Raw genomic sequence first — 144179 nt, forward strand, 5'->3', positions numbered from 1 at the left:
GAAAATTATCCATGCATATGTTTTAAAAATAAAACTTTAATAAAAATTTTCATGGTTATTATTTCTATGATTTGTTCTTTGATCCACTCATTTAATATTTCTTTGTTAAGTCTCCATTTTGATGTTTATCTTTTGTTTGTGGTTCCTGAAGCAATTCTAATCCTTATTACCTTTTGGTCTATAAAGGATATATTGATTTTCTCTGTTTTTTTTTTTTTTTTAATATTTGTTCATAATATCTCTGTGCCCTACCCATATGCTCAATTTTGGTAACATTTCTATGTGGCACGGAAAAATACATATATTCTTTTGCTGTTTCATTTAGAAGATGCCATGAACCTTTTAACTCTAATTTCTCCAGAAATTTGTTCCATATTCAGTTTCATATTTTCCCTTTTGTTAATTTTTCTGTTAAATATATCCAAAATGAAGATAGAGATGTTGATGTGTCTTGTCATTGTTGTATTACTGACTATGTCTTCTTGTAGCTCAGATAATGATTCCTTAATAAGTTTAGATGCTAAGATATTTATAATATGTTAAGTTTATTACTGATATTTGTTTGTTATCTGTGGTTCCTTTTAGTATAATATAGTTTTCTTGTTTATCCATTTTTACTTTCCAAAGTTTGTTTTTGTTTTGTCAGATGGCATGATTGCAATTGTTGGTTTGGGGGTAATTTTTTTTCAATCTTCTCAATAGTATTTCATGTATGTCATTGCTTTTTAAAATGTGTTTCTTATAAGTAACAGATTATAGGATTTTGGTTTTTTATCTAATCTATCATTCTTTTTTTCCATTTTATTGGGTTGTTTAAACCATTCACATTTAAAACAAGTTACTTTATATTTTTCCCCTTCTGTCTCTAATGTTGTTTTTTTTCAAATTATGATTTCCCTCTTCTTTTATTGTAAACACAATATAATTTTCCTTCACTTTATTTTGATCTCTTTTTAAAGGTGGCCCTTATTCATCAGCTCTTTTTCTTTTCTTCCTGATGCCTTTTCTCTTTTGTTACTTCTTCGCCTTTGGGATTATGTTTATTTGATCTTTTTTTTCTATTGTTTTTATCTAGTTATATAGTTCTTCCATCCTTCCCCTGCCACTTTTTAATTCTCAATTAGTCAAATAGATTCCCCCTTTCTCTCCTCCCTTGCAACTAGTCAGGAAGGAACTTCTGGTCAGGGCTTCTCATTCACTTTTGGTTTCCACCTTTCACCCAACTCTCACCTGTGATTCCAAGAAGTAAACTATGAACAGTAGTCATGCCCCAGAAAAACCATCTCAGCAGATAGGCTAAAGCAGGTTGATAGTAACTGATGGGCCTCAAATTCATTATCAAGTTAGGGAGATGCTTATCCCAAGCATGTGAAGAATTCCCCCTGTGGAAGGGGTGAATGAGCACAATTTGTTCCAATAGTCATGAAGGATGCTGAAAAAGACACTATGGAGTGCTTAGAGTGTGGTCAGACATCAAAGACACCAAGGTCATCCATTGCATCCTGGGCCATTTGTATTGCCCACTTGACATTTGTATTGCCACTGAATGCCAATTACTCTGGAAGAAAGAGTGAAGTTGATAATTTTATACAACTCTTCATCACTTAAATCCAAATCACCCACAAGTCACAGGATGATGTCATTGGTCTTTGAAACAAAGGATGAATTCATCCAGACATTCATCCTTGTTTATTATTTCTTTAAATTCAATTTTTGTATTCCTTTCCAAAAAGAGTTTGTCTCATTCTTTTCATTATTCATCTTCTCTCTCATTCTCTGATTCATGACCTCTATAATTATCTAGTTTTTCTCTCTTTTCTCTGTATTCCTCATGGAATCAAAGCTTCCATGGCATCCATTCCAGACTATCCTCTCTTAATGGTTTCTACTACTGCTTCATAGGATTTGTTCTATGAATTTCCCTTTTCCATTGTGCCTCACTCCCAGAACAATGCTAATTATTATGAATGTCAGAGAGGAAACCCTCTCTCCCCCATTCCTAATTACCACCCCTAGTTAACTTTTTTCACATTTGCCTCAAAATCTCCTCCCTAAATTCATTTTCTCTCATTCCCTCAGATACCAGTTGCCTTCTGGGGAGCCAACTCTTCTCTCAATATGGGACAAAAAGACTTTTCAACAACCAGATCCCCCAGGCCACATGCATTATAACATCTTTTACAGACTACCTCTCTTTACCTATAGGAACATTCATCACTGGAATTCCTTCCCACCACCAAAGTAAGGTCTCTCTAACTTCCTACCTATTTCAAACTTCCCCCCACTCTTTTGTAGGTTCTTTCAGTGACCACAGTGGTCATCTCACCCTCATTGCCAGCCCTTAATTTTAATTTAGCACATTATCCTCCTCTCCAATCTCCTGTTCTCCTTCTCCCCTTTTATGTGCCCTATTATTTTGTAATGTAATTTCATAAAATAACAAATAAACAATAGATTGACTTATGCATAGGCAGGGTTTTTATTCATAATTGGCTGAACTTGTTTACTAGCTGGAGACCATATTCCTTTTGTTGTTAGTGTTTTTCCTATTGATTTACATACTTATGTTCAAGGTCTTTGAATTTTCTTCTTCCTGGTAATTTGGTAATCTTTGGTTTTCCTTTTCTTATTCCCCTTCCCCAGTCATTCACTTTCTCATTCTCTCCCCTCTAGTTTCCTTGGGGACTAGAACTCAAAACATTTCTTCCTCCTCCCATTATGGGCACTTCATTGTTCACAAGCTTAGGTTTTGCCTGAACTAACTTTTTAAATGTTAGAAATGGCCCCAGTTGGATGCTGTGCTTGCTCACAAGTTTAGAATCATTTTGGAGCTGGGCATACAAAAACAAAATGAAAAATGGTCCCTTATCTCAAGGAGCTTATTTTCTGCTATAATGTTTGTTGAATTGGTGATTGAATAGATATAGAGGCCCTTAAACTGACAAGAAATTAATAATAATAATATTTTACATAGTATGTACTATAATGCCAGGCATTGTATTGAATAATTTACAGTATTATGTCATTTGATTCTCACAACAACTCTAGGAGGTAGGTGCTATTATTATTATTATTATCACCCCCTATTTTACTGATAAAGAAATTGAGGCAAACAGATGCTAAATGTCTTGTCTAGGATCACACAGCTAGTAAGTGTCTGAGGATGGATTAATTTAACATTCATACCCATTTCTATACTCTAGCTACTAAATTACAGAATAATTCTAAACTTCTGAGCATGGGTACTTGGGAAAATGGCAGCACCAAAGACAGAGAGACAAGGACAACAGGAAAATAACTCAGTATTGATAACTCATCATTTGTTATCTGGATTCCTATCTGTGGAAAATATCACTGAATTATGAAGATATCTGAGAAGGTCCTAGAAATCAGGAGTTCTTTTTTACCAGGAGTAATTCTTTTCAATTTCTGATGATAGCCCTGTTTCTTATTTCTGGTGCTGATCACTTAGACCAGACCCCTTTCTTCTGTAGATTGGGAGTATATATGCAAGTGTAACAATTACAGTGACTGATATATATTAACGCATGCCGTCTTTGACTCCAAAGACTTTTTTATTTAAACTTGCTTAGCATTATTTGACCTTTTATTAATTGCTGTAATTCAAAGGTAATTGTGGTTTCTTGACCCAAGATAGGATAAGATAGATGCTCTATCTTCCTTTATCATCTTCAGTATAAAACCAAATAGACCCTAACATCTTTGGCCATCCAGAACATATAAGTCACCTATACTGAATGGGTCTTAGCTTTTATACATATAGTTTTACTTTCCCTAGACTAAGGTGGGAACTCAGAATGTGAATGAAGAAGAGGGGCCACATATTTTGTATCCTTCTTGTTGTATAAGTGAGTAAATCCAATAAATTGATTTTTATATTAACCTTGTATCACCCATTTAGTGGGTAATGTTGTGGTTCTGTTCTTTGATATTTCAAACTTTCATAATATTAGTGAGAAAGAGGTGGAAATGCAATTCAATATATTTTAGGCACTAGAATGTGCAAAGCAGTATTCTTGGTGCTAGAGATACAAAAGAAGATGAGATATAGACCCTATTCTCTCTGTTTTTAAATTAAATTTTTTTTAATGAACAAAAATTTTAAATAAAATAAATTTGTTTTTTATCCTTCACTCAACTCCTACCCTGAAATAATCACAACAATATCCACCCTTTGAAACAAATTTGCATAGTCAAGCAAAATAAATTCCTCCATCAGTTGGATCTAAAAAAGACATCTAATTCTGCAGCCTTAATCCATTATCTCTGCCAGAAAATAGATGGAATACTTCATTAGCAGTCCTCTTGAATCATGATTGATCATTGTGTTGATCAAATATCTCACATACAGGTATAATTCAAAGACTTGATTACTGAATAAGGAAAAGATTTTTTTCAGATGGAAAAAAATCTATGATATCAGAAAGAATGATGTAGGTACAGAGATCCAAAATTTCAGGAGAAATTTGATAGGAGAGAAATCACTTTTATCTTGAAGAGAACTTCATGGGACTTGAGAAGCTTCATGGAAGAAGTGGGAGATGAATAGTATCTTAGATCATTCAAGAAATGGAAACACAGGTTCACATTGAAAATTGGAAAGATTAAGTTTTACTATATTAATTTGGGTGTATGGAGAAGGCTGAACAGTAAACTTAAAAAGAAATCCTATTGCCTATATTGCTGGACTTCATTTTTAATGAAGATGCACATAGCAATGAGCCCAACAATGTGATAATGGCATGTATAATACCTTCTCCTTCTCATCAACTACTATTTCTCCATGTGCAATGTCATGAACCAAAGAACAAATGAGGGAATAAGTTGTTGGGATATTGTAGGACACAATGATGGAATCAACATTTTCTTAGTTTAATGTAATCTTAGAGATCATCTAATCAATTTACAGATGGGGAAACTGAAATGCAGAAAAATTAGGGAGTAGGTGAGAACTGAAGAAGGGTTAAATAAAGGGAATCGGTAAACTGATAGAGGTGATGAGATGAGAACCATGTTGAGTAACAGTTTATTATTTGAAGGAGAAGTCATGGAAAACCCCCCAAGAACCTTCCATAATTGATGCCCTGGGGCATGATCACTAGAGGCAAAATACAGATGGAGCACAGATGAATGTGGTCTTGTGCAATGAAACCATTGGCTCTCCACCTTTACATTGACACCAAAGAATGGGAGCCCTTTTTGGTGGTTCCATATTCCCTCCAGAATCAAATATAAACTCCTCTGGCATTTAAAGTCCATTACAACTTGACCCTTTTCTATCTTTTGAATATTCTCAATACTATATTTCCTTTTGTATGCTTTACAATCCAATCATGGTGCCCTACTTGCTATGCTCCATCTCCCAGCTCTGCCTTTGCACAGGTTGTCCCTCACTCCTGGAATGTGCTTCCTCCCTCCCCCTTAAAATCAACTAAAACATCATCTTCTGTATGAGGGCTCTCCAAACCCCATCTAAGGGAGGGATTCTTAACCATTTTTTGTATCTTTTTTATCAGAAGTCTGTGGACCCTTTCTCTAAATAATGTTTTTAAATGCATAAAATACTATAGGAATACCAAGAAAAACAATTATTTTTAAATGGTTATCAAACTATATATTTATTTTTTAAATTTTTACAAACATTTTATGCATAGATAATTTTCCAGCATTGACAATTGCAAAGCCCTTTGTTTCAACTTTTCCCCTCTTTCCCCCCACCCCTTCCCCCAGATGGCAGGTTGACTAATACATGTTCAATATGTTAAAGTATAATTTAAATACAATATATGTATACATGAAAAAGTGTACAATTAGCCTGTGAAGGAAATAAAAAATGTAGGCTGACAAAAATAGAGGGATTGGGAATTCTATGTAGTAGTTCATAGTCAACTCCCAGAGTTCTTTTGCTGGGTATAGTTGGTTCAGTTCATTACTGCTCTATTGGAACTGATTTGGTTCATCTCATTGTTGGAGAGGGCCATGTCCATCAGAATTGATCATCATATAGTATTGTTGTTGAAGTATATAATGATCTCCTGGTCCTGCTCATTTCACTTAGCATCAGCTCATGTAAGTCTCTCTGGGCCTTTCTGAAACCATCCTGTTGGTCATTTCTTACAGAACAATAATATTCCATAATATTCATATACCACAAATTATTCAGCCATTCTCCAACTGATGGCCATCCACTCAGTTTCCAGTTTCTGGTCACTACAAAGAGGGCTGCCACAAACATTCTTGCATATATAGGTGATTTTCCCTTCTTTAGTGTCTCTTTGGGATATAAGCCCAGTAGTAATACTGCTGGGTCAAAGGGTATGCACAGTTTGATAACTCTTTGAGCATAGTTCCAAATTGCTCTCCAGAATGGCTGGGTGTATTCCACCAACAATGTATCAGTGTCCCAATTTTCTCACATTCCCTCCAACATTATGCATTATCTTTCCCTGTCATTCTAGCCAATCTGACAGGTGTGTCAAACTATATATTTAAAAAATTGAGTTCATGTAAACCAAGTTAACAATCCATGCTCCAAGGTTATCTTATATTTGCCCTGTAAGTTATTTATACTTATGTATGTAGATTCACTTCATCACATTAGAATATAAACTCCTTGAAGGAAGAGGCTACATTCACTTTTCCTTGTGTTCTCAGTATTGTATAATATATACAATATTATATATATAATATATACAATATATATTGTATAATATATACCTTGCCTGACCTGACCCATAGTTGGCACTCAATAAATGCTTTTTGTTTGATTAATAATTTGTCTATGGAGAATGAAACCCTCTTTTGCATCACTCCTATTTTCCCAAACATCAGTTTCCTGTGTCCTATATTTTTTTGAAATTCCTAGATCAGTTATCCTGCCACACTACAAACATTGCTTTTCTTAGGGTACTACCAGGCAGATTACAAGTACATAGTTTTACTCAGTTTAGGGTCAGAGATTATTTACCTTATTTTACAGAGAAAGAAAATTTAGTGAGAAATACTTTCTCTAAAAGCATATAGCTAGTATACACAGAGCAAAATTCAAACCCAGGTCCGTTAGCTCTAAATTTAGTCCTTTTGTTAGCAAGCATCCTTGAAAGATCCCTTACCTCTAGTCCCCTTTCTCTCAAGCACCCAAATTCACAAGTCTTTATCTCTTGGGGAGCACCAGGATGTTTTGACCCCAAATCAATCAACAGTTATTTAATGAGGATCTACTATGTGTTACTCACTTGGGATACAAATACAATGAATGAAATAGTATATTTCCACTTTTGTTTTGACCTATTTCTGGATACCTTCATATAGTGTTTTTTTTTTCATCTCTAGCTTCTACTGAAATAAAAACCCAAAGTTCTTCTCCTCAAATTGTCATACCTTCCCATTGGAGCAATCCTCCATTGTTAAAAGGTGAAGTTGGATGCGCTGATTTCTAAGGTTCCTTCTAGATTTTATTTTCATGAGCATATTAGTTAGTTAAAAAAACACAATTATTTAGGCTCAAGTAAAGCAGTCAGAGCCAGCTTATAGGAATTGCTATAGGAACACATTAATGGTCTCTCCCACAATCACTCCAGTCTAAACCCTACTGTAAAAGATTCCCAGGGTCCTAGAATTCCTAGGACTCTTCACTACAATTCACTACTCTGAATGCTGTCCACCCAGATTCCACTTTTTCAATAATACAAGAGTTCTGGGCCTTTTTATCACTTCTATCACATCTCTCCAAAGACTAGCAGGCCTTTGCTCTGCAAGTTGAACTTTTCTATAAGTGTTATCTTCTTAAGAAAAAGAACCATTGAATTCACTTTTCTATTTGTACTCCTAGCTTAGTAGGTATGTGGCATATGATGTTAAATAAATGCTTTTCCATACTATCCCATTTTAACCCAATAACAATAATCAATTTTGGTTCATATTAATGATAGTTCTCTAAATCCCAGCTTCTTAAACTATGGACCCAACATGGGGTCATGTAAACAAATGTAGAGGCCACAAAATTATGATTTATTATCAGTAAATGTTTGATTTGTATACCTGGGCTTTTTGTAAAACTTTTTCCAGACAAAAAGGGATAGCAAGTGGGAAAAGTTTAAGAAGCTGTGCTCTAAATAATTACTATTACATGGAGGCTTATGGAATTTAGAATTGGAAGGAACCTTAGAGATTATCTAACACAACAACTGTATTTTATGACTATGGAAACTAAGGTCCTGTACTACTATTCTGAAAAACCAGCATTAATACTTCAAAGATTAAAGAGAGTTGACTCCCTAAAGTCAGTAAGTATGGTATTTCCTGTGTTCTAGGAGAGAAGTAATAATGGAGAAATATTTTTAAATACTTCCATGGTATCTTCAAAGAAACTCTCAACTGCAGAGAAAAGTGCTGCCTTACTAGGAGGAAAGAGTTGGGAGGTTATGAGAACAAAATGACACCATCAAAACCAAACTCAAAATATTACTCCTGTAAGTCATTATGTTGAGGGTGACCCTGCAATTTTCAAAGACTCAAGCCAGAGGAAGTACAAGGTACTTCAAAGTTCTTGAAATTCAGAGGATTTTCCCATTGCTTCTGTTAAGAAATCCCCACTTTGTCTTAGTAAACAAGAGCTCAAATTCTTGTTAGAACATTTTCTTCATCCTACAGTCTAGTGTCAGGGAGGTCCATTTTGAAGAAAATTCAAAGGAACTTAACAGTGAATTACAGATCTGAACTAGAATGGACCTTATAATATTTGGTGAAGCAAATATGCCTTGAGGCAATCCCCATTTTACACAAAGAGACAGCTGGTAGAACAGTGGATAGAGTATTGAGCCTGAAGTCTAGAAGACCTGAATTCAAATCCTACCTTTGACATTTAGTAGCTATGTGACCTTGGGCAAATCACAAAACCTATTTACCTGATTTTTCAGCTGTAAAATGTAGTGAATAGTACCTACTTCCTAGAGTTGTTTTGAGAATCATATAAGATAATATTTGTAAAGCACTTATTAACATAGTGCCACACACATATTAAGTATTATATTAATGCTAGCTATTATTGTTAGTTATTATTAGATGAGATATCTGAGGCCCAGAGAATCTCAAGGTTAAGTAGCAAAGGTATTGTTACTGGGAATGCTCAAATAATGCTTATAGTCCTGGAACTTCTGTGGAATGCAACCTAGGGCAAATATTGTAGTAAAATTACAAGATACAGTAAATGAAAAACAGATTTGATATCAGGATTCCTTAGTCTTTGTTCCAAGTCTTGATTGTGCCATTGTGGACAAATCCTTTAACCTCTCTAGGTTTCAGTTTCTTTTCCTATAAAACGGAGAAAACACTATATCTCACAGGATTATTTCAAGGAAAATAATTTGCAAACATTGAAAAACTATAGAAAAGTCGATTTCATTATTATTATATAAATGCTTAGAAGAAGATATCTACAGTATTTTTTTAAACCTACCTTCTTAAAACTGTGGTTCATGACTCTATACAGGGTCTTGTAACTGAATGTGGAAGTTGGAAAATTATGATTTATTATCAATAAATATTTGATTTGTAAAACTACTTTATGTTTCTATACATTGGGAGTCATGTGAAAATTTCTTGGGTGAAAAGATATCATGAGCAGAAAAAGTTTAAGAAACCCAATTTTATAGAATTTTTAGGAAGAAGGATCATATATCCTTCCCCTCTCTCCCTTTACTTAAAAATGGTTTGCTTAAGGTCAAAATGGCTAAGCTAGAATGTGAACTGGAATATCGATATCCATGGTTCTTTCTATGGCCACCATGCTACTTCAGTGTTGACCAACAACAATAAGCAACCCTAGGAGCATTCAGCATTGTGTGTTAGAGTAATTCAGTAAGTTAAGCTTAGAATTGGAAGACTTATGTTTCTTCATGTATCCCACAATCCTAATTCTAACACTTACCTATTCAATAAGTACTTATTAAGCAAAAGTAAAAACGAACAAAAAATCCATACCAAATTTCTGCCATTGTTTAATATTTTCTGTCATACACTTAATAGGGAATACAATATTGTAAACTGGGAAGTTATAGGGTCTCTTCCAGATTTAATATTCTATGTTCTAAGGTCCTTCCCAGCTCATTCTTAGTCATATATAGCTCTTTCAGCTTTTGAAATCAAATAAAACTATCAGTGTAGAAAAAGGTACTTATAGTCTATCAGGATATTCAGTAACAGTATAATTCAGGTGTTTACAATGAATGGTGTAACAGAAGTTTGAACAATAGATAGTTGCACTGGCAGCTCTATGTGATCTAAATTTAAACACATTGTTTACAAGAATACATATGTGCTAAAAAAAAAAAGCCTAATTAATTTGGGGGATTAAAATTAAAAATCTAGACAACATATGGAGACATTGTAAAAAGCTGAGGAGAAAGAACTTATGGTGAGACAAGTTTCTTTAATAATGAAATAATTTATTTTCTTTTTCTTATTATTATTTTTAACAGTTGAACAATACAGAAGTTTACATATACACAGCAAGGTTCTCTAAAACATGTAGTTTCTAAAAATGCATGTGCTCACTGTAGTAAAAGCACCATTCTCTATGGTCTTGACCCAGGATTTACATTGGCGCGGTATTTACATTAGGAACTGAACATCTGGAAACAGAATTTCACACTCTCCCATCTGCTGCTCCCCCTATTTAGAATGCATTTATCCTTCAGAAGACATCCCCACCCCCAAATTGATGATTTAAAGAGCAATATTACAAAGAGCACCAATTCTAGGAATAAGGGATAAAGGCAAGTGTGGTTCTTAGGCAAAATTTAAAAGAACTGCCAAAAAAAAAAGGAAAAAAGAAAGAAAGGAAGGGAAGGATGAATCAAGGAAGGAAGGGGAGGAAGGGGAGGAAGGGGAGGAAGGAAGGAAGGAAGGAAGGAAGGAAGGAAGGAAGGAAGGAAGGAAGGAAGGAAGGAAGGAAGGAAGGAAGGAAGGAAGGAAGGAAGGAAGGAAGGAAGGAAGGAAGGAAGGAAGGAAGGAAGGAAGGAAGGAAGGAAGGAAGAAAAAAGAAAGAAAAGTTGAAGATAAATTAAGTTCTTGATAAATCTAAAAGATTGGCCACTTTATTGACTCTGATTTTATGATTTTGCTAGAAGACAAAGATACTCAATTTTTTCAGTCATGCAACAGCTGTTTTGAAAATAATAGTCTGGATCTAGCAGTGCCAGTCAATTAATTATTTTCTCATAAATGTATGGCACAAGAAATTCATTCATGTCATAAATATAGAAAGTAAAAAACAAACAAAAAACCAACCATGATAAATCACACTTTTCACATCCCACTCAAGTAGCTTAAAAAAAGAAAGAAAAAAGGAAATGAAAAGAAAAAAGAGAAGAAAAGAAAAACTAATCTAATTATGTAGAATGAGGCATCACTTTTTATCTGGGGCCCATTTGGATTCTCTGCTCCTAGGAAATAATCTAAATAGGAGTAGCTGTCTATCTACAACTGTTGGTGTATAGTTGTACAATGCAAATAATAGGCATTTCCCCACATGTTGACATACCTGCCTTTTCCCACTAAACATTCAATGCCAAAGAGAGGAAGGTGAGTAGGATGTCAGAAAAGCCAAGAAGAAATAAGGGAGAAGGCATCTAGAGATCATCTACAGCATGGTTAAAATAATAATAATAATAAATAAGAATGAAAAAGAAAAAACGAGAAGAAGAAAAAGAAGAAGAAGAAACCTTTCTAATATCCACAGTAGCAAAACTTGAAATTAATACACTAGTGGGGGCAGAAAGAGGAAACCCTACTAACTCCTTCATCCAGTCCTAAATATTGTTAGGTTTCATTTGTTGATGTGGAGTGAGTACTACCATCTTCTCAAATACACAGTGTATTCTTGGCCACATCTCATGGGGTCAGGGCAGAGGCAGTGGAATGCAAGTCAGAAGTTTTGTTTCATTTCATTTCATTTAAAAATAAAACCAAAAAATCCGAGGTGGAGGATGAGGGGAAATGCCAGGGAGTCCCCCCACCCAAAGTGCGAAAGTGGTTGGCCAATTGCAGAACAAGACTTTACATAATGCCCAACACTGAAATACAGTATTGAAATCATTTCGGCCTGTTTAATGACAGGCAGAAGAGTTCCCTGGAATGCTCAAAGTGCTGTGCTCTTTGAATTGGTATCAAATTAGCATTAACCTTGTGACTCAAGAAATTCACATGGTGTGGCTATCAGCACCTTGAAGAATTCAAGAGCTCTGCTTACCAGAAGAAAGCCTGAAATAAATACATAATGGGTGCTCAGCACTCAATACAAAGCCCCAAATAATAAAGACAATACTTTTTGGGATGTTAAAATAGAACAGCAACATGCTATATATACATACATTACTGTAAGAATTTCATTAAGCTTATTATCTAAGTGCAAGAGTTTGGTTTGTTTGTTCCAAATAAGGACCATAAGCCTCAATTTCACCACTTGTATTGCAATAGTGAAACCCAAGAATGCAGTGATTGGATGCTAGTTTAAATCAACTTTCACGCAAAAATATGCATGTACACATATGTACATACATATCTATCCATAGGTACAACTGTCAAAATCTTAAAGGCTGGGGGTTTACATGTTTGGCCCCTCCCCTCCCCCACCTCAACTACCCCAATCTAAAAAGGTTTTCTTTTTAATAAAAACAAAAAACAAACAAATAAAACCCCTGATGCAGCTCTTTAACAATAATGCTGGTGGATCAGTGAATTGGAGAGAAAAGGCTGGCAAATCAGTGCTACCATTTCAGCAACATGGGGAGAATTAGCTGCCTTGGCATGAGTTGGTTTAAAACCAAGAGGATCACAGAGAAGAAACTCCCAGGGTTGGTCCCAATAATTAAGGTATTGGTTACCCTGGAGCCTAGCTTGGCAAGCTAACTTTATCTGCTTAAAACTTTTGAAAGCCATGTCTAACCCTGGTGTCAGTTTGACATAAGTGCATTAATATATGTGTATAAATATATATACACACACATGTGTATACACACATATATTTATATACTAACTTCCACATTTCTACGCAATCAAATTGAAAAGGACCAGACAAACAGTGTGAAGGTCAAATAATTACTGTTTTATATTGGGACAACACATTTAATATTATTTCAACCAAAGAGACAAAAATGCAGTTTTAAATCAAAGGCACAACAACTAAAACACAGAAAATACTGGCGGCTCTCAGACGCCTTATTTCTAAATTAAATAAACAAGTACACAATTTTGTTCCCTCCCCCAATTCAGGCCCACAAGCTTTCCCTACCCCTCAAACCTACACTTCCTGATGCCTTAAAGCATCTATAACTTGGGGCTTGGACTCCTGAAGGTGGTTCAAATGTAACATTTCATTAGCCAACAAAATGCTTGTGAGGTCTTGCAAAGGGCATCAGAGCAGGTACCTCAAAGTGCAGGTATATCTGTACCTTTTCCAAACATGTTACAGGCTGAGCTAACTCTCTTAACACTATCTTTCTGCTTGGACTCAGGAAGCAGGCTTAATAAATGCAAAAGGCATACAAGTTGTATTTCAGTGCAAATCTTCTGCTGGTAATCAGAAAAAAGTTCCAGCTATTTAAAAAAATCCTTCTTTTTTACTCCACCCTCCCACCTCCCCTTTTTCCCCACAAAAAGAAAATTAAATAGCACAAAAAAGAAAGGGGAAAAACAAGGAGAGACTTTGGAGTTTAAGTAATCCACTAGCCCTAATTCCCATATTTTTTAAAATTAAAAAAAAAAGAGCCTAAAAGTAATCTGTTTTTATTTAGGCTGCTGATCATTTTTAAACTCTGAGCATAGGCTCTCTCTGAATTTTTATATGGAATTTACTTTGGAGTACATGGAATGATTTGAGGCAGCTAGATGTATAATCAGGCTGAACATACATACATATGGTAAAGATTGCAGGCAAGCAAGAAAGCCCATGGTGGTTGTCTATCACTGATTAAGCTATATAGCCCTTATAAATGTGAAGTTTCTATGGTATTTGGGACTGCTCTAATCACCTTGTGCCAGTTGCTGTATTTTAGTTTTATGCATCTTATGAATGGTCCAAATTCAATGAACACATTAGCCCAAAAGGCGCAAAATATCAAGGCCTTAAGATGTTCAAAAGAAAAAGATTTAAGGGGAAATGAACAGATTTTAGTGAGCAGATATCTACATACAAAGTTTCCAGAACATCTATAAAAGCATGTTTTAAGAATTTCTTCTCCATTACATTAGTTTATATAAAAATGAATAAATAGTATTTATAGATTTAATGTGTTTATGTACATATACATGTGCTCTGTTAAGCTTAAATAAAAATGCTACAAGTGGGGGACCAAGCTGGGGAGAAACCATGGCCAAAGAGGAAAAAAAAAATCAGCTTTCTAAATTAGCAACCCCAAAGCCTCCATAAACAAGTTTCTGGGAGTGTCTAAAAATAATTCAACAAGGTGAGGAACTGTAGTAACATTGTACTATCCCATTGTGTTTACTTGCAACATAGAAAGTAGCAATGTGAACTTTTCCTTTCATTAATGACAGAAGCTAGCTCAGCTAGCTCTACAGCACAATTATTGCTGAAGGTTAAATAGGAAAATAGATTGGAACTGGACCAAATGTTGCTTTTTTTTTTTTTTTTTTTTTTTTTTTAAAGAGGCATAATCATTTTTGTGCTAATGGGAAATGGAGATCATCTTGTTCATCTCTGAGGTAGAAAAAAAATTATCCCAGAGACAATTAGTATTAAACTTTGAGGAAAAATAAATGTGTCTTGGGACAGCACTATTCAGTAATAATATGGTGCAATCCCCAGAGCATGAGATGGGGATAGATTGTACCATTTAGTTGGTGAGAAAAAACATTCAAGAAACTTGATGAGTTGTGTAACCCCGAAGACATATTGTCGCGTCGAGGTGCCTGGTTTAAAGCAAGATATGCTGCCCAAGGCTACATACGGGTTTGGAGAAATTCATGTGCAGTATTTGAGGGATAAGTTTTCAGAGGATTAGGGATTTTTTTTTCCTAGCATTCCCAGGAAAACCTGGGGTGAGGCACACAGTTAAGCGCTCTTAAATGCTCTTTTCAAAGCTTACTTCATAGTTCTGAGATTAGGATCTCAACTTGAAAAGTTTGGTTCCTTCAGGTTTTTTGAACAGAAGTCACAATTGGACAATTTTGCTAGACAAGATACATAAACATAGCAAACAGAAAATTTTAAGATAGGCTGAGAAGACTAAATGATGACAATAAGTAAAAGGGGAAATTACTGATATTTGGGAGTTGGCTCTAAGTCTAAATATTCTTGGATGTTTCAAAATTTGGTTGGAATGTACAGTCTCACAGAGATGAATTTTTATGGACAGAAAGAGAAGCTAGTGGATGCAATCAGATGTGTGCTCCAGAGAGTAGCTTTGTAAACCCACGACCCTATGCACTTTTTCTTGAAAACTTAGGCAAAGCTGATTTGGGTAAAGGTGGTGGTACATTGAAATTTACGTGCAAGGGAATTGTGGGAAGGTCCAATACACTACCTAATAAGATCCGAGAGGGAAAACCATAAGGAAGGCAGCCACTGCTAGAGCCGTCTCTTATAGACTGAGACAAGTCTTGTGATTGTCCTGTAGCTTTATTCTCTTAATGCTGGAGCTCGAGTAGCCCTCATCACTGCAGAGGCTCTGCATGCTCCCCCTCTCATCCGAGTCACTCACGCTGCTGCTGCTCCAGTCCAGATCGCCTGTGAGATAATCTGTGCTTTCAACGTCCACGTCAATTTCTTCTATAGAGAAGAGCAAAAGGGAGAGTTGAGGGAATTCACAGTCAAAATAGAGCAGACAACTCAGGCCCCAACTCCAATGAATGTAAAAACTGTTTTCCCTCCCTGAACGTATCTGAGGAATTGAAGGAAAAAAGATTGTTTCCTGAAATAATTCTTGTTAGCCATTGTTTAAGTTCTTCAGGTGAGTGCCAGTCCTCCTTTTCAATTTAGGTTGCATCATGCTGATGAGATAACGTGGTTATTATAGAAAGTCCTGGGTTTGGAGTCAAAGGTGCTTTGTTTGAATTTTAGCTCTGACACTTTCTAGCTGTATGAACACAGGTAGGTTATTTTATTTCCTTCCAAGCCTCAGTTGTCTCATCTGTAAGTTAGGACTACCTACCTCACACAGAGCTGTTAAGGAAAGTATTTATAAACATTGAGAGTATTAGGAAAATAGCAGTTAGCATTATTATTTGTATGAATTATATGTATTACTTTGTGGAGCATGGAGAAGGGAAAATATGGATGTGGAAGAGCGAAGGGAAGATATTTCAAATGAAAACACAGTCATTGAAAAGAGGGTCTCACCTCTATCTGAGTCAGAGCGCTCTGAGCAGACTGTCGATCCTATGCTGTCCATTCTTATCCTCTCAATGCCCAATTTCTCCAACTGCCTTTTCAGGTGCCGCTGTTCTCGCTGTAATTGGTCTATTTGGTGTACTGCTTTTCTGTCACAGTCTTCAAGCTTCTGCAGGTTAAAGGAGTTTTCAGAGGAATCCTTAGATTAGGCTTATAAACCAGTAATTAACTACCTTGAATCTGTGTCTCATTTCTGAAACACACTCCTGTCCCCAGAAGGCTTTCTGGTGTCTTGACTTTCTTGCTTATCTCAGTAAGGAAGCTCATTGGGGAGCCACTGGTATTGTCCTCCAATGTCTATGACATCAATAATCATTTCCTTATAGGGATCACAGCTTTAGATCTTGAAGGAATCACAGACTCCTTCTAGTTCATTTTTAAAATGAGGAAACTGAGGCCCAGAAAGGGTAAGTGACTTTTCCGAGGTCATACAGGCAATGAGTGTGCGAGGTAGGACTTGAAGCCAGGCCCTGCGGCTCCACTTCCAGTGCTCTTTCCAATTGCACCACCTGCCCCGCTGAAGAATGTGGTCTGGTAGCCCAGCATCCTATCTTTGGGGTCAAGAATGCTCTGAGATCTGTATTATGTGTCTAGGGGACACACTGTACTTTAAGTCTCACAATATTGGAAGAGCTTTGAAGAAGCTATAGGTTAAAAAGTCTTGAGAAACAGACCTCAATTTAAAGTCATTTTTATTCAGCATGTCTCCCTCAGTTACAGAAGTACTTTTTGTGTCACGTTAAGTATCAAATTAACTTCTTTTAAAGCCCATAATAACGGTTCCTTTTAAACCATTATTTTAATCACCTGGCAGAAGAGCTCAGACATCATTTACATTTTCAGGGAGTACTCATTTTAACACATCCCTCCCCCACCTTGCCACATCCCTGCCATCAGAACAATATTCTGTAGAGTAGGAGTGTCAAACTCAAATAAAAAGAGGGGGCACTAAAATGTACAAAGGACTCCTGTGATTGATTTAGAAAATCATACAAGTTTATACATTTCTTTTTTCATTAATATATCAAAGAATTAAAATCAGCTAGGAACTACATTTTAATGTAGATTGGATTTCACTAGAGAATGTTAGGAGCCACATATTTGACACCTCTGCTTTAGAGCAGAAAAGTTCTAAATGATGGTGTCTTTTCCCAGTGTTATCTTATGAGACTTATCAACCAGAAGTCAAACCACTATTTATCCTACTGAGGAAGTACATATACCTTAAGCAGGAATCTTGATACAGAATAAAATGAATATAACACAATTTTTCATATCAACTATTTGTTAAGCAGTCCAGACCTTCATAAACAAGAAAAATTTTCACTGGACAGTTAGAAATTCAAGGAAGGAAGCCAAATGTACACTCGCCTTTATGTGTAACTTTGCTTTTGTTAATAAGCTTAAAGTAGTATGACGATTCGACTCAGGTCCAAGTGGTACGAGCCCCTTCAGCTTCTCAAGGCACAAGCGAAGGTGGGCACGTCTGCAATGCAAAAAGTCACATTTGCACTTCAGAATACAAGATCAGGCAGGACAAGTCAGCAAGATAAATGGTATCAGGACAAGATAGATTTTAAAGGTATCATTGGAAAAGATATTGGCAAAATCAATTTTCTTTTCCCATCAGATGACTGAATAAAAACCAGTAAGTACTGGGAGCCTTGTCTATAATGTGAAACCCCTTTTATAATACTGATAATTTTTTGATGATGATAGGTGCTACCATTACATCCTATAGGCTATACTAGATCATGTTTGCCTTGTTTGGAATTATGTTTCTAGGATCATTTTATCAGAAATACATATATATCCTCATAATAATAAGATACTTTGTGGCTAAGATCCTATTCAATTTGTCTTTGATGTATACTTTTAAACAGACACAGAATAGTCTCCAATTAGGACTAGAAAGAAGTACTTTATTGTAGTCAATCAATTAAGCAACAGGTATTAAATTACTATTATGTACCTAGCTACTAGGTACAAATGACGAAACAATCCCTTTATGCAATAAATATCCTAATGTATTCATTAACAAAATGTATTCAAATTACATACAACATAAATACAAATAGAAAAAAGTAGTAAAAATATAAGATAATTTAAGAAGGAGGCACTAGAAGTTGGAGAAAGTAGGAAGGAAAGTTTTCATGTAAAAGATGGTAACCGAGTGGCATCTTAAAGAAAGAGAGGGATTCTATGAGGAAGAGAAAGAAGAACTGCATTCCAGGAATATGAGACAGGTATAGGAAAGGCATGGTAATGCGAGATGAAATACTACGTATGAGAAACAAAGAGAAGGCCAGTTTAGCTCATCTCAGAATGAAAAACAGGAAGTAACATATCATGAGGCTGAAAAGAGAGGCTTAAGCCAGATTATAAAAAGATTTAAAAGCTAAACTGATGGGTTTATGTTTTATTGCAAAGATAATATGAAACTACTGAAAGCAATTGAGTAGAGGAGTCATACAATAAGACCTGCTTTAAGAAAATTTCTTAGGCAACAATTTGTAGGATGGACTGAAATTAGGAGAGACCTGAAGCTGAGAGACCAATAGGAGATTGTTGCAATGATATAGGTAAGTGGTGATAAGGTTTAAACTAATTTAAGCCCTTATCACCACTCACCTACATCACACCTTAGGGTATTAGTAGTTTGGAATAAGAAGTGCTTGGATATCAGAGCTATTGTAGAGGTAAACATGGCAAAATCTGGCAACTAACTAGTGATATAGGATGAGAGATAGCAAGGAGGCCAAGATGTTACTGAGATTACAAATCTAGGAGAGTGGAAGAATGGTAGTGCCCTCAATAAAAATAGTGGAGTCTTGATGAGGGGAAAGTTAAGGGCCATATATATAATGGATTGTGTTTGAGATATCTCTGAAATATCCAATGAAATTTCTAATGGGTGATTAATTATTAATGCAAGATGGAGGCTTGAAGGATAAATTAGAGATGGATATGCAGTTCTGCATAGAGAGAAAAATTAAATTTATGGGAGTTAATGTTACCATTAGAGAGTATATATGGAGAAGAGACGCAGGACAAAACCTTGGGGAATATTCAATTAAGGGTCATGATGTGGTTCAAGAGCTCACAAAAGAGATTGAGAAAGGGTGATCAGGAAGGTAGGAAGCAAACCAAGAAAAAAGAGTATAACAAAAATCTAGGAGGAAAAGGTATCAACAATGTCAGATGCAGAATATAGGTTAGAAGGATTAGGAATTTGGGATCAGGAACAGATATGACAATTAAGTGACCACTGGAAACTTTGGAAAAAGAAATTTTTGTTGAGTGATGAGGTTGAAAGTAAGATTGCAAGGAGTTGGGAAGTAACTGAGAAGTGGAGTGTAGACAGCTTTTTCAAGGTTGAGAAGGAGATGAGATATATTGTTTGATGGCTTAAGGGATTGGTAGAAGTGAAGGGTTTTTTTTTTTTTCTTAAAGAATGAAGGAGGGGCAGCTAGGTGGTGCAGTGGATAGAGCACCAGCCTTGAATTCAGGAGGACCCGAGTTCGAATCTGGCCTCAGACACGTAACACTTCCTAGCTGTGTGACCCTGGGCAAGTCACTTAACCCCAGCCTAAAAAAATTAAAAAAAAAGAATGAAGGAGACCTAGATGTGTTTGAATGTACATATAGTAGGAAAAGAACTAGTTGATAGAAGTTGAAGATTTGAGAAAGAGAATGATATACTATGTTGGAAAAGGATGGGATTATATATATATATATATATATATATATATATATATATATATATATATATATATATATATATTTATTTATTTATATATATATATATATATATATATATTTATATTTATATATATGACTGGCCTTGGCAAAAAGGCCACTTTTGGGTCACATATCATGGGAAGGAAGAGAGAATAGGAGCTGCTGTCAAGGCGTTTTGAGATGAAGAGAATGTAAGGAGAGAAAGCTTATGTGGGAAATGAGGCTCTCTTTGAATGGTTTCATTTTTATCAATAAAGTCACAAGCAAGCTACTCAGCTTAGTGGAGTAGAAAGTAGGAAAGGAGGCTTAAAGAGAGAAGAGAAGGTTTGGAATAGCTCTTGTGAGAAGAGATATAGGGAATCAATTAGGAAGAAATAAAAAGGGTACCTTGATGCAATGAGGGCCAAGTTCAGGTTGGATAACAAGAATTTTTAATATACCCAATTTGCACAATAGTGAAACTTCATTCAGTTATGTTCAGTAACTCTTCAGTAGGAATGGAAGAGGTAGATGATGGAAGTAACTTAAGGCTGAGGTTTGGCAAGAGAAAACTGTTGTCAAGTCAGTGTCACTATATATATTGGAGACAGTCACACATAACTTCTCTCCAAGCCACAGGACTTGACTGAATAAAACAGAGAGGTAAGGAGAAAAAGTTGGGAGAAGAAAAAAATTATATTTTAACGTGCTAGGTAAGAATAGTTTACTGGGGGCAGCTAGGTGGCACAGTGGATTGAGCAACAGCCCTGAAGTCAGGAGGACCTAAATTCAAATCTGATCTCAGACACTTAATACTTCCTAGCTGTGAAACCCTACGCAAGTCACTTAACCCCAATTACCTCAAGAAAAAAAAAAAAAAAAGAATAGTTTACTGACATATGGTGTATGGTTCACAGTATCCATTAGGTTTCTCTGAGATAAATGATACCTTAGTTTGGACTTTATTATGCCAAAATTTAAGAATCAGTCTAGACCAGTTTCTCTGGATATAAGAAAAAAAAAAAAACAACTACTACAATTTGATTTTTCTTTATACTTCTCTATAAGGCCTTCTAAGTCTACTCTAACATAAATTGATCCCTTCTTTCCCTAAACTCAAACTTTATTAATGATAATACTCATTTTGACAAGACAGAAGACACATGACATCATGACATCTATTATATCCTTAGTTTCTCAAATCTATACTTCCCCATTAGAGAATAAGCTTTTTGAGGGCAAAGACAGTATCATAAATATCTTTTTGTAACAATACTAGTAACCATTTTGTGCAAAATTTGTATGTAAATATATTTTGATCGATTTGATAAGATGGAGGACAATTATAAAGAACTAAAAGATGTAGGATTCTTTTCTATAGCTCCAGATGACAAAATTGGGATTTATGGCTAGAAGTTATAAGAAGGCATGTTGGTTCAACATAAGATAGAATTAGGAATATGAGCTTATCCAAAAATGGAAAAGGGCACTTCATGTGACAGTATGGGTTCCTTCACTGGAAGTGCTAAAGCAGAAGCTATAAACCCTATTATCATTATTAAATAAAGAGAATATAGAATAGGATAGACTTATTGACCTTCCAACTCTAAAACACTGCTATTCTGGTACTACATGAATAATTTTCTGGGTTTCAGAAGGTTTCACTGTAGTCTATAAGCAAAGTAATTTAACTATAGGCAAAGTTAAATTCACTTGAAGCTTGATTTCCCCTTTTGGATTTTTCCCTCTTACTCAGTGACCTTGTGAAAAAAAGGCATTGTTCAAGGTCTAACAAAAGGAAAACAATGTTTAGAGAAGGCCAACTGGTCAGCATGTATGATCCTCAGTTCTCCTCATGACTTAGAGATTTTCACTTAGTATGGAAAGTGAACTATTCTCTTAGTAGAGAATATCAAACAAGTTTTAAAAAGGAGTTAGTTATAAAATATAGAAGTGAGTTCAAAACTAGTTTGGAGTTGGAAATATTGACTATATAAAAAGGACCATCCCTTCATAAGCCTTCCATTTTCTCTGAAAATCTTCAGATTGGGAATGTTTCACTACCTATAAGTGAGGAATCAGATTATCAACTTACTTTGCCTTATTACCACATAAAAATAAAAATAAAACACAGAAAACAGCTATTAGCAGGTGAAAAACATTTACTCTGTAAGGGATTATTTTGGATAAAATTTAGAAAAATCAATTATTTTATTGAAAATACCATGTGACAGTGTAGTTACTTCTTCCTTCACACAGATAAGATTTCCTACTCACTTCAAAACTTATCAGTTTCCAAATGAATAACAACAAAAATCAAAGCTGATCAAAACCAAAATCAAAGCCATTTTAAACTTAATGGGATGGTAGGGTGGCATCTGCATAGATAATATAACTTGCAGCACTATTATATTCATCTTTCCTTGTTGTATTTAGATATCTGAATATGTAAATTATTTTGAGGGTAGTGGGCAGATAAAAGGATAAAATCCAGGAATACATTCTCTTCTTTTTAACCATTTCTAGAACTCTATAAATCATAAATAAGACATATATTTTATTCTATAATCAACTATATCGTTCAATATAAAGTTTGGTAAAAATATCTTAAGACTGTCAAAGAACAAATCAAGATTAATTCTCTCTTCTTTGTATATGTTTGTTTTTTTCTTTTTAATATATGCCAAAGATACAAGTGGTAATTTTTCACAAACTGGGTTTGCATGTATGAAAATGTGATCATAGTCCCTGGGGGAAATGGAAGATTTTTAGCTCCATGATATTTTATAGGCATCTGTAGCAAAGCCTCTTTACCTGCTGACTATTTAGAAAGGGCAACTTAATTATTCTAAACATACCTTTGCCCTGTAATAGTCTTCATGGACCAATCTACCTTTGACCTCAACTGTGATTAGCAATTAGAAGAAACAAACATAGCTCATATGGTAGCTAATTTTTTTGGTCTAGTCCTTTATTTCAACAGTATGGAGAATTACCAGTATGGAAGTCAATTAATGACTAGTTTACATCATTGGATCAAGGATCTAGAGCTAAAAAGGGACCTCAGAGGAGCCCATCTAGTCTAATTTCTTCATATTATAGATGATGAAACCAAGGCCAGAGGAGGTATAAAATAACTTTCTCAGAGTCATAAAAGTATTAAGACCAAAAGCAGGATTCAAATCTAGTTCTCCTCTGATTTCAGGGTTACGCTGATTCCTCTAAACTTAAAGCTTTTTTTTTTTTTTTTTTTTTTTGGCAGAGTGCATATGTACAAGAGTATGTGTGTGCATATATGTGTGTGTGCATGTGTGTATGTGTATGTGTATGTGTATGTGTATGTGTATGTGTTTTCTATGGGAAACTTGGAGGCAACACTAGAGGATGTCAAAATTTTGAGTTGGTATCCCTATTCAAATTTTCTAGATCTGTATGACAGGTATAACACTACTGTATGGGCAGATTATTGAGTAGGGAATTCTTTCAAACTTGTTTCTGTTTGCAGAAGGGTGATTACTGCTAGGGAAATAAAGATAATTAAAGCAATTTAATATTTCTTTTTAAGTCAGATGAGAACTAAACTGAATTTTACTAGGCAGATGAGAATTGTAGGCTGTTATTCTATAAAGGAGACTAAAATCTTCTGGAATTAAAAGATTTAAGGGAATGTCTGACCCATTTCCAAGGAAACACAAATCTTGTTTATGCCAGGGGAACTTTTTTTTAATCTTAATTTTACATGAAGTTAATATGTAAAAGAGGAAAGATTCTTTCTCAGTCAATGATATAAAGAAAGAACAATTAGAAGGGAAATTAAACTACTCAACAGCAAAGGCTCAAATACACTCTAACTTCACTCTTGTGTTCTAGGGAGCAAGATTTGAAACTCAAATGCAGAAACATGCAAAGGAATGCTCAATTACATATAGTTCTGAAAGATGTTAGAGGCAGAAAAGAAATTATGAATCATCTAGGCTATTCATCCACTCCATACATAAATTTGCTCAACATGTCTTTTGGTTTCCACTTTAATATTTCCAGAAATGAGGTACTCAGTACTTATGAAACCATCCTATTCCATTTCAGGATACTTCTAAACTTGTGAACAAGTTCTAATTTATATTAATCCAAAATGTGCTTCCCTTCTTCTAATTCTTTTCTCTGGAGCCACAAAAGCAAGTATTATCCTTCCTCACATGGCAGCCACTCAAATATTTGACAACGGCTATCATGTCCTTAGTAAATCTCTTCTCTAGGAGCACCATCTCCGGTTTCTTCAACTGTTCTTGTGTCCTGCATAGTCTCTATTTTTTCAGTTTTGAATTATGACATCACAAATTAAGAGATAGAAGGGACTTTATAGTTCAGCCTTTTTTACAGATGAGGAAATTGAGGCCCAGAGAGATTAAATCACACTAAGGAACAAAGCCAGGATTTGAACCTGAGTCCTCTAACTGTAAATCCAGAGTTTATGCTATTTTACCATTCTACTTTATTCATTCAGATTATCTTATTCTAAGTCTAATCAATTCTTGAATATGCTAATTCTTGAATTGCCCTTTGTGATATGGTATATAGAATTAGATACAATATTCTAAATGTTATTTAACTAGTACAGTAAGTACATTATGAGTCTTATTTCCCTTGATCTGGACGCTAGCCTTCTAATGATACAGCCTTAGATTATTTTCTTTATTTTGGCACTTTGAAGACACTGCTGTTTCAGGTTGGGATATCAATCAACTAAACCCATAGGCCTATTGACATCAAGTCAGAAAACACGATTTCCATTGATACCCCTCATTTTTCAAACCTGATACAGAAACAATATTTCTATTATATATCTGTGTTACAGTTGGCATTTTAGTTATTACATATATATCCCATCTCTCCATTAGACAGTTAACTCAATGAGGACAAAGATCATGACTTACATGTCTTTAGTTCCCCTGACATATAGCACAATGCTCTGTGCATAGTAGATATTTAATAAAGTGTTGGTTAAACTGAATTTAGGTTAACTTTAGCCTTTTAACCTTGAAGAATTCAGGATACATTTGTAGGCAAGAAACAAAATACACAGCTATTCTGGATAAGAAAAGGCAGATAGGATCAAAGATCAATTCAACTTAACAAACATTTGTTATTAAATGCTTATTAAGTAGAATGTCTCTTCCAAGATCCTATTCTAATTTCCCATAAAGAAGTGAAAATGATTATGGGTTTCTGATAGCTAAGCAGGTGAAATGTAAGTTTTGATCTGGTTAGAAAATCTTCAAGTGTAAACTTAGCAATAGATGGTTTAATTTTTTGTTTGAGGATCAGTCTATCTAAGGTGATAATTTCTTCAACCACAATAATTCTAAAGGAGTAAAAGGAAGTGAAAGTAATAGGAAGCAATCTGTATCATAGGTTTCTTAAGTACTGAAATAAATGATGGGCACTGGGGCCCATGAAGAAGAAAAATCACTATAGTTCCTGTCATCAAAGTCTAGGAGGGAATATAACATATATAAATGACTATAATATAAAGTAAAAAGCAGAAGATGAATAGAAGAGGTCAGATGACAGAAATGGGAAAACTGGATAAGAGGGATTACCTAGCTAGAACTTTTCCTTCTCTTTTCCTCTCAATATTGACTTCTTGTGGCAAAGAGTGAATCTGTGGGTGATAGATAAGTAGCTTCAGATCTTTATATCTTCTTTTCTGAAATGAACTGGGATCCCACTATACTTATAGTGTATTTGCATCTAATAGCTTTATTAGAGGAGAATTTTATTAGAACAGATTGGTCTAGAAAGGCTGATAAATATCCAAATCTCATGCTTAATTTTAAAGTATTCATTACAGTAAGAATGTTAGATTATGATACAATTAGTAAAAATTTAATTTAGCAATTAGAACTCAACTTATATTACCAATGCCTCCTGTGCAGCCATGTACACTAAATCAAATTGGACAACAGGCATGGTATTTAAAGAATGTTTTAAAAAGACATTTTCCTAAGAAGAAAAGAGGGGGGAAAAAGAATTCACACACTATATAATTCCACTATACATTTTCCATGACTCATGCTAGTCATAAAGGAAATTCTATCATACTGAAGCATTCCTCTTAACCAAGATTCAAACTACAGGTAGACAAGACAGCAGAACAGACTATCAATAATAACTTTAAATTTGATACTTCTTATTTAAGTCTTTAGACCTTTTCACTCATATTTTGATTATGTTGTCTCTTCAAGCTGAAAAATTTGGAAGCTTGGGAATAAGTAACTCAAAGGGATTAGATCAGAGTGAGCCATAAATGCCATTAACTCAGGGTACTACATTTAGCTACTGAATTCAGACAATATATGGAGCTATATTTTTCATCTCTGTCATTCCTCAAAGTATTTCTTGACTTTTCCAAATTGCTGATTGTGAGTAAACTCTTTTAGGATTGCCAAATCAGGCCTTATTCTGTTTTTGAGGTGCACACTTGGTTAAAAAAATCATTTATACTTTCTATAGTTTAAGAATGAAAAGTGAGTGACCTGGTGGATATAAGTGGGCTGAAGTATCATTTCAGTGATGACCTATGCCCAAGAAGTATGGTATAAGGGCCATCCCAGAGGAAATATATTATTTGGAAAGGAGGTAAATTGGTAATGTGATAAGAGCAAGAGATAACAGATGTGCAGTCCAAGAGTCATGGTAGAAGCACAAAAGATAAAAAAGAGTTCAAGCACATGGGTGGTATCTCCTACAGAGAATCTACTGTGGAACACAAACAAAAAACATATACAAAGAAGAGGCATGGATGGGTTGCATTATATACTGATGGAGAGAACCCACATGGCCAAAATCCCAGATTCACTGAGGTAGCATTTAAATAAAATATTCCCTTTTATTAGAGTTTTTCAGTTATAGGTGAGGCATGGAAAGTAGGATTAAGGCATAGCATAAAGGCTTGGTATTAACAGATAATTTAAATAGTGAAATAGGAAAGATGGTTGAGGGCTTGAAATACAATTAGCCTTTTGCCACCTCCAAGTCATTACATGTTATCCACAATGATTGTTTCATTCCTCTCACCAAAACAGATCCCTTCCCTGGCTCCCATTTAAAAAACTTTTAAGACATCTCTCCATAAAAACTCTGCCTTGTTCTAGTCAAATAATATTACCAATTTCCTCAAATATTTATTATTTCAATGTATATATAGCTGTCCATTAGATAGTTTTATGTACCTGTATTTATATCTAGATATAGATGTATTTATATATCTATATGTGGGTGTATCTATGAATGTATACTTACACACAAATACACACACAAATATTTATATATTCCCATCTACCACATCTTTTTCCATTGGATTAAGTTTTTCAATGATAAAAGCCCAGGTTTTATGTTTCCTTTTTAACTTCTTTATGGACTAATAACAATGTTCTGCATATCACGGGCAGTAAAATACTATGGTTGACTAATGAAATATGATCTATTATTTTTGAGAATTTTTCATCCTTTAATTAGAGTACTCCTAAAAAATTATTCTTTTAAATTAAGAACCCCAAACCCAATAATGCTAGGTTCAATATTGGAATAATGGAATAATGACTGCCAGAGGTGGGGAAAATGTTACCTTATTTACATGGGGAACATCTTACTAACTCAATTTGAGTTTCTCAAGTTAGCAAAATTTTCCTGATGTTATATTTTAGCTCATTACAATGTGAACACTCATGGCTAATTATACAACTTTATAAGTATGGTATGATGTTTGGGGACTGGACAGGAAGAGACTAAAAATAATCAATTGGGTATAAATGTGTGTGGCCTTTGTGAATATTTTCCTTGTTCTTTCTTCCAGGTTAAATGAGGGAAAAGTAGGGTTAGTTGCATATACTGAAAATGAAAGTTATCATATTAATAGTTCTGTAATTTCTTACAGAAATATGAATGTTATATAAAGATACTGGTGATCTCCAAAGTCCACATTATGATCAATAAGCAAAGGATCCAGTTTTAGTTTTGATAAATGTAAGTATTTAAATGAGAGGGAGTCAGACACACAAGACACACTGGGGACAAAGGAAAGACAGAAGGAAAGAAAAAGGCTTTAAACATTCTTCAAAAGAATGTGGATTATCACCTTGTTTCTCTTGAAGGTTTCTAAAGCCTCTTTCTAACTTAGAACTAACTTCTTGAGTGAGAATTTATCCAGAGGAAAGTTAAGACATACTATATATGTTGGAGGTATGCCCTAACTAATCACAACTAAAAAGATATGTCCTTTATAGTTGCTATTTGATGATTTCCTCTTTACCCTAGTATTAGTACTCTACCTTAGTTCAGAAAAATGTTCTAATGATTTCTAAGCCAATCAACAATGACTTTTGATTAGATATATAAGAACTGAAGGTGCTATTTATTACACAATGATCTTAACCACAATTCCATATTCAGTTTCTCCTCTAAGTCCTGCTAAAACATGGAATAACAAAAACATTATATTTTTTGGAACTTGGAGACTGAACAATATATACCTGATTTTTCCTTTCCCTTTTAAACATAGATCAGACCTGGATTATCACATCCTTGTAAGTACAGCACTAACCAGGTTAGTTACAGCAATGTTGCAATAAGGGACCCATGCAATTTCCATTTATTATATTTTAGAGCAAGCTCTGATAGTGGTCAAGGTGTGGGAAAGTATAAACATGGTACAATGCCATACATGAGGCCCAGTGAGGGATGAGGTGGAGGGGAGAAGACCTCCATTCTTTTAGATATAAAATCTGCAGTTATTTACCAGACCAAAAATCAAGGAAGCCACTATCAGAACTTACAATTAATTAGCATAGATTTTAAATGGATCTAACCAAGGATTTGTATCCTGCACCAAAGGCTAATCAACATTGAGAGCAAAAATGTTTGAGGATAATGAAAATGGCTGTTTTGAATACAGTTTACTCAAGTTCTTTCCCTAAATTATGCAATAAATCATTAAATAATAGGGTCAAAAGGCTCTGGCATAGATGATCTAGTCTAGTTGTCTAATTCCAAGTAGATTTACATATATAAACCATCTAAAAAAGCTATTTCTAGGATCTTCTTTTAGCATCCTTAGACCCATTTGAAATGAAAGATTCAAATTTGAATGCTTATCAATTAGAGTTTCAATTAAAAATATCTTTTTAAAAAGAGTTTTCTTGCATTTCCTTACCTATTAAAGGATCATAGGATTTAGAGCTGAATCTTCTATATTATCTAATCTAGTTCTTTTACGCTATAGATGAGGAAACTGTGCCCATATAACAAAAGTGGCTTGCTCAGAATCGGGTAGGTAGTGTGAGTTTACAGGTCTTTATTGCAGTTCTTGACTCTACACCCAACACCTTTTCAAAGGAAATCAATATGATTTAAAATGGAGATGTTCAGTACAACATTTCCATTGGTAGATATTCTAATCAAGTAAAACACTAATTGATTATAGAATTTCCATGATGCTTTATAGATTTCAGTTTTGTAGAAATTCAAGTACAACTGTGCCCTACAGTATGAAAAAAATAAATACCATCTGCTACAAGCCATTTACCCAAATTACTATGTTCCTTAATAAGACAAAGACATTTCAATTTTAGTGACTCCTGAAAATACAAATGGCTAAATTCCATAGAATTTATGAAGCCTAGATGATATTAATAGGATTCAACTACCAGGCTCAGGGAGGTCCCATTAGTAGGTTTTCACCTAATTTTTCAGGATGGTAAAATTCTAATTATTCACCCTAATGGAGAGGAGAGAAAGAATAGCATAAAAAAATGAAATCTAAACATCTGAACCAAAGGCTCTAACCTTTCTTCTTAGGCCAGGCTGTCAAAATTTTGCTTAGCTAAATTAGCTCTATTGATTTGCTACTTTCATTATTTATTTATTTGTTTGTTTGTTTGTTTATTTTGATATTACTCACATTCTAGGGTTAAGACTAGTACAAGATTATCCTTTAGACAACAATCATGAGGTAGAGGAAATAGCATAATGGTGAAATAAAAAGAATCCTAAATTTATATCAAAAGTTTTGGGTTCTAATTCCTACTCTCTTATTTACTACCTATATGCTACAGAGCAAATTATTTGATCTCTATGAGCTTTAATGTCCTCATCTATAAAACGAAGGGGCTGAACAAGATGATTGCTTAGTTCTAAATCTTATGAGTAGGCTTATTTTGCTTGCCAAAAAGTAGATTTTGGCATCATATAAAAAAATATTCAACAGAAATGGAATGGGCTGCTTTGGGAGGTAATAAATTCCCCTGTTGCTGGATTATCTTCAATGGAGTTTTGACCATTGTCATTTGGAAGCACTTAGAACTACCTAGGCACAATTATGGTTTCAGTTCTAGCTTCTTAGATAATAGCTAGTTGTTGTGCGGCATCTACAGCACACTATAGAGCAAAAAAGATTGGCAATGAGTTAAGAATTTTCTATTTGAAATTGTGAAAATGCATAAAAACTCCAAAAGAAATCAAATTTCAGCATGAAGTAACAGTTAAAATCCACAACAGAGCTAAGTGAATAAGGGAGGAAAATACAAAGATGAATATACCAAGAATGACAAGACACACTTTTTCTTCTTGCCTTAGAAATCAAGACACACTTAAGTTTCTGGTTAACTATATCCCTAAAGATAAAAGTCTCAAGGCTGTTCCAAAACAGATTAAAGATAGACTTTTATCACTGGTCAACTATTGTGACAGAAGTAACAATATAGTAGAAAGAGCACAATAACTGGAATCCATGTTTTGCTATTTATCTATTACCTGTGTGACTTTGGGCAAGACATTTAACTACACTGAAGTCCAGTTTCCTAATCTGTAAAATGAAGGTGTTTGAATCAATTTCTAAAGGTTCTTTCCATTTTGAAATCTATAACCTTAAGTCATACTTGTAAAACTGAATGACTAAAGATAGAAAGAGAGAGCCAATACAGTACAAAGAATTATAGCTCTTTAGAAATCTGAGTTTCAGAAGAACTAGGTTCTAGTCCTACTATTACTCCTTATTAACTATACCACTGTGGGAATGTCACTTGCTCCAAGTTTTCTCATCTTTAAAGTTAAAATAATTAAAGTTGTTCTTATCTCACAGGATTGAGGATCAAATGAGATAAAGCACTCTCTAAGCCATAATATTAAGCTAATATATTTGAGAAATTTGTTTTGCAATGTGTCTCAAACATCCTCATCTCTCAAGACATGATCTCTATTAAAACTTATAAATTCCATCTTAGCTTGAGAGGTTAGAAAGAATCTTTCTGTTCCCAAATCTTCCCTCTCTAGTGAGTCAAAGATTCTGATGCATATACAAAGTATTCTATAAACATTTATTATTAATCCCATAATATATGCAAAGCACTGGAGATATAAAGGCAAAAAAATCCTCCAAACTATTGTATTGTAGAGTAGGCACACAGAAAATACTAAACAAAGGGAATGGATTTTGACCTTAAGATTCAGAGTGTATGTCATCTAGTCAAACTCTTATTTTGCAGATGAAGAAACTGAGACCCAGAAATGTTTAATGACTTGCCCAACATCATCTAGATTTAAATTGCAGAACCAGTATCTGAAATGTGGTTTTTCAAATCCCAGACTCTTTTCATAAAAGAAGCTCCTTTTCTTATGGTCATTTGAAATTAGATACATGTCTAATTAGCACAGTCCATTCTATGAGCAGAACATGTAGCTTACACACACACACACACACACACACACACACACACACACATACACACACACACACACACACACACACACACACACACACACACACACATACACACACACATACATATAGCCTCCAAAATCTTTCTTTAGACGTAGAGGGAGTAAAGAAACATAGTTATTTGTCAAACAATTAATAAAGTTTTCATCAAGACCCAATGTGTTTTTTAAATCAAATACCCATAACTCACCTATTCTTTTCCATTTCATTGTGTGTTGATCTGAAAAGAAGGGAGAAAAAAGATAATAAGATTATTCTTGCCTAGAATAACCACAGAAATATTACCATGTTTACCATTACAACTAGTCTACCAACTTTAGCCCAAGCTAAAAGGAATTTTGAAAAACAACCAGCCCTTGTTTCAAATTCATTGTAGGCATCACCAGTTAAACTATTTCATGGACTAGAAAAATGTCTTCATGTAATATTACTATGGTATAAGAAACAAGAAATAGAATGGTTTCAGAAAAACCTTAGAAGACTTAAATGAATAGATGCATTGTAAAAGCAAATATTGTGAAAGACTTGAGAACTTTTATCAATGTAATAGTTAACCATTTTTCTGAAGGACCAATTATGAAGAATGCTACCCACTTCCTGACAGAGGTGGATGATATATACAGAATGAGATACATATTTTTAGACATAGTCAACATGAAAATTTGTTTTGCTTTACTTTTCTCTTTTTTTCCAGTGGGAAGGTGGGAGGGGAAAAAGTGAAAAACAATTAGTTTAACAAATGTATCAAAATATTATCCTAAGGAAAAGTAGTAGAGTTATGAAGTACCTGTTTTCCTTTTGGTAAAGTAAGCAATTAAAAGAAAAGGACAAAGTGTACTTGAGTGCTCTAATGGTATCACTCCTATACACAAATCAATGACTCCTTACTGTCTACAGAAGAAAGTTCAAAGTCCTTTGCTTATTATTCAAGAACCTTCACCATTTGGAACCACCCCACTTTTCTATAAAGTTTTTTCTAAGTAATTCTCCTCCACATTCTATTTCTTAGCTAAACTAGACCACTCTCTGTCTCCTGAAGTATTCTTAAGATTTTCCAGCATCCTTTTCTTTGCCCATGATTTTCCTGAGGCCTAGAATATTATCTCTACACTTGATGACTTCCTAAACATTTAAGGCCAAATTCAAAAGCCAGTTCTTCCTAAAAGCTTTTCTTGATACTGCATCAATAATGACTTGCCCCCTCAGCTTCCAAATAACATTTTCCTTGTTATCACTAATATATTTATGTAATATTGCATGTAAATTTATCTGTATGTGCATCTTATTTCCCTACTAGACTCTAAGTCCAATAAGGGTAGATTGCATGTCTTACTTAAGTTTTATTAAAATGTGCACTAAATTCACAGAGAAAAATAACCCTATGCCATATGTGAATTTAGGGTGGCATAATACTACCCATATATTTTTTCCTTAGGTTGAGTATAATATACCAGGCATCAAATCAGATGCCATTTTGTTAGTTTGGATTGCACATCAATCTCAAGTTGTTTTACATCAAAAACAAGTAATTTAACTTTGATTAAAGGATATATTTTAGAATGAATATAACAAACTTCATAGCAATCTTATTATTGACTACATTAACACCCCCCATATTTTTCTGAATTACTGCTGAAGAACAGCTATACAATGCCTTTTAATAAAGAGCTGAAGAAATGCAATGTAAGAAAGATTATGAGCTTGCCCAACCAGTGATGAAGATTAGTGTTAAACCATATTTACAGCTTTGCTATCAATAAACCCCATATTATATGAAAGGAAGTATGTTACTACTTTACTATGCTGCTCTTGTTTAACTCTCTCCATGAGATATGGCTAATACTACTAGTTGACACTACCCACTGCACAAGTGTGAATCCATGAGCAATAGTTGTAAAAGGGCTTTCAGAACTTTGAATGAAAGAGAGGATAGAGACATATTAGTACTTTTCTAGTTGATCTTTAATTTAAAAAGGCATATTCTAAGTATTATATAGAAAATGTTTCTATAAAAGGTATTAGAAGTCAGCAGTCTCCTGAATAACCTTTCCTTTAATCTGGAATAGTAAGGAACTACACCAGTCTTCTGTTTTCAGATTAGGAAAGTGAAGTCAGAAAGGTGAAGTCACTTGCTCAAGATCACAGAGGTGGCAAGCAGGAAAGATGGGTTGGAGTCTAGGTCCTTATTCAGCACTTCCCCAATATACACTATACACTGTAGTTTCAGTGAACTTTAAAGACACCAAATAGGAATTGAATCTAACTCTGATATAGACTATTACAAGACAGCATCATGACAACAACATCAAGACAAGGAAGCAATAGAGTGAACCTCAGGCTACAGTCTTACAAGTAAGCACTTACATGAGAAAATTGCATGGGGTTAATCAGAGTAGACTAGAAAAGTTCATTCATATTAGTTACTGGCTTATTCTGTTTCCAATATGTTTTGGGGGTGACCTATAAAATAGAAAATTTCAAACCAAACTTTAAAACTCTTCCCCAAAGGTCTCTAAAATATGAAACTTTAATGAAAAAGGAAAGAAAAGGGAAATCAAGATTTAATGTCTTAAGATGATTTGTTTACCATTAAAAAGACTTGCAGATATCAAAACTCATTATTCAGAAGGTTACAATTCATTCAGTTTATCATTTAGTTTGTTACTTATTCCATTGTTAAGTAATGATCCAGAAATTATTTCCTAGATCAGGTACCTGGATGGGCATAATTTACAAAAATGTGAACATGTCCTGTGATGAAGACTTTTTTTTCTTAATAAAAGCTAAATGACATTTTAATTTTTAAAAAGATAAAATTTTACATTTTATTAGAGTATGTTTTTGACTGTACATATGATTCTGGCATGGCTATAACTGGATAAGGTCCTCTTCTCTTGGTTATAAGAACTATATTTAATAGAGGATAGACAGGAAGAAAGGATGGAATCAAGAGAGGGCAAAGGTAAAGAATGGCTGGGTGTGTATTTGCTTTTCTGGTCATCGTAAGAAGTAAATCCTAATTAAAAAGCAACTACAGAATATATGCATGCTAAATATAAATTTATTATTTACTTTAAGTAAAAAATTTTAATTACAATTTGGATATCAAAATTAAATTTTTTTTGCTAAAGAGTATATATATCCTTTCAGGCTCTGAACATGTACAGCATTGAAAAACGACAAAAGTCTCGACAGTTTACTCAATGTTGCTAATACTAGAAGTTTTAAATTCCCAAGAGGGTCACTATTACTAATCTCTAGCACATTTCATTCAGTCATTTAACAACACTTATTAAAAGTCTATGTAAATATACTGTGATTAAGGGAGACATGAAAATAAAGATATTGTTCTTATTCTCAAAGCTACAAGTTAGAAGAAAGAGAAAAACAAGTACACAAAGCAGCAAAAATAATTTTGAACATAAATGTGTTAAAGAACTTATAGCTAAACTATAGTCATTTATCTTAACTGAAATGTTCTTTATTTGATGAATTAAAATGTCTAAAACAAAATCCAAGGCGAATATTTCTCATTTTCTTTTAAACTTGTTATTTAAACAAGTTACTAATATCTTACGTCAACTGAAGAACATATGCCTTTTTCTATATTCAATTTGATTACTGCAAAATCTTGATAAATGTCAAATTTCTCCATTATAAAAAAAGATAATACTTAAAAAAAAAAAAAGGAAAGAATTATAGTCTATTTCTCAAGTTTTAACCACATGAGACTCTTGGGAATACTACTCAGTTACAGAAATGCTTCCCTTTTCCAAAGGCAGTCAGTTGTTTTTATTGCCATCTTGAAATAAAGATAGTTATTGGTCTTTCAACTACTCATCCACTAATTTGTTAAAATCTGCCTCAGTTTAGCAAAGCATGTTCCAAAAATGCTTTGGCCTACAATCTGAAGCAAGGAACTGATTAAAAAACATTAATAGGGAAAAGCAACTACCACAATCAACCTTCTTTCATTCCAAAAATCTAAAGGCAGATACTGTCTTTTCTAAATACCACCAGCCAATAATTCTTAGTATTCTATTTGAATAGCTCTCAATGATACAGTCTTTATAATCATCCTTATTGACTTTGGGCAAGGCACTTCCTTCTGAGCCTCAGTTTCCTCATCTAGAAAATGAAAGATTGTTCTAAGTGATCCTAAAATCTCTTTCCAGTTTTAAATCCCATTATTCATTTTTTTTTAACATTACAGATAGAATTAAACTTCAATTTAACAAATTCTTATTAAATGCTTACTATCTTCATGGTGCTAAGGTATGCTAGACCCAAGAAGGTCTGACATACAGTTAAAACTTATCTTGATAGTTGAATGGCTACTTTTTCATTACATGTACCAGAAAACAAGGAACCCATAAATAATAAAGATAAAAACCACTGAACATGGAACAGAAATAGCCATTCCATGGCTATGTAATACAGTAGCAACTTCATCCTATCACCTCCTAACAAAAGCAATATTATAACCCTAACAAGGACTTGTGTGCAATACCTATTCAAATTAAGGGGTCAAACTACATTCCCTAGTGAAAAGTCTCACTGGTTAGGTAGGGCAATTACAGAACCAGGTGACTAAGAAAATGACCACATTTTAAATAAGGCAACCCATTCGTGCAATTGCTTGGTGCTATCTTCAGACTTAATTATATTCTCTTAAAAATCCTTGAACATGTCTAAACTTTCAGATAGTATGCATTTAAGTAAAAATCATGTAAACTTCATGTTTCCATATTTTCTGTGGAAAAAAGTCTACTGACAGAAGTAATAGTTAAGAATGATAATGGTTGCAAAAAAAAAAAAAAAAAAAAAAAACTTTTCCAATTATGAACTTGGCTTGAACCCGAACCCATATTATTTATTTCCATTCTTATTCATCCCATAAAAATAACCCTTTATGAAATCATAATGTGGGCAAATGCCATCTTGAAGTATAATCTGTATAACATGAATTTTTTTTGAAAATCGAAGATGGACAAAGATAAGAACAATGAATATACATTTTCCTCAAAAAATATAATTTGAAAACAAATATTTCTTCTAAACATGATATACTAGGTTAAATCTATAGTAAAAACAAATCAACAACAACAACAACAACAACAACAAAAAACCAACCCCAAAACCTCAAACACAAAACAAAAGCCAAATAAAGAAATGGTTGTTCTGTCATGAAATGGCTCATGGTTTTAATTCATTTCAACAAGCATTTACTACCTTCTCTGTGCTAAGCACTGTGTTTGGTACTAGGGATATAAAAATAACAACCAAATAATCCTTATCCTCTGAGGGTACATTCTGTTGACTTAGTTTTATTATTTTTTACAGTATAAAATAAATTAAGTTATACTCACATTATTTCCAGATAACAAAGTGCTTTCCCATAATTGATTTCATTTAATTCATATTGCTATAGTTAGGTATCCCAGTTTTACAGATAAGGAAATAAGACTTAAAGATGTGAAGGAGGTTATTTGACTCATATTCAAAGCTACATTATGTTGAGTAAGTAGCAGAAATGGTATTTTAGTCTGTCTTTTAAGTCTCAGCTTCTTACCACTTTGCCACAACTTTGAATGGCATTTTTCTCAAAGAGCTATAAATATTACATAAATATTAGCAGCTCTAAACTTCATGTAATGTTAAAGTAAGGGAAAGAAAAATATCAAGAAAATAGCAAATTTACTCTTAGCATGTTTTCCTGAACTAAAAGAATAACATACACATGTATGTGTGTGTCATACATCTTATAGTTCCATTTGTAACACAATGGTGTAAACTAAGACTGGAAAGGCAGGAGACTACTAAGTGAATGTCAGCTTCCTAGTCTTTAGTGATTTGCTCTATTCTATAGACATTTTCTGGATGGAACTACTTTAAGGAGCTATTAATGAGGGGGAGAACCCCAAATCCCAAAACAAAGGTAGCTGGAAAGTCACATGAATCTCTAATCCAGTGACAGAAATGTGAATGTTTTTAATTTACTAACTTGGAAGTCATAGTTCAATGGCTCCATAAAAAAACAGAATTTTCAGACACTGTCCATTCAACTTTACACATAGCAGCCTGAATCTAATTTAGACAAATTCACTTTCCAAGGAAATTCTTAACCAATCAAGAATTACTGACAATTTCTGATTGCTACCCACAATGAAAAACTGAACCATTTTAACATTTTTTCCTGCCCTGAAAAACAAGATATATGCCAAGATTTCAATCATTAAAGCTCCCTTCTTTAGTTCTTAGTAGGCAGAAACAGTAAATAAATCAGCAACCCCAAAAGAGAACCAGTCCATTTAATCTAAATGCCAAATGAGAAATCCTATGACTTCCTATGCCAAATTGAATAATTTAATCTGTTTAGGGGGGGAAAAATCCTTCACGATGAAAACAAACCAAAGGAAAGACACTGTCTAGCATTTCCAATTACAGAGAAGTTGCCCTGAATTTGCAGCTTTTGAAAGCATAGTATTGTCACTGCTGGTGCTTCCCCCTCAAGTCGATTGCACTTTCCCCCAATCCCCTTTCCACAGGGAGACAAAACAAAACAAATAAATCTTCCTCTCCCCAAAACCACCTGGAGAAATTTAAATTCTCTTTTCTTCTATCCCAACAAAAGAAATGCTTTCCCCACAGACTTGAGATTGTGCTGTACATTACTTTATCATTGATATATACAGATTATATTTACAGGGTTGTAGTCACAAGAGGCAATTGTATTCTGCAGTATAAGTGTACACAGAAGGGAGATAATAGACTAAAGAAGAGATATATTTTTCAAATCACCTGCTGCTGCTGCTATTCTTCTTGGATTTGCTCCTCCGTTTTAAGGCATCTCTGTCCTTGTTATTGTATGGTAACATGGAGGCATAACCATGTTCAGCTTCTAGAAAATCAGAGGATTCAGTCAGTAAATGATCCGAGATCGTTCAATCTCTCTTCCTCTACTTCCCCCATCTAGGATACATCCCCCACACTTGCAATAATTTCCTTTTATTATTATTTCTTAAAGGGATATGTTAAAACAAATGAAAGTGGAATTCAGAGAACAATGAAAAAAAAAAAAAAACCTCAACATTTTTAAAAACATGCTCCGAGTTTTAGGCAGGTGGAAAGGAGGATTCCAGATCCTCATTGTTGAAATAGAACAAAACACACCACCGACGCTCAAAAAGCCAGATGTTTCTGATACTAAATACCCAGCAGGTTGATGGTGTTGGAAATAGGAAAACACACATACAGCCACACACACGCGCGCGCGAAGGGTTCAGACAAACAGGATTCAGAGAAGTGGAGAATGGAGGGGGGGCGGGGTAGAATGGACCTTCGGGCTGTAAGCGTGGGGAGAACGTTAGGGTGATGTAGGAGCGAGTCCCATTCGTAAGTGGGTGGTTAGCTCTGTGGGGGAGGGCATATGGGTAGGGAACTTGGCTGAGGTAAATCCAGGGGTGTCTCTCTACATTTTGGTGAGAGCTACAGGTCTGCTTGCCTCCCCAAGAGGAGACAGGAGATGCAGCGCGCACCAGGCTACCCCGCCGCAGCCCCCCTCTTCTTATACCCTTCCATTCCATTCATTGCCTCGTGGTGAGAGATGGGGGCCGCTGTAGGATGGGGAAGCTCCAGCCCCCACCCCCACCCCTGGCCCCGAGTTGAAGGGGGAGGTTGGGGCGCTCGCGGTGTTGCCCTCCGCCAACAACCCTCGGAGCGGTCAGGGCTCCCCGCCCCCACCAAGGCTTTGCACCTCAAGGTCCCTCCAGCCAGTCCTCCCTTCCCCGTGCGTGTTCCCCTCTAAGGCCCCGGGCACCCCTCCCCGACCGGGGCTTCGAGCCCTCAGGGCTCCGCCCCTGTGCCTGCCCCCTCATCCCGGTGGCTGCCCCCTCAGTCCGCCTGACCCCCCAGTCCGCTTGCCCCCCGTACCCCGTGGCTTACTGCCGTCTCAGTCCGCTTGCCTTCCCTCCCCACTGACTGCCCTCTCAGACCCCGAGCCACCCCCCACTCAGGACCCCTGCGGGAGTCCTCCCCGCCCCCGTGCACCTCGCTCTCGTCGCTCCAGGTAATCGGCCGCCTCCAGCAGCAACTGGATGTTCATCCGAACCGCCGCCGCCGCCACCGCCATTCTGCATCCACCGGGGGCCGGAGCCGCGGGACCAACCCCCAGCGCCCGCGGCCTCGCTGCCCGTCCGCTGGACAGACGGTGAAATGGTCACCCCAGTACACACACAACGCCGGGGACCACGATCCCTGGGGGTCGACCAAGGGGCGACAGAGACACCAATACTGTGACAGGACCCGGAGCGGAGGCACTGCCACCTACACTGCCGAGTGTTTATCTCCGACTCACCCCCTAGCCACCCCCCCAAGCTCCTTCACTTGACAGGCCCGCCTTGGCGGCCGCCCTCATTGGACACGAGGTTAGACGCCCCGCCCCTTCCCTTGCCCTATTGGGGAAGGGCACCGTGGCACCGCCCGCGGGCTCCGCTCCTCGCTCTGGTTGGGCGAGCCTGACAAGGCCCCGGCCCCACCCCCCCAAGTTCCTATTGGGCTACCGGTCCCCATAACTCCGCCCCACACTTCCTTTCCCAAGTTTTCATTGGTTTAGCAACCCGCAACCGGGCCCCCTTTTCACTTCATTGGCATTGGCCAATTACTATGGAAGACACGCCCCTTCCTCTATCTACCATTGGTGAATCTTTCTTAAACATCCCCGCTACGATGATGTCATCCCTTTCTCTAAGACAGGTAAAGCGTGAGTGGTTGAGCAGCAAATGCCCGCCCATCTTTATTCTGTCCTTTCATTGGTTGAGAAAGACGGCACGTCCAGGGGGAGCAAAGCAGTTTCACCCCTTTTTTACATAGACTCCGCCTTCTCGAAGGGTAGCGAAACCAGAGTAGGACCTGTTGACTATGTTCCACCCCTCGGGAAAACTTGCTGTCCTTTCTAGGTTCTTTGAGTGTTAGGGATCACGTCACTCTGGAGGCTTAAGCCAGTCAGAACCTGCAGCATGCTCTGTCACGGGGTTTGAGACCAAGTCCCTGGCAGGGACTAAGGCTTAGGGAGTGGAGATGCTGGGGCATACTCCGAGAAGGGACTCAAGGTACGCTTCCGGCCGAGTCTCCACGTAGCCCTTTGCCCAAAGGCTAGTTTATATATTTGCCTCGATCTTCTTTCATTTCATTTCTATAATTCTTCACAAATGGGGCACAGGGCCATGGAATGCTTGAGTTTCACCGAATCATAGAATGTTAGAGCTAAAAGGACCATCTTGTCTAGGGATTTGTTGGGGCTACTACAACCGAGATGCTGTACTTTTAAAAATCACCATTATCATACATATTATTGTTATTTTAAAGAAAAAAATTACATTTAGATCGAGTAATTTAGCACCACTAGGAGCAATGGCGCACTGCTGCAGTTAAGTTTTTTTAACTGTAAGAACAGTATACTCCTTTCCTGTTCTCCAATAAAATGGCTCCTATGGTATGAAGCCAGAGGATCAGAGGATTTAGGACTGGAAAGAATCTCTAAGGTCCTTTAGTTCTGAAACCTGGTGAAAATTAAGCTTCAGTGAAACAGAGTGAGCATTCAGGGTCCTGGCAGAACATTCCTGAAGCACCTGCAATTCAGACAGTCTGTACTGTCAATCACAATGCCTACACAACTCAAACTGCTTTCATATCTTCTCTCACTACCATGTGTGACAGTGATCATTTGAAGTGTATCACATGATTATTGTGCATAGGGAAGGGAAACAAATGCTTATCTGTCAAATGCCTCAGCAAGTAGGCCTATTGCCCAAACATTTTGCCAGAACTGGAACTGGAGAATGAGAGAGATGGAGAGTGTTGTTTAGCTGCATTGAAACCAACTTTAGTTTCCATGTTACAATACCACTCCAGTTTACATCTGTTTTTTCCTTAAATAAAAACAAACAAACAACCTTTCCCTCTCAAACCAAAACAAAAAAGCAAACCTCTCAAAGCAAGCTAGAAATAAAATTTCCAGTAGTGTCTGCAAGTAATTTTTCCCTTCATAATGTTGGGTGCAGAGGATAATTTTCAGGTTAAGGTGCGGGAAGTTATTAGCACTTACAAAACAACCTAAGACATGGATTTTGATCCATCTTTAAACTCCATAGGCTTTTTGAATTATAAAGTAAAAAATTAAAAATGTTTTGCATGAGGACATATGTGCAGTTTAAGTTTTTTGACATAATAGCAACATTAAAATATGAAAACAGCATTTTCCTCTAGAAAGCTAAAAAGTTCACATACTAATTTGGTTAAGAATGCCTAAAAATTACTTGAAGGTAAGAGATAAAGAAACTTACTCTTCTTTATTTTTACAAGAGGGAAGATGGGCCCTTCAAAATTTGTCCAACTTTATAGGAATCAGCAGCAAAGCTTTAAAAAGAGCAAACATCAATTCCTAAATCACCAGAAGACTAAGAAAACAAATATATTTTTCTAAACCTTGAATAATTTCACTTGTCAAAAATTTGGACAATTACTAAATTCTGATCAAACACAAAAAAACCCCAAGCCATCAAAGGATCACTTTAACTATACATGAGGATGTTGAAAAAAATTTTTTTAAATACTTTTTTTGTGCATGTTAATAAATTTATAGTCAACCTAACTGGAAACACACACACACACACACACACACACACACACACACACACACTCACACTCAAAATGGAAAATAGAAGGGCAAAGTCTAAACTCAAAGCAGCAACTGGGAAATTTAAACAATACCAAGTCTGTATTAAATGCAAAACTAGAACACCAGGTTTAATAAAAAACAAGTTTTGAATCAAGGTTGGTAGTGCTTACACTCCCTATTTAATAATGTTACTCTACCTGCAAAAGCTAGAAGTTCCACAGAGGGGTTTAGAAGGTATATGGTGCCATCTACTGGAAATGAAACAATATAAAATGTAAACATGTTGGAATTTCCCTGTTAGAAATTATTTAGAAACAAAAACAATTGTATAGAACTTTTACAACTAATCAAGATAAATATAAAGTAAAACTTAAAAAACATCTTCACAACATATAAAGGTGTCTTCATGTTTCATTTTTATATTTATATTAACATCTTGTTTTGGACATAGTAGGCATCTGATAAATGTTTTTCAAAGGTAAATTTAAAAGTACATAAAATAGCAGAGGTGGTGATGAAGAAAACAACTTTTTTATAATGGATTATTTCAAGATATTTTGAAAACCACTACCTCTGAATAAGAAATAAATAGGTTAGGAAATATAGGATCTGAGAGATGGAAGGGTCCCCTGGATGCCATCTCTAAACTCCCATTCAATGTAGGAAGCTTTTCTATAGCATACGTGGAAAATGGTCATTTCAGCTTTCACATGAACAATTTTGATGTCAGAAGTTCACTGCTTCACAAGGCAGTCCACCCCATTTTTGAAGAGTTATTAGAAACTTCTTCCTTCTATTAAGCTGAAGTTTATCTCCCTATAGTTTTGACTCTTTAGTCTTGATTCTGCACTTTTGAATACATTTATAATCTATTTTCTTCTGCATGCCAGGGCTTCAAATATCTGAATTATAATTCCTAATCTAAGTTTTCTTTTACAAGCAGGGCTAGCTAGCTTGACACATAAGCAGAATAAGTGGCCACATAATACAATGTTAATGATTTCAAAAAGTTCTCTCTCATGCGGGTAAATATCACCTTAAAACTAGAATTTTTGGATTCCATACATGTCCTCTTTTCTGGAAAAATTGCACTTTAAAATATTCTATCATATTATTCTTAAGTCCCATTATTCTTATATGTTAATGGATTTGCCTTCATTGACAAAGGCAAATCCATTAACATGTAAGAACCAACCATTCATGTTTTCTCCCCTTGTGCTATTCTTTTCCAGATTCTTCCATAAATTGTTCATTTAGGATCTATCCTATGTACTGGAGGTATCTGTTTATTCAAAGGATCATAGCAACCTACATTTACAGCTGGAAGAGAAATCAGAGTCCATCCATACAAATCCCATGTTTTTTTTGTTTTTTTTTTTTAAATATTATGGATAAAGGTGACGAATAGAAATTTAAACCAACTAAGCATTAAAAAAATTCCAAGAAATTCTAATTGTAGGGGCAAATAGTAAATGAATTAATCAAGTAATTTGGAGATTGAGATCTACCAAAAAAAAAAAAAAATCATAGGTTGAACATTTTGACTGCTGAAGAAAACTCATGCCAGTCTGTATTTTGTACATTTATAGCTATTTCTGTAATATGTAAGCACATCATTGATGATTTCTTGTTGAAAAACCTTCACTAATGTGTGTAACTATGGCAGCAAAGCAACCTTGATTCATCACATGTCCTGATTTTTTGGTTGTGGGAAAATAAGATCATTGTAGATATATACCTCAACTGGGGAAAATAGGTGGCAACCCATTAACTAATACAAAATAGTGAGAATAATTCATGTTTCTATAATACTTTAAGGTATTCAAAGTGCTTAGCTGTGATAAGGATCTTCCAATTATTTGGGCCTTTGCCAGGAGTCTTTGTTAAAAGCAGAAAAGCTGATAAACTCTTGAATTGTACTGCTGATCATTTTATCCCTTATACATTAGAGAAAGTGACTGGAGAACTGTTACTATGTACTTAATTTTGACCAGTAAGAATAATGGTAGACAAAATAGAATGATAAGAATCTTTACAAAGAGTAATTATATATTATCATATACTTCCTGATGTATATGAAGGGAATACTGAAGTATAATCTGTCATGTACCATAGAATTTGGAAAAGCAGATTTTTAAATTTAGAGAAAAGAGAGGTATGATGTTCATGATTTTCACTATCATTTTCTCATCCTTGCTGTTAACAACTGACCTTTAGGCCATTCTCCCAACTTTCTCAATAACTGGCTCACAGTCTTCTTCTCTATCCTAGACCCTGCCATAATTTTCAATATTCATTCATATCTGAAACTGAGCTTATTATCACTCCCCTCAAATTCTTTCTTCTGTCTACATTATTTCTAGTAGTCACCATCAATCTATCCAGTCACCAGTATTTAAGTTTTGCTTATCTTTGACTTTTCCCTTTTTCACCTCTCTAAATCCACTCAGTTACTAAGTCTTATCAATTCTAACGGCAGTTTTTCTTGAATCTATTTCCTTTTCTCTGTTCTCATTATATCACTTTCTTATGTCATGGCTGGATCATCATACTACATCATACATACATCTACTAGACACTGTAGTTTATCAAAAGCTTTCCTAAAATGAGGCATGTGTTTCCACATAATTATAGAGTAGCCAGCAATATGCAACATAAACTAGAAACATTGATGCAGGGAGACAAATTTGACCTGAGACTTCCATGGCTGGAATATGATAAGGAAGGGTATCCTTGATACAAAAGAAGGGATAGTGGAATAAAGTATATACCATGAGTTATTCTTGACTTTTCCTTTTTCTCTATCCCCCCTATATGCAATCAATTGCCAAGTTATGCTGATTTTAACACTACAACATCTCACACATTTAACTTCTTATATCTAGTCATAGAACCTCTTTCCTAGTTCTGACTCCCATAAGCACTCACATGGATTTCTGCAAAAATCTCCTGATTAGACTGCCTCCATTCTGTCACTTTTCCAATTTGTCCTCCATAAGCTACCTGTTATTCCTAAAACACAGATCAACCCATACCATCTCTTACCCCAAAATTTTAATGACTCCTTCCTTCTGTGATAAAAAGCAAAATCCTCAGCTTGACATGTCTATCCACAACTTAGCTTGCATTTTTTAACCTTTCTAGTGTTATTTTATCATATTTTGGTTATAGTCAAACTAGAAATTAGATTGTTGTTTCTATGTACAACATTCCATCTCCAGTCTCTGTGCCTTAGCACAAGAGATCTCCATAAATGGAAAGCATTTCTCCTTCTTCCCCTCTACTTTACAGAATTTTTATCTTCCTGAAAAGCACTAAGGAGGTGCTGCCTTTTATATGAGGCCTTTCCTGATCCATCTTCCCCATATAAGCATCTTTTTCTTTTCTGAAATTGTTGTGGTTCCCTTGTTTCCAATTCTTTGTGACTCCATTTGGGGTTTTCTTGCCAAGGATACTTCAGTGGTTTGCCATTTCCTTCTCCAGCTCATTTTTCAAATAAGAAACTGAGGCAAACAGGGTTAAGTAACTTGAAGATCTGAACTCAGAAAGATGTTTTCCTGACTTCAGGCCTGGAGTTCTATCCACTGTACCACCTGGCTACCCTTTTTGAAATTACTTTGCATTTATTTTCTTGCATAATGCTGTATTCCCCTAGAAAAATATGAGCTATTTGAGGTGAAGAACTGATTTGCTTTTTGCCTTTCTATAGGACCTAGTTGCTTCATAAATGTTTGCTGAATTAATTAATGACTAGGGAAAAAGTACATGAACTAATGGGATGAGAAAGAGAAGTCTGGATTTCAATGAAGACAAACGGGGAAAAAATAGTGGTAGTCATAACTGCGCCCCTAAAAATTCTGAGAACTCTGGCTCAGGAATCCTTTGCTACATTCCCAGGTTTTATATGGATATTCTGATTAACTAATTATACACATCACAGTCAAAGCCCTACCAATACAACACATTCTAGCATCCAGCCATTCAAATCATCAATTCAGTAACAGAAGCATTTAAGATTAAACACACATACACACAGGGAATTAAGTATTTGAATAATTTTCTGCTTCCAAATATAAATGGATACACATTTTCTATACATTCAAGGTAGTGGTTCACACAAACTTCCTAAGAAAAAAAATTGGTTGGGGAAACTGTCCCAGGACATGGGTAAGCAAATTTCCCTAAGCCTCTTTACCCTCAGTGACCAGTTTGGAGATCTACTTTTGTACTGGCTCTGGAAATAGGCTTTTAGTTCCCTTTGCATGGAGTCAATCTGATGGGTCCTCTGAATGTTCCTATAGTGTTGTTATCTTCTACTTAATAAATGGTGGCCCATGATATCCAAATTCTTCAATTTATCTCTGCTTATAGCTGCTCAGGCACAATTTGGGTCTCCCCTTTTGATACAGCCTCCCTATTCCTTACTTAAATCTATTTTCCAAACTCCCTTCTTCCCACTCCTTTTCATTTTTTCCATATTTAGATCACCTGACACAATGCCTCAACCCAATAGGGTTCCTCAAGGATTCTGACATCCTGGAGCTTTCTGCAAAGAATAGTAGTCCCTTAACCCATAATTGTGGGCATCTGAAACTATATGGGGGAGCCTTCATTAAAGGAAACTCACCCCCATTATTTCAATACCACAAACATTTAATAAATGTTCCTTCCTCTCTTCTTCCTTTCCTCCTCCCTTTGTTCCTTCTATCTAATTCAGCTCACATTAGGAACAAGAATCTACATCATGTCTCATAAAGGATCTTTCAATAGCCACACAGTGAAATCTAAATAGATCATAAGGCTGACACGCAAGCCTGATAGATTGCTCCCTGATGAGGAGGGTTTCAACTCTCCAGACACTTGCTGGACTTTTCTTTCCATAGAAAGGATAGTTGATAAAAGTTGTTTTTCTTCTAGTCTGGTTCCCCCTGCTCTAACCTCCCTTACTCTTTTCCATGGCTTCAGATCGATCTTATAGTTTAAAAGCTCTATAAGGTTATTCTCCACTTGCTCCTTTGTCCTTTTACATTTCTGCCAATCCATCAAGCCCACTATCTGCTTTTTCAGATTCCACTCCTGAGCAGCTAAGTACTACTAAAGTAAGCTATGGCACCTTGATGACCTTATTTCAATTTCATGTGAATTTGAACCATCTATGTGAAAATACTTTTTGCCATCACCAGTTATTGGTACTTGTGACAATTCCCACATAGGCTATTCAAAAACCTTGTCTTCTACATACCTTTAACAGTTTGACTAAGATTAAGGCCAACCCTGTTAAGTTTCGTCTTACCTCAGAAATTGTCTGTTCCCTCCTCCCTCAGTCTCAGAAGATAAAGTGGTCCGTCTTGCCAACGCTCACTCCTTCACATGTGCTCTTAATTCTATCTATTTTCCAAGAGCTTGCCCAATGAACATTCTTTTTCCTTATTTCTTTGATCCTTTTCCTGATCCCTAGAAACATGTTGTCTTCACTATCCTTTAAAAAACAAAAATTTTCTTGACCCTTGTTATCTGTCCAGTCAGTCAACACGTATTTTATTAAGTACTTGCTTTATGTTCTGTGTTTTGCGATAGGCACTAGTGATACAAAGAAAGGCAAAAAATCTCTGCTCTCCTATTGTCTCATGCCATCCTAAAGCTACCTTTTTCTTTACTGTTAACTTCAAATAAGATAACATTTGCACAGTGCTAAGCACAGTGCCTGGCCCATCATACAGACTAGGTTAATAAAAGTTTGTTCCTTTCTCCTCTCCCTAAAATACAGGAAAGCTATTTATATTCATTTGCCTTATTCCTTCACTATCCATTCAATTCTTCCATTTCTGAATTATCTACCATGAAAATGATCTATCAGGCTGGCTACAAAACAGAGATGACAGAAAACTAAAATTAGGGGGGGAAAAAAGGAATGCATTTATAATAAGTATCATATACAAGCTATCTAATGTAGGACCTAACAACCCTGCAAGGGAAGTGCTGTTATTATCCCTATTTTACAATTGAAGAAACTGAGGCAAGCAGATGTGAAGTTACTTATCTAAGGTTCCGTGGCAAGTAAGTATTTGATATCAGATTTGAACTTGGGTCTTTCTGATTTTAGGAAATATGAATTTGTGATATTTGAAAAAAAAAACACCACAGGTAATAGTAGAGACTATGGTACTGAGGACCATAAATGTTCTGACTTTCAAAAAGGGAAGAGAGGAGAATAAGCATTATATAACATCTACTTTGTGTCAGGCACTATGCTAAGCACTACACAGATATTCTCATTTGATCTTCACAAAAATTCTAAGAGAAATGTGCTATTATCTCCATTTTGCAGTTGAAACTGAGGCAGAGAGGGTTAATATTGGTTAGAGTCAGAGTTAGTAAATGTTTGAGGCCAGATTTTAACTCAGGCTTTCTATCCATTCTGCCCTCCTCCCCAAAAAGGTGAATTCTTCAAACATAAATCTGTGAGCTTGACAAACTTGGCAAAAACCTGGAATATATTAATAAAAGGGAGATGTATAGATGTGTGAAAAGGGGAAATAATCCCTAAGAGGCAGCATGATTTGCCTGAAAAAACACATTAGACATTTTCTTATGAAGCAAATAAAAAAATGTCATGTGTACAACATACCTAGATATTAGTTTAGCAAAGCATAAGAGACAAGAGACAGTGAGACAGAGAGACAGAGACTCATAGAGAGAGACAGAGAGGGGGGCAGGGTAAGATGGCCAACAGAACAGCCGAACAATCAGAATTGAAGTGCTGATGCCATTTTGGCAGAAATCCTTGAAGAGCATGCTAAAGGATGGCATGAAGGCAGGCTTAGTTCAATATTCTTATTAAGTGGCCTGGATGAAGAAATAAACAGCATACTAATCAAACCTGCAGATGAAACTAGGACGTATAATTTACATGTTGGGTGACAGAATTGGTTTCCAAAGAGATTTCAAAAGGCTACAGTAATAGGTTGAATTAAATAAAGGGAAATTTAATGCCCTTCAACTTGGGCTAAAAAAGAAAACTGCACAAGTATAGTAGTCATGGAATAAAGGGATCTTGTATAAGGAGTCTTATACATCTAGGCAGCAACAATCTATACAATCTACAGCTAGGCAGCAACAGCTGTTTAAAAGTTTTAGCAACATAATAAGGCCTATTGTTTAGGAGTATTACTTTGGTAGCTGTATGAAAGATGTAATGAAAGACTGAAGGAAGACCAAATAGCAATCTAGCAAGAAGTGATCTGGGCCCTAACCAGGATAGCAATCATTTAAAGGAGAAGAGATAATAGATATAAGAAAAACTGTGGAGGAGAATCAGCACAGCTTAGCAGCTAATTGAATGGGAAATGTCAGGGAGAAAGATGAGTCTGGAATGATTGAAGTTTCAGTGAACACTGGAAGAATGGTGACATCATAAGACAATAGGAAAGCTTGGAGGAAAACTAAGTTTATTGAGGAGCGGTATGTGAAAATTATAAATTCTTATTAAATTTGAGGTGTTTATGGAATTTCCAGAACATGGATAAGAGGCAGTCTTAAAACAATATTTAAGTAACAATTGTCATTTTAAGAATCCTACAAATTTTATTGTGCATCTTCACAATATTGTGCAATCTTCACTACTAAAGCTAGTAGTATTTAGAGATGGGAATTTCTGTTCAAAAATAACTAATATTCTACAATGCTCTAAGATAATTCAACTGTACCAATATGATGGTAAAATTAAGAAATCTATTTCTAAATATGTTTATTAAATGTTTTCATTTGATGATCAATTTATTATCTTATATATAAAAGAAATTTTAGCATCAAATTTCCTATTGTCGCCTAATTAAAAAAAAAAAAATTAAAGGAGCCTTACAAAGTGTTTTCTTTTGTATATACTTCATTATGGACCTGAGTGAAATGAGGTATATATTCAAAAGAACACAAAAATAATTATATAGTCTCATTAGATGAAGTTCATGTAAATTCGTAACTTTTTCATGGTTACCATGACTTTTTAGAAGTTCCTTCCAGAAGTCCTAAAAGTGACTCTAAAATTCTATAGTTCTGATCTTGTATTTTGGCTGAGTTAATAGGTTTTTTTTTTTATAAGTATTTATCTAATTTCCTTTCACTCAATTCTCGTTTCAGTAACCCAGGTGGGTGTGGAGGTGACTTGGGGCTTCTGATATTACCCAGTGGAATCTAAATACTAAAAGGTCTCACATAAGGTGGGAAAATAAAGTTGCTTAGTCTCTCTGGAAGGTTCAATATCCTTTTTAAAAACAAAAACAAAACTAAGGCATTGATATTATCTAATGAATGGCTAGCCTTTTGTTGCAAAGAATACTTCGACACTTTCTTATTCAATGAGACCAGTCTACAAATACAAATACAAAACAAAAAGTTTGATTTTCAAAAACATCATGATTTTTCACTCAGAAAAGTTACCGTTCTATAGGAAACGTTATTTTGTAATCTCAAAGTATGCACAAAATAACAATTAGGAAAATAACAAAGTAATACAGAGTAGAAAAGGAAAATTAAAATTAAAATGTTGCAATGGTTAATGGACAATAAATGAAAATTTATAAGTTTTTGTTCTTGTATTTGCATATCTGAAAACATGAAAGAATTCAAGTAATGTGTCATTGTAATCTATCAAGTAAACGACAAAGATATTAATTAAATGGGATAACTTTTTTTTGCTTTATGTAGGTAAATAACTATACTCAATTCCATGAAATAAGTGGAAGAGAGGTAAGATGCATAATTTTATTTCATTTTACATGGAATACACTTGCCACTAATGTACTTTAAGAATTACTATCTCCAGTCAAAACTTACATATAGTATCTCAGTCTCATAGCTCCAGAGGACGATGTCTAACAATATATTTAAATCTAACAATGGATACTGCAAATACCCAAACATTCAAAATGCAAAAATATAAATAAGAAAATTATTTCTCAAAAATTAATCTTGGAAACCTTCTAATTATGGTTGGATAACATTCACTATCATCTTGGCCTTGTGTCCAGGTGAAAGGACACTAGGTATCTGGAGTCAGATTTGGAGTCAGCAATAAAGAAGACTACTCCATCTTCTGAGAGCAGAGAAGATGGAAAGAGAATAGGTGACAATAGAGAATTCTGGAAGGATAGCCTTTCTTGGTGATAAACAATGGACAATGAAAGCATTTTATCATCTTTTTGATTTAATAAAGCTTCTATTTTCTTGAAGGATTTTGCTGGGGGGAAAAAATTCAGATCTACAGTAGCATGATATGAAGGTGAAAATTTATACTTTCAAATTTAATTAATTCTGCTGAAGCATTATTATTGTCATTCCATTAAAAACAGAAACAACTATAGGTTGGCCTGCCCATCAGCAATGAAATAATCATGGCCAAGTCATTTGGCTTCTCTGAATCTTAATTCCCTCACTGATAAATGATAATTACATACTATATTTGAAATATGTACCAAAATGGAGATAGATGTTGAGATCATTTGGGACTCTGGTCTAGGTAGGAACTAATGAAGATCTGAAATATGGGGGTGGCAGAGAGAGTGGACATAATGCTGAATAGGAAGAAATAATGTAAAAAAAAAGAGTTTTAGAATTTTGAGAATGGGAAGAGAGCAATAATAGCAGCACTATCACTGAAAGGGTATGGGGAAAAGAAAGGAAAATAAGTTGTTTGGGACATTTTTAATATGAACAACTGGTGAAGCTCCAAATGAGGATGGACTGTTGTTCAGTACTTTGGGGGTGGGGGCAATGGGGAAATGTTAGGACAAAGAAGAAAGGGCTGTTTTTAAATTTGTGAATAACCTATGTGAAAGTAATACCATAAATTATGGGAGTAAGTAATTCAGATCATTGAGAAAAAAACTTTTGTTGGAAGTCTAAGTTTAGAGGGCAGAAGAGACAGAGGAAATGGTACAGGATAAAGAGGAGTAGCTACAGAAGTAGAAGGAGAACTATCTAGTATAGCAAGATGCAAACCATGGGAAGACGATTTTCAAAATCTGCAGAAGGGTTGAAGAAGATAAAGCTCAAAGAAAGCCCACTGTGTCTGAAAATAAGCAGGTCATTTAGAGTAGTGGTAAAGATGGAGTTTGAGGTATGAGGGTGTGATGAGAAACTAGAGGCAAAGTAGACTACTCTTTTTGTATGGCAGTGAAGATGAAGAGAAATAATGAATTATGACAGTAGTAGGAAGAAATAAAGGTTATTTTTAGACTAAAAGAGATGTAAGTTGATTTTGGGGTGGACGTTGGAAAAAAAGGAGATTAGTGGAGCAAAGTACCAGAGACATCAGGAAATGGAATTAAAGGTGTGGATAGTAAACATGTTAAATTGAGCAATAAAGAAGACTACTCCATCTTCTGAGAGCAGAGAAGATGGAAAGAGAATAGGTGACAATAGAGAATTCTGGAAGGATAGCCTTTCTTGGTGATAAACAATGGACAATGAAAGCATTTTATCATCTTTTTGATGTAATAAAGCCTCTATTTTCTTGAAGGATTTTGCTGGGGGGAAAAAATTCAGATCTACAGTAGCATGATATGAAGGTGAAAATTTATACTTTCAAATTTAATTAATTCTGCTGAAGCATTATTATTGTCATTCCATTAAAAACAAAGATCTATTTTATGTCTTTAAATACTACTCTTTAATTGTGCTGCTAATGTCAATGCCAACTATGTAATTACTAGTTAAAAATGGTATTTAGTAAAACATGAAATCTCAACACACCCTATAACCTAAACTGACCAGTATGAAACCCCAAAACAGATCATATTATCAGTACACAGATGCCAAAATTTAATTCTATTTAAAAATCCCAAACTATATTCTTTCTCCTATTTCTTGGGCAATCAGAAGCATAGATTTTTCTTGGTCAAATTTTCCAGTGATAAAAATATTTGAACCATAAAAAGAAATACTTTATTTGGGACAACTTGAATCCAACAACAGATTATTAAAAAATAAAGTCCAGGGAATGGGAGTGGGGAAAGATGTCCATGAAGCAAATGACTTCCACAGGAATAGAAATAATTGAAATAAGTTTGAAAAATTCCCGAAATGAGATTTTTCTAAAAGAAAGAAGTAAATCTTTCTTCCTTTGAGGCAGGGCGAACATTCCGAGACACTTCATAAATAAGATTATCTTGCTCTTCAGGAAGAGAGAAAGAGACATCCTGTTTTTGATATACAATTAAATACACTATCCTTTGTTGTGACCAAGTGGTGGAGAAATCACTCTTCAACAGTACAATCTAGACATCAAGCAATAAAATCCAAAGGTCTGTTGAATCCACCTTTTCTATTCATATATTGCCTGTGATGGGAGGAAAAAAGTCAATGTTGTTAAGAACATTCTTACAAGACTACAATCAGTGGTTGTGCTCAACATATTCTTCAAGTCTGTGATGAGGCACTATTCAAAATAGCTTAATTCTTATGAAGAAGGAAAAAAAAAATATTTGTCAAAGTCTTTCAGATTTCTTTAAAATACAAAATATAAATCATAACAAAAGAAGATTCATTAGGGGGACAGTAGCAAAGGAAGAGGAAGAAAGGAGACTTCAAGAATATCTCAAATAAAAAGTCAAAATCATATTAATTTTAAGTAAAATTCAGAAAAGTTTAAAGAGTATAGAAGAACTTAACAGTGGCCAAGGTTGAAGATTAAAGAATACTCTGGCCAAATTGAAATCCATCTGAATGCTTCCTTCCCCTTTTATGCACTGGATAATAAAAGCAGCCCAAAGCATGATTTGTATTTTTAAAATGTGCCTCCACTGAGGAGTATAATGGTTATTAAAAAATATGTAAACCTATTGCCTTTGAAGTTTTTACTTGAAATCAACATATAACCCAATTCAAACAAATAATTTTCCAGATGTTCATTTAAATTTGTCCTCTTAATTTAGTTTTATTTTTTTTTAAAGAGTTGTATTTGGGTTATAAGTGAGGAATAGGTAGAAAGAGGAAATATATCTTAATATCCTTTGATATTGATATTGAGCTGAAAACCATGATGCAAATCTACTAAGTCAAAATATAAGAAAGAAAGATCACCCTCAAAATAAACTGGGAGCAACTATGCCTTAAACTTCTCTAAATTTGATTACCTTGGAATAAAATTCTTCTTCCCAACATGTAACTTGGAATATTATTAACTTAATCACAACAAAGCTAGCAGCCTATAGTACAGATTGGGAAGATATACATACCTGTACTTCCTCTTCTGGGACACATTTATGGCATATGCATTTACAGAACCATCAACTTTTTTCCCCTGGAAAAAAAAAAAAAAAAAAAAAAACAGAACATGAAGGGCATATTAACATCATTAACAAGTTTCTTATTGAACTACGAGCTTTATTAGATACTGTAGGCATCTTTTAGCTGTGGAAAGATTTTTTGAGGCTAAAGGGGTTGGTTAAGAGACAAATAGACAGTGTTTGTTTATTGCTCCTGATACCATTCAGTAGGGGAAGCTAGGTTATGCAATGTATACAGTGGTAGGCCTGGAGTCAGGAAGACCTGAATTCAGATCTCTCCTTAGACATGTACTAGTTGTGTGACCCTGGGCAAATCACTTAACCATTACTATTTGCCCCAGTTCCTCATCTGTCAAATGAGCTGAAGAAAGAAATGGCAAACAACTTCAGTGTCTTTGCCAAGAAAATCCCAAATGAGGTCAAAAGAATCAGACATGAATGAAATGACAACAAGAAAAAATAATCAATATTCACGTTTTTTTTCCTATTTCTATATTTATGCTTACATGAAAAATATGTTTATGATATTCTTATAATTACTCCATAAGTAAGAAACATTTCTCTTTGGAGGCCAAACTTAAAAGTTAACTCTCCTGCTATTAGGTAACACTTCTATTTATGGGTAGAATAAGTCAAGTCCTAGGTAGTTAATGCATAGGTTTAATGTAGTAATGCCCTAAATTACGTGAACAATAAAATTATCAGATAAATTTAGAAAGGATTATGATGAATGACACTTTTTACTAACGTATTTATCATAAATCACCCTCAAATTACAGTTAAGTTATTTAAATGACTAATCTAGTTTTCAGATTATTGAATTTGACATATAAAATATAAAAAAGCAAACTGGCAATGCACTTAATTGGAACATTATCAATGTACTTACCCTTAATATATGTAAAATGCAAATAGTTAATATTCTTCTCCATTGTCTACTCTTTTGTCCATTTATGCCTTACATATCTGTTTGCATCAGTGATATCTGCTTTAGATTATGAATTCCTAGAACACAGGGATTGTGTCTATTTAGAACAAAACTTTGTATCACATCTACTGTAATACTAGGAATAATACTCATCTGATGTATACTGGCATCAAAGCACAAAAGCATCATTTGTTTTCATACTAAGAAGAAAAGTGCATATGCTTTTAGGATGATCATTTAGCATTAAGAGAGGATTTATATAGGAAAAGTTAGCTGTCAAAATATTTGCAGCACTACCTTGTGAAAGAGTAATGCTTTAAGTTTGTCCGGCTTGATTCCAGAGCTTTTAGAATTAGGACAAAGTGTAGAAGTCACAGAGGCAGATTTCAGTCTGGCATAAGTAAAAATTTCTTCTGTCTATCAGAGCTGTCCAGAAGTGGAATGAGGTATCCTATCACTAGAAAATTTCAAATTAAAAGCTATTTGGATTAATTTATCAAAATAAAAATTGGATTACATAATTTCTAAGGTCTCTTTCTGTTCTAATCAAGGGTCAATACAAAAACCTTCAGGAACACTAAAAAGTCCTCTTGTGACATCTTTCTGAAAGCAACACAATCTCTGAGTGGCTTAAAAGGGTAAAAACAAAATAAAACATTAAACTTTAAAGTCTTCCAACAACTAATTAAGAATTCATTATATGCCAGGTATTTTTGTCAAGTTTTACAGAGACAAACAAACAAATGAATGAATGAATAGATAAATAAATAAATGAAAGGCAGTCCCTATTTTCTAAACACTTATCTTTAATCACACACTCCATCTCCTATCTCTTCACCTTTCCCAGATTCTCCCTTTGCCATCATACCTAAGGCAACATCTTTTCTCACCTTATGAAGATTATGATGATAACTATTTGCCAACCCCTCAGGACATTCTCATCCTTTCTCAGGAGTTTATTAGCTGTCTTCCTCTCCTCCCTAGCTCCCACCTTTATATTAGGGGCCTTCATATTGATATTTTTTCAAACTCCCTAATCTGTCACTTCAGTAATCCCATGATCTACTACTCCTCATTCTCCAATCATACAGTGAAATACTCATACACTGGATTTCACCATTACCCTGATATGTTCCATTTCTGTTATATAGTTAAAAAAAATAATAAAAACCTTTTTTTATTTTTCTCACTATGAGCTCCTATTAGTCCATCTTCCCTTGTGCTTCCCTCTTAAACATCATCTTTGCCATCTTTACAACTTCAATCTTCTACTCATCTCTTTCTTGGATCAATATCCCTGTTCTGTCTTCACTTTTCATTCTTCCCAGTGTCTACCTTACAGTTAATCAATTCAATACCACACTATTCAAACCTCAGCAATGGATTATTCTCACCATTTACCTCTTTTATTCGTACTTATGCTTCTTAATAAAACTAGAGGAAATCCCACAAGAATGTTAACTGAGAATAGTATAACTTATTATAGTATATAACTTATACAAATTCAACTGGGTCCTAACTGCAACAATGTTTTTTTTCTCCCTACTTGATTGCCTTTAATCTCACTCTCCACAGAATGTATTCATCTAAGAAAGGATTATGACAACATGATTGCTCCCTTTTCTCTTCAAGCCTCCCACACATCTTCTTGCCCACCTCTCAAGTGAAAATCTCAACTTTTCATTTTACTGAGAAAGTTGAAGTGGATGTAAATTCCTTCTTCCCTAATGCTCATCTCAAAACACATTCACATCACCTTCACTATCTCCTCTTGTCCCAGTTTCCCACAAGGAAGTGGCACATCTCTTTTCCAACACCAACACCTCTTTATATTTGAGCTTATCTTTTCAGTACTTCTTCAGAAGACCATCACTTCTCCCCCCCTGCCCCAATATTCAACCCTTCCCTATCTTTAGCCAGACTCCATTATCTTCTCAAGCTATCATACTATATCTTTTCCTCTTTTCCAGGTCAAAGGTTCTAGGAAAAAACTGATTTCTTTTCTTCTCGCTTTCTTCCCAAATCTTGGCAACCTAGCTTCTTACCTTTTATTTAATTGAAAATATTCTATACCAAGTTTTAAGAAAAAGGTCTCTTAGTAGCTAAATGAAATAGCTTTTGTTTTTATTTTATTTGACCTCTCTACTGAATTTCACACAATTGATCACCCTCTTTTTCTGGATATTCTCTTTCTTTCCAAATTTCTTGCCACTACATCTTTCCAGTTCTTTTCTGACCCATATGATGTTCCTTTTCTGTATCCTTTGCTGTCTTATATTCCTCTCTAACTTCCTAATATCCATATTATTCCCTAACTAGGTATTGCCAAAACCACTAACCTGCATCTTCTACTTCTTCTTCTTCTTCTCTCTCTCTCTGTGTAACTTCAGTAGTTCCCATAGGTTTAATTATCATTTACATGCAAATAACTTCCAACTCTATATATACAACCCTAGTCTCTTTCCTGGAGCTTCAGACTCACATAACCAAATGCTGATTAGATATTTCAAAATAGATGTTCTGGAGACATCTCAAACTTAACATGTCCAAAACAAAGCTCATTATCACTCCTTTCCTCTCTCGTTGGATTAACTAATCATAAGCCCTATTTGCTTATATTTCCCCAAACTTAGATAGGAAATTATCCATCAGCACACGTATCTAAACAGTGTTAGTATATTCTGGAGCAAGAGAAGAAAGAGAGAAAAGATAAATCACCACAATGACATATCACAAACACTCACAATTAAGTTAGCTTAATATACTGTGGACTATAAACTATAAGATACATTACTTCTGGGAACTAAAAGTATTGTTTTAATATATAAAACATAGAGAAAAAGACTTTATATAGATCCTTCTTATCCACTGTATCAAATATCTAACAAACATGGCACAAGTTGGAAGAGTACTATTCTTTGTATTATAACAGCAGTTTATTCAAAGTACCATATGGAAGTTATCAATGCCCGAATTATATCAATACTTGAACTAACCATTGTGAGACCCATTTATAAAAGAAAAGGAATGACAAACCAATATCACTGTCTCATATCTGACACCAAATTTAAGATGAATACAATATTCTGAGAATAAAGCATTAAATCTTTGTATAATATTTCTTTATATATAAAGATGTTCTGTACCAGTTATGGTTCGGAATGATAAGCTATAACAATATCTAACATTTACATAGCTTCATGATTACTGATTCTCAGGACTATACATAATATCAACTCTAAGTATGCTGAGAGATAATAATCCAGTTAACCTTCGGTTTTTATTAACTATGACAGCAACCTTTCCTTAAATGACAGATTTGCTTTATCACACACACAGTATATACAATATTGTTCTATGTTATGTAATATAACTTTACCATGGTAATAACACATTATAGTCTATGTTTGTATCTTATCTTCCAAACATCAATAAACTCCATGAATGCAGGGATTATGTCTTAGCAAGGGAACAAGAAAATGAATTTCATTTGTTGAAATGAAATTTATTTAGCTGTGTACAAACTGTAACCCCAAAGTAGTTTGTAAAGCTTTCTGCTTAGAAGAACTGTATTGTTTTCCCATCTTTGTCTATCAAACATAACTAACTTCTCAGAGGGACGTTGTGAGAATTAATTACAATGTTGAAAAAGTGTTGGTGGTGAGGCTGACTGTTACTGTGACAAATATAGTATTTCATTGTAACATTAACGTAAGTTAGTCATCTAGCATTCTTTATGTTCGGCCCTATGTTCACTTAAAAATGAGTATGTCTAAATAACATAGAGGAAGAAAAGGCCTCTTCACAGTGAATTTTGGGATTTGGCAGAGACCAAATTTAAGAATGTATGCAAAACATACCCTTTGATACAGCAATGTTTCTACTGGGATTATATTCCAAAGAGATCCTAAAGGAGGGAAAGGGACCTGTATGTGCAAAAATGTTTGTGGCAGCTCTTTTTGTAGTGGCAAGAAACTGGAAACTGAGTGGATTCCCATCAATTGGAGAATGGCTAAATAAATTGTGGTATATGAATGTTATGGAATATTATTGTTCTGTAATAAATGACCTAGAATATGGTTTCAGAGAGGCTTAGAGAGACCTGCATGAACTGATGCAAAGTGAAATAAGCAGAAAGAACCAGATCATCATTATACATGGCAACAAGATGATCAATTCTGATGGACGTGGCTCTCTTCAACAATGAAATAATTTAAACCAGTTCTACTTGTGCAGTGCTGAAGAGAGCCATCTAAACCGAGAGAGCGAGCCATGGGAACAGAGCAAGGAACACAACGTGGCATTCTCACTTTCTCTGTTATTTGCTTGCATTTTGTTTTCTTTCTCAGTTTTTTTTTTTTTGTTTTGTTTTCTTCCTCCTTGATCTGATTTTTCTTGTGCAATAAGATAACTGCATAAATATGTATATAAATATTGGATCTAACATATATTTCAACATATTTAACATGTATTTGGACTACCTCCCAGCTAGGGGAGGGGGTGGGAGAAAGGAGGAGAAAATTTAGAACAAAATGTTATGCAAGGGTCAATGTTGGAAAAATTACCCATGCATATGCTTTGTAAATAAAAAGCTTTAATAAAAATTTAAAAAAGAATGTATGCACAATATAACAGACTGATCTTTCTTTTCTGTATCCTTTATTGAGGAGTAAATTCAGGAGTAACTGCAGGGCTACTTTGGCAATTGAAGCCGTGAAAGTTGATAATAAAAGCAGCAGCTTCTTGCCTTCCTATCCCAGAGAAACTTCTACCATGAGGTTTGCTTTCCCAATTAGTCCTTAATTGGTACACAAGAACTTCTTAAATGCCTTGTATAGCTTTACAATGTGCTTTAAAATTTCACAAAATGCTTTGCATGCATTATCTTATCTTGATCCTTCCAATACTATGAAGTATTATTAGCTATTTTTAACAGACTCGACTTGTTGATGGTCAGTTAAAGAGGTGAGATTTGAAGCTAGGTCTTTCTGACTCGAAGGCCACCATTCTACTATATGATATCACAAAGATGAGAAGTATAGTTAAAAAGAGGCTAGAGGGTTGGGAGGGGAAACCCTCTAGGAAAATTCATGTTAAAAAAAGCAGTAAAAAAATGAAGAGGCAGACAAGAGAGACAAAAGAAAAATTAGTAACAAAGAAAAACTAGTTAAAATGGTAGACAATGAATCATGAGTCATACGAAGTCCAGGAATTTTTTTTAAAAAGGGTATCAAGAAGAAAGAGGATGTCAAATACTCCAGATATGTCAAGAGGATGAAACAGAAAGCAAGCCAATGAATTCAATACATATCTTGGAAGTCCTTTCAGTAGGCTGATGGGGATGGAACCACTAAGGGCATAATTAACGTAATGGTCTAAGTTATTCTTCCTAGAAGGCTGGCAGTGAAAGGGAAGCTAATAGAAGAATAAGCTGAAGAGTTAGCAATAGCAAAAACTATTTTGTTTTGCCTCCTTTATTTTCAAAGGCAAAGGACACAAGAGAGAACATTTGGGAAATGAACTGGCTAAAAAAGACATGGGATTTGGATTTCTGGACCAGAGTTCAAAAAAACAGAAATGATGGATAGGAAAAGAGTAGAACTCACAAAGACTGGTAAGAACCTATCTTTTTCCTGGTGCTGTATAAATCTAATCAAAAGAGTTTTCCTATAAAAAGGGACACGAGAGAGAGAAAAATGCTTAGATTTCTCCATGAAGCTGAACATCATAAAGAGAAGCTACAAATAAAGAAGCATAGGTATAACGGGGAACTTTGTCCTTATTGCACTTTAAAGAGAAGCTACAAATAAAGAAGCATAGGTATAATGAGGAACTTTGTCCTTGTTGCACTTTAAAGAGAAGCTACAAATAAAGAAGCATAGGTATAATGGGGAATTTTGTCCTTGTTGCACTTTCATTCTTTGCCATTAAAAATTTGGGGTTTTTTTTTGATGCTCCTTGTTGAAGGATGTATCTCCTTTTGATGCATTTTGAAGGATGAAATTTATCCTTTTGAAGGATGGAAATTATTTTTAAGACAGGTCAAGAAGCATTTGTGTATTTTTTTTTCAAAGAAGTTATGTATCTACTTATACATATCATAATTAAATCCTACACAAAATAAATTTGTAGTTTTTTCTAGACATTCCTTTCTTTTTTTATATACAATAAAATGTTTGTGTTTATTAAGTAAGTTCACAACAAAAAAGAAAATTTAGTTTAGGTACATGTCCTAATCTAGGTATATTTCTCATTATCAGGGAGGAACTTGCTGGATAAGGTGGAGACATTAAAAAACATTGAGGGGAAAGGAATAAGAATTTATTAAATGTCTACTATGTGCCAAGCACTGTATTAAGTGCCTATTTGATCTTCATAATCATGAGGTAGATGCTACTATTATCCCTTGTTTACAGCTGAGAAAACTGAGGCAGACAGGGTTTAAAAGAACATAGGATCATTAAGCAAGGAAAAATCTGAGGCCAAATTTGAAATCAAATCTTCCTGATTTCAGGATTAGTACCTATCCACTGTGCCATCTAACTACCAACCCCTCCCTTTTGAATTGCAGAAGAGAGTCAAATTGTAGTTTGATATGAATACTAGATTTTGGGAAAGAAGTTCTCAAAGAGTTTAGAAGAAAAATAGTTTGGAATCAGTTGTCAAGTATATTATAGCAGGAATTCCTTTTGGAATACGGGCTAGACTTGATGGTCCCTGCATTCCTTTCCAACTTTAAAATTCTGTGATGCAGTTTGATGAGCAAAAGTCAAAGGAACTAAAATTGTTGGAATCAAGGCTACTGGTAGAGGGATTAGCTTTGGCAAGAAGAATTAACTCTTTCTATGAGACTAGATGCATATTTTTTTCTGAAATAAATGGGTCATGAATATCTTAAACCAAAAAAGCAGGATGACCAGAAAGGATTAAACCAAGACAGCTTTGAAAATTTTATGCTGAAGTTATTGTACCTTTAAAAAGACAACCATAAAAGAGCTACTGTCAATATTTTCACACTCTGTTTTTGTTGTCCTTAGGATATATATCTGTCTAGCAATGAGATCACCAGATAAAAAATGTGGACATTTTATCATTGTTTAGTATAATTCAAAATCATTTTTCAGAATGGTTAAACAATTCACAATATACCAATAACCTATCACTATTAAGCTCACTTAAGTTCTGTGATGGCAACTCAAAACATAGTGTTTTAGATAATGTTTCTCAAAAATGAAATCAGAATTGTTTTTCTTTAAATGCAAGTTTAAAAATGAACCACAATGACTTTGAAATTTTTTGAAAAACAGAGGTCTTCATAAGTGTGAAAGATTGTATATAAGACTATATAACATAGTGCAAAGCCCATCCCTCTGGGGAGACCTGGATTCAAATCCTGCCTTTAATACTCACTAACTGGGTGATCCTGACAGTTACTGAATTTGCACCTTAGTTTTCTCATTTGTAAGTTACAGGCAACAATAATTGAAGTGAGTAAGTCTTTTGTTAGCACTTATATAACTGTCAAATATTATTCTACATATCTGATAGCTATCTACATATTTTATGTATTATATATGCATATCTTTATATATTCATACACACATACTCTAAAGAATGAATGGAGGGGAAAGTACTTATTTAGTGGAATAGTTTTTTTTATTTTCATACTTTCTCCTTTCCTAAATTTAGTTATAAAAATAGATGAGCTTCTCAAAACTATATATAGCATCAAAAGAACATGTAAAAATGGTACAGCTTCTGTTTGAAATCAAATTGAATTGCTGAGATGTTTTCCTTACTTTTGTGGTGTCAAAGGAAGCAAATCCCATTAATTTCATCATTTCAATTTCTTCTTCTGTTTTACCTTCCAAGTCTTCTTCTACAAAAATAAACAAAATTTTTTAACTCTTTCTTTAGAGCATGTAAAATAGAATACAAAACATCAACAGATTAATATTCATTCTACCACTTCATACAAAGCTCAGCAATAAAAAAATAAAATAAAACTCAACAGGTTCTCTTAATTTAAAAGAGACATACAAATAAAGGAGGATTGCTACTATTCTCGACATATTTGAAGGGCTGTCATATAAAGAGAAATTAAAACTCATTTCTTTTGTAGCTTGAAGGCAAAGCTAGAATTAATGGCAGGAAGCACATTTTGGGCTCCAAATAAAAAAAGGAATACCTAATAATTATAATTGTCCAATAGCTATATTGATTCTCTTATTAGGTATTGACCTCTCCATCTCCAAAAGCATTTAAGGTAGAGGTTATCTGGGATACAGTGGATTACTTCATGAGCTAAATAGATAATCTCTAAGGTTCTAGCTCTAAAATCATATGAATCTGTGACTGAAAATAAGGAATCAGCAAACATGTATATATAATGTTCTTTTTCTTGGATCAAAGAGCTGGAAAGGCCTTGCCTCATACTATAATGTAGGACTAAAAATAACCCCAAACAAATGGAATGTGCCTTCTTTTAATGGCTCATCCTTCTTTTAATGGCTCATCCTTGAAAAAAAAATTCTTTCACTTCTCTTTCTAAAATTCTAATACTTTCAGGTCATGAAATGATGGTAGCTAAAGCTCACAGAATTATCAAGAAACGCTTCTAAAACATCTCTGACAAGCCTTCAAATAAAGATCACTTACCAAAGGATCACTCTACACTTCAACAACAATACTGTATGAAGATATATTCTGATGGAAGTGGATATCTTCAGCATAAAGAAGATCCAACTCACTTCCAGTTGATCAATGATGGACAGAAAAAACTACACCCAGAGAAGGAACACTGGGAATTGAATGTAAACTGTTAGCATTACTGTCTTTCTACCCAGGTTACTTATACCTTCGGAATCCAATTCTTGGTGTGCAACAAGAAAATTGGATTTACACACATATATATTGTATCTAGGTTATACTGTACCACATTTAATATGTATGGGATTGTCTGTCATCTAGGGAAGGGAGTAGAGGCAGGGAGGGGATAATTTGGAAAAATGAATACAAGGGATAATGTTATAAAAAAAAGATTCCTCATGCATATGTACTGTCAAAAAAAGTTTTTGCAATTGTAAAATTAATAAAAAAAATAAAATAAAATAAAGATCACTTGAAATTGGTCTGCACTTTTACAAGAACTGACATGTAATTAGAATAATTTTTTTAAAAAACAAGCACAAATTAAGATGAAAAATTTCAAAATTATCTCCCAAAAAACACTTTTACCATCTAATTGGATTATATGTTAGATTTCTGAAACATTACCAGTAATTTGACGTTCTTTGCTTTTTGTTTCTTTAGTTTCTTTCTTCTCATCATCCCTCCGTTCTTTTAGCCGGGAAGGGGAAGGAGAAGAAGACCGGTGCCTTCTTGGGGATCTAGGATCAGAAAAATAAAAATTTTAGAAACAAAAATATGATGCAGTAATAAAATCAACATGAGTCTAGGGACTAAATGCCTGAAAAAAAAAAAAAAAAAGCTGCAATGAAACACAAATAGTTGTTCCACTATTGAATCAAAGGATGAAGGCTTTGCCTGGTCTTATGAATATTTACACAAATTAAGATTTTATCATTACTTTTTACTGCTATCAATTTCATTTAACTCTTAATATATATGAAGAGGTAGGTGCTAGGGAGATAAAAAGTTTAGTTAAGAAGAGAGTCTATAGAGACTGTCCATCAGTATTTCTATCTGTTACAAATGGCACAAGACAATTTGGGCCCAGATCCACAAAGTGAACAACCACAATTCCAGAAGACTCATGATGAAGCCCTGAAATGAAGTCTGATAGAAAGGTGATGGATTCAAGAGTACAAACTGAAACAGATTTTTTGGACATAGCCAATAAAGAACTTTGCTTTACCTGACTATTCACATTTGCAACATGGGTTTTGATTTGTTTTTTATAATCTCAATGGGACCTAGAAGGATGGAGGTTATGTCAGAGGGAAAAAAAGGAGGATCTTCAGGAAAATAAATAAAATGTTACAGCTAGATCCTGCTCAATGCAAATAATAAATCACATGAAATGATCAAATTTGAATTCATACTGCATATTTCTATTGGGCTAGAGTCAGTGAACATTTTATAAAATTATAATTTCAATGAGTGTAAATTCCAATACATACAACTAGTTCACGGGATTCATTATTCATACCAATTGGGACCTAGCTATTCATAAATGTATAAAGAAACCACGAAGTGCTATCAGAGATCTGAGGAGGATGAGAGTATGATGATAGTATAAATAGGATTGGTAAAAAAAGAAAAAAAAGCCTATTTATTCATTGAAGTAATTATTATCACTAAGAGTAGAGTGAATCTTAATCTTTTAGGAGTTCACATTCTAGAATGAATGCCTGAAGAAGATGAGAATATATATGTATTAATGCCATGGCTAGATCTTGAGAAACTCCAAAACTCATCATTAAAGTTAAAACTATAGACAGCAGTCAAGTTAATTTTACTATTTCAATGCCCCTTTGGCTCCTTACCTGGACCTCCTCCTATGTGGAGAGCGAGAACGACTCCTCCTCCTATCCCTCTCTCGAGATCGGGACCGTTCTCGACGCCTTCTCTCTCTCTCTCTAGATGTAGAACGGGATCGTCTACGCTCTAACAGAACAGAACAGAAAATAAGCAACAAAAAGGACTTTTGAGGCCATCTAATACAAAATTTTACCATTTTGCCAAGAAAGAAAATGAAGTCCTGAAAGCAATTTCTTCAAAGTCACAGAGCTGTTTGATGGCAAAACAGTCTATATAAGTCTGAGTTCTCTGATTACCAATTCCAGATTCCTTGTATTAGGATCATGCTGCCTCCCTAAGATAACAAACAAGACTATATCTTTTGGACATGATATTCCTGACTAACTGTCAACCAAAAGACACTTATCTCTTATAATCCATCCTATCAATACTACATTTGTTATCTCTCACTCTTCCTTATACAAAGTGCCAAGAGGAGACATAAGCATATTATCTGTTCCTTATTGCCATCTACAGAAAACCTTAGTTTTGCTGTCATCACTCAGCAACCTAAATTTTTTTGAAGTTTATTTCAAAATTCTCTATGACTCTAGGCAAATTCTGGTTGGTGTTATCTATTAATTCTTTTTTTTTTTTTTTAAAGGAATTTGGTACCTGGCTCAGCTTTAGTCTCTAACCTCTGCCTTCATAGTTGAGGTATTCATACACATTGCTGCCTTCCTAACACCTAGACCTCCCAAATCATTCCAATTATTGCCATGTTCTGCATCTTCATACTACCTTAGTCACACAGAGGGATGGTCATACCCTCCATTTCACTCTTACCCATAACTCTGACCTTCTTGATCCAGAACTATGATATTATTTTCAGAAGCCATACTCTCCTGTCCACCTATCTCTCCTCAAATATCATTTTTATTTCTACTAAATCTATTTATTCTCTTCCTAATTTCATCATTATATCCCTTCTAGTTATTACAATCTTATTCCTGCTCTGAAACCACCTGCCTACTTCAACAGTTTGACTTTAACATGTTCTGCTTCAATCTTTTCCTTAAATCTCTTGTCATATCACAGCCCCTCACCACTCCTTCCTTTCCAAATATGAACCTGTTTTGTCCCTACCATATACCTTCTCCAATTCTACAAATGTTGAGAAAATACTCTATTAAGCTTCATTACAAATTTGTAATATGTAACTTCAGCTGAGTCTTTACTACTATGCTATAATTATTTTACTCATCTTGGATTGACTTTATCATTCTCCTTTGCCTCCATTCCAAACCTTTTCTTTTCCACTATTCTCTCTCTTCCCCAGAAGATCTCATGCCTTCTATTGCACCTTCATTACATAACGTCTTCCCCCCCCCTTCTCATAACATCATCTACTTTCAGGAATTTTCCATTTCATTCACATTGTCTTTCTAATCTAATGGTTTTTCATTTTATGGAGTAGCTTTCCCTGTTATCTATACACATGCCCAGATCTGCTATGTCCTAAAAAAAAAAAAAATCACCCTGAAGAAGCAAGAATATACAAAATGACAACAACAATTTAAACAGAAACATTGTGGCTTTCCTGTTAGCCTTGATAGGAGTCCTAATTTATCGATCCCTATTTTTACATGTTGGCAGAGGTATTTATTATAGATCATACCTCTATAAAGAAACTTGAAACATCGGGTTGAAATGTTATTAGATCTCGCTATGTAAGTCTGTAGGTCTGCTAACAAAAGACCTGAAAAGACTGGACAAAATGATAATGATCAAACATAAGAAACTTCTTTGCAGAAGTGGAGGATTATGGGTGTGGAATATTGAATATAATGTCAGACTTTTCTAATGTTTTAGTTTTGCCATACAAGCTTTTTTGGTCTTTTTTATTTTTTGTGATATGGGATACCTCTCTGGAGAGGTGAGGAAGAAGCTAAAGAGACAAGTACTTTGCGAAATATGGTGAACTAAGAACAAAAGATATCAATAAAAATGTAAATGGGGAAAAAAAATCCTTTACTTTATCCTCCCATCCTCCCAAAATCACTGCTTCCATTTCTTCACCTCACCTGTGTCTAGCATTTTTCATTGTGCTATTTGATTGAAATTTCTTTCTCTAAAGTTATCAATGCACCCTTTGATCCAGCAGTGTTACTACTGGGCTTATATCCCAAAGAGATCTTAAAAAAGGGAAAGGGACTCGTATGTGCAAAAATGTTTGTGGCAGCCCTAGAAACTGGAAATTGAATGGATAATAGCTGAATAAATTGTGGTATATGAATGTTATAGAATATTATTGTTCAGTAAGAAATGACCAGCAGGATTTCAGAGAGGCCTGGAGAGACTTATATGAACTGATGCTAAGTAAAATGAATAGAACTAGGAGATCATTATACACTTCAACAATAATACTATATGATGATCAAATCTGATGGAAGTGGCTCTCTTCAGTAATGACATGATCCAAATCAGTTCCAATTGTTAAGTAATGAAGAGAACCAGCTACACCCAGAGAAAGAACTATGGGAAATGAATGTGGACCTCAACATAGCATTTCCACTCTGTTATTGTTTGCTTTCATTTTTATTTTCTTTCTCAGATTATTTTTACATTCTTTCTAAATCTGATTTTTCTTGTGCAGCAAGATAACTGTATAAATATGTATACATATATTGTACTTAACATATTTAACATGTATTGGACTGCCTGCCATCTAGGGGAAGGTGTGGGGGGAAGGAAGGGAAAAGTTGGAACAGAAGATTTCACAAGGATCAAGGATGAAAATTACCCATGCATATGTTTTGTAAATAACAAGCTATAATTTTTTTAAAAAATAAAGTTATCAATGCTTTTAAGTGCTAAATCCAATCAATACCTTTTCTTAGTCCTAATCCTTCTTGTTGGTACCATGTAATAAGACCTTTGAAAACAGGGACAGTTTTATTTTTTTTATCTCCAATGACTGACACATTGAACACTTAATAAATACTTATTAGTTCATCTTCTGAAAGTGTTCAGCAATGCAGAACACTTTCTACTCTTGGATACCTTTTGAGAGGGGAAAGGGTGTCAATTAACAAGCATTTATTTTTATTCATCTCCTTTCCACTCAATAAGAAAATATAAAACAGTGTAAAAATGTGTACAGTCAACCAAAACATTCCCATTACATTATGCCCCAAAATGTATCTCATTCTGTATAATCTGGAGTTGGATAGCATTCTTCATCACTGGTCTTCTGGAATCATGATAAATCATTGTTTTGATTATCAGAATTCTTAAGCCTTTCAAAATTGGTTGTTTTTATAATTTTGTTGTTACAGTATAAATAGTTGTTGTTTTATTCACTTCATACTACATCAATTCACATAAGACTTCTCAAGTTTCTCTGATAAAACAATAGTATTCATTACATTCATATACAATGATTTGTTCTGCTATACTCCAATAAATGGACATCCTTAGTATCAAGTACTTTGTCATCACAAAAAGAGCAGCTGTAATATTACACATATTTATATGATGTATAGAATATACTTATATAACAGGTCAGATGCTATTTATTACATATAAGATGTACTTTTTAAAAAAACATATATAGAATCTTTTACTTTTTACTTGATCTCTTTGGAATATAATACTAGTGGTATTAGTGAGTTAAAGGATATGTACTGTTCAGGTTTTTGCTATAATGGTTTCTTGGTTTCCCACTTGTCTAGTCAATCCTCAGTCTCTTCTAAGATTACTATCCATATCTGGCCCCCATGTATGAACATAACCTATGACTCTGTTCTGGTGGTCCCTGCTCCGCCTTCTATATTTCTCTTTTGATAACATAATAAGGTTCTATGGGTTCAATTATTATCTCTATGCAGATGACTTTCAAATTACATAATCTATCCTCCTCTTTATCTGCTGGACATCTCTACTGAGATGCATCATCCCACAGATAATTTATTATCTTTCCTTTTCCCCTGGAAACCTATCCATCTCTACTCTTAACTTCCCATGTCCAGGGTATCACCATGCCTCTAACCAAGAGTCATTCTTGAGAAGCAATGTAGCACAACAAATAAAGTGATAAACCATAAATCCTCAGCATTTTTATACATCACCAACAAAATGCAACAGCAAGAGATACAAAGAGAAATTCCATTCCAAACAAATGTTGAGAGTATAAAATATTTGGGAATCCATCTACCAAAGAAAAGTCAGGAATTATATGAGCAAAATTACAAAACACTTGCCACAAAAATAAAGTCAGATTTAAATAACTGGAAAGACATTCAGTGCTCTTGGATAGGCCAAGCGAATCTAATAAAGATGACAATACTCCCCAAACTAATCTATTTATTTAGTGCTATACCAATCAGACTCCCAAGAAACTATTTTAATGACCTAGAAAAAATAACAACAAAATTCATATGGAATAATAAAAGGTCGAGAATTTCAAGGGAACTAATGAAAAAAAAAGTCAGATGAAGATGGTCTAGGTGTACCTGATCTAAAGCTATATTTATACAGCAGCACTCACCAAAACTATTTGGTATTGGCTAAGACATAGACCAGTCGATTAGTGGAACAGATTAGGTACAAAGGATAAAAAAGGGTACATCTATAGCAATCTAGTGTTTGACAAACCCGAAGATACCAACATTTGGAATAAAAATTCATTATTTGAAAAAAACTGTTGGGAAAACTGGAAATTAGTATGGCAGAAATTAGATATGGATCCACACTTAACACCTTATACCAAGATAAGATCAAAATGGGTCCATGATTTAGCCATAAAGAATGAGATCATAAATAGATTAGAGGAACAGAGAATAGTCTAGCTCTCAGACCTGTGGAGGAGAAAGGAATTTATGACCAGAGGAGAACTAGAAATCATTATCGATCACAAAAAAGATTTTGATTACATCAAACTAAAAATACTAATGCAAACAAGATTAGAAGGGAAGTAACAAATTGGGAAAATATTTTTACAGTTAAAGGTTCTGATAAAGGTCTCATTTCCAAAATATATAGAGAACTGACCCTAATTTATTTATTTATTTTTATAATAGCTTTTTATTTTTTCAAATACATGCAAATTTTTCTCCTTCCCTCTCTCCCTCTCTTAGACAGCAAATAATCCAATATAGATTAAACAGTATAATTCTTCTAAACATATTTCCATATTCATCATTCTGCACAAAAAAATCAAATCAAAAGGGAAAAAACATGAGAAAAAAACCAGCAAACAAACAAACAAAAAAAACCAAATAGGTAAAAATATCATGCTTTGATTCACATTTAGTCCCCAAAGTCCTCTTTCTGAAGGCAGATGGTTCTCTCTAATATAAATCTATTGGAATTGCCTCATTGTTGAAAAGAGCCAAGTCCTGTCACAGTTGATCATCACATTATCTTGTTGCTGTGTACAAAGTTCTCTTGGTTCTACTCACTCAGCTTCAGTTCATGTAAGTCTCTCTATGTGTCTCTGAAATCATCCTGCTGATCGTTTCTTATCACATTCATATACCATCTTATTCAGCCATGCTCCAACTGCTGAGCATCCACTCAATTTCCAATTCCCTGCCACTATAAAAAGGGCTGCTACAACATTTTGCAAATGTGGGTTTTCCTCCTCTTTTATGATCTCTTTGGGATACAGACTCAGTAGTGATACTGTTGGATCAAAGGGAATGAAAAGTTTGATAATTCTTGGGGCATAGATCCAAATTGCTCTCCAGAATGGCTGGGTATATTCACAATCCACCAACAATGTATCAGTGTTCCAGTTTTCCCACATCCTCTCCAACATTCATCATTTTCTTTTCCTGCCATCTTAGCCAATCTGAGAGGTGTGAGATGTGTACCCTACCTACTTAGAAGATCGTCTGACCCTAATTTATAAGAAATCAAACCATTCTCCATTTGGTCAAAGGATATGAACAGACAATTCTCAGATGATGAAATTGAAATTATATCCACTCATATGAAAGAGTGTTCCAAATCACTACTGATCAGAGAAATGCAAATTAAGACAACTCTGAGATACCACTACATACCTGCCAGATTGGCTAAGATGACAGGAACAAATAATGATGAATGTTGGAGGGGATGTGGGAAAACTGGGATACTAGTACATTGTTGGTGGAGTTGTGAAATAATCCGGCCATTCTGGAGAGCAATTTGGAACTATGCCCAAAAAGTTATCAAACTGTGCATACCCTTTGATCCAGCAGTGCTGCTATATCCCAAAGAAATACTAAAGAGGGGAAAGGGACCTATTTGTGCCAAAATGTTTGTGGCAGCCCTTTTCATAGTGGCTAGAAACTGGAAGATGAATGGATGTCCATCAATTGGAGAATGGTTGGGTAAATTATGGTATATGAAGGTTATGGAATATTATTGCTCTGTAAGAAATGACCAGCAGGATGAATTCAGAAAGGTTTGGAGAGACTTACATGAACTGATGCTGAATGAAATGAACAAAACCAGAAGATCACTGTACACTTCAACAACAATGCTGTATGAAGATGTATTCTGATGGAAGTGGATATCTTCAACATAAAGAAGATCCAACTCACTTCCAGTTGATCAATGATGGACAGAAACAACTACACCCAGAGAAGGAACACTGGGAAGTGAATGTAAACTGTTAGCAGTACTGTCTATCTACCCAGGTTACTTATACCTTCGGAATCTAATACTTAATGTGCAACAAGAAAATTGGATTTACATACCTATATTGTATCTAGGTTATACTGTAACACATGTAAAATGTATGGGATTGCCTGTCATCTAGGGGAGGGAGTAGAAGGAGGGGGGGGGAAATTTGGAAAAATGAATACAAGGGATAATGTTATAAAAAAAAATTACTCATGCATATATATTGTCAAAAAATTTATAATTATAAAATTTTTTTAAAATAATAAAATAAAAATAAAATAAAATAAAGTGCTGGACTTGGTGGCAGCTTCAATCCTGCCTCAGATACTTGCCTTTAGGTATGTCACTTAATATGACCTTTAGGTGTCACTTAATCTCTTTGAGCCTCAATTTCTTCAATTTTAAAATGAGGGAGCTGGACTCTAAAACCTCTAAGGTCTCTTCCAGCCCTAGTTCCAGCATCTTTCTCTCTCTTACTACTCATATACAGTCAGTTATCAAATCTTACAAATTCTTTCACTACAACATCTTTTGCATTCATTGCCTTCTATTTACTCATAAATCACAACCTTAGTTCAGGTTCTCTTCTTGCCTAGATTACAATAATCTCCTACTTAGTCTCTCTATTCTCCAATTCACAAAGCTGTTAAATTGCCATTCCAAAAGCCCTAGTTTGATTATGTCATTCTTCTACTCATGAAACTTCAGTGACTTTCCATCACCCTTACAATTTAATACAAACTCCTCTCTTTGACATTTACATTCCTTTACAATGTCTCCAACCTAACTTTGAAGACTAATTTAATCATATTCCCTCTCATGTATTCCAATAAGTCTATTTGTTCCTAACCACATATGACATTCTACTTCTTTCCTCAGTGCTTTTGAATGGGCTGCCCTCATGCATGTAATCCACTCCTTCCTCATCACAGAATCTCAAGCTACCTTTAGGGAGAGCCCTATTTAAGGACCATTTCCAATACAGTGACAGTTCCTGATCTTCCAGTTCTTAGTGGTTGCTATCCCTGCCTTCCCTTCTTTCCCTCTCATTACTTTGCATTTGCTCATCTGTATACATCATAATTTATGCCGTTAGTAGCAGAAATAAGCACCCCTCATAGTAGGGACTATTTCATTTTTGTCTTTGTATTCTCAATCCTGGTACAGTGCTTCATAATAGGCATATAGTAATTGCTTATTGAACTTGGTTGAATTTTTCCTTCTTAATTCCCCAAAAAATTCTGAAATCATGGCTTAGAGGATAGGGACTTTTGGCTACTTTTCCCCAAAATAAGGACTTGATTATCTTCAAGTATGATATATTCAAAATATCAAAGGTTAGCACTAAATATTTTTTCCTTCTCCCTCAAAATTTTACCATCTTTTAAAGTCCACCTCCCATGAAGCTTTTCATGAATTTTCTTCTCTGAACATTTACAGTACTTATTTTATCACTCAGTTGGAATTAAGCTGAGACTGTCTCTTATTATTCATTAGCTTTTTATTTAAGGGATTTGTTATCTAATTAAATTTCAAGAGCCTGGAAGGGTAGAGATCAAGTCTTATTCAATATAATAAACAATGATTAAGTAGTTATTGTGTACAGAACATTGTGCTAGGCATTAAAGATGAAACAAAATTTAGGCTAAACATAGTTACTGACATGGAACTTATGATCTAGTAGAGAGAAGACAGAAAAAAAATACTATAATAAACCATATTTTGAGATAAATGCATCAACATTTATATCTACATGAGTCCAAAGAAATCAAAAAGGCTTTATAGAAGACTTAGCTTCTCTATTTGGAGTTTGACATGTGAAATAATGATTATAATCCTGGAATCAGGAATACCAGACTTCAAATCCTGCCTCAAATACGGTCTAGCTGTCTGGCCTTAAGCAAATCACTTAACTTCTCTTGATGAGTGTCTTTATTTATGAAAATGAATAAACACCTACTTTTTGCAAGGATATTTTGAAAATCAAATGAAATGATATGCAAAGCACTTTTTAACTTAAAGTATTAAATGAATATTTGCTATTTTAAGTATTAATAGGAAATTAAATAAGATGAGGTGGCAGAAAAATGAGAATGTATTATAGTAAAATGAAGTCAAGTTTATTTGGAGCAGAGATTAGGTATAGAGTAATAGTATGAAACATAGCTGGCAAGGTTTGGGTAGTGTAAGACTTTTAATAGTCTTCAATACCAAGATAAGGCCTTTGGATTTTATTTGGAAGGTAATAAGGCAGAGCACTGAAAAAGTTCTGAGCATTATGTTTAAATTGGTGCATTATCAAGATTATTCTGGATTCATTTAGATCTTTGTCCCCTTTTCTCCAGTCAAACTTTATCCTATAGTCTAGATTACCATCACTTCTCACCTGGACTGATATTCTCTTTCTTTCTCTGTGTATCTTTCTGTCTCTCTCCCCCCCATACACACATACATACATACACACAAAAAAGATGGAATCATGTCACTTAGCTACTCAAAAATCTTCAGTGGTTCCCTAAGATAAAACACCAACTTTCAGCTTGGAACTTAAAGTCATGTAAATCTGGTTCCCAGATCCTTTTCAATTTTATTTTAAAATTATTTTCTTCCCCCAATTTCTATGCTAGACTAACTAGTCTGCTATATATACAAATATTTCATCTACTACCGCTTTACCTTTGCTTAAATGATCCCTCATATCCAGGATCACTTCCTTACATACGCCTCAAAGAATCTCAAATTTCCTTCAAAACATATCAGGTGTCATCTCCTAAAATAGGCCTTTCCCCATCCTCCCAATTACTTTCCCTCTTGGAATAAAAGTTCTTTGAGGGCAGGTACTTATTTTTTCTTTTGTATCTTCAATTTAGCACAGAACCCTGCACAGAGTAGGTGCTAAATAAACTGCTGAATTCAGTTGTGCAAATGGAATGATCAATGAATATATAGATTTCCCTTTGTATTTCTCTTAAAACTGTAGGGGCCTCTAGAGAACTGACTCTAATTTATGAGAAATCAAACCATTCTCCAATTGATAAATGGTCAAAGGATATGAACAGACAATTTTCAGAGGATGAAATTGAAACTATTTCCACTCATATGAAAGAGTGTTCCAAATCACTACTGATCAGAGAGATGAAAATTAAGACAACTCTGAGATATCATTACACACCTGTCAGATTGGCTAAGAACAAATAATGATGAATGTTGGAGGGGATGTGGGAAAACTGGGACACTGATGCATTGTTGGTGGAGCTGTGAAAGAGTCCAGCCATTCTGAGAGCAATCTGGAATTATGCCCAAAAAGTTATCAAACTGTGCATACCCTTTGACCCAGCATTGCTGCTATTGGGCTTGTATCCCAAAGAGATCTTAAATAAGAGAAAGGGACCTGTATGTGCAAGAATGTTTGTAGTAGCCCTCTTTGTAGTGGCCAGAAACTGGAAACTGAGTGGATGCCCATCAACTGGAGAATGGCTGAATAAATTGTGGTATATGAAGGTTATGGAATATTATTGCTCTGTAAGAAACAACCAGCAGGATGATTTCAGAGAGGCCTGGAGAGATTTACATGAACTTATGCTGAGTGAAATGAGCAGAACCAGAAGATCACTATACACTTCAACAACAATACTGTATGAAGATATATTCTGATGGACATGGCCCTCTCCAACAATGAGATGAACCAAATCAGTTCCAATTGATCAGTGATGAACAGATCTAGCTACACCCAGCGAAAGAACTCTGGGAAATGAGTGTGGACCACAACATAGCATTTGCACTTTTCTGATGTTGTTTGCTTGCATTTTTGTTTTTCTTCCCAGGTTATTTTTACCTTCTTCCTAAATCCTAAATAAACTTTTTCTTGGGTAATAAGATAACTGTATAAATATGTACACATAAATTGTATTTAACATATACTTTAACATGTTTAACATATATGGGGCTATTTGTCATCTAGGGGAGAGGATGAAGGGAAGGGTAAAAGTTGGAACAGAAGGTTTTGCAAGAGTCAATGTTGAAAAATTACCCATGCATATATTTTATCAATAAAAAGCTATTAATTTAAAAAAAAAAAAAAAAAAAAAGGAATGTAGGGGCCTTTTAATAGTGCAGAAGAATAGGTCCTACTGGATTCCAGTTTCTACTCTGACATTTAGTAGCTATGTGACAATAGGCAAACCCAATCCCTCTCTCTGGCCTCGGTTTTCTCTTTTGTAAAGAGAATAGAATTAAGATTTCCACTACCTATATTAAGACCATGATTCAAATCTGGGAAGGTTCTTCAAGATACACTCAAATCACTGTAAAGATAATAAAACTAAGTCCACTGAAACTCAAATTTTAATTCAGGCTCTCTGCAGATTGACTTTGTAAATGTTAAAATACTACTAAAGTATGAAATGCTATTATTATTCTCAAATGCTGATTCAGGAGCATTTGGGGTTTGTGGCTCACTGCTATAAGAAGGAAAGCTCTGGTCTGGGAATCAAGAGATCTATGTTTGAAATAACTGGAGAAAGAAATAACAGAGCTAGAACTCTACCGCAGGGAGATTAGGAAATTGTTGCAATATCCTAGAAAAGGATTTTGTGAATCAGGGGAGAAGTGTCAGTGAAACCTGGTATATTCAGTATAGAACTATCCAGTATAGAAGATAAGGCAAGAAAAATATGATCGGATTTGACAATTAGGAGATCACTGGTAACTGGAGAATGCAGTCAGTTAAATGTGGAGGTCCCAGGGAACCGTCTCAGTAAAGGGGGAGAGTTGTGAGAAGGGAAGGGGAAGAAGGGATACAATAGCTTCTGGAGAGAATAAGATAGCGATGGGAAGGAACAAAGGCACTGACGCAGCCGAGAAGTGTGAATTACAGCCTCCCGGCTGTTCCCAGTCCTCGGTCTGGGCATTTTCTCCGGCTGGCTCCCGACCACATCTCCAGCTCCGTGCTTCCCTGCCTTCAAGTCCCCGTTAAATCCCACTTTCTGCTACAGGAAGCCTTCTCCGCCTCTCTAAATTCCAGTGCCTTCTCTCTATAAATAACTCCTATCGGTACCGTGCGGGCCCGGTTTGTACACACCAGCTTGCCCGCGGTCTCCCGAGGGCAGGGACCTTCCGACTCCAGCTCAGCCTCGCTCCACGTACCCTTATCCTAATTCCCCTAGACTTCAGGCCCCGCGCTGAAGACAACCCACCGCTCCCTCTCCAACAGAAGTAAACAAACACTACCACCTGCCACCAGGCCTCGGGCCGCAGGCCCCACCTCTCGGACTGGCGCCCGCCTAAAGGAAGCCAGGCTCCGCCGCCGCTGCCGCCAGCTGGGCCCTCCCTACCCCCCAGAGACCGCTCCGGCACTACAGGCTGGGGAAAGGAAGGAAGGTGAAAAAGCAAGGTTACAATGGAAGGAAGGCCTCTCGCCCGCCCTCCAACTCACCCCTCCGTGGAGAACGACTCCTGCTCCGGCCCATGATCCGCCCGGGGCCCTGCCGCCGCCGGCGGACTGGAAGACGAGAACGAGAAAACTCGAAGTAGAAGCGGCGGATCCCAGCACTTCCGCTGGGGCCCGGTCCTGTTCCCGGAAGTCCCGCTAGGCAACAGCTAACCTCCAATTTAGAGTTCCGCTTCCGGCGCAGCCAACCCTTGCCAAAGAACCTTAAGCCTTCTGAGGAAAAGGAGTTAATGACTTTCAGTCTCTCAGGCTCTGAAACTGCCGGGTAGTGCCCTCTTTCTCAGGCCTGGTGCGGTTTAATCGCGTCCGACTTTTCGTGACTTCCTTTGGATTTCCTTGGCAGAATACTGGTACGGCCCGCCGGTTCCTTCTCCCGCACATTTTCACTCCACAAGCAGGGTCAAATGATTTGGCCGAGGCTCACCTGACTCCGGCCGGACGTTGTCTCCTGTACGTCCCCGGATGTAGGGGAGATTTAAGGAGCACGGGAGCGCTACCTGTCCTCGAGGCCCCTATCTGTCCAAAGGGAGACTGAACACGCTCCGGGCAGCAGTCAAACATTAAGCTCTCGCTGTTGGCCGGACACTGTACTAAGTACTGGTCATAAGTAACGGGGCCTTCAGGGAGCTCACAAACAGCCAAAAAGATGCACAAAGCAAGCTGTGTACAGGAGAAATAGAAGATAGTCAAAGGGACTTTTACTTCCTTTCCCTCCCCCAAAAAATCCCATCTTCTGCAGAAGTCTTTTCCAACCCCTTGCAATTCCAGGCCTTCCCTTTTACGATTTCCTATTTACCTTGTGTTCTAAATGTTTCTCCTTCCCTTCCCCCATCCCATCTCTCTGACAGCAAGTAATCCAATGTAAGTTAGGTTACGCATGTGCAGTTCTTTTATACGTATTTCCACATTTGTCATACTGCACAAGAAAAATCAGATCAAGAAAAAAAAAAAAAAAAGCAACCAACCAATAAAAAAGATGAAAACACTATGTTCCCCACAGTCTCTCTGTCTCTCCATCACAAAGCCTTTGCAACCAGCCTGAGCCTCCTCATTGTTGAAAAAAGCCATGTTAGTTACCACGGATCATCACAAATCTTGTGTTTACCGTGTACAGTGTTCTTTAGGCTTTCCTCATTTCACTCAGCGTCAGTTCATGTAAATTTTCCCTTTATGTATGACCAGTACTTAGCACAGTGTCGGGCCATCTTCCCTCAGTTGTCAAAATAATTTTCCTAAAGCGAAAGTAATCTCATCCCCCTCTCCTCAATAAACTCTAGTGGCTCTCAATTGCTCCCAGGATCGCTATATCCTAGGGGCCAGATATAGAACAAGAGAGCTGGAGATGACGATGGATGAAAGGAACTAGAAACTGAGTCGATGCCCCTCAGCTGGGAAATGACTGAATAAGTTGTGGTATATGAAGGTAACTGAATATTATTGTTCTGTAAGAAACAATGAGCATGCTGATTTCAGAAAGGCCTGGAGAAACTTACATGAACTGACGCTGAGTGAAGTGAGGAAAGCCGAGAGAACATTGTACACGGCAACCACAAGATTTGTGATGATCCGTGGTAACTAACATGGCTTTTTTCAAAAATGAGGAGGCTCAGGCCGGTTGCAAAGGCCTTGTGATGGAAAACCATCTGCATGCACCCAGAGAGACTGTGGGGAATGGGGTGGATTATAACATAGTGTTTTCATCTTTTTTGTTGGTTGGTTGCTTTTTTTTCTTTCTTTCTTGATCTGATTTTTCTTGTGCATTATGATGAATGTGGAAATATATATAGAAGAATTGCACATGTGTGACCTAACCTATATTGGATTACTTGCTGTCAGAGAGATGGGATGGGGGAAGGGAAGGAGAAAAATTTGGAACACAAAATTTTGCAGGGATAAATTTTGAAAACTAACTTTGCATGTATTTTTGAAAATAAAAATCTGTTACAAAAAAGAATAGGGAAGATGTGGGTATGTTGGTAGACAGCAGGAAATAAGCCACTAGAGAATATAAATTGAAGATAATATCAGGGGAAAGGAACAAGGATTTACGCAGCACCTGCTATGTGCCAAGCACTGTGCACTTTATACATATTTTGTTTGGCCTTCACAACAACTCTTTGTGAGGCTAATAATACTTTCATTTTACAGTTTAGGAAGCTGAGGAAGCCAGTTTATCACTTGCTCAAGGTCACACAGGAAGTGTCTAAGGCTAGATGTGAACTTAAGTCTTTTTGACTCCTGGTCAATCAATTCATCCATCCTATCACCATCTCCCTAGGGAAGTACTATTTAAGGAGTTTGAGAAAAGCTTCTTATGGAAAGTGGGGTTTTAGTTTGGATTTGAAGAAAGCAAATCTGGGAGATGGAGATGAGAAGGGAGAGCATTCTTTTTGTGGGGGACAATCAGAGAAAATGCACTGGGAGAGAGTGTTTTGTTTTGAGGAATAACTAGGAGACCCATGTCAATGGATTATCAATGGATTATCTCAAGGAGACGACAGTATAACATCCAGAAGACTGGAATGCTAGGAAAGAACTCTGTTGTTAAGGGCTTTAAAAGTCAAACAGGATTTTATATTTGATCCTGGGAGCAATAGAAAGCCACTACAGTTTACTGAGGAAAGAGGAATGAAATTACCTGTGCTACAGGAAAATTATTTTGACAACTGAGAGAGGATGGGTGGGAGTTTGGAGAAAGTTGAGGTAGAAAGATCCATCAGAAGCCCATTGTAATAGTCCAGGTATGAAATGATGTGGGCCTGCACCAGAGTGGTGACAATATCAGAGTAAAGAAGGGCAGATAGAAGAGATGCTATGAAAGTAGAATTGATAAGACTTGACGACAGTTTAAATATGGGAATAGGAGAGAGAGTAAAGAGTTGAAGATAAAAAGTAGATTGTGACCCTAGATAACTAGGAAGATGGTAGTAGCCTCCAAATGGATAGGAAAATTAGAAAGAGGAAAGAGTTTGGGGAAAATGATAATATATTCAGTATTGGACATATTGAGTTTAAGAATATCCAGTTCCAGATAGGGATTAAAAGGGGAGATAACAGAAATTTGGGAGGGATGAAAAGTTTTGGAAGAGTCACTGCGATGAGTGGATAGTGAATTATTAGACAGCTGGAGATATAAAATTAAATATCAAGGAGAGTAAGGCTGGATAAATAGATCTGAGAGTCCTCAGACTAGAGATGATCATTGAAAACATGGAAGCTGTTGAGATCACCAAATGAAAATAGTATAAAAGGGACTTCCGGCCAAGATGGCGGCGTGGAGGCAGACAGCTGCTTGAGCTCCTCGTTTTCTCTCAGAACTTACTTCATGACAAGCCTCTGACTTAATGCTTGACCCAGAAAGAAATCCACAAATTATCACCAAGAGAAGACATCCTTGAAAGTCGCCAGAAAAGGTCTGTGTTTGCTCGGGGGAGGGTCAATCAGACTGGGCGCAGACTGAGGGCAGACAGCCAGAGCAAGACAGGCAGCTCACACAGCTCAGACCTGAGGGGGAGGGGTGTGATCTCTGCCGTTTCTGTGAAAGGGCTTTTGCCCCAGTGTGGATGCTCCGTCTTGGCAGCAAGCCAGGAGCAGTGGAGAGGGTGTAAATACCGGAGGTGAAGATTGAAACCCCAGAAAGCCAGCGTCTCTCAGAGCCCGGCCACCCCCAACCCCCACCTGGACTGACTCTGTGCGTTCTCGGAGCCGCAGAGCGCAGACTCAGTACAGTCATCGCTGTTCTGTTAGTGGCTCTCTGCTGCCCTACCCCCAGTCTGTAGAGGAAGCCCATTAATACCATCCAGCCCCATCCCCCGCAAAACAGACCAATTGTTTCTCTTGTCAGTTTGTTTTCTTTGATTCCTGCTCTGACAAAATGAACAAAAAATTCAAAGGGGCTCTAACCATTGACAGCTTCTGTGTGGAGAGGGAGCAGACTTCAAATGCTGAGGAGACTAGGAACAGACTGTCCCCAGATGTATCCCCTGGGAGGGATATAAGCTGCTCCTCAATACAAAAGAACCTCATAGAGGAAATCAAAAAGGCTCTCACAAGAGAGCTGGAAGAGAAATGGGAAAAGGAAAGGGAAGCTTGGCAAGAGAGCCTGGAGAAGTCATCCCATGCATTCAAAGACAGAGTGGATAAAGAAATCAAATCATTGAGAAACAAGATTAGTGAGCTGGAAAAGGTAAACAACTCCAAGGAAAACAGGATTAGTGAGCTGGAAAAGGTAAACAACTCCAAGGAAAACAGGATTAGAGAGCTGGAAAAAGAAATCAGCTCTCTAAAAAATAAAATGGATAAAATGGAAAAAAATTCCATAGAAGATAAAAACTCAATTGGACAATTACAAAGAGATATAAAAAAAGTGAGTGAAGAAAATACATCATTGAAAATTAGACTGGAACAAGTAGAAATGAATGACTCAAGGAGAAACCAAGAGGGAGTCAAGCAAAACCAGAGAAATGAAACAATTGAAAAGACTGTCAAGTACCTTACCAGAAAGACAACAGACCTGGAAAACAGATCCAGGAGAGACAATTTGAGAATAATCGGACTCCCTGAAAAATGGGAGGAAAAAAAGAGCTTGGACACCATTTTCGAGGAAATTATCAAAGAGAACTGCCCAGACGTTTTGGAAACAGAGGGTAAAATAGACATTGAGAAAATTCATCGATCACCTACTGAAAGGGACCCTAAAATCAAAACGCCAAGAAATATAGTGGCCAAGTTCAAGAACCATCAGACAAAGGAAAAGATATTGGAAGCTGCTAGAAAAAAACAATTCAGACATGGAGGATCCACAATAAGGATAACACAGGATCTAGCAGCGTCCACATTAAAAGAACGCAGGGCCTGGAACATGATATTCCGAAAGGCTAAGGAACTTGGTATGCAGCCAAGAATAACTTACCCAGCAAGAATGAGCATCGTTTTCCAGGGAAGAAGATGGACATTTAACGAAATAAATGAATTCCATCTATTTTTGATGAAAAAACCAGACCTACATAAAAGGTTTGATCTTCAAATACAGAACTCAAGAGATTTCTAAAAAGGTAAAAAGAAATCTTGAGAACTATACTTCTGTCAAAAAAATATGTAAAGAACATATGTACAATTTGTCTTAGAAACTAGTGGTGGAAAGGAGATTATATCATAAAAAAGTGTAAAGTGGTGGTACTACATCTCATGAAGAGGCAAAGGTAACCTATTATATCTGAGAGAAAGAAAGGAGGGAGATGAACATAGCGTGTATCAATAGACATATTCGATTTATGGTGAAACTTCTTCCACTTCATTGAAAAGTGAAAGGGAAGGAGTAAGCTAAGGGGAAGGGAATAATTTCGAGGAAAAGGGGTAAAATAAGGGGAGGATCTTTAAGGTGGGGGAGGGATCCTAAAAAGGGAGGGCTGTGAAAAGCAAGTGGTGTTCACCAGTTTAATACTGGATAGGAGGGTAAAAGGGAAGGAAAGGGGAAAAGCATAAGCAGGGGTTAATAGGATGGCAAGTAATATAGAATTAGTCCTTCTAACCATAAATGTGAATGGGGCAAACTGCCTCATAAAGAGGAAGCAGTTAGCAGACTGGATTAAAAGTCAGAATCCTACTATATGTTGTTTACAGGAAACACACCTGAAACAGGATGAGACATTCAAACTAAAAGTAAAAGGGTGGAGCAGAATCTATTATGCTTCAGGCAAAACCAAAAAAGCAGGAGTAGCTATCCTCATCTCAGATCAAGCAAAAACAAAAATTGATCTAATTAAAAGAGATAAGGAAGGGCATTATATCCTGCTAAAGGGAAGCATCAATAGTGAAGCAGTATCAATATTAAACATGTATGCACCAAGTGGTGCAGCATCTAAATTCTTAAAAGAGAAATTAAGAGAGCTGCAAGAGGAAATAGATAGCAAAACTATAATAGTGGGAGATCTCAACCTTGCACTATCAGAATTAGATAAATCAAACCACAAAATAAATAAGAAAGAAGTCAAAGAGGTAAATAGAATACTAGAAAAGTTTGATATGATAGATCTTTGGTGAAAGCTAAATGGAGACAGAAAGGAATATACTTTCTTCTCAGCAGTTCATGGAACCTATACAAAAATTGATCATATATTAGGGCATAAAAACCTCAAAATCAAATGCAGTAAGGCAGAAATTTTCAGACCATAATGCAATCAAAATAACATTTAATAAAAAGCCAGGGGAAAATAGACCAAAAAATAATTGGAAACTAAATAATCTTATACTAAAGAATGATTGGGTAAAACAGCAAATCATAGACATAATTAATAACTTCACCCAAGAAAATGACAATAATGAGACATCATACCAAAATGTGTGGGATACAGACAAAGCAGTAATAAGGGGAAGTTTCATATCTCTACAGGCCTACTTGCATAAAATAGAGAAAGATAGGGCCAACGAATTGGGTTTACAACTAAAATTGCTAGAAAAGGAACAAATTAAAAACCCCCAGACAAACACAAAACTTGAAATTCAAAAAATAAAAGGTGAGATTAATAAAATTGAAAGTAAAAAAACTATTGAATTAATTAATAAAACTAAGAGTTGGTTTTATGAAAAAACCAACAAAATAGACAAACCCTTAGTAAACCTGATTAAAAAAAGGAAAGAGAAAAAGCAAATTGATAGTCTTGAAAATGAAAAGGGTGAACTCACCACTAATGAAGAGGAAATTAGAACAATAGTTAGGAGCTACTTTGCTCAACTTTATGCCGATAAATTCGATAACTTAAATGAAATGGAAGAATACCTTCAAAAATATAGCTTGCCCAGATTAACAGAGGAAGAAGTAAGTAGTCTAAATAGTCCCATCTCAGAAAAAGAAATAGACTAAGCTATTAACCAACTTCCTAAGAAAAAGTCCCCAGGACCAGATGGATTTACAGGTGAATTCTACCAAACATTTAAAGAACAACTAACTCCAATGCTATGTAAACTATTTGAAAAAATAGGGATTGAAGGAGTCCTACCAAATTCCTTCTATGACACAGACATGGTACTGATACCTAAACCAGGTAGATCGAAAACTGAGAAAGAAAACTATAGACCAATTTCCTTAATGAATATTGACGCTAAAATCTTAAATAAGATATTAGCAAATAGACTTCAGAAAATCATCCCCAGGATAATACACTATGACCAAGTGGGATTTATACCAGGAATGCAGGGCTGGTTTAATATTAGGAAAACTATTAGTATAATTGACCATATTAATAATCAAATTAATAAAAACCATATGATCATCTCAATAGATGCAGAAAAGGCATTTGATAAAATCCAACATCCATTCCTACTAAAAACGCTTGAGAGTATAGGAATAAATGGACTATTCCTTAAAATAATAAGGAGCATATATTTAAAACCTTCAGTAAACATCATATGTAATGGTGATAAACTAGAACCTTTCCCTGTAAGATCGGGAGTGAAACAAGGTTGCCCACTATCACCATTACTATTCAATATAGTACTAGAAACTCTAGCCTCGGCAATAAGAGCCGAGAAAGAGATTCAAGGAATTAGAGTAGGAAATGAAGAAATCAAGTTGTCACTTTTCGCAGATGACATGATGGTATACTTAGAGAACCCCAAAGACTCTGCTAAAAAGCTATTAGAAATAATTCAGAATTTTAGCAAAGTCGCAGGATACAAAATAAATCCACATAAATCCTCAGGATTTTTATACATTACCAACACAATCCAACAGCAAGAGATACAAAGAGAAATTCCATTCAAAATAACAGTCGATAGTATAAAATATTTGGGAATATATCTACCAAAGGAGAGTCAGGAATTATATGAGCAAAATTACGAAACACTTGCCACAAAAATAAAGTCAGATTTAAATAATTGGAAAGACATTCAGTGTTCTTGGATAGGCCGAGCGAATATAATAAAGATGACAATACTCCCCAAACTAATCTATTTATTTAGTGCTATACCAATCAGACTCCCAAGAAACTATTTTAATGACCTAGAAAAAATAACAAAATTCATATGGAAGAATAAAAGGTCGAGAATTGCAAGGGAACTAATGAAAAAAAAGTCAGAGGAAGGTGGTCTAAGTGTACCTGATTTAAAGCTATATTATAAAGCAACAGTCACCAAAACCATTTGGTATTGGCTAAGAAATAGACTAGTTGATCAGTGGCATAGGTTAGGTTCACAGGGCAAGATAGTGAATAAAAATAGCAATCTAATCTTTGACAAACCCAAAGATCCCAAATTTTGGGATAAGAATTCATTATTTGACAAAAACTGCTGGGAAAACTGGAAATTAGTATGGCAGAAACTAGGCATGGACCCACATTTAACACCACATACTAAGATTAGATCAAAATGGGTCCAAGATTTAGGCATAAAGAACGAAATCATAAATAAATTGGAGGAACATGGGATGGTTTACCTCTCAGACTTGTGGAGGAGGAAGGAGTTTGTGTCCAAGGGAGAACTAGAGACCATTATTGATCACAAAATAGAACATTTTGATTACACCAAATTAAAAGGTTTCTGCACAAACAAAACTAATGCAAACAAGATTAGAAGGGAAGTAACAAATTGGGAAAAAATTTTTACAGTTAAAGGTTCTGATAAAGGCCTCATCTCCAAAATATACAGAGAATTGACTTTAATTTATAAGAAATCAAGCCATTCTCCAATTGATAAATGGTCAAAGGATATGAACAGACAATTTTCAGATGATGAAATTAAAACTATTTCCACTCATATGAAAGAGTGTTCCAAATCACTATTGATCAGAGAAATGCAAATTAAGATTACACACCTGTCAGATTGGCTAAGATGACAGGAACAAATAACGATGAATGTTGGAGGGGCTGTGGGAAAACTGGGACACTGATGCATTGTTGGTGGAGTTGTGAAAGAATCCAACCATTCTGGAGAGCAATCTGGAATTATGCCCAAAAAGTTATCAAAATGTGCATACCCTTTGACCCAGCCATACTACTATTGGGCTTATACCCCAAGGAACTACTAGAGAAGGGAAAGGGTCCTGTATGTGCCAAAATGTTTGTGGCAGCCCTTTTCATAGTGGCTAGAAGCTGGAAGATGAATGGATGTCCATCAATTGGAGAATGGTTGGGTAAACTATGGTATATGAATGTTATGGAATATTATTGTTCTATAAGAAATGACCAACAGGAGAAATACAGAGAGGCTTGGAGAGACTTACATCAACTGATGCTGAGTGAAACGAGCAGAACCAGAAGATCATTATACACTTCAACAATGATACTGTACGAGGATGTATGCTGATGGAAGTGGATTTCTTCAACATAGAGAAGAGCTAATCCAATTCCAATTGATTAATGATGGACAGAACCAGCTACATCCAGAAAAGGAACACTGGGAAATGAATGTAAACTGTTATTTTTACCTTCTGAATCCAATTCTTCCTGTGCAACAAAAAATTCGGTTCTACACACATATATTGTATCTAAATTATACTGTAATATATTTAACATATATAAGACTGCTTGCCATCTGGGGGAGGGGGTTGGGGGAGGAAGGGAAAAAATCTGAATAGAAGTAAGTGCAAGGGATAATGTTGTAAAAAATTACCCATGCATATGTACTGTCAAAAAATGTTATAATTATAAAATAAAATAAAAATTATTAATAAAAAAAATAGGAGAAACTATAATTTAAAAACTATGGTTTTCTGTAATGAACACATATTAATACTATTTACACTTGTGGTTGCTCTGAAAACCATAAATGTGAATATGTTTATCAATATTCTAGATAATTTTCAAATATTTATGGCATTTATAGAGCAATATTTAGAATTATGTATTTGTATGCATATATTTTGTTTTTTACAATGTTAACTGTTATTTCATATAACAAAAATAAGTATTTCAAAGAAAACAACTAAGAGAAAAACTATCAATATTTCTCAATAAGTTTAAGAAATATGATAATATATGTAGTATTTCTGCAAAGAAATTGAAGGACATATTTTTTCTATTTGTTCTTTGATTTTTTAGATTTAAATGATTTTTAAATAATTTCACAATATTCAAAAAAAAAAAAAAAAAAAAAGAAAATAGTATAAAAGGAGAAGAGAAGAGGACCTCCGACAGAGACTTGGGGGATACTCTTGATTGGTGGGCAGGACTTGCATAAAAATTCAGAAAAAGAGATTGAGGAGAAATGTATGCACAGACAGGAAAAGCTAGAGAGCACAGTAAAATGAAAAGATTAAGATATTAAGGAGAAAAGGGTAACTGTCAAGAAGAATGAGGATTGAGAAAAATCACTGGATTTGGCAGTTGAGATCACTGGTAACTGCAGAGGAAACATTTTCAATTGAGTGATGAATCAAAAGCCAGACTGCAGAGAGTAAGAAGAAAGGGAAGAAAGGAAATGGAGGCACCAACTGCAGATGTCTTTTTCAGGGTGTTTATTGGAGAATGGCTAGCAGGGACAAGAGACCAAGTGAGTGTTTTTGAGGAATGGGAAAGGGTGTGTGGGTTTGTTTATAGGCAGGAGAGATGTTGCCAGTATATAGGGAGGAACTAAAGATGATAAGGCAATGTGCTGGAGAAGATGGATGAAATGGTCCCTTTTTATGAGTAGTTTGCCTCAGTAACAAGAAGTACTTTCTTTTCCTAGGAGACAGGGGTGAAAGAGGAGATAATTCAATGTACCTGAGCAATGTGAGATAAGGAGGAGGGAAGAAGAGGGAGTTCTTGGTAAGTGATCTAATTTTTTTTTTCAGTGAAATGAGACAAAATTTTTTTAGATGAGAGAGTAGGAAGAAGGGGAGACATAGGAAATTTAGTAGGGATGAAAAGGTTTGATGAGTGAGAAAGAATTATTGGAAAGGTATAAAAGGATTTTCTTGTCATAATGGCAGCTTAGTTGAGATTATGTAACAAATTTGTAGTGGTACGGTATGTATGTATGTATGGAAGATACAGTTCTGTTATTTTTCTTCTATTTCATTCAGGCATTTGAGAAAGAGTAGAAGTAGCAGATGGTGGGAGGATTTGGAGGCCAAGGCTTGGCAGAGCAAGAAGTTCAGGGAAATAGATTTTAGTTCAACATAAGGAAAAGCTTTTTAATAATTATAGTAGCCCCAAAATAGAAAAGACCATCTTGGTACGTAGTAGAGTCCCCAGCACTAATACTTTAAACAAAGGCTGGGTAGTCCTGATGAGATTCAGCTCCCCTCAATTCCCAGTCAAGGAGCCAAAAATGATGAGGTTTGGCACAAGGCAGGAGTTGTGGGAACTCCACAACTGAGGGTCAGTGCAGTTCCTTCGTAAATGAATTTATGAATCCAAAAATTTAAACTGGTAAAAGAAGTTTATTATTAGAACTGAGAAGTCAGCTTTTGCAGGATGACTTCCTTAGTGGCAGGGTCCTAACAGAGAAGTAAAGATCTAGCAGAGAAATCCCAACAGAGAGGTAAATAGGGTCCTGTTAGGAAAATAGATAAGAGAGATAAAGAGGGAGTAATGCTGAAAAGAGAATGTCTTTTCAGTGGGCAGAGGGTTGAAGCTGTGCCAAGGGGAGAGAGTTTCCTTGGCATGATAGGTCCTTTGCAAGGGATTGAGCTGAGGGAAACTTGTTTTATTGGCAGCTCTTGGTGGGGGCTGGGAGCAGTATGAACTGAAATCAGAATAGAGAATCTTCGAATTGAATGAGTGTCCCTGGACTAATCTCCAACTCAATAAGACTTGGATAGAAATCTCCATCTCCAGCTAGGGCTAAGTAGGAGTGATCCTGGACTCAACTACTCCCACCCAGATAATAGAATGAAACCACTTTATCTTGCTTGGGGGGGAAGAGTGGGGGGAGAGTGTCTCTCAAGGGAGAGATTCTCTGAGGGAGTTTCCCAAGCTTTCCCCCCAAAGTCAGAGAGAGAGAGAGAGAGAGAGAGAGAGAGAGAGAGAGAGAGAGAGAGAGAGAGAGAGAGAGAGAGAAGAGTGTGTGTGTGTGTGTGTGTGTGTGTGTTTTGGGGCTCCCCTCATCAGTCCTTTCTTGGAAATGTGATAGAAGGGATTCTTTTTCTGGTAGATTAATCGGTCAGTAAATAGGCATTTATTTATAAATAGACTGCCATGTGCCAGGTACTATGATAAGCCATGGAAACACAAAGAAAAGCAGAAACACAGTGCCTGCTCTGAAAAAGTTCACCTTTTAGTTGGGGAGACAACATACACATTGATGAGGACAAAAATGAGGCTCAAAGGGAAAGATGGTTCAATGCTTCCTTTTCCTCCTAAGTACCAAGGCTGGGTCCATTAGCGAATGAATTCACTACTCAATGCTGTGTTAAAAGTCTTTATTGGTTAGTAAAGGGATAGGCAGGCAATTGGCCTCCAGGGAGAAAGGCCAGACTGCCTGAAAAGGGACTCCACAGCAAAGTGGGGGGAGGGGGGCCACAAGGAAGGGAAAAGCCTAATGCAAGGAATAGAATTTTGGAGATTCATTTTATACGCAATCAAGGTCATAAAACAAGAGGACTTTTCTGCTTCCTTTGGACATAGAGATGTTTGTATATAAAAGAGATTCCTGAGAGACTTGTAAATAAGGCAAGAATTTCTCTTAAGGATGCAAAATTTTGTTAATCATTTGTGTCTCAGGTTATCTCTGTTAACCTCTTCTAAGACAGGAATTTCTCTATTAATCATTTGTGTTTTGGGCTATCTTCTTTTAACCTCTTCACACATAATTAGGGATATAGAAGATACATACAGAGCAGATGAAGGTGATCTGAAATGGAGAAGAGGGTGGGAATCAAGGAATAGCCTCCCCGTTACTTTGATCCAGTTTGTGTGTGTGTGTGTGTGTGTGTGTGTGTGTGTGTGTGTGTGTGTGTGTGTGTGTAATGCTCTTTATCTGAGAGTATCTTCCCTTTGCAGGATCATCAACTTGGTCCCCCTTTCAGGATTCCCATCTGCATTTATTTTTCTTTTCCATCTACATACTCTTTCCTAGTCATATATTCAACTCTCATTTCTCTTAAGATGCATTCCAAATCTACATATCTAAACCAAATTTCTCTTTTGAGCTCCAGTTTTGATAGGGTTTCCAATTTCTTGCTGCACATCTCCATCTGGATTGTCCCACAGGAATCTTGAACTCAGTATGGCTAAAATATAACTCACCTTTCTCCCTGAACTTTTTCTCTTTGCTTTCCAATTTTTGTTTTACCATTCGTCCACCTGCCAGTTTTGAAACCTAGGAGTCATTCTCAAATCTTCACTGTCACTTAAATCTGTCCTCCCTCTTCATATCTAATCACCTGCCCATCTTATTTCTATCTTCATCTATCCCCTTTTTTCCACTTCCATAGCTAGTATTCTAGTTCAAGTCCTTATCAGTTCTTGAGTGGACTGCTTCAGAGCCACCTAATTGGTTTCTTTGCCTTAAACCTTTCTCCTCTCTAATCCATCTTCTATCCAGTGGCTGAATTGATAATCCTAAAGCACATGTTTGAACATGTTGCTTCCTTGCTGAAGAATCTGGGATAAAATACAAGCCCTTCTGTTTGGGATTAAATCTCTTCACCATCTGGCTCCAGTCTACTTTTCTAGGTTTATTATATGTTACTTTCCCATCCCAACCCCCCAACATTTTAGTAATATCTAATTTCAGTACATGCCAATTGATATGAACTATCTTCCCTTGACAGGAAGAAGCCCATCTGGCTATCATCAGATATAACTAATTCTAGTATAGGGTGATTGTGAGGATTAAACTCTTTTATCTCTCCCCTAAACCTCTTTAAACAGCCTTTGAGATATTGATTAGCATATCTTTAGACAAATTTGGGACTTGATCTTCAGGTGCATTCGATCTGGCTCTTTAAACTCCCTGACACTTTCTTTCTCTTTGACCCTCCTTTTGAATTCCCACCAGCCTTTACTTCTCTAGTCTCTTTGAAAAACATCAAGGCTATATATTTCCCCTATAAAGAATCTGCTTATGATGAAGATCTTTGCTAAATTCTTTTCAGGACTAAGCTTATAATGAGGTACTCTGTCTCTCTTCCTTCATAGTACCTTTCCTTTAATAGCATCTTTCTCTTTACTCAAGCTAACTTTGTTTAGTCTAACTATATGCTCTCCCAACTCTATTTCATATTTGTCACTCCTGGTGCCTATTTTACCACCTAGTTTTGTCTGTAACCTCTTAAATCTTTCTTTTGATAAAGAGAATGGTCATTGTGAATTTCGAATTAGGTAATTGCTATTCTGACATCATCAAATAATCTTCTGTTTCCATGTGTTTGCATAGGATGTGTGTGCTCAACTCATGCTTGAAATTTCCCACTGATAGAACTCTTTCTAAGGCTTCCTGATCCCTTCCAGTTCTTAGTTTTCCTCACTCAATTGCTATGCATTTATTTTGCATTTTTCTCATTTGTCTACTACTTGTTTCCTCCCAAGAGAGCATAAACTTCTTGAGGACAAGGACTATTTTATTTCTACTATTGTATTCTAAGTGACTAGCCCTGTACATGGCTCAAAATCATTACTTAATAAATACTTGTTGGATTGAATGGAGTGGTTATTGGATTTAGGAAAGCTTTGAAATTCCAGGGAATCAAGATAAAGTGGTTTCATTCTGTTATCTGGGTGGGACTAGTTGAGTCCAGGACCATTCCTACTTAGCCCAAGCTGGAGATGGAGATTTCTATCCAACTCTATTGAGTTGAAGATTAGTCATTCAATTCCAAGATTCTCTATTCTGATTTCAGCTCAAACTGCTCTCAGCCTCCACCAAGAGTTGCCCATAAAACAAGCTTCCTTCAGCTCATTCCTTGCAGAGGATCTAATCATGCCAAGGAAACTTTCTTTCCCCTTGGCACAGCTTCGACCCTCTGCCCGCTGAAAAGACATTCTCTTTTCAGCATTACTCCTTCTTTATCTCTCTTACCTATTTCCCTAACAGGACCCTATTTACCTCTCTGTTGGGATTTCTCTGCTAGATCTTTATTTCTCTGTTGGGACCCTGCTACTAAGGAAGTCATCCTGCAAAAGCTGATTTCTCAGTTCTAATAATAAACTTCTTTTGCCAGTTTAAAATTTTGGATTCATAAAGAACCTGCACTGATCAGAAGGGGGTCCTCATAACTCCCTGCCCGATGTAAGACCTCATCAAAATCAAAGGCTTAGGGTAATTTTATCTAGACTAACAAGTTTCCTAAAATTAATTATTAGAGAATGCAAGTCTTCTCCTCTGCTGTGTGGTACTTTAGTAATTCAAAATTTATATGATTCCATCCTTATGGTTATCCCCTCTATCTTCATGAATTGCTGTGGCCAAATTCCTCACCTGAATCACAGAATCATATATTTAAAAGCAGAAAGGATCTAAGAGGCAATTTTAGTACAACTCTCCTCCCCCCGACACACACATAGTTTTACATCTGAGATGATAGGGCCAGAGAAATTTACTTGTCCAAGGATACACAGTAATTAGAAAGAATAGGATTCAAACATGTATCCTCTGACTCAAATCCATTATTCCTTCCAATGAAGTGGCCAACCGTTTGTTGCTGAGACTATAGCTAACACTGATGAGGTCCTGGGTAACAGGGCAGCATTGGCAGAGAAAGCCTGAAGTCCTGTTAAGATTCATCCCTGAGTCAAGCGTGGAAGGGCACTGACAGGGATTAGCTGAACCTTATAGGTCCCTTCCCCCACTTCCCACTTCCCAACCCTTGGTGATGGGAAGAATTGGTAACCCCCCTTACTGTATCCAATCAGAAAGCTAAGTTATATCAAACCTCCAAGGTTAAATTTCTCCTAGAAATCTGTCAGGTGAATTTCACATATAAATTCCTAGAAATAAGTCAGTAAGGTAGATAGAGGGTGATCAGTGGTAGAGGCAATGGGGTCAGAACATCCAAAGAATTAGAGAACTGGATGAAGCTGTAAGGTACAAAATCCAGAATAGGAAGAGATAATGACCTATTTATACCTATTATGAGGAATAGATGTTGTGGCTAGTTGAAAGAGCACTGGCTTTGGAACAGGAGGACTTGTGTTTAAATCCTTGTTCTATCACTCTCTTTTTGGCAGCCAAGAACATGTGTGAAGTTACACTGCCTTAAGAGTGGTGTAGTTTCCAGGAATAAGGAGATGACCCAATAGATCAGGACTTCTGAACATTTTTTTCAGTCATATGATTTTTGCTGCTATGGTGAAGTCTATGGACTGTTTTTCAAAATTACATGTATTACCTACCTTCATAACTGAAGATGCTAAATTTTGATTAGTGAAAATGAAGATGTAATTTTTCCCCATGCAACTTCATGAACTCCTCTGACCTCTCTGGGTACATGGACCTCAGGTTAAGACCCCCAGCCACCACATTTTGCACTGGTCAGAACACATTTAGAGTATTGTGATCAATTCTAGGTGTCACAATTTAGTAGGAGGCCAACTAGTGAGGTGAAAAGCCTTCAGCTCATGTCATGAAAATTGACTCAATGAATGGATAAAGAGGGCTGTTTCTTCAAGTATTTTTAGGACTGTCAGATGGAAGGAGACAAATTGTTCTCTTTAGTCCTAAAAGGTGTTATCAGGAGAAAATGTGGTAAAGAAGTGAATTTAGGCTTGAGAAAAGAAAATTTCCTAACAATGACTGACGACCAAAAAAGGAATTCTCTGCCCCATTACAGAGTAAGTTAGCTTTTACTAGCAGGATCTTTAAACAAGGGCTGGATGACTACTTTCTGGATAAGTTCTTGTGGGGATTCCCTTTTGAGTCTGGGTTGGACTAGATGACCACTAAGATCCCCTCCAATTCTGCATGTTTTTGTGACTAAATGGGACCTTGGATAAGACATCTATTACCTTTAGGATTCAGTTTCCTTTTATGTAAAATACCACCTTTGTGTTCTCTGAGGTTCCTCCTGGCACTAAAACCTATTATTCTTGACATCAGGAGGACTGAAAGTGGGGCATATGAGCTGCTTTGTCAAAATCATTGTTTAAGGGTTGGGTGTTGTAAAGATCCAGGGCTGAGAGGAAGCCAAGATTTGTATTTCCTTTCCCCATTTTCTCATCTTTCTTCCCATGATGTCTCTTTCATGTCACCTCCTTCTTTCCTGCCTGTACTTCTATGTACATGTTGTTTCCTTGCATAGATACCTGTTTCTCTTCTTCGTGTGTCTAGAGCTCATCTAACTTTTACGATCCAGCCCAAATATGTTTTTCAGGAAGACGTCCTCACTGTTCCAGACTATAGTTCTTTCTATATCCTCTGTTGTCTTTGTCCACTTGGATATATTTTATTGTACTCCCTCTGGGAAGAGGTAAACAACTTGATGAATACAAGTAGAAGTTAGTGGGTGCTTTGTTTTGACCACTGGTCTCACTGTGTTTGCCACAATGCCCATTGAAAGAAGAGGCCTATCGAGGAGGCTGAGAACATTATGTTTAATATGGTAATATCCATTCATGAGAGAAGAGCACACAAAGTAGTAGTAATCCATAGGCAGGGATACATCCCCTTGGATGAGACACTCAAACACAAGCAAAGTGAGAGGGCTCAGACAGTGAATCCAAAACATTCTCTTGGAAATAGCAGGACAACATTGGTGCTTGGAGATGCAAACCCCCAAACTGTACAAAACCAACCCATAAATATATAGTCATATTATGTATATATAAAATTGCAAAGTAAAAGCCCAAGAGACCAACCATTAATCTGCATGTCATCACTGTTCCAAAAGTGTTGACATGCCGAAGAAAGGCAGGACGGTTTACCAGCGGTAATGCCGAGATACAGGGTGCAAGCGTCTCAGTAGCTGAAGTCGTATGTATGTACATGGAACCCCTACTTTAAACTTCACAATAGTAGCAAAAGGCCAAGCTTAGAGAATATATGTACAAGTGGAGACATTAAATAGCACTTTGAAGCCACGATTGTCAGACACAGACATTTCACTGGAACAGCCCAATAACTATACAGAACACTGTATCCTAGACTTACACTGCTTTACTTAACCACTGCACAGGCAATCCCTGACTTCTGTCCATTTCATTTTTCCTTTCCTTTCTGGTGAGAAGCCAAACACCAAATCTGAGCAGTTACCAGGGAGGGATAGAGCAACCCGCAAAGAGAAAACAAAGTCATTCTTTGGGTGGGATTGGAGACCGGATTGAGCATGAGGTGTGGCGTGGGGAGGACCCTGGGAATTTGTTTCATCTGCTGAGAGTCCTAGTAAAGATGTTGCCTCTTATTCCCATGGCCCTCTTGAGCACTAATCCACTTGCTGCAATCCCATCAGTTTCACTTTAATAGAGAACCCTCTAAAAGCTATCTATACAAGGTAGTTCCCTCTGAGGAGTTGGGAGTTTGGGATTGTAATGGAGATATAACCTTTCTCTTTCTCTTCCTAGCAGTTCCATCTGTTTCTAGATCTGGAGAGAAATTTAAGGGTTTAGCCAAATGAAAACTAGCCTTTGTTAATTGCTCTCAAGATAAGGTCTATAGAGGGGAGAATTGTCAGATAATGGGGCAATAAGAAAATGCTTGTGCTCTTCCCTCCCTCTAGGTGAAATGCTATTTCCATTTACCTCAGTGCTCACTCTGATTCCATCATTATCATCTAAGGGGCAGTGTGCTAAGGCGGAAAAATCCCTGGCTCTGGAGTTCAAGGAATTGGGTAGAAATCCCAGAAATCTGCTTATTCATGTGAGCTCAGACAAATCACTTCTCTGTTATGACACCCAGTTTCCTCATCTATAAAATGAGGGTTTTTGAAGGTGATCTTAGGGGTTCTTTCCAGTTTTAATAGCCAATCACAATTTTTCTAATATTTTTCAAGGCTGACCATCAAATAGAAAATGTAATATTTATGGTCCTTAAAGTGGTAGTAATTAGCCCACTTTGGGATTCTACAGGCCAAGCAAGGACAGAAGAGTCTTAAACTTGTTTTCGTATCCCAGGGATTTGTCTGGCTAGTTTCCCTCCATTATGCTATTATAGTTTAATTTTTCCCCATTTTTTTGGTTTTTAAATCTTCCTGAAATTACTGAGTCTGAATCATAGCTGTGAAGCTGGAAGGGACCCCAGAGGCCATTTAATCCAACCCTTTCATTTTCTAACTGGGGAAACTGAGGTCCAAAAAATTCCATGACTTGCCAAGGTCTGTAGATGAGCTATTTTCACTTTGCCTTCCCTTTGGTAAATATATTTCAAGCTTGGGAATGCCAGTTATTCAAACAGAAGCTTAAAAGTGATTAGTGTTCCAAGTGCTGGATTTTGCATTTCTAATCTTTTATGTGTGTATATGACATTTTCTCATTACAGTTCATAAAAACAATGGGGTCATATTACATGAACATTTCTTATTACATGGATTTAAAGAGCTAAACCATATACCTAAAAACATAGCAACTCCATACTGGAAAAGCTTAGTCATTTCTGCTCCATTCAGTTTAACCCAACAATTATTTATTAAGGGTCTACTATGTGATGAGAGGCAGCATGGTGTAATTTAGGGAACCCAGCCTAAGAACTAGGAAGGCATGATTCAAGTCTTCCTTCTGGCACATACTGGCCATGTTATCCAGGGCAATGGACTTAACCTTTTAGTGCTTTAAGAATAAAAGTTGGGAAGAAGGTGCTGACATATTAGGGAAGGGAATTTCTTCTCTGTAAATCTCTTATATTAATGAAAGCTCAGATCTGTTGCATATATGAGGTAAATGCTATTCCTGTCTCCAAAATGATCTTTACAAACTATTATTTTCAAAGCATATAGCTTGCTCCAAATCAGATGCCCCATTAGGTTTCTTTATGAATGGTTAAATTGTGAGATACTTTTCGCTCTTCCCGTGCCCTCCCTCTTACCCTTTACCCTCTTGGTGAGAAGTGAGAGCTTTGGAGCAAAGCTTTCAGAGAATGTGACTTTTAAAGAAAACTTTTAAAAAATCCTTTCTTTCCCTGCCCCCTCCCCCTATTCAGGAACAAACAGATACACATTTCCTCACTGTTATTCAAGTGAGCTCTCCTGAAAGGAGAATCCCAGATCTCCAAGATCACTTAGAAGAAAATGCTGACAGTTCCTTTCTACACTGAATAGGAGGAGGGTGGGTTGCCTAAAAATTTCCCCATTGATTGCTGGGTATTTGTGTCCTCCACATGAGATGACAACAGAGCTGAAGGCAATTCATTTATGCTACAACTCTGCTTTTGTAACCATTTCTTTATCCTGGCACAAATAACTGCAATCTAATATATAATTGCTCCAATAATTACTGGGTTATTTTGGAATAATTACATCATTATTTATGCTTCACATATTGTATAGCACAAGTGTTACTGTGCACAGATGTAAACTTATAAATGAATAACTGGTGAGCAGATATCATATAATTACAGAGCAACTCCATGCTTATTAGTTTTCTATTAAGTCAAGTGTTTCCTTTCAAAATACTCAAAACAGTGAAGAGAGTTACCTCATCAGTTTTCAAATTGTGGTGGTGGAGAATTTAGACACATTATTTACAGGTTTCTAGTTCTACTATAAATTGTGTGACCCTTCTCTGGGACTCAGTTCCTCCTCTGTAAAAGGTAAGGCTTGGGGGGTGTAGCTACACAAATTGTGGTGTATGCATGTTATGGAATATGATCACAGTACTGCTAGTTAAAGGACTTTAAATGGTTACATATGAGTATAATGTTGTATTTGGCTTGGAGCTACAGCAGAAAAGAAGCATATTCAGAAATGACAACCTTAGCATGCAAACTGTATGCTGCATATGTCCCTAGGCAAGTTTGTAATTAGAATCTTATCTGGAATTTTTGACTTTCCAAAACTACAAATGCTTTTTGCTAGCTCTCTGAGCTTGGACAAGTCAAAGAATTTTTCTGAACCCCAATTTCCTTATCTGGAAAACAGGAATAATAATACTGCCCTACTTAGCTCATAAAATTTTTGTGAATCAAATTAATGTAATTTTAAATCAAAACACTATATAGATGTCTTATATTAAAAATTATTCTCAAAAAAACAAAATGTTTCTCCCTCTCGCACATGCGCTCGTCCATGCACACACACACACACACACACACACATAAACACACAGCCATTTCACCTGAACAGACAAACCTTATGATGGCCTATTCTAATGCTTGGATGGAGGGTCACCTCTGAGTTTTAGAAAGATGGAGGAAGCAACTTTGTAATTGGGGGAACTTTTTGAATCAGAAGATCTCGGTTTAAATCTCCACTCTGCCTCTTCCTCCGTGATCATGAGAAATTCCTTAATTACTCAAGACCTCAAATGCTTCATCTTTTATCTCTCAAATTAGGATAGAGAATTCTAAGATCCCTTTCAGCTCCAAGTTTATGTTCCTAGTTGATCCTTATGTTGATGGAGTACTTGATTTGAACTTAAATATAATCTATGGCAAAACAAATTGTTCACAAAGTTGGAGCTTGTTAAAATCATATTTTTATTCTTTCCAGTATCTCCCAAAATTATTTAAATGTATTAATTTGACTCTTATAGCAGAGGATTTTTTTTTTTCAATTGAATTTGAGAGAGAGAATGATGAAAGGTATATGTGGAGAGAGAGAAAGCTACAATGTACATATTTTGATTATGATAGCCATAAGGCTCCAGAGAGCCTCAAAATTAGATTAGGAAATAGAGCTGGAAGTTGGAGAGGGAAATCAGTGTCTGCTTACTCACTTGTAGTTAACTGGGCACACCTACTACCAGAGCTATAGCTATCACTAAATGCTACCTTCAATTAAACTTCCTTTTAAAAATATAGGGACAGGTCAGGGATCATGGATTTAAAGATGAAAGGGACTAGAAAGATCACCTAGTCAACTCCTGAGGAAACTGAGGCCTGGGGGCATTGAGTGATATATCACTCAAGCAGTAAGTAGATGAGCTAGAATTTGAATGTACATCTTCTAATTCCATATTCGGAACTCTTTCTGTAGACAAAATGACCCTCCGTTATTGACCAAAGGATAGAATCAAAATAGTAGAGAAGCAACTTAGAGAAGACATTGCCTTTCCTCTTGAAGTCTCCATGGTATAGTGGATACAACATTAGGTCTAGAGTCAAGAGATTTTTGTTCAAATATTGTCTCTGATGCTTAATATCTATGTGACTGAGAGCAAGCTCCATATTTTCTTTGGGTACCATTGTCTTTCTGTATAAAGTGGCAGTTAAATCAGATGACTCCTGAGCTTTATTCCAGTTCCACGCTGTGGTGACTGCTTCTATGCTCAGCCAGATATTCTCTGAAACTAGCCATGATTTCAGCTTGATCTCAGAATGTTTTTTTTTTTTCATTTTTTCCTATCTCATATATTGATAACATTTTAAAACTAATCATGGATTCTCCTATGAATTCTTTTCAGTTATTTCTACTCTCATCTTTATTTAGAAGTAAAGGAAAAAAAACAACTATCCTATCTATACCTTTTCCATTGGGCAAATTAAAAAGTTATTTGAAAAGATACTTCAATGATTTTTGTGTTATGTCCAAATAGAACAGGAAATCATTGTATTAACCTTCAACTTTGGTGACATCTTCCTCTGTCTCTTCACTAAAACTAAGTAGAATTGGGTAGAGAAAAGAACATGTGGATTTGAGGTAGAAAACCTGATTTCAAGTTCTCATTCTGCCACTAAGTAACTCTGTAAGTAACTAGTCACATTGTATGGACTTTGGGAATTAAAGCTGGTATATTTGCTTACAAGTGCCTCTGCTACTATTTTTAAAAAGAAAAGAAATGGAGTTGGCTCAATTTAGTTTGGAGCTGAGAAAGCCTAGATGATTTGTGGTTGCTACCCACAAATATTTCAAAAAGCTATCCTTTGTGAAGGAAGAATTAGATTTGTTTTGATTGGCCCCCAGACTTGCACAATGAAGAACAAAGGGAGAGAATTACAGAGGTATATGTAAAGAAGACATTGAATTGATAAATTATTTGAGTTGTTCAAAAGAGGAATGAGGTTATTTTGGGGATAAGTGCCCCAATAATGCAGATCATCAAAGAAAGCTTAAAGATCATTTGTTAGAGACATCATGGAGGTGGTTCTGTAAAGGTGTGGTTTAAGACTGGATGATCTCTGAAGTGCTGAGACTCCATGATTATGATTCTCAGGACAGAAATGTTAGTTCTCATCTCTAACTATAGACATACAGATCAAAGGGCATAAATTTGTTTCTTTACTCCATTACCCTTAGCATTACTTTCTTTCCTCATGCTAATAAAATAAATATTAATGTCTACAGTTAGTGTGAAATCTTTTTTAAAAGTGGTAATCAACAAAAATGTTTTGAAAAGCATGACCTACTCAATAGATGTTTTTGAATCTGAAAGGACTTGTCCTGAAGAAATAGCATTGAGGAGTCTAGGTTCCTAGTGTTATTAAGGGCTTTGATTTTTATACAGTCACTAAAAAAACCAAAATTGCATTTTCTTACTCAGGCTCCCTACTCTCTACTACCTAAGTTAGCAAAGAAGCCCTTGCTGCTCACTTGAACACAACTGCATTTTATTGTCATCATTAGCACCTTTTTCATTAATTCATGGTGAGTTTCAGTTAAAGTTTTTATACTTCATTTCCTATTCTTATTAAACAGAGGAGAGTAACAATCAATAGTGATTCTAAACCAACAATAGTACTTGGTACTAAAAAGTCTGGGTCACAATAGAAAAGATTTCTATTAAATATCACTGCCTAGACAGGAAAATAGTACACCTGTTTTATAGAACTTTAAAGTTAGTGTTGGTATTAAAACAAACAACTTTGCAGCTTTTACCAGTCCTGCAATGGATTAATGATATAGGCTGTTTTGTTTTGTTTTGTTGTGTTGTGTTTAGAAATAGTGGGGAGATTCAACCATTTCCCCAGAAGTGGCCTAAGCTGCCTGGCTTTAAGTGACTTTTGGAGCTTTCCATCTCCGCTGGATTCAGAGTAATTTCTCTCAGACCTAGTGATAAACCAAGGGAGCCACAAGTAGCTTACAAAATGGAAGGTCACTGATTCTAGTCTGATAAATAAAGAGTCCTGATTTTAAGAGAAATGATTTTTAACCAGCAGGGTTTAATCTCCAAGGGGAGCATGACAACTAAACATTGATGAGAGAAGATAGCAGCTGTCTTTTGTATAGGACACCAAAGAGATAATACATCTTACCTCATTTTGTGAAATCCAAAATCAAGCAGAGGTCCTAGGCTTCCTCCATCTCTACCTTAGCTAAGAAAGAGAATGATGGGACATCTCCATCCTGCTCTCTACTTTTGTTAAATGTGGTTTCAACCTCCAGAGTTTTAAAAGTACAAGAAATTATGACCTTTTCTTATTAATGAAACCAAAATAATATTCTTTGGTTGTTGAGTTGTTGATGCTTAGCTTTCAGTCCCACTTGTCTTTCCTGAATTCAGAAATCTTTTCCACTCATTTCTGCCAACTCTTGTCAGGGTATGTGCTTTTGGTCTCTGTCTGTCTGTCTGTCTGTCTGTCTGTCTTTCTCTGTCTCTGTCTCTCTCTGTCTCTCCGTCTCTGTCTCTGTCTCTGTCTCTCTCTCTCTCTCTCTCTCTCTCTCTCTCTCTCTCTCTCTCTCTCTCTCTCTCTCTCACACACACACACACACACACACACACACACAGACACACATTATGAAAAGAGAGGTTTTTCTTAGAGCTCAGGATCTCAGGATCTAATAGCCAGGGCAGTACAGACTGAACAATGAGCCCTGATGAACAAAAAAGTGAAAATTAGCATTTGCTTTAGGTTGCAGGAAAGTGTGTTTAGGTCCTCAAGCAGAGGTGATAGGAACCCCAAATGAAAAAAGACAAAATGATTTCTGTTAGCTACAGCTATATCAGCAGGAAACTAGGTTCCTGAGAGAAAGAGTAGATTATGAGCTAGGAAAGCTCTCTTCCCCTCACATTTAGCTTGAGAGTGTGAGAGGCTGAGAGCCATTCCTGGCCTCCAGCCTTTGGCTCAGTATTGGCGGGCACCATTCTAACAAAGGCAGCTTGCAGCTAGGCAGCATTGCCATAGTGGAAAGAAGACCTGGGTTCTAGTCCTGGCTCTGCTACTAACTAATATGTGACTCTGGACAAGCCACTCTCCCCGATGAGCCTCAGTTTTCTCCTCTGTCAACTGAAAGGATGATATCAGATGAATTCTAAGGTCTCTTCCAGCTGTCCAAGTCTACATCTTACTCTATCCTTCCATGGCTCTGTACTTTCAGAGACAGAGACAGGGGGAGGGAAGGGGCAGGAAAGAAGAAGCAGCAAGTGGGAGCCTGAGGGTGGGAAAATCAGGATTCCACTTTCTCCTTCTTTTTGCTTTTCTTCAGAAAGGATGGGGTTCGGAATTTCTTTTTCTTCTTGGATGGGGACTTAGAGGGTGAGCCTTCTGGGGACATGGGACCACTGGTGACTGACTCAGTTTTTTCCTTGGAGGCATCCACATCTGTGTCAGTATTGGTAGTCATCTGACTCATTCCTTTGCTCAGAACTTCTTCTACTGTCTGGTCTTCTTCTTTTCCATTGACCACTACCCCTTCCGGCATGGTCTTTTCAGATTCATTGGCAGCTTTACTTGTTTCGGTCTTCTTAGCACCTTCAAAAAATAAAGAGACATGAGCCATGAGATTTCACTTCATTCACTCCACTATGGTGACCACAACACCTGCTGGGTGATAAGATTCAAGTGCAATTTGGCATTCACCCCTGGTTTCCAAAGCACCCTACAGCCTCATGGGCAGCCTCACAGCCCAGGGTGATTGTCTCAGAAGTGATATTGAGAAATGGGGAAGGCCATACTCCAGGCCACAATTTCTTGCATTTTTATAAAAAGGGGATGGGGATGGTAGACCTGGCCATTATTATTCTGGAGCAAGAGAAAAGGCAAACTGGCTTGCAGGGTGCTTAGGATCAAAGGAGCCACATCTCAAGGCCGCTGGCCATGTATCCTATCCAGGTGAGAGAGTCCCTGAGAGAGAAACCATTTTTAATTCTTATCAACAAATTTATATATTCCAGCCTAGAACAGCCAGTAATGTTGGTATCTATGTCAGTAGGTGGCAGGGGACCATGCAGGTGATAGTTTTGATCCAAACCAGGACCAGCCCAATCTGTGTCATTCTCTGCCTAATTCAGGGCCTTTCCCACCAAGAAAAGAGGGAATGGATATAAGTGGAGCTACAGGAAAAGGGAGGGCGCTGCCATGCATGCTCGAAAAAAAGCAGCCCAGGAAAGAGATGAAAGGATCAGAAGGGACAATTCAGTGGCAAGAGTTCCATTTAATGAATTTTAAAATGTGCAAATTATATTTGTGTGAAAGGTTCTGCCTCTCTAGGGGCTGAAACAACTTTCTAGGAGAAAAGATAAATAGCTAGAGAGTAGACAGTGGCAAGTTTGCCTCAAATGGATTTTCCAATTCTTATTAAAAAGCATTAGAGAACACAGGTCACACTGTCTTTAAAACAACAGATAAACATTGATTAAGTATTCACTGTGAGAAGAATGCTGTGCTAGGTGGTAAGGATGAGTATAAATCAAATTTAGATAAAATATGATCCCTGCCCTTATACAGGTTAAATTCTGGTTGGGATATAGACTCCAAATAGACAAGTGTAACAGACTATAGACCATAAGAAATACATTAGATAGGTGAAGGAAGAGGGATATGTTCTTTACTGAAAAGATGAAGGAAAAACTTTCTGTTGGGCATGCCATTTGAGTTGAGCTTTTTTTGGATGGGATTGATCCCCTAGGATTGTCAACAGGTTGAAAGGGAAAGGAAAGTTTGCCAGTCATAGAAAACAGCATGAGTAAATGCACAGTGCAGGGAGAAAACATGGCATATTTGAAGAAGAGAGGTGATGTCCACTTTAGCTAATGCACAGAGTCCAGAAAGCGAGGAGAATGCAGAGTAAAATAGCAAGGATTAGGGACAGACCAGGTGGGCATCTGCTCAAGGTATAAGGTCAAAGGGGACATCGGAGATCATTCAGTGAAAACCCAAATTTTACAAATAAAGGAAATAAGACTCAGAGAGGTCTTCCCTTCAACCCCCACCTCCTGTCCCTTCCATGATGAGTTTGCTTTTCTGCTTTAGAAGAGTGCTTTTATACATGCCCTCCATTCATCCCCTCAATTTCAGTAGCAAATGGCCCCCTCTGTCATCTTGTTTTCTCTAATCTTTAATCTCTATCATTCCTTCCCTGCTGCTAAAAAAAAAAAAATCTCTATATCCTGCTATAGATAGCTTTGTTGTATTACATTTCCTTTTCACAGCTAAATCCTTGAAAAAGCTAGTTCCAGATAGTCTTATATTTCTTCCTTTTCCATTCATCCTAGATGAGTTCTTAGCATTTTTTGTATGTCATGGACACTTTTGGCAGTCTGGAGAAGTTCATGGAATCTTCAGAATAATGTTTTTAAATGGATAACACAAAATACATAGAATTACAAAGGAAACCAATTATATTTAAGTATAGTTATCAAAATATTTTTTAAAAATTCATGGATCCCAGGTTAAGAATCTCTGTTCTATAGTTTGATTTTCTACCTCATCAATTCAAGTGAAATTGCTCTCTCCAAAGTTGCCATTGGTACTCTAATTGCCAAATAGAAAGGCTTCTTTCCTATCATTTTTTATTTTTCTACAGCATTTGCCACTGTTGATACTCCTAAATACTATCTCCTCTTTGGGTTGCCATGATTGAAGGCTCTTTTGATTTTCTTATGGAGCCTCCTTTGCTGGATTTTTATGCCAGGTATTTCCCAAGGTTCTATTTTGAACCCTTTTTTCTATATTCCATATATTGGCTATCTCATCTCCCTCCCATGGGTGTGTATCTCCTTTCAGATGATTCCCAAATCTATTAGTACTCTCTAACTTTTCCTTGTAAGATCCAGTCCTGTTATTTTAATAACTTCAAACTGGTTGTCTCATAGGCATCTCAAACTTAAAACTCATCTTTTCCCCACTCTCTTTTGAACTTCCTATTTCTGGAATCTCCCTTTTACCTACCCAGTTGCAACTCTGATGTCATCCTCAACTACTATCTCTCTCCTTATCCACTTGGGTGACAAATCTTGTAATTTTCTTTTCTCCCTCGGTTCTTGAATATACCCTCTTCTTTATGAATACAACCACAGCTCTACTTTGGGTTTTCATCCTCTCTTGCCTGAACAATTGCAACATTTTCTAATTGGCTTCTTGGTTTCAGATCTCTTCTCCCTCTAATCTTTTCTTCCCTCACCTTCTAAAAATGGAAAGTTTTTCTAAAGTATAAGTCTAACTATCTCCCACTCACCCACCTGCTTACTCAATAAACCCTATGTGTCTCTGTTACTTCCAATGATCAAAATTATCATCCTTTGTTAAAGCTCTTTATACCTTGGCTTTCTCTTACTTTTCCAATCTTATAATTTACTCCCTTCGACACATACTATGAACCAGTCAGACTGGCTTTCTTGCTGTTTTTTGCACAGGACACTCAACCTCTTATCTCCGTCTTGGAATCCTTGGTTCCTTTTGTTGTTATTTGTCCTTCATTCTTGAAGAGTACCATAACATGAGGGAAGTGATGCTATGTCATGGGGACAGGCAATTAGAATGCTCAGTGTCTGGAGACAGTATTTTTTGAAGAATAGTTAGAATAGAGTCAGGAGTCGGGAAGGATTTTACATTTAATATTAGAGATTATAGGGAGTCAAAGATTTTTATAGAATAGGGGAATGGGATGGTCAAATCTACACTTTAGAAAGAGTACTATGATAGCTGAATGAATAATCACTTGGGGCAGTGATTATTTTGATTATTGAGATAATCTAGGTATGAGGTGATGAAGGCTGTACCAGGAAGTTTGCAATGTCAGAGCAGAGATGAGAAATGTTACAAAGGTTAAATAAACAGGTCCTGGGGACAGAATAGATATGGCAGTGAGAGTGAGAAATTAAGGATGATAGCTAGGTTGTAAGCCTCAGTGAAAGATTGTAATATCGTCAACCATAATTGGGAAGTTTTCAAGAAACTATTTTACTGACCTAGAAAAAATAACAAAATTCATATGGAAGAACAAAAGGTCAAGAATTTCAAGGGAACTAATGAAAAAAAATCAAATGAAGGTGGTCTAGTTGTACCTGATCTAAAACTATATTATAAACCAGCAGTCACCAAAACCATTTGGTATTGGCTAAGAAATAGACTAGTTGATCAGTGGAATAGGTTAGGTTCACAGGACAAAATAGTCAATAACTATAGCAATCTAGTGTTTTTCAAACCCAAAGGCTTCAGCTTTTGGGATAAGAACTCAGTATTTGACAAAAACTGCTGGAAAAATTGGAAACTAGTATGGCAGAAACTAGGCATTAACCCACACTTAACACTGTACACCAAGATAAGATCAAAATGGATTCATGATCTAAACATAAAGAATAATATTATAAACAAGTTAGAAGAACATAGTTTACCTCTCAGACCTATGGAGGAGGAAAGAATTTGTGACCAAAGAAGAGCTAGAGATCATTATTGATCACAAAATAGATAATTTTGATTATATTAAGTTAAAAAGTTTTTGTACAAACAAAACTAATGCAGAAAAGATTAGAAGGGAAGCAATAAACTGGGAAAACATTTTTACATTCAAAGGTTCTGATAAAGACCTCATTTCCAAATTATATAGAGCATTGACTCAAATTTATAAGAAGTCAAGCCATTATCCAATTGATAAATGGTCAAAGGATATGAATAGACAGTTTTCAAATGAAGAATTTGAAACGGTTTCTAATCATATGAAAGAGTGCTCCAAATCACTGTTGATCAAAGAAATGCAAATTAAGACAACTCTGAGATACCACTACACACCTGTCAGATTGGCTAAGATGACAGGAACAAATAATGATGAATGTTGGAGGGGATGCAGGAAAGCTGGGACACTGATGCATTGTTGGTGGAGTTGTGAAAGAATCCAACCATTCTGGAGAGCAATTTGGAACTATGCTCAAAGAGTGTCCTTTTGACTCAGCATTGCCACTACTGGGTCTGTATCCCAAACATAATGGAGAGAAAGGAACCCACATGTTCAAAAAATGTTTGTGGCAGCCCTTTTTATAGTGGCAAGAAACTGGAAACTGAGTGGATGTCCATCAATTGGAGAATGGCTGAATAAATTGTGGTATATGAATGTTATGGAATATTATTCTGTAAGAAATGACCAGCAGGATGAATACAGAGAGGCCTGGAGAGACTTACATCAACTGATGCTGAGTGAAATGAGCAGAACCAGGAGATCATTATACATGGCAACAGCAAGATTATACAATGATCAATTCTGATGGATGCGGCTCTCTTCACCAATGAGATGATTCAAACTAGTTCTAATTATTCAGTAATGAAGAGAACCAGCTACACCCAGAGATAGGACTATGGGAGCTGAGTGTGGACCACAACATAGCATTCTCATTCTTTCTGTTATTGTTTGCTTGCATTTTTGTTTTACTTCTCAGGTTTTTTTCTTTCTAGATGTGATTTTTCTTTGCAGCAAGATAACTGTATAAATATACATATATTGGATTTAATATATGCTTTAACATATTTAATATGTATTGGACTACCTAGGGAAGGGGGTTGGGGGAAGGAGGGGAAGAATGGGAACAGGAGGTTTTGCAAGGGTCAGTGTTGAAAAATTACCCACGCATATGTCTTGTAAATAAAAAGCTATAATAATAATAATATTAAAAATAATAAAAATGGGAAGTTTTGAAGTGGGAAAGAGTTTGGGGCAAAAGATAATCTGTTTAGTTTTGTACATGCTAAATTAAAGAACAGAAATACTCTGTTATGGTTTGGATCTCACCGTCTCTGAAGCTCCCTAATGACAATCCTGTTCTGATTTGAAGGTGCCAGATTAAGGGAGGAGGAGTGGATAGCTGTCCTTGTTTGGAGGTATTAACTAACTCTCACTCTCTCTCTCTCTCTATATATATATATATATTAATATCGATATTAAACATATCTATATATAGATATATAGATATGTTTAATATCGATATTAATTTGTTGTCTATGTTTCCCTTTTCTCTAATGTAGTTTCCTTATTTATCTTTTTTAAAAAATATTTTGAAGAGTAAATATTATTCTAGTTTCTATCCTTACCCTCTAATTTTCCTTCTGTGTTCCTTTAGGTGTCTTCAATTAAGCCACATAGGTTTCCTTAAACACTCCAAATAAAAAAAAGCCTATTGTTTTCAGCACTGACTGATCTGTGTGATTGTTATATAGAACTCCTTTTAGCCCCAGCAACTGATCCCACAAGAAAATACCTAAGTTAGCTTCTAGTAGAAGAGATTAAGGAAAGCACATGTATTTTTTTTAAACAAATGGTTTTTCCGTATGTAACTTTGTCATATTAGAAGCTGTGGTTCTTTTACCAATTTTAGCATATTCCTTCATCCTTTGGAATGGAGAAGTTGACTGTAAGCCTGTGGTTAGTACAATTGAAGAGAGTAAAAAGATTAGGATCATAAGCTTGGGTTCTAGTCTTGCCCTGACCACTGACTTAAAATTGTAGCATTTTCAATCTGGAAGAGACCTTCAAGTCTCTTTTTATCAGCTTGGTTGAACTTAATTGAAATGAAGTCAGTCTAGTTGCTTATACAATGGAATCATCATTACAGTATCCCCATTAGTAACAGAAAGCTCACTGTCTGTTTCCTCATTCCATTTTAAAATAGCTCACACTGTCAAAAATGTTTCTTTATGCTACATCTAAATCTGCCTTTTTGTAACATATACCCAATGGCCCTAGTTCTGCCATCTAGAAATATGCAGAATAACCATAACTGTCTCTATTTTTTTTCTATCTTCTAAATGACAGCCTTGTATATATTTGTAGAATGCTATCAAAGCTCCCTAAATCTTTTTCCCTTGTTATTTTTATCATTCTTCTTGTGACGCAGTTCCAAATTATCATCTTTTAGAAAAGTCTTTTTCTTTGTTCCTCTTAAATGTTGTATCTAGAGTTCAGTGCAGTACTATAAATATACGCCAAGTGGTGAAGAGCATAATGAAACCTTCATCTCCTGAATTCTGGAAACCATACTTTTCCTGGTAACACATAAGTTTACACTAAAACTTTTTTGGCTGCGAATTTTTAAGATCACCTAAAACTCCATTATTTTAACATTAACTGCTATTGTCTTATGAAGTTTTTAACAACATAAATGAACTTTACATCTATCCTTTTTATATTTTGGTTTTGACATATAATTCTTGGCTATTAAGGTCTTTCTCAAACCTGATTTTGTCATATAATGAATTAGTCATCAAGTCCAGGCTTCTTTCATCTTCAGAGTTGATAAGAACACCATCTAAAGTGATATCCAAATGATTAATTTTTAAAAATGTTATACAACAAGAAAGTTGCTTTGTTTTTAGCTGTGAGTCAACAAACTGCTCTGAATCTTTTTTTTTTTTTTTTTTTTTTTTTTTTTTTTAGTGTAAAACTGGGGAAATAGAAACACTTCCTTTCATTTTGATCAATCACAAAACAGGCTTGATAAGCCCCAATACCCAACCTTTTTCATTGTTTACTGTGATTGGACAATTTTAGTGCCTAAATATTTGTTGGCCCACCTTCTCCCTAAATCTTCCCCCATGTCCACTGGGCTGAAATAAATGGTTTGTTCCAACTGGAGAAAGGATATCCTCTAGGCTTCTCATATCCTTTCCACTTGTCTAAATTCTACCTTTTCTTTGAGGATATCTGTTCAAATCGTTTTTCTTTCTTGAAACCTTATTTGATCTCCTTACTCTGCCATGATCACTCCTATTGACTCATGTGGCTTTCTTTTTCTTCATCTGTAAAAGGAAGGAATTGGATTAAATTATCTCTAAAGTACATTTTAGTTTTATCTTCTGTGATCTATAGCTTTTACTGTTTGTAATCCATTTAGTATTGAGTATGTATTACTTTTAAATTTTATATACACATGTACATATATGTACAGGTACACATGTATATAATATACATGGCATATATAAATTAAATGATACATATGTACATATGTAACATATAACATATGTGTGTATAGAAGGGGGGAGAGAGAGGAAGAGAGAGAATGATAGAGAGAATATACACACTTTGGAAGCAGGGATTGATCTTATTTTAGACTTTCCTGCCTCCCTGTCAGCTAGTATGATGCGATAAGAGCTCAATAAACATTTGCTTGAAGAGCAAATGAGAGAACATATTCTATGCCATTATCCACTGTGGAGGCTGGAGGAATATTAGAGAAGGGCTGAACAGAGGGCTCCTTTTGTTTTAATAGCTTCTATATCAGTAATGAAAATAAAGAATGGAGGAAGTTGGACAACTTAGAAGTAAAATAGTTAAACTTCCTTTCTTTTCCGGGCCCTGTGCATATAGAGCTCATCCTTCCATGCAGAGTTGTCTTCCTAATAATTCATCACAGGAGCTTGGGGCAGGACTCCATATATTAATTTTTCTAAAAACCAGCGTCTCTCGGCCTTGAATTTGCCTGTGTACCTAAGGAGAATAATTACCTGGTTTAGCTTCAAGTTTCAAAACTTCAAATGCAGGTAGACTGGTGCTCATTATTTTCCTTCTTCCCTCTGGGCATTACGCTGCTAAAAGAGGCTATAGAATAATGCTTACAAGTCTCAATAAACCACAGTGTGATAGCTCTATTGGCTATCTATGCAGCCTATGCAGTCTATGCAGGGTGTAGTGCAGACAGGAAAGATTGTAGGATACACAGGGCTGAGGATAGGGCAAGATGGACCTTCTCCCACCACTATACTCTGTTTCTCTGTTCTCATAGGAAGTGAGATATAGCCCATGAATAACCAGAAACAACCCTTTGGGATGATAGATAACCTGTATGTCTATATTTTAAAGCTTCATTTTGTTCACTCCAGGCATGGCATCCAGCAGAGCCAGTAAACTGAAATAAGGGGGTTCAGCTACAGGACATGTGGCAAGTTTTGGTAGTCAGATCATTAACAGAGTTGAGTGCCAGATCTTTAGGGCTTGGTGTAACTAAGGTGCAGTGCCAGGATAGGCTCCCCTGTTGTTAGTGCAAACACTGGTTAGGGACAGAACTTTTTTTACTGAATGTATTTGTAGTTTGAACTTTGGGCTCAAAAATAGATCTTTCCTTTCTACATTGATTTTCATTTGCACAGCATGTATTTTCTCTAATTGCACAATGAACCAGCCCAGCCCATGGGGAATGGTCTTCTCTCATTCTTGGTTCCAGGAGTTAGGGGAGAATAGCAAGAAGGCGGTGGGCATTCTCCCTGGTAAAGAACAGGATTGCAAATGCTCCAGTTTGTTGGAAGAAAGAAGTGGACAAACAATGAAAACACGCAAGATGGAACAATCCTTGTAGAAGATGGTGAGAAGCAAGGGAATAGATCTAAGACATGAGGAAGATGAACAAAGAACAAGGACTCATAGCAGGGCACAGCCTAGAACATTTAGGAATCCTTGAGAACACCCTATCTGATCTGATGGTGAGGGGCCAGCAGGGGAGATCCAAATATGAATCTAACCTCATATCGAAACTTAGCTATATCAAGCCTAAAAGATATTGCCATCTCCCCTGGTGCTGTTGACTTACCAGGACTTCCCATATGTCCTGTAGGTAACCTCTTTTCTTTTATATGTGTTGTCTCCTTTTACTGGAAGGTAAGTTCCTTGGGGTAGGGGCTATCTCACTTTTTTATTTGTATCCTGGTACTTATCACAGTGCTTGCACATGACAAAGGATGGGGATTGAATTTGTGACTTTATTAGTTAAATGGAACTCTCAGGGTCAGAGGCATCAATCTCAACCAATGCAGATGGGCACCTTATATGAAAGTTACTGACACAAAGCTACCTAGATTACTGAGAGGTTAAGGGAATTGCCCAGGATCACACAGTAAGGATCTATCAAAGGTGGGATTAGAATTTTGCTTTTCTTGGCTTTGAGGCCACTTTTTTATCCAGCATACCATGCTACCTTTAGTGTTACACATAGTGTAAACACTTTTTTTCTTTTTTCATTCAATCATCAGTCCTTCACTCTTGGGAGCTGTACAAACTATTAAGAAAGCTAGCAGAGTAAAGTCCCATTTCTGATGACTTCATGCCCTCTGCCCACAAGTTACCACAAATACACCAGGTTTCATGGTAAGCAATAGCTTTGCCACAGATGGGCACAGAATCTTGGGCTTTTTATCTCTGCCTTAGTCCTTTGCAATGTTTTGATGAAGATGCTGTAGGCACAATGCTATCATAGGCCCTGATGCCTAAGCTTCCTCCTGAGGAGGTTTGGAAAGGAGAAGGCTGGGAAACAAGTTCCAGGATAGTTGTTATAAGGGGTTAGAGCTCTGAAGACCAGTGTACATCTGTAAGGAACACTGCTATTCCTCCTTATTTCACCCCTGCTAAATAGACCAAAGAGTACAAACTAAGCAGCCATCTTGCTTCTTTTCTGAACATCTTCCCCTCAATTTCTGGTTTCCTCAGAGTGATTTACCAGTATTTTCTTGAGTTTATTTGAGAACCATGCCAGGCCAGGTTGGCCCCAAACCTTATGTAGAAGCTATAACAGCTCCAAGGACTCCTTGGCTTCAACTCAGCATCTTAGATGTCCTAGAATTGGCCCAAGGTTTTAGGGTATGAGTTATAGGATATCCAGAGAGCAACATTCTACAAGATTTTGGCTGTTTCAAAGCAGGGAGAATACAGCAGCCATCGACCCTGCCTCTCGGACCCCCACCTTGGAAAGGGGAGGCCAGTGTTTGGGTCCCTGAAAGAGGCCAGATTCCTACGGTTGAGTTTAATTTGAGAACGAATCCTCCATCCAGAGTGTTCCCCTTCATCCAGCCACATGAAGAGAGGTGGGGGTGGTGGAGAGGGGAGTCCTTTTACTTTCACTGAGTTCAGTAGCTGCGGTTCCTGTTAGTCGCCAAAGAAAGTCTTCCCTCCCCAGCACAAGGGTAGGTACAGTTAGTAAACAGCCTCTCTATACTTACTACATAGACAAGTATTCAGAATCAGAGGTAACTCCTTTGATGAAAGCACAGTTGGGGAGAGAAAGGAAGAGGTTGTGGAGACAAATTGGACAAGACCACAATGAGACACAAGGAGACAACAACAGTCACTAAATATCTACTTTCTTGTCTCTGGATCAGAAAGACACCTTTTTCTGACTGCTTTTTTTCTGGCATTCTTAGACACTCATACTCAGCTAAGCTATTGATTTCAAGAGTAAAGGAGTCCTAGGCAGAAATGACTTTTTAAATTAAAACATTCCCAGTTCATGACAGATACTTGTAAAATGTTAATAAAATGTGGGAAAAGTGCTGGTCTTGGAGTCAGGGATCCAGGATTTAAGTTCAGCTTTATTTGCTATTTAAATACATTCCAGGAAGTTATTCAACTCCTCTGGGGATCAGTTTTCTTATATGTAAAAATACTAATTTCTAGCCTACCTTTAATAGGCTGTGATTCTGTGACTCTTGCTCTTAAGAGGTAGGAGCCTTGCAATGTTGGAGATACTTTCCCTAGAGGAATATGAAGAGCTTACATTTTGAAAGGAGTACAGTAAAAATAATTAAGCCACTTTATGATGAGTTCTTGGCACAGAAATGGACACTAGTATACATATTACTGCACATAATATAAGTAAAACAAAAATGAGTTGGTAATGTATGATATTTTTAAAGTAATTATGTTATTTATCAAAGATCTGTATAATGGAAATAGTACTGGCTTTGAACCTTAAAGGCCTGGGTTCAAATCTTGCCCTTGATGTTTACAACATTTGTGATTTGGGGGGGAGTTATTGGACTTTCTTAGGTAGCATTAATTTCCTCATTTTTAAAATGAAGTTGAATTAGATTTCTTCCCTTTATGCTCTAAGTATATGACTTTATGATTGTATTATCATGAAACCTCTCTTCCCAGAAGCAGATCACAATCCATCTCTCCCATTCATTGTCTTGGATGTTCAATGAAGTTCATGTAAGCTCATCCTGGTCACATAGGTCCTGAATGTGACTAAGTCTGCAATTTCTCCATTGTATAAAATCAATCATTTTATATAATAATTTATATAATCTTAGCTGTCATTTATGCAGTACTTTAGGGTTTACAAAGTGCTTTATGAAGCTGATATCATTTAATTCTCATAGTAACTCTTGGGAGGAGGTGTTATTGTTGTTTCTATTTTACAAATAAGGAAACTGAAGCAGGCAAAGGTTAAATGACTTGTCTGGGATCCCATAACTAGTAGGTATCTGAGACCAAAGTTAAACTTTTACGTTTTCCAGATTCCAGACCCAACACATCATCTCCCTGTGCTACCTAAATGTATGCATCACTATGTTATGTGATTGGCAACAAATTTATACTATTATGTTAATTATTGTTACAATAAATTGTTATAACAAACCTATAGCTTAAAGCTGCCTTAGGACTTTTGGTACACAATATTCAAACATAATACATGCATGTGCACAAACGAATGAGAACACATATATATATGTATACATGTACATATAACATGCACATATGTATTCACAAGACTTTTAAATCTGTTATGATGTGTTTAATGCTCATAAGGACCTTCTATGGTTAAGTAGGACAGGTATTTTCCCCATTTGACAGATGAAGCAGTTGCATAGAAGTGTAAGATAACTTGCCTAATTAAATGTCAGAACTAGAGCCAAAATCTAAATGCCCTGAATTTTATTTCCAGTTGATTTCTTCCATGATTTTCTAGCAAGAATGAAGATAGCCTTATGTTGACTTGAATAATACTTGAAATTGAGTTGTTATTGTTCAAACATTCCTTTACTTATTATTCTGGAAGGAATTAAAATGGAAGAGAGATTATATTTAGATTTCAGGAAGAAATCATTATCATCAATGTAACTGATTTTCTATTTCTATGATCTCTTCCTAAAGATCAGTTTAATAACAATATCACATTATGTTGTCCTTAAAGGCTTACAAACTACTTTGATCACAAAATCTTTTGAAGTCGGTAGAAGCATTATCATCTCCATTTTTATACAAAGGAGAATAGATTTGGAGAAAGGGTAAGAGATCAGCCCATTAGCTCACAACTAGTAGGTATTGGAGCTAGAATTGAGGATCTTCTGACTTCAAAACCAGCTCTTTCTACTACACCATGTTCTTTATTTGAAATGTTTTAGTCCTGTGTAGACAGGCAAAGGTTAAACATTCTTACCTGTAAGAACCCATTCCAAACTGCAATGATATGTTAGAGTAAGAAACATTCTTTGGCTATGATTTTTTCATTTTTGCAAAATGCATTCTTAGTCTATTAAGATAATTTGCAAATAATACACATGTACGCTTGGCTTTCTATATTTCAGTTCATTGGGGAAAGGGAAGGGGACTGCAGAATATCACTTTTCTTTATCCATTCATGTTACATCTGTACTATCTTCCATGCAGGGACTTTCTTTGTTCAATTGAATGTACTTCCTTCTCTGCCCACCCCCTTTGAGCTTAGCTCACCCTCTGAAGACTTGGATGGGGAAAGGGCAGGACTCTTTGTTTCTGTTTTGGATGGACTCTTTACTGGAGAAGCAGGAGCAGACTTCAAAGGAGAGCTAGGCTCTTCTGCTGTCCTTTCTTTCTCACCTGTGAACAGAGAAACCACCTGTGAATAATGGTCAGAGGCTGGCAGAAAAGATCAAGTACCTAGAGATGACACAAAAAGTGAAGACAAATAGCTCCTTTACCCAGTCACCTCTGTTATGCCTGGGCCAACCAGGAGCTTGCTTTTCTTTTAGTTCAGGAGAAGTTATCAGAAAGATCCTTAGCTGCATTCTGTCTCCTGCATCATTTATAACCAAGCCAATTGAGTTCCATTGCTAAAATCTATTGCTGCTGATGTTCATTCAGTGACATTTGTCCAGTGCCCACTGTGCTAAGGGTACAAGTGTTGAATGATAAAAGAACATAAGGATTACTATAGTGTGTCAGACTAGGAGCAATACAGTTTAATGGAACAAGCACTGGATCTAGAATTAGGCTCTGCATTCAAAACTGAATTCTGCTTCTTGGAATCATAAGATTGAGAATTGGAAGGCCTTTAGAGATAATTAACTCTACGGTTCAGTAAACTATGTACCTCTCCTCTCGTTTTTTTGTATAGCACATTTTACATTTTTAAAATACAATAAAATTTTATTTTAAAAAATATGTATATATATATATAAGAAAACATTCTTAGCTTCCTGGTAGTTTGCTGTATATACTCCAATTCATTTTATAGAGGAGGAAATTGAAGCATAGGAGCAAAAAGTGGTTTTCTCAGAGACACACTGGTGATAGTATCACAGGCAACCTGATGCCAACTCCAGTGTTCTAATACACCAAGTTACTTAGTATGTGTTTCTTCTCTGTCAATCAGAGATTCTATGTGAATTCTAAATCCTATAATCTAACCCAGTCTTCTATCTCTGAAGTGACTTACTTTATGGATGAACACTGTTACCTTTTGATGTCAAAAGGTTATAGAATCATCAAATTTCAGTGTTGCAAGGGGCATTAGCATGTCTTTGTTTTGTGGTCCCTTTAAGAAACTGATTTGTGATTCTTTTCAGATTGATTTGTGAGTTCTTTCAGATTACTCCCAGCCCCTTCTGGCTGATGCATTATCAATTCAGGAAGCTAGGACCTCCATTCACATATCCTGTTCAAAAGCACCCCTTTGAATTCCAATGGGATATCTGGGCTTGTCCCAGCCCCAACCGGATCTGAGCCAACTTGGGCTCTCACAGCCCCCATCAGATCTGATCGAACTTGGGCCCTTTAGCTACGAGCCCCTTTAGCTAAATCTCTCATTATAAAAAGAGCCAAACTAAAATCCTATCTTTGCATCTATTGTTCCTTGTATGGCCAAGTAAAACAAGTCTAATCTATTTACTCACAAACACACACAAATGTTATGCCATACACATGCCAGCCATACCATGCTTGGCACACCAAGGAGCTTCTGCTCACTGGAACTCTTTTCCAGTGCCCTCTTCTCTCTATCCTCACCTATTTCCTTAGCCAGACTTTAACCTTACTTCCAATCCCCATAATAAACCTCTTTTTTCAATCTAGGTGTTCAGGTCTGTAAATTCCTTTACAGAGAACTGCACCACCAAAAGGGAGTCCCCAAAACTCCCTACCCTTGTGCCGAATCCATTTGACTTCCTGAACCCCAAACCTGCCACTAGCCCTCATTTTATTCCCTGACCACCAGAAATCGTAATTTCATTTGGGTTCCCCCCAAATCTAAACCTCATCACCATCCCAGATTCCTAAAATAATCTCTCCTACAAGATAAGTGAGAAGTGACCATCAGACTTTGCTTGAAGACTTTCAATAAGGAGGAATCCATTTCCTTCTAGTCTTTTCTACTATTGGATAGCTTGAGTTATTAGAAAGATTTATCCTTGGGTCAAGCCTTAATTTGTCTTTCTACTATTTGCATCTATTGTTCCTTGTATGGCCAAGTAGAACAAGTCTAATCTATTTACCCCCAAATAAATCCAAATGTTATCAACTTCCTGTAAGTTGTGGTAAGGCTCTAGTGGAAAACAGGTAGAATTGACAAGAGCAGAAGTGAGGAGAACTAGTTATTTACTTTGTTTTTATACTCTCTTGAGTCAATTTAGGCTCCTGGCCTTTGGTTTTAAGAGAAAAAATTATGCCAATCACATTTTATATTGCTAAAGAAAAAGATGGGGACAAAGCTGACCAAAAGGACCTGGTAGTCTCCCTCCTGTCACTAACCCCAGCTTAGTATTTTAGCTCTGGATTGAGCCGAATCACCCTTTGCTCCATTTTGTTTGGAATATATTCTGCCATATATACATTATTTGATTTCTGTTTTGCTAGCAACTTGGATAAATGGGTTTCTTTACCATGTGCTATATGTTCATTGTGGAACTGGTATTTGTTGGGAAGGAAACATTGAATATAATGTTTCCCCATTAATGTGTAGTGATCAGAAGTTTAGCTTGAATTCCAAATGTATATCTCTCAGACTAATAATTTTTAAGGGAATAAATAGATCTAATTGGAGCTCCCTCTCTTTGAGGAGAGCAGTGTGGTTTCTGGTCCCAATCAAGCAGTTATTTAATAGTAATTAAAGTCTCCCTTGGAGAAGAGTGAGGGAATAAAAAGCTAGAAATATCTATTCTGTTTCCCTTTGAGCCATACCACAAACCCCTAATGCTAAATGTAATTGACAGCTGCTGTTAAATATAAATTTGTAAAAACCTTTAATGTGCCTATTTGCATTTTCAACTTCCTCTCCATATATTTTCTGTCCTCTCTGCTAAATATCCAGAACTTCATGAGGATCAAGTCAGGAGTTTACTGACCCAATAATTAAGTTATTGAAAATCTCCTGTATGCTTATCACTAAACAAGGAATAGAACATGTTTCCCATCTAGGGAGGATCATGACAGAAGAGAGGCCTGTAGCTAGAGAACAACATAAGATATCCTAGAGTCAAGGACCGTAACTGGTTCTTTTGGTTCTCCATATGCTGTATTCCCTCTCCCCTGGGTACTCTTGGGTGCCTGTCTGTAGGCACAACTGCCTACAGAAAGCTATCTTTGTAAGAATTAGTGCTCTTTCACAACCAGGCCCCAAAGTCTGGAACCAAGGAGATACTGAATAAAATACTGATTAACTGGATGGAACTAAATGCTGGAGAGGAAAGACAATATAGTGTGGTTTAGAGAGATTGTAGAAGGGTTTGTGAAGGAAGTGAGACTTGGAAAATCTAGAATCATAGAGATGAGAGATACCATCTTGTTTAGTCTTTTACTAAGCAAGAATTCTGTATTTCCCCAAATGAGGAAATGCGTGCATGTGTGCACATATGTATATATGTGTACATGTATGTGTATACTATACATATTTCTATATCATATAATCTATAATATACACATACATATATATGCACATATGTGTCTATGTGTGTGTCTGATCAGCTAGTTATAAATTATATGGTCATATTTTTTCCATGTGGAGACCTCCAGTGAAAAGGAATTCATTGCTACCCCATGAGATAACCTATTCCTTTTTTAGACACCTTTACTTGTTTGAAATCTCTCAAATTTGTCTCTCTGGTTCTTCTACCTGTTCTAAACATTTAATTTTACCCTCTGGAGACAACCATAATAAGCTCATCCCTTTTATGCATGGCAGCCCTTCAAATGTGAAATTTGAACTGGAATTTAGAGGATGTCTAAGGAAATGTTGAAAGACAGTGTATTCAAGATCACAAAATAAGTGTCTGAAAATGCAAGTTTACTAGACAGAATGTGCCACAGCTCAACAGAAAAGTTTTGTTGAGAAGTAAAGAGACATTGGATTGGATTGATAAAAATTTTTACAGTATTTACATAGCACTTTAAAGTTTGTAAATGCTTTATAAATGTTATTTCATTTATCTTTGCAATAATCCTGGTAAATAGGTGGTATTATTATATACATTTTATGGATGAGGAAACTGAGGCAGACACAGGTTAAGTGACTTATCCAGCTAGATATCTGAGCTCAGATTATAAGTCAGGTTTTCCTGACTCCAAATCCATCATATTGTCTTCTGCATCAGGTTAATTAATTTGACAATGGTGAATCATTTTAGATTTTATGAAAGATGTGTTTTAGGAAAATTAATCTGAATGGTTGAGATGATGGGAAGGAGGAGAAAATGGAGGCAGTGAGACTGGTTAAGATACTAGAATTAGGATAATGGAGTCTCACTGTTGGAAAGGACCTGGTTCAACCTCAATCAAAAGTAAGAATTTTTACTAGTTTTCCTACCAAGTGGTCACTACTTTTATGTTTGAACAGTTCTTTCAATGGGAATTTGCTACCCAGTAAGGCAGAATCCTCCTCCTTTGGATATAATTAATTATTGGGTCTGGTTATTGAGAAGTTTTTATTCTTAATGAGCTGAAAATTACTTCCCTATAATCCTCACACATTGATTTTAGTTTTGTTCTCTGGAGCTAAACAAGTTAAGTCTTCTCCACAATGGACCTTCAAGTATTTGAATATCTCCTCAAAGTTAAACATCTTCATTTTAAAATTGCTATTTGTATGGTGTGGTTTTGCATTCTCCTACTATTTTGATCATTCTTCTCTGGGCATGTCCCAGTTTTTTAATGTTCTGAGCACCATTTTAGATGCCAGATTTGGGATCCAATTAGAGTAAAATACAATGCAATTATCATTTCTCATTATGGATGCTACTTCTCTTAGCCTAAGATCACTTTATTCCTTTGTCTGCTATGTCACACTGTTAACTCATTGAGATAGAAATATACTAAAACCTCAAGGTCTCCCCCTCCCACAATGGGAACTATTATCTAGTTTCTGTATTATATAATTCATTTTTTGAAACTAAGCCTCTGAGGATTTTGCATTTAGTACTATTTAATTATATCTTATATTTTTGTTTACTGCTCAGATTGTTTTGAGGTTCAGTTTTCTCATCCAAAATATTAGTTGTCTCTTTTATTTTCCATCTTCTTATTATCTTCAAATTTTCTAATGGTAAGTAAAAATGAAAAACAGAGTCCAGGAAGAAGATTTCACCTTAACAGAAGTGTAATTCTATATAAGAGGAATTCCTCTTGGACCTCATTAAAGTTTTCTCATTACTGAAATATATTGTGAAGTCCTGGTTATGAAAAACTAGTTTCTTTAGACTTTAAAGCAAAGGCAGGAAGAAAACTCAAATATTTGAGCTGGAAAGGATCTCAGAAAGCTATACTTGTGCTGACAGGATAGTAAGAGATCATTTAATCCAAAGTTCTCTTGAAAAGATGAAAAGAATCAGAGAAGAGATAAGTATTCATAGTGCCAGAATGCAGCAAAGCCAAGACTAGAAGAAGTCATTAGGGCTGGCCCTTTTTTCTCCACTGTACTATATTGCCTTTCTCTTGTTCAAGAGAATTGTAGACTACAGTAAAGAAGGTCAATCACTTTATATTGACCTTGTAGTCAAACCTCTCAGATTAGGATAAAGTGATGAAAGAGGCAGAATGAGGGGACACAGCATCCTCTTGGCAGCTCTGCAAACCCTGGCAACATTTGTATAGCTGAGCAGGTGGTGATAAGTGAACAGCACTGAAATAAAAACCCAACTTTTGATGGAGTAGTCTCCCTTTAAAAACAATGCCAGATATCTAAGCAAAGTAACGATACAGAAGAGGAAACTCTGTTCTCTAAACTGGGAGGGAAAGAGGAGAAGATAGATATATGAAGAGACAGAAAATGAACTGAAAATGGAAATAGATGAGTGAAATCATGCCAGAAGGCCTGTATCAGAGGTGAGGCTACCCATAAGAAGGGTAAAATTAGGGAAAATTGGGATGGGACATGAAAAAAAATTTTTCACTTGGGAAAAATTAATTGGGTGTATTAGAATCAGAGGGTAGAGAGGAAAGTTGGAGATTTGGGCATTATAAATTTAGGGCAGCTAGGTGGTGCAGCAGATACAATGCTCTGACATGAAGCCAATTCTGCCTAGTTTCTTCATCTGTAAATGAGCTGGGGAAGAAAATGACAAACCACTCCAGTATCTTTGCTAAGTAAACACCAAATAGGGTCACAAAGAATGGGATACCTCTGGAATTACTGAACAACAAATTCTAAATGTACTCTAAACCAGCACGTTCTAAACCATTTTGGCCAGCTAACATTTAGGAGGACTTGAGATATATTGACTGATAAATACCTAAATATTGATACAGTTGGACTAGGGATTTATAATGTAATGGAGATGAAGATATAGTATGGAAAGGGAAATTTTGCAATAAAAATAGACAAAAAAAATTAAGCCTCTTTACATATATATAAGAGAAAGCATCCCAGACTTTATAAAGAAATGGCTTTGGAGTTAGGGAGATCTTGCACTTGGATTGAGTCCTGTCTCTGACATCTACTGACATCCCTATCCCTAGGGATATCTGTCACTTAACCTCTTAGAATACTCTTGGTCAAAGGTATCAAACACTTAGCTGGTTCCTGCCGTAGCCCACAATATTCCCAAGTATGGCCTAAATTCAGATTGAAATGTAGTTTCATCAACATCTTAATGTGTTGATGTACTTATAAAAAAGGAAATATATAAGAATTGTGGTTTCTAAGTTAACAAGGGGTCCACTGGGATCCTTAGGTATAGTTTAGTGACTTCTGTTTCCATGAGTTTGATACAACTTCTCTAGATTACTCTCTGAGAATATAGATTAAATGCAGATTAAAGTGTCAACATCCTTTGGTAAAGATGTTCATTCTCGCATTCTCTATGGCAATGAAATCACACTTCTAGTTCCTATCCAAAATTTGCCTCCTATAATACATTTGTCTTTAAACACCATTTCACATTTCAGAGGGGGAGATACTGGTAACAACAAACTTTCCTTTCGGAACCTCCATTCCATTAGAATTCCCATATTGTTTGGGACCCTGGGGCTCCGTGAAGCATACTCAAGCAAATACCATTCTGAATAGCTAAACCATTCTAAGTAAGTGACTCCTGGATGTGATAAATTAATTAGTTCTCTTGTGGCATTTGGTACCATGTGCAGAGTTTTCCATCACCATCTGTTTCTGTATACTTCATTCAAAGTCTCCCCAGTGGGATCGAAAGATGGATCACCTTCCTTGCAGCAAAATAGAGAAGAGGAAGGTTTGGGATTATGCTGATTTAGGAAGTGCAAGTCAGTAAAGGAGTTAGGAAGGAGAAAAAGATCAAGATCTCAGAGGTTCAGCTGGAACAAGAGAGTCAGGATATTTTTCTTAGAGTCAATTGGATTATTTGGGGTTTGGTATTGACCAGTGAGATGCCAATAGTAATGATTTAATGAGTGTAATACAAAGGACAAAGGACAATGGACTGAGAGGCAGAAGACCTGCCTGGGTTTTTTCTTCTGCTATATTAGATTCTTGACTTAAAACACTTGACAGTCTCTTTGGGCCCCTCTATCCTCTTTTGTAAATATGAGGGGATTGAATTATAAGATCCTGAAGGTCCTTCCTATCTCTGACATTCTGTGTTTGGTTTTCTACAGTTCTTTTCCAGATGGCATATAAATTCCTTGGGTGCAGTTATTTTTGTTTGTGTATCACTGAAACCAGCATAAAGTGGTTAAATGATGATTAAATGGTGACTGATTTTTATGCGACATTATAAGTTAAATGTTAAGATTCCTTCAGTCCTCACACTCTATGTCCTATAATTTCATCAGTTCTGACATTCTAGAATTTCTTCCAGTTCTAATACCCTTTGTTCTCGAGGGTCCTGTCTAGTTTTGATATTAATATTGCCTGTATCTTTGTTTTTATGGACAGCATTCCCTACACATATTCATCAGAGCTTATTGACTAGATACAGCCCTTCTCCTCCTCCTCCTTTTCCCCTTCTCTTCACCTGGTGTCTGCCAGGAATCAAAGAAATAAACAAGATAGTGCCCCTCATCCATCTCAACAAGAAACAGGGAGCAGGTGTGTTGGGATAGGTTAACCTAATTAAGGAAGAATAGTATGATAATAAAGGGTTGCCAGTTCCATGGATGAATAACAAAGGCTGTAGTATCTCCTTTTCTGGAAGGCTTCAATAACAGGATAGAATTTGTTTTCTGAATAACTTAAATGTTTTCCCATCTGATGAGGTGGGTGGATATAGAACTAATATCAGAAACAATACTTTTTCCAGAGTCTTTTTGTATCCATTTGGAAAGTCACTGTTCTATATGGATCTCAGTTATTTTTTTGTCATCAGCAAAATTATTTTAGACTAGATGAAGTCTAAGGTCACTTCGAGCTTAAAATCCTATAATCTCATTTTAACCTCCTTAAAGGATAAAGAGAGATATGGCAGGGCTTAGTGTCTTCATTTGATACTTGAACAAGCTAAAGCTAAAGATTGTTCTCTCTCCCTACCCCCCATCCCCTCACTTAGCTGTTGCTCTAGAATACCTCTGACAGACCCCTGTCATCCCTATTATAATCATGATTTACCATCAAGTTCAAGTTTCTTCCTCTCCACCTCTTTCTTATATTCCTCCAGTTCTTGGTCAGTGAGTTGGCTGAAGGGATTTGGGGGTTCTGGTCCCACAGGCACTGTTTCCTCTGAGTCATCTTTGGTAGCTGTGTCACCCTTGGAGGCCAGGTGGCTTTCTGTAGACTGAAAGTTAATTGCAGAATATATGTCACCTCCAATGAATGGAGAACCACACCTACCAATTATTTTTCCAACGAACTTTGAGGTTTCTGTGGCCCAAATCCTGGTTATCTTGCCAGGGACAGACTAATGTGCACCTTCTTGAGGAAATAAGCAGCTCAAGGTTGTTTTTTTTTTTTTTTTTTAATTTCCAGGGGCTGACTCTCCCACCCACATTTAATCACTTCCTGAATTTAGACAGTGACTCCTTTGTAAAAGCCTTCAGGTCTCCAAGATCAAGCAGGATTGTCAAACTAATGTTAAAGAACAAAATCAAAGTATGTCACAGACTAAAGAAGACCCATCTCTAATGCTGTACTTCTGCATTTTGCATTTCTTAGCTAGGAAAATACTGTTCAGCTCTTCTCCAAGAAGCTTAACCCTCATTGGTAACCAAAACCCCACAAGGATCAGTGCCAGGGCATACAAGCTTTGGGAATATTACTAACAATACTATTTCTAACACCATTAACAATACTATTAATAACCATCATTTTTCTAAGGTTTAAAGGCTTTACATAAATTATCTCATTTAATTTTCACAACAACTTTGAGAGGAAGGTTATTGTTAACCTCATTTTGTAGATGAATGATTTGTCCAGGGTCACATAGCTAGAAAGTATCTGAGTTAAGATTTTAAATGGGTTCTTTCTTGCTCCAAGCTCAGTGCTCTTTCCATTGTACCCTTGAGCTGATTCTTCCTGATCACACCACACCAAATCCTGAAGCTCAGTTACAATTAATCAAAACTCATAAGCAACATACACATCAAGTCACTGTCAGCATTCCAAACCATTTATACCTAGAAAGCAGCATGTTGAGGGGACTTTGGGCCATTGTGCAAATATTAATTGATCCTGTTTTATCATTTAGGACAGAAAATTTTCCTGTGTTGACTTCTCTTTACCTCTAAGTAAAATTCTTTGAAGTGGTAATAGCAATGATTTTTTTTAAAGAATCAAAAATGTTTCTCTTTTTTTGCAAAATACTATCCAAGTTCAAATATTAAAATGACAATGTGTTACTTTCTCTTTCATCATAGCTTTGAAGCTAGAAGAGACCTTGAAGATCATCTTGTCTAAATTTTTCTTTTTTCAGATGAAGTAAATAAGGAAAGAAAACAAGGAAAAGTGACTTGCTCAATATCATACAAGTAGAAAGTGGCAGAGCTCAGATTCAGATCTAACTCCTCTGACTGCAAATATAGTATTCTTTCTTCTGAGGTCCTATCACAATTTATCTGGAGAAGTTCCCTTTATTCACCAAAAGCCTGATTCTCTAGTTTGAAGACTGTTTGAAGTCCAGATACCTTTTAAGGCATGGATTTTTAACCTGAGTCCGAAGAACTTATTTGTAAAAATGTCTTTAATAACTATATTTCAATAGAATTTATTCCCTCTATATTTTGTTTACATACTTAGAAACTTCTCCCTGAAAGAGGGTCCATGTTACAATAAAGATTAAGAACTTTTGTTCTAAGGGAAGACAACTTTGGGTTTAAGTTGGCAAAAGTGAGGATATCAACTGTCCCTTCCCCATTCTGTGGGAACTCTCTGATTCTGCTATGTCTCTACTTCCCCTCACAGCACAAGTGTGTCTGCACAGAAGGTACAGAGTCTAGATGCTGATAATTACAATTCTCCATGACTCAGCTTTGACTCGAGATGAAACTAGCCCAGAATTTAAAGGGAAGGGGACAGAAGAAAAATGTCCTCTTTGTATCATGTGTATATCCTGCAGAATTAAAAGGAGGAAGGCTACACTGCTTCTTGTTTTCAAAAAACAAATAAGATAAATTAGAAGGATAAGATTTTGGGGTAAGGGGGAATAGATGTGACTCACCCACAGTCATATAGGAACTAAATGAGAGAGGTAGGAATGAGATGAAGTACAGTGTAGAGAGAAATGAGTGATGAATTGGGAATTACAAGATTTGGACTTGTTCCTTCAATTCTCCTACTTTCTACCTGTGTGACCTTGAACCAGCCACTTCATTTTTCTAAGCCTCTGTTTCTTTATCTGCAAAATGTATCCCTCTTGCCTAGCATAGTGTCTGTAACATAGTTGATTGAGTATATAACCTCTGATGTCCTTTCTGGTTATAAAAATCTAAAATCCTTTGAGTCAGGAGACCTGATATTCTTTTCCTCTATCCCACAATTTTCAGTTGTCTCACTAAAAGCTATCCCCAACACAATGAAAGGAATTTTGGTTGCTGACCGGACTTCTACTCTTCTCTGCTATGACACTAGCCAACAGCTGTGACTGAGGACCTGCTGACTTCACATCTTGCCGATTTTGCTCCCGAATCTGAAAAAAAGAAAAAACAACAACAGAGAATCAGTTGTTAGTTCACCATGGTGAGATAATGGACCCTATAGAAGATGCCATTACTGACACATAATTGGCATTAAGTAGTGGTTCTCTAGTGTGGTCTAGAGATGTATGGTTCACAAAGATCCTCTAAGTGGACTCTTGAGTTTGTCTCTTGTAGTTTCTAACATATTTGCCCAGAATTCTAGGCCCTCCATAATCTGACCCCACTTTATTTTTCCTTTTTTATTTAATAGTACTCTTCGTTTATAATCCTTACATTTTCCCGAGCCTAATCTATGTCCTGATCTTCCTATCTCCAACATCATCTTTATTCTCTTTTTTTCTATACCTTATATATCTTATCCATCTATTAAACCATAAGTTTTATAAAAGTGTAGACTATATCCTATCTTAATTTCTTTCTTAACAAGTAATTCTTTTTACACAGCAAATGCTTAATAAATACTTGTTAAATGAATAGATGGATAAATGTTATGTTTATTACATAATGCTTATTTTATTTTTAAATAAATCAATAACAATTATGATAAGTATTCTGTAATACTCATGAATTGAGATTTTTGAGAAGCAAGATACCTAGTGGGAACAGGTAGGTATATTCTCTGTGGGTTCTCTAATTCTACCAAAATAGCTTTTTACTCAAACACTTCAAGAAATATTATTTGATACTGACGCTATTGAGATGTGAGGCACAGAGTCAAAAATGAAAACAAGCTATTTATGCAGTTATAATGTAAGTCAATGGAACAATAAAATTTGATTTATAGAGATCTAATTTGTATTCATTTTCTCAGATGTAGCTATCAGACATCTTCACTTCATGAAAAATCTATGGCATTGGGGACCTAGGTTCATCCTGAAATCACAACTGTAAGTCCTGACATGATACCAAGGGAGGAATGACCAAGGGATAAGCAGGTGTCACTGTACCTTGTTTCGCATTTCCAGCACTTCCTGGGGGTCCGTATAGAGAGGCACAAATTGGTTTGGATTTTCAATTCGGATTGGCATTCCACTGCTAGACTTCTCCACCTCATCTGCCTTCATCCACTGACCAAATACAACACAGACAAGGTTAGGCAAAAGAATAAGGATGTACAAAAAGAGTGTGTTCCATGAAATCCACAATCTGCTTGTTCTTCAGAACTGTCAGTACCATTGTCTCTCCAGGCTTCTTTTTTAGATCTATCACCTACAGTAGGATTTGGAAACCTCTGGCCTGAGTGATGAAGATTGCTACAGACTACTATCAGCATTATAAGCATATGAGGGATAGCCTAGTATTGTCTAGAGTGCTTAGAATCAGAGTCAGAAAGGTTAGGTTCAACTCTCCACCTGTGTGACCGAGGGCATCCATGTTATTTAGCCTCATTGAAGCTCATTTTTCTTATCATCTGTAAAATGAGATAATAAGACTTTAATAGAGCTTTCCTCTATAGGAAATCGCACAATAGAATCACTGTGGACCTCAACATTTATAATTGAAAAAGAACCAATTAGTCTGGGATTCATCTCTCCAGGTCAAAAAGTTATATCAGCCAAGGAAGGCATGGAGAGTTCAAGGATGAGAATGAAGAATGGAAGGGATGGGAAGAACTTCTTTATCCCTGGGATTAATCTTAATTCATTAGTTATGAACACACAGTAAAGGAGTGCTTGGGGTCCTATACATTCCAACCAGACAAAAAATATTTATTAAATGCCTACTACGTGCCTGACACTGAAGACAGTCACTGCCCTCGAGGGGCTTAATGGGGGATAGAGGAAGCAAAACAAAGTATCTATAGGATAAATTGGAGATAATGAGCACAAGGGATGAGAATTAAGGGAGATCAGGAAAGGCTTTCTCTAGGAAGTGGGATTTTACTTTTATTTTACTGTTATGTGAAGGAAGCCAAAGAAGTAGAGGAAGAGATTAAGAGGTTGGGATTCCAGGCCTGGCATTCACTCAGACCAGTGAAAATGCCTGGATCAGGAGATAGCTTGTCTTATGTCAAGGAAGTTAGAGTCACTGGGTTGCAGAGTACGTTGAGGGTGGAATGGAAAAGATGTAAGAAGACTGGACAATGAGCCAAGTGCCCAAGGAAGCAATTGGAAGACAAGATTTGAAATCCTAACCATTAACAGAAGAGTGATCAGAAAAGTAAAGATGGAGGGAGAATCAGCTTTCAAGGATCCAAATTTCTTCAACTGATTGGACGTGATCCTACTCAAAGTCATGAACAGAAAAGCAATGGGAGAGTGCTTGCTACCTCCTAATGGGAGTTTGTGATGAAAGGTCTGAGACAAATCTGTAGCCCAATTAAAGTCTGTCTAAGTTGAATGAGGCCATAGTATACAGGCTGTGCAAAAGTTATCTTTATTTTCATTTTACTTCCATGGGTATAGCTGAAGTGCTTTTATGACCAACTCTCTTATGCTATGCTCACATGTCCACTAAAGTCCCCTGAACCTCAGAAACCAGGGAAGAGAGTACCCATGAATGGGGTTAAAAATATAAATCCATATAAATAATGACTGACTAGATGGGGGCTACTATCTACAAAAGAGGCAAGCTAGAGGAGAGATGTAGCTAGCCATCTTTTTGATCATATTAATGAGCTTGGTATTAGCAAGAGAGCATCACTACGGTGCTTGGAACAAACTGATATTGGCTCAACTAATTTCTAGGGGGAGCCTAGGTCTGCCAGCTCCAGTCTCATCAAAGAATAGGATCCGGTCCCTGGTCAACTCTTTGTAGTCAAGCCCTTCCTCTTTAACCCTTACTGTGGTTTTGGTGCGAGGACTGCTTGTGTTCCTCTGGACCTCATCTGCCACATTGATCCGAAGGTATGTGTTGGGACTATTTAGCCAGCGGGTCTTCTCTTTCTGCTGCTTCTGAGCATGCTGCCTCAGAGTGGAGATGGGTGCTCCATCCTCTTCAAAAACAAAGGCTGTGACAGTGGCTGGGATCTCCACCTCGCTTTTGTGCTTCGCTTTCTCTTGGATAAAAGGATATCGATAGGTATAGCCTGTTCGGTAACCCTATGAAGAAAAACGTAGGAGTAAATTACCATGGAAAAATTATAGTTTGAGCAAAACACATTGCCTTGCACCTTTTACAGTAAATATGAGTGTCCCATGTATTGAATGTAATTGTGTTAAACAGCTAACCACTGGAGAGGAACTTTATATGAGACATGCTAACAGTCCTCAGAGTTCTGGAGCTGAAGATTAAGAAGTATATCTGGCAATAGTAACACACGCTTTCATCAGAAGACAAAGGCATCAAAGCGGGGCAGAGTGCTATATGCATTCCTTGAAGGAGAACTTATCATGCCTGATAAGGGGATCACAGTCGGCTTTGGGTAGGCATTTAACAGGTGAAAAGCACAAGAGACATGTGAACTTAAGCAAAGAAAAAGTATAAGATATGTTGCAGGTTTGGCTAGAGCACAAATTCTTAACCTTTTTTGTGCCATGGACCCTTCTGTTGCTCTGGGGAGGCTTCTGGATTCGTCCTGAGAACAATGTTTTTAAACGTATAAAATATAGTCCATAGGATTATAAAGAAAACCAAAAGTTAGTGAAGACAACTGTATATATTTTTTCTCATCCAAGTTCACAGATTTCCAGGGATCTATCTGCAGAAATCTTCATAGTCCATGAGTCCAGGTTAAGAATGTCTGGACTAGAACAGAGGAAAGCACTTGGAAGAGAGTAACAGGAGACAAAAGTGGCTAGGTAGAGGACCACCAAACTGCAGAGTGCCTCGTATACTTGAAGAGATTACACTTTGTTCGAAGAGCATAACATACACACATCAGAGTACTGCTGTGGGTGTATAATGCTTCCTTTCCATTACATCCATCACTTGGCCATTTTATCACCCAACTGTATGGTGCCATTTTGATTAAACCAGTAAAAGAAGGGAGAGTGACAGGGGCCACTGAGATTTGGGTAAAACAACAGCTCCTGGACTAGAGGAGTCACTTCACTGGGCCTTATAACTCTAGACCATGAGAACCTGACAGCCAGTCATTGATGTGACTGTCCCTTTTGAAAACTGACATTTATAAAATATTAGCACTACTGTCTATTTACCCAGGTTACTTATACCTTCGGAATCCAATACTTAACATGCAACAAGAAAATGGGATTTACACACATATATTGTATCTAGGTTATACTGTAACACATGTAAAACGTATGGGATTGCCTGTCATCTAGGGGAGGGAGTAGAGGGAGGGAGGGGAAAATTTGGAAAAATGAATACAAGGGATAATGTTTTTTAAAAAAAATACTCATGCATATATAGTCAAAAATGTATAATTATAAAATTAATAAAAAAAAGAAAAGAAAACTGACATTTAGTATTTAAAAATGTCAAAGATAGCAAAAGATCAATATATGAAACAATGTCCTACCATCTGGTATAAGATGAATGCCAAGTATACAAGGACACATTGATTATGGGGGCTCTTGGAAGGTGGGGCTTAGGCAATAAGTCTGTTTAATTCAGAGTAAAACCAAGGCTGAAATATAGTCACCATAGGGCAGCTAGGTGGATAGAGTGCAGGACCTATGTGTAAGGGGCCTTTAAATGGGTGCCACAGCAAATCGGGAGATTGAGGCCCGGAAGTAATTTCTGTGGATATTAGGACTGCCCTTGGGCGGGATCCTGGCCATATTGAGATAGCTTCGTAATGGGTGACTCTCTCGCTGATTGGCTGTGTGTGTGTGTGACCTCACAAGTCCTTTATAAGCCCACTTCAGGCAGCAGTCGCTCTCTTTAACCTGGCTCTCTTTACCCTGGCTCCCTAGCCTGGGTGGCCAAGCCAAAGGATTTTGGTAGTGAACACGTGGGTCTTCTGACCAGGTGTTCACTCGGGAACCAACAAGTCAGGGCATCAGTCAGGGCATTATGTGAGTAGGTATAATAAAGGCTTTTAAGATTACACGTGGCTGTTCTTGAGTGCGCTACCGGTTATTAAGCTATAGATTCAAGAGATCGTGGCCAGAGACCTTTGAAGGCCTCAGAGGAGTCGAGCCGGGTAGAGTTCACACTGCAAAGGTCAGTGGGTCAAAAGTACTCTGGTGGGTCTAGGACAGACTAGTAATAGTAACTGCCAGGAGAGCACATTACACCTATGTTCAGGAAATAGCTGTTTAATCATTTCAGTAGTGTCCAACTTTGCATGACCCCACTTGGGGTTTTCTTGGCCATTTCCTTCTCCAATTTATTTTACAGATGAAGAAACTGAGGCAAACAGGATTAAGTGACTTGCCCAGGGTTTGAGGCTGGATTTGAACTCAGGGATTCCTGACTCTAGGTCCCCTGCTCTCTCTACTCTGTCACCTGTCCTGTGGAGTCAGAAAAACCTGAGTTCAAATCCAGCCTCAGACCCTGGGCAAGTCACTTAATCCTGTTTGCCTCAGTTTCCCTATCTGTAAAATGAGCTATAGAAGGAAGCAGCAAACCACTTCAGTATCTCTGCCAAGAAACTCCCAGATTGGGTCATAGTCAGATCTGATTGAAATGATTGAACAACAATAATTATCAACATATGTAAAAACTAATGGTGCATGATTTTATCAGGAGTAGTATTAATAACCCCATTGAGCCTATTATAGGGGGAAACAATTAGAAATATAAAGAATATAAAGTCAGGGCATGATTTAAAAAAAAACAAAACAAAACTAAGAAGTGATTTGCTTGCCTTTTAGGATGGAATAGAGTTAATTCATTACAAATTAAGCACATACTATGTGCTAGACATTATGTTGAACACTATCATTTTGTTGTTTATATTATTACTTTGTGGCTACAAATTTCAAAAATATAGTAATTTTAAATTTTAATTTAATTTTAAATTATTTAAATCAATTAACAACTCTAAAAATTTCACAATTTTAGTTATCTAGATTCATATAATCTAGATCTTCATAGATCTAATTGACTGGCTAAAATTATTATGATGTACAAAATTGTTTTAACAAACTTTACTTGAATAAAGTAAATATATATTTACTCCTGCTTCCCAATGCATTGTTTGTGGCTTGTAAAAGACTTTGGAAACAAGCCCCTACTTGCAGTTCCACTGTATTCAAAGGATCCTATTTGAAATAGTCTGTCCACATGGGCCTAAAGAATAAAATACAAGTTCCTTTTCTTGGCATTCAAGATCTTCCAAAACCTGACTCCTATCTGCCTTTCTAGTCTTATTCTTTTATAAAATCCACTTTTTTAGCCATTCCAGACTAGAGATTTCTTGAGCTTTCTTCGACCTTTTCTACATATATGAATTCACATAGTCATTCTGTACCTGGGATGCACTCCCTATATATTTCCACTTTGAAAAACTCTTCCTATGAAATTCCACTACCTTGTAACTTTCCCTGATTCCCCCAAACTGAAAGCAATTCTCTCTTTAACTCAAATTTCTTCTAGTATTCTGGCATCTATTCTCTCTCCCCATTGCCATATTTGTTTTTGAATATGCTGTATTAGAGTGTAAGATTTTTTGAGGATAGGAATTGCATAATTTTTTAACTGTGTATTTCATAGTGCCTTTTATTTAGGAGATGTTTAATGAATGTCTGTTGAATTAAATGGCATTATTATCAGTTGTATATTAGAGCTAAAATTTGACTTTCAAGGCTGTTCTGAATCAATAAGATACACTGTGGAAATCAGAGGACCTAGGTTTGAATAGTAGATCTGTTAATTAGCATGCAAGGCTGGGAATGGGATGCCAGCAAGAGAAATAGTAGTGTGACCAAGGTTAAAGGGGGCATGTTGCTGCTCAAAGCTACTTGTTATTCTTTAGACCCGTAAAAACACTGGGATGTACTGTCTATGCTAGTATTAGAGTGGGGTGAAAGGATGGGAAGAAACTCAAGGACATGAAAAGAGGCTTGAGATGTACTTTGTGTTTACAAAATAAATTAGGGTATATATGAGGAGTTTATTTATAGAATTGGTTATATATAAAGAATTAGTTTACATAAAGTGAGGTAGGAAAAGAGGGAAGAAGAAAGGGAGAGGTAGACATGAAGTAGATAGACCTGGCTCTGTTAAACAGGGACCCCTGATGAATCAAGTTTGGAAGTCTGGATGCTAGCTAACGTCATCCTATGTAACAAGTATTGGGAAGCTCGGTGAGAAGAAGCCTAGTGAGAGTCTGTATTGTACAGTATAGCAGAAAGGCCTTTTTTTTTTTTTTTCTTAGTTCACTATAGTTTCTGCCATGGTGAGAGCTCGGGTAAACAAAAGGGCATAATGCCATATTTGGCATAAATGGCAGTGAGTGACTGTGACATGGACCACCTTTCTGACCTGGGAAAGCTATTTCATTCCTTTGGGCTTCAGTTTGCTCATCAATAAAATGAGGAATTTGACTAGATGATCTCTGTGGTTCTTTCTTGATTTTAAATCCTACGATTCTGGGACTTGCTTTGATTTCCACAAGAGACTATTCAAGAATTTATCCTATCTTCCTAATTCTCCACTGATTTCCCACTATCCACACCTTTACTTTCACTGGATGGTCTCCTAATCCAAGACATTTAATGTGAGCTCCCTTATCCACCTTTAGGATGATATAGAGAGACTTGGAGTCAGAAAGCATGAATTCTTCAATTCTGACTACCATGGCTGAAACCATGAGGCTACCCGGAACTAGAAGGAAGCAAACCTAGAATCAAGGGAAGTAGGTCCAGTGGAAATAAAGAGTTTTTGATCAAGAAGATCCAGTCAATTGGTCAAGATGAACTTCAATCCTAATGCTCTTTGAATTAACACACATTGCAAATTAGTTTCATGATTTGCTCAGAAGTAACAGAAGGGTAATAATTAAAGGAAGCTGGGTCAATCACATGATGAGAATGAAGGATAAAAGATAAATAGCTGATTTAGTGCTTTTCTGGTACACATTAAGATGCCTACTTATAAAGAAAGGCTTCCAAATCTGGGTAAATAGGTTTTCTTATGGAGGATCAAGGGAAGGAACAAGGACATGAATTGCACACAATGAGAAGGCCTGGATGGGTTTCAATTGTACCAATGGAGACAATATCCACATCAATAAAATCCGTGGAAGTATTGAAACATAAATTAGTGGGGTCTAGATTACTGAAGTCTTCTAAATATTTAGTAATGCCAATGATATCCTTCAAAAAAATCCCTCTGTAAGCAAGTCTAGGGGAGCTGGTAGGCAAAAGGCCTGTGAAGGAGTGTCTCTAACCTCAGACTTACCAGATTATCCAGCATCCTCATGAGAGCTTCAAATTCATGTTCCCCTAGCCGACTCTTCTGCATGGGTCCAAAAGTGCTCCCAGCCCATCTCACTGACCCCACCTCGTGGGGCCGATGTTTCTCTCGCTCCAGCAGGATGAGGTTCTCTGACCCTCCTGCACTGGACAGAGCAGACACCTAGAATAAAGGTTAAAAATATCTAAGTATGTTGGGGATAAACAATAAGACATGTTCTGTCACTTAAGTTTACAAAGCCCTGTTCCTACATCAAGCCTGTGGGGTTAAATAGAGCAAATATTTTAACCTCATTTTGCAAATGAGAAAACTGAGGTTCAAAGAGGTTAGTTGCCTTGCCTATAGTCATCTAGATAATAAGTTTTAGAAATGGAATTTGAACCCAGGCATCCCGATTCCTAATCTAGCATTCTTTTTAAAAAAGCTAAGGTCCAAGCAATCTTCCTGAGCCACCTGACTGTTCTCTTTTTTCTATACATACTTGAAATAAAATGAGATAATTACATCAGAGCTATATAATAAACCACTAAGTATTTGTTAAGGGAGTAGCAGCAACTCCAGGCCACTGGCCCTGTTTCCAGTCCACTCCTATCTATACTCATTACTCAAGGGAGAAATTCTTATGAAGAAAGAACCAGCCATTCCAACCATATGACGTGTATGGGGCAGGAAAACTAATTTAGCTGAAGTAGCAAGGCACCCTAAATTGAGTTAAGTTGACAAGCATTTATTATTTATCATGTATAGCTAATATCTTGGGGATACAAAGAAAGTAATAAATAGTCCCTACCCTCAAGAAGTTCACAATCTAAATTGGTGGGAGAAAATGCAAACAACCATATACTATCCTTTCTTTCTTTCCCTCTCTTCCTTCCTCTCTCTCTCCTTCTTTTGTTTCTTTGTTTCCTTTCTTTCTTTCTTCTTCTTCTTACTCTTCTTTCTTTTTCTTCCTCCTCCTCTTCCTCCTTCCCTCCCTCCCTCTCCTCTCTCTCTCTCTTTCACACACACACACACACACACACACTCACAAAATAAATTGGAGATCATCACAGTTGGTGAAATAGAATCCAGTCAATGCTCCAGGTATGGAAAACCACAGCCACTACCTACATCCCTCTAGAGCCCCAAAGGAGAGTGTGTAGAACTCTGAACCTATGAGTCCTGGGAATAGCAAAACTCCTTGGAACACTGGCCCTACTTCTGGCCCAGCCCCCAAAGCCAGCATCTAAGGGAGATGTGATCTGGTTAAGAAGCAGTTACCTCAACAGGGCTGTACTTTCCTATCCTCCATGCTGAATAAGTAAGCAGAACCAGGAAAATATTGTACAAAATAACATTATGAGATGATTTTTAAAAAAAGAGTGTTAGCTCTTCTCAGCAATGCAATGATACAAGACAATTCCAAAGGACTAAAGTTGGGAAATGCTGACCACATCCAGAGAAAAAATTATGGAATCTGAATGCAGATTGAAGCATACTATTTTCACTTTTTTTCTTTTTTATGTTTTTTTTTACTTTTATTTTGAGTCTTCTTTCACAATATGACTAATGTGGAAATATGTTTAACATGATTGTAAATATAGAATGTATATAAAATTGCTTACTATCTTGAGGTATGGAGAAAGAAGGGAAGGAGAGAGAAAAATCTGGAGCTCAAAAGTTTATAAAAATGAATGGTGAAAATTATCTCTAAGTGTAATTGGAAAAAATAAAATACTATAACTACATATATATATGTATATATATATATATATATATGTATATATATATATATATATATATATATATAAAACACAACATAATATCATAGTATTAGAAATTTTAAGGCTGCAAGTTTATCTAGTCTAAATTCTCATCCATGGACGTTTCCCTTCTTGATGTCTCTGACAGCTGGCCATTCTGAAATTACTTGAACAAAGTCAGAATTCCGTCTCTGATTTGCTTTGAACTTCTAGTGCTGCTATACACTTCAACAATGATACTGTGTATGCTGATGGAAGTGGATATCTTCAACATAGAGAAGAGCTAATCCAATTCCAATTGATTAATGATGGACAGAATCAGCTACATCCAGAAAAGGAACACTGGGAAATGAGTGTAAACTGTTATTTTTACCTTCTGAATCCAATTCTTCCTGTGCAACAAGAAATTCAGTTCTACATACATATATTGTATCTAGAATATACTGTAATATATTTAACATATATAAGACTGCCTGCCATCTGGGGGAGAGCGTTGGGGGAGGAAGGGGAAAAATCTGAATAGAAGTAAGTGCAAGGGATAATGTTGTAAAAAATTACCCATGCATATGTACTGTCAAAAAAAAAGTTATAATTATAAAATTAAATAAAAATTAAATTGAACTTCTAGTGCTGGGGACTTCATCCTTTACAAGGTAACCCAGTTATATGTATAGGGTTTAGCACCCTTCAAAATCTATAAAGAAATAAGGGGGAGGGACAGGTGGATAGGAAAGCAAAGGATGAGGGAAGAAAACAAGGAGGGGATCCTTGGATGGGAGGAGGTAAAGTAATAGACAAGTTATGGAGCAGAATTTAATTAACAAATCAGCAGGGATAAGAAAGGTAGATATGTGGGGTATATGTATGTATGTATATATCTACATATATATACATAAATATATTTTTTCTTAACTGTAGTCTGCTTGAGGGTAGTGGATGGGGATGAAAAGGAGGGGGGAAAGAATAAAGTAAATAAGATCCATAGCAGAACAATTTATAAGGAAATTGTTAAAAATGGACATTCATGAATATAATTTCTTCTATATATGTATGTATGTATGTATATACTTCCTTGATTTGGTAATTTGTTGTTATATATTTTGAATCTTCCCTGATGTTCTGTTGGGCACATGACAATGTTCTTTTTTGTTTTGCTTTACTTTGTTTTGTATTCCTTTTCTATTTTTTTTTCTTACTGTTTTTTCAAATAAAATGAATTTAAAAAAACACTTCTTGATCCCTTCATTTTCATGGAAGAAAGTATCTTGATACATTAAAAAATTATAAGAATTGGAAAATTTTCATTGAGGCAAGACTACACAAAGACTCAATGCCCAAAAGGTTTTAGCACTTCAGTCACATATTCATTACAGGCAGGAATTTTTTTGGGGGGTGGAGGGGAGGAAGTTGTAGTGAGAAATGATGCTTCACAGAAATGATAGCTGCCCTTTTTTGTTCTTGCTTTCCTTCTTTGTCTGGGAGGACCAATGGATAGAAGGCAAAGGAAAATTGCAATACCTCAGACCCATATAGTCCATTTTGGATTCAAATAACTTGAAGGGGATATGAGTTGGCAATAAAAGATTAAATGAAGTACAAAGACTTTCTATTTCAAGGCTAGGTGGAGAAAGTAGATTCAATGACAATTTAAATGCCTACTGATTCTAATTATTTGTTTGTTTTCTTATAGAGTTTGGTTGTTGAAAACAAGACTATGGGAACTGTCATATAACCCCTTTTCCTTTTGCAGGGAAAGTCCTAATCCTGAGACTGGATTTTGAAGAAGATGCTTTTCTTATTAAAAGAGCTACATGGGTTCAATAATCAAAGTTAAAAGAGAGAGAGTAAATATGATTTATGGAGAAGTAGTGCTTCTTCAGGTGGGAACTCCTGTTAAGGGGCAGAGGTGTGATGGAGCCAGCTCTGGTTCAAGAGAATAGATTGTTAAAAATTTCAATATGAACAGTGATGTTTTGGCAAAGACTGCAAATTAGTACTTAATTATCCCAGACTTAAGAAAGAGATGGAAAAAATTTAATAATTCAGATTAAATTTCAAAGAACCACTTTATAAGAGCTAGTTGTTAACATACCAGTAAACCACATGTTGAGTATACAGGCTCAGTAGTAAGCAGAAATAGTCAGAAGAATATACTGAAAGAAGGAGAGGAGAGAAAAAGAGAAAGAGAGGAGATGAGAGAGAACAAAAGGAGAGAAGGGAGAACGAGTAAGAAGAGACACAGAGAGAAGTAGAGACACAAAGACAGAAGACATTTATGCTCTTGCAGTATTATAGGTATGAATAGTCCCTCCAAGGATGCTTACTGGCCATATATGTTCTCTATACACATGCCAGAACTACATGTTCTTCATGTGTATTCCATGCATATTCCCCAGGGTAGTCTAGTCTTTCCATTGATAGTGCCTTTATTTGTGATGGAACCACCCTGTGAGTTCTCTAATAAAAGTAAACATATTTGGCAGAGAAATATGAACTACAATTTTAAGTGGATTATAGATTTAGAATTAGAAGAAAGTGTAGAGGTTGTTTAATCCAACCAACATTTGAACCCAAGTGTCCCAATTCCAAACCCAGTATTCTTTCCATTATGTTGCTCACTGAATATAGACCCAGGGAGTACTTTTTCAAGAGAAAAGGGGCATAAGTCAGTGGGATTGCCCCAAGGTATCACATATTTTATAGAAAATGGATGGGCCATTCATATTACCTGGCAAAACAAAGTGAAAACTGGGAAATAGACCCTCTGCTTACCAGACTTGCACGTTTTCAACCCAGCCCTGGCAAACAAGAGTTTTTATTTCCTGAATATCAATTGCTAGCCTTGCATTATTAGCTTTCCTGAGGGCCTGACAGAAGCTTAGTCATTAACGGAGTCAACAAGAAGCTAGTTTATAGACTCTCATAGTCAAGAGTACTAGAATCTTAATGTTAGAGGAGCCCTCATATCTCATTTAGTTCAACTTCCTACACAATTCAGAAATCATCTTAATGATATCCCCGACCAATGGTCATCCACTTCTCCTTGGACATTCTAGTGCTAGACACCTCATTACCTCATGAATCAGCCCATTTACAGTCAGATCAAACTGAGTCAAAAGTCACTTCCTTATAAATTTTACCCTTTGCTTCTACTTTAACCCTCTGGAGCTACAAAGAATATAGCTAGTTCTACCTCATTCATTTGATTACCTTTGTTATTTTGAAAAGAATTATTAGAAATCCTTTATGGATATTATTTCTAGGCATGAAGATTTAAGTAATATTCTGCCTACTAGAGTCCTAAACATGTTTGAAATTATCCAGCTGATTACAGACACCAGCATTGTCAGTGGTCCTTATTGGGCCTCCTTTTTTCTTCCTTTCTTTTTATAAACAACCACTCTCATACTTTTGGACAGTTGAAATACCAGACAGAAATACTCCTGGGTCATAAGGAAGAGAGTGGGCTGAAAGGCCCTTCCCTTGCAAGCACACCCAAAAGTCTGGCTTTCAAAAGATAATAGTTAAATTTATAGAGTGAACATTTACTTACCCTGAATCATCAAATACTATAAATCAGGGCTTGGTTTATTGTTTTATTGATTGACTAGACTTTAAAAAGCAATGCAGAAAATGTTAATAGATATTAAATATAAAATTATATCCTGCATATATTCTTTCCCTCCTTCACTCCCTTCCCTCTTCCAGTTAAACATTTATCAGCACACCTTTTACTATCTATAGGTGTTATTTGGTGATTTAAAGTGGGCAGAAAGAAGTCATCTGGCAGAGTAGTGCTGCCTCATCTATTAATCAGCAATCAATTAAGCACAAATTATGTGTCAAATACTACACTAGGTGCACTAGGGCATATATAAATACAAAGCATAAGTCATTCAATAATCATTTAAAAGAATGGGGAAGAGTTTGCCTGAAGAAGAGAAGATTGAATGGGGAATGAAAGAGAACAAAAGTCCCCTTCTAGAAAAGAGAAAGACCTTTAGAACATTGGGTAGACCCTTGGTGTTGATCTTATAGAAAGATAGAAACAGGAGTCACAACACAGCATGGGCATATAAGAGCAGGCTGTGATCTTCATCAGTGGAAGAAACATTCAAATTTATGAGATCACAGGCCTGAGTTTGATCATTGAAGATGATTTTCTTGTATAACCAAATCCACTAGCTCTTAAGACAATTCCAGAAGAGGAGTTCCAAAAATATTTCTGGCCATTGTGGTATCATTGGAATTGTCAACTTTCCTAACTAGCAAACAGACCTGTAAAAATGGATATTGTCAATCATTTTCTCATTGCTGGAGTTCATAATGCTGCTGGAAGAGAATAGCAACAAGGAGAACAAAGAGTATTTGGGAAACTTAGATTCAACTCCTAGCTTCTACACTAATCAAATGTTTGACAAATAAATCACTTAACCTGTTTTGTCCTCATTTCAGTGTCTGTAATAAGAGAAAGTTAGATGATATGATCTCTAATGTCCCTTTCACTTCTACCTAAATATATGAAATTGTCAAGAATAGAAATGTTTTAGCAAAGTTATCTCCATGAACAGACTCCCAGGCAGTGCTAATCTAGGGGTGAACTTAATCTCTTCTAATTCACAGCTTTTTTTTTTTTTAATTTTACTTCTTTACATTGCTATTGCTATCAATTAGACATTTGTTTGACAACTTCTAATTGTAGAGTATACATAAGAAAATTAATCTCCTTTCTTTCTGGGCATAAGTGAACGATAATACTTGTATAATATTGTATATCCTGACAGATATAATTGCTTTGTTGGTTATTTTTTGCTGAATTTTTTTCTCTTTAAAATCTTTTTTTAATATATTCACTGTGATAAAAAAGAAGGAAATTTTTATTCAAAAGTTAATTTGATATAAAAAACATAGTAGCAATAAAAATAAGATTTTATAAGTTAAAAAGTCCTCTTCTCTATGAACAACCCTTCTTAATGCCCACCCAGCTGAGAGTGCTCTTTCTTCTCAAATCGCAAAATCTCAGAGTTATAAGGAAATCCAAAGATAATGTAGTTCAATCCCTATCTGGGCAGAAATCCCCTCTATTGCTTGAACAGGTAATCAGCCAGACTGTGCTTGAAGGACTCTGGAGATAGAAAACTCACAATCTTTTGAGGCAGCCCATTCCATTTTGGGAATAGCTTTTATTTACTTCTAAGGGGGATTTTCCTTATATGAAACCAAAATCTGCATCTACAATTTCTATCAGAACTCTTTGTCCTTTCCCCTAGGGCTAAGTATATGTTTAATACATTCAACAATTATATTTCCTCTAATTCTTATCTTGTTGCTAAACTCTTCCTTCCTCCCTCTCTTCCTCCCTCTCTTCCTCTCCTTCCCTTTTTCCTTCTTTTCCTTTCCCCCTCAATATTTGTGACGTCTTTTTTCCACTATTAGGTTAGAAACTTCTTGAGAGCAAATACTATATCATATTTTTCTTCTAATTCACAGCTTTTTTTAAAATTTTATTTCTTTACATTTCTATTGCTATCAATTAGAAATTTGTTTGACAACTTCTAATTGTAGAGTATACATAAGAAAATTAATCTCCTTTCTTTCTGGGCATAAGTGAACGATAATACTTGTACAATATTGTATATCTTGACAGATATAATTGCTTTGTTGGTTCATAATTCCTTGTACAAAGTAGGCACTAGATAGATTAGATAAATAGAAAAGTAGAGATATAATATATATATATATACACACATATGCACACACACATAAATATATAATGAGTGAATGAAGAACATTAAAACTGCCCACCCTTTTGTAGCAGCACCACCCTCCCAATTCTCTGTATCTTCATGGGTTTGGGTGGCAGATGGAGGCAAGGACTGCCTGTGTTTCTCTTTGCCTGCCTGCAGATGGCTCAGGAAGCTGCCAGCCACTATTGGGTGATGACCCACTTTCTTTTAGCTCTGGGCTGATCTAAAGCAATGAGACATGGTCCTCAGGAGAAATGATGAGTGATGTTCTGATAACCTCAAGCCACTAAAACTGATTGTAACAGGACTGGAGTGTTTCATATGGTCACAGAGGCAGAGAGGTGGGACCCCTACAGGAGCCAGGGTTG

General features: G+C 36.3%; 3 protein-coding genes across 7 annotated transcripts in view; all 3 read right to left on the minus strand.

The window, feature by feature from the left end:
* Window positions 1-14291: 14291 nt before the first annotated feature.
* Window positions 14292-40465, minus strand: MXD1 (MAX dimerization protein 1). Its single transcript, XM_074287196.1, has 6 exons — window positions 39975-40465; window positions 38727-38826; window positions 32116-32145; window positions 17804-17918; window positions 16382-16541; window positions 14292-15811 (listed from the first exon to the last, which is right to left on the minus strand). Exons 1-6 carry the CDS (start codon window positions 40054-40056, stop codon window positions 15624-15626), a joined length of 675 nt encoding a protein of 224 aa, XP_074143297.1. The 5' UTR covers window positions 40057-40465; the 3' UTR covers window positions 14292-15623.
* A 13056-nt stretch (window positions 40466-53521) lies between these two features.
* Window positions 53522-78651, minus strand: SNRNP27 (small nuclear ribonucleoprotein U4/U6.U5 subunit 27). The gene is made up of 6 exons (XM_074287197.1): window positions 78404-78651; window positions 66324-66444; window positions 65092-65204; window positions 63615-63694; window positions 54837-54901; window positions 53522-53938 (listed from the first exon to the last, which is right to left on the minus strand). The coding sequence occupies exons 1-6, from the start codon at window positions 78435-78437 to the stop codon at window positions 53884-53886; spliced, it is 468 nt and encodes a 155-aa protein (XP_074143298.1). The 5' UTR covers window positions 78438-78651; the 3' UTR covers window positions 53522-53883.
* Window positions 78652-95846: 17195 nt separating this feature from the next.
* ADD2 (adducin 2) overlaps window positions 95847-144179 on the minus strand; it is a 170298-nt gene continuing 121965 nt past the window's right edge. For all 5 annotated transcript variants that reach the window (XM_074287198.1, XM_074287201.1, XM_074287200.1 and 2 more), the window contains 7 exons: window positions 136308-136484; window positions 130838-131095; window positions 129002-129121; window positions 127955-128044; window positions 125533-125698; window positions 117003-117128; window positions 95847-104050 (listed from right to left, as the gene is read on the minus strand). In XM_074287198.1, coding sequence (XP_074143299.1) covers window positions 103746-104050; window positions 117003-117128; window positions 125533-125698; window positions 127955-128044; window positions 129002-129121; window positions 130838-131095; window positions 136308-136484 — 1242 coding nt within the window. In that variant the 3' untranslated portion in view covers window positions 95847-103745. The remainder of the gene's footprint in view (window positions 104051-117002; window positions 117129-125532; window positions 125699-127954; window positions 128045-129001; window positions 129122-130837; window positions 131096-136307; window positions 136485-144179) is intronic.

This window comes from Sminthopsis crassicaudata, chromosome 2 (genome assembly GCF_048593235.1).
Source record: "Sminthopsis crassicaudata isolate SCR6 chromosome 2, ASM4859323v1, whole genome shotgun sequence".
Lineage (NCBI taxonomy): Eukaryota > Metazoa > Chordata > Mammalia > Dasyuromorphia > Dasyuridae > Sminthopsis > Sminthopsis crassicaudata.

What these genes read in the sequence shown, in the direction of transcription:
- SNRNP27 (XM_074287197.1), bottom strand. Translation starts at nt 78,437, where the DNA reads ATGGGCCGGAGCAGGAGTCGTTCTCCACGGAGGG. An exon ending in CCACATAGGAGGAGGTCCAG is followed by an intron (nt 65,205 to 66,323) that starts GTAAGGAGCCAA and finishes TTCTGATCCTAG; the next exon opens with ATCCCCAAGAAGGCACCGGT. An exon ending in CTTCCTTTGACACCACAAAA is followed by an intron (nt 54,902 to 63,614) that starts GTAAGGAAAACA and finishes TTTTTTTTCCAG; the next exon opens with GGGAAAAAAGTTGATGGTTC.
- MXD1 (XM_074287196.1), bottom strand. Translation starts at nt 40,056, where the DNA reads ATGGCGGTGGCGGCGGCGGCGGTTCGGATGAACATCCAGTTGCTGCTG. An exon ending in CCTGGAGCGACGAGAGCGAG is followed by an intron (nt 38,827 to 39,974) that starts GTGCACGGGGGC and finishes CTGATTTTCTAG; the next exon opens with AAGCTGAACATGGTTATGCC. An exon ending in AAGCAAAGTTACACATAAAG is followed by an intron (nt 16,542 to 17,803) that starts GCGAGTGTACAT and finishes TTTAACCTGCAG; the next exon opens with AAGCTTGAAGACTGTGACAG.